This window comes from Labrus mixtus, chromosome 4, assembly GCF_963584025.1.
Source record: "Labrus mixtus chromosome 4, fLabMix1.1, whole genome shotgun sequence".
NCBI lineage: Eukaryota > Metazoa > Chordata > Actinopteri > Labriformes > Labridae > Labrus > Labrus mixtus.
In genome coordinates, this window is record NC_083615.1 from 5794333 (window position 1) to 5907934 (window position 113602).

A 113602-nucleotide genomic window follows, 5' to 3' on the forward strand; every position below is an offset into this window, starting at 1 on the left:
AGTAGCAGAGCAACAAAATGTCAACATGAGGCTACTTCTTCTCAGGTTTTGAGCTGTGGAACTGTTCATGTGAACCAGCACATCTAAATGGGAATCTCTGCATACTTCGAGGTCTGGTCTGTGAACCAGCAGAAAGAAGAAAAAAGAAAAAGAAAAAAAAAGCACATCCAGTATGTCCATATTTGGCCCGTCCACCTTTGCCAATCCTTCCACTAGACTAGAACATTTTCTCCAAACATCCTCTGACCCCCTCAGACTGAACTATGAAGGGCAACACTGACATCTGCTGGCAAGAATGCACACACTCCTTCTACTCCGCACATCCCTTTAGACAACAAGCACTGCAAATGAAAAAAGTGAAGAAAAAACAAAAAAATCTTAAAAGGGGGGCTGGTTGTTTGAAACTCTTTTATTTTTTGGTGAATACAAAAAATACTTTTGTGACCAGATAAATATAATACATACAGCATTAAAATCATAAAACTGACGCAGTCTGTCAAAGAAAGCACAATACCTATTCAGAACAGAGCTAGTAACTTTTTTTTTCTATTTCCGTTAGTACTCGCACAACTCAGTTAGACAATATATTTCAGAGTAATTCTTACATTTAATGATACAAACTTAATATAGTGGTTAGACAATGAAACAAGGAAGTTTTCAGTCCGGCTTTTAAGAGGGACTTGGCATATTGTTTCAACGACTTCTTAACTTCACGCACAAATTGCCACATGCTCATGGAATGCAGTCTAGTGTTCGTCTTCCAATATGGTCTTTAAATCCTAAAGGTGTCCACACATGCCCTTTTCATATCAGCATTATAACATTGTAGGCAAGTAGGCCACCAGCCAAGGCATTGTATTGTATGGCAAAGGACTAGATGACAGTTTATTAAGACCCCAGTGGGGATAAGACTGGCATAATGTTCTGATCCATAGAGGACAAGGCTCAGGCTCCCACCCGGCCTGATCTCCAGCTGCTTGCAGGGCAGACTCGAGTAAGGCACTATTAAAGGATGCAGTCCAGACACCGGCATGGACACACTGAGGAGATGATCTGCGTAACATGTCCGATATATATATATTACACACTAATATACTAAATGAACAAACAAAATCCTTGAATTAGTTTCCTCTATTCATTTTTCCTTCGAGTTTACAGGAGAAAACATTAAATATACTGGAAGCTTCATATTGCCTTCTTTAGTGCTGGACTTCAGTGCATTACATATGCTCATTTCATTAAGAGCCCAAATACTATTCACACATCGCATCTTACAACAGCTAAGAGTGTCATTATTACCCTTTAGGAATAATGAGTGTCATGTATTTCTATAGACGGTCAGTCTAAAGTAAAAATGCCTTTACCGTGATGGGGCAGTGTGTGGTGGAGAATAACTGTATCTTTGTGTGTGTGGCTGTGTGACTGTGTGTACGGTGCAGTGCGGGTACCTAAACTAAATCTGGCCAGTGTTAATAGGAGAGAAATCAAAACACAGAAGAGGACAAGAGATAACAAACATGACACAGTATGTAAACGTAGAGTCCTTACACAGCTCTGTGTACAGAGGGGAAGTGACAAAATGTACAAGCAGCATGACGTATTTGGTCACATGTAGGGTAATCCAGATTCTTTGACAGATTACAACTGTCTGCTCTTTGAGAACAACTCGCTTCTCAAAAAAAAAAAAAAAAAAAAAAAATCAGTCAAGAATAAATATCTTTCAAGCTAGTATTGGCTAGTGGTCTTTAATTTGATATTTGGACATTTAGTCCAAACAGAGCTACTCATTGTTTGGCATCAGGTGGATCAAAAAACAAGGTTAACCAGAGGGATCTGCAGCAAACCACGAGTTCACATTTTATTAGTAAAATACAAGTGCCTTTCCACTCTACACTACTCTATTGGTTAGTAGCATCATTGATATGTATAGACATTATGGTGCATGCAAGCCAGTGGCGAAGTGAAGCACTCTGACCTTGTTATTAACCCTTTGAGGTTGTTTCGTAAAGAGTACAAGCTATGGACCCTTTGTTTGCTCTTGCAGATGCATCATCAGTTTTGTTTCTAATTGCCCCTAAACCTTCAACACTTATAAAACATTCAGTAATAATCGAGGAGTTTCTGCATTTTCAACATCTTTGATTCATGATTGTAACAGTCAAAATTGCTCATGATGCAGAAACACTCACAAAGTAAAGATACGTTTATCATACAGCTTTATCCTCAACCTTTCTCATTGTTTAACTTCCGACAGTCAAAGCCACTCACTGACTAATACACACACACACGTCACACACACACATACACACACACACACACGTACACTACAGAGCACAGGCACTTGTTTTTCTCACCAAACAGGCCTGTTTCAAGTGCCGTATATTCTTCGGTTATATGAGAGGAAAGCAGCCAATCGTACATCGGCAACGTCTCCACACACCAAGAGGGTCTCGTCGGCTCGGCAGCACATCCCCGCCAGCCCAGCCGATCAGCCCTCGTCCTCCCTCAGCTCGCTGGGCAGGAACTTGTACTGCTGCTGACGGATCTGAGCCAGTTTCTTACGCGCTTCCTCCAGCTCTCGCTCCTTCCTCAGCATCTCCTCCTGAGCCGCGATGATCTGAGGACAGAGGGAACAGCTGACAGAAAATGTGCCTTCCACTCATCCTAATCCCTGCGGATAGCTCGATATAAAGAAGATATAGCAGCACAGACACTCTCAGAGCACACTGTAAATCTTGAGCACAGAAAGTGGAGAAGAATACTGAGAAAGAATCCTACAGTGAAAAAAAGTATGGCTTATGGTTTGTTTAATTAAACAAAGCGTTATCCTCCACCTCCGGAAATAGGAACCCTTGCTCTTTAATTCAAATCTTTGCAAAGATAAAAAGAGGCGAGTTTTGAAGTCTTCATGAGATATGAAGTTATGCATCTGTGGGAGTCTGGATAGACTGCTCCACGGCGTTGAAATGGAGCTGATGGGCTGTTTATCCACAGCAGCTCGTCATCGCGTCAGATAAAAGAGCTGTGGCGTTCTGGCATATCCACGAGAGGTGCAAACACGCAGTGAAAAGGGCAAACCACACAATAGGATGGATTTTTTTTTTCCAGTTCTCAAATCAACATCTTCAAGGACTTTATCTCACCTGAGCTATTCCTCCAACAAACTTGGTCTTCACCACCACGCTGTCATCTTCAGTCTTGTCAAACGCCGCTTTCTGAGCCGCCTTCACCAGGTTGTCCGAAGCGCGCTTCACTGCGTTTCCGGCAGCCTTTAAACAGATGATATATAAAAGGTAAGCAACACAAATCATTCATGGCAAGCATTCCTAATAAATAAATAAACAGTAAAATGGGTTTTTAATGTCACCTGTAGTCTCCTCATGGCTTCAGAGTCCTGGTCGGCCTTCACCTTGCAGGCCACCAGCAGCTGAGCTGTGGAGGCAGCGACCTGTTTGGCTGAACAGATGAGCTTCTCCTCGCTGGCGTGGCCCTGCACCGAGGCGTTGGCCGCCTCACACAGGCTACTCGTTGCTGCTGCTACCATACGAGCCTACAGCGAGTAATATTTTAGAAGTGCTTTTTGGTTAAATTGTACATTTTGTTGAATAATAAAAGTGTTTAGAAGCAACTTACAGCAGATATGAGACCCTGGGACCACTGGCCATCATCCACTGCATTGGCTAGATTGGATCCCACCTGAGGTAGACGTTGGATAAGAAACATCATTTATTTGTTGTTTTTCATGGAGTAGTAATGGATAATATTTTAGCTGAGTGTCTGTGTAGGTGTATCGACTGACCTTGCCTTGGGCCACCAGTTCTCTCTGAGCTGCTGATGCAGATTTAACAAGAGCGCTAGTCGCTGCAGCTATGGATTTCGCTGCTTCTAAGATCTGCTCCTCAAAATCCAGAGTCTCGTCTGCCTGCTGAAAGTAAAACAAAAAAATCTATTAGAACTTATTACTAAAATTTCTGCAATAAAAAAGTGAAATCGACATACAGAGAGGATAAAAAAAAGTATTGAAGCAGTCTAGAAAATACTTATTGTCTGAGTAGCTACTTTCTAAAGCATTAGCTATAGCATTTAAACGTGACTTTCAATTATCACATTAAAGAATGACTATTCCCCTCAGCAGAGTGGTAGCTACCTAAGATGTCTTAACTCCCAAACCTAAATTAAAATCCGTAACAACACTCACACTGACAGTTTACAAATGGGGCCGTCTCTGCCCATTGACCCCAGCGGGTCCATAAACAACATAAGGCACACGTGGCTGGAGACAGGGCGGGACACTGTAGGAATATGTTTGATATATAGTTGGACTGAATAACAACCTAATATATCAAACATATCAGACAGAGCCCTGCAGAGAAGGCTTCCAGGTCTACAACGGCTCAGAGAAGAAGGGAGGGAGGGCAAGGAAGCATGCTGGGAGCCGGAGAGACCCCCCCTTTCCGTAAAGGGTGGGAGGGACCAAGGAGCAGAGAGGAGAGGGAGAAACGAGGAGGAAGACGGGACCATCCAACCTGTTTCAGACAAATACATTCAACCCGAATGACTGTTTGAATCTGAAGGGCTCGTTTACACACTACAGGTGGCTTTAGGGGTCTGAGCTCTTTCTGTTATCAACTTAGAAAAATATATTTTTTTAGACTACTTTTTTGGCTGATAGTTTTTGCCTTAATGCTTTTATGTTTTTGGACTTTATTTGTACCTACAGAGTTCTTTAGAAGAAAGATTATGGATGGACAAATATTTAGTTTCTTCTATAAGGAATAGTGAGGCGTGGTGCAAAATAAAATGTATCCTTAAAGAGGGTAAAAGATTAAATTGGCTTGCTTCCTGTACGACCACTAGAGGGAGACACTGATCTCTAAAATAGGAGTCTTACACTCACTAATCCCCTCTGAAAAACCATGAGGGAACTCATAAATGCAGGTTGTAGTTGCTGAATTAAAGTACGAGACGGATATTGTTTTTTTTATTAAAACTTAAAACGTGCTTTTCTTCATTTCACACAGGCAGAGGGTTTGACGGACAGTCAGACCTTGTGCAGAGGAAAAGGGACAGAAAAGAAGGGAAGCACTACAGGCACAGAGGGAACAGCACCAGGATCCAACTATCCAGTCTCCAGAGACAACAGAAACACACAACACAAATCATGCAGTATTACACCACGAATATAACCCTGCATTGCACACAGAACGACATGAATCTAATTTTCTCTTTTGCAAAAGCACCGTCGCTGCCATCTCCCATCTTCGCCTATTTTCTCTGCACATGATGTGGTCAAGTTGTTTTGTTTTTTGAGGCAACAGTGCAGCGTAGGGGGGGGGGGGATGACTAACAAGCAGAGAAAAAAAAAAAAAGCCTCCCCCTCAGTTTAGTTTAGCAATGAGGAACGCTGCAATAAAACAAAGGATATAAGTTCAATAATGGAGAGGGGCTGTCTTCCCGAGAGGGTCACAAAAGTTCATCGCTCATTTGAACTGGTTCCAACATAAGCTTGAGGACCCAGCGGTGTAATTGTGTCTCCAGGCAACACGACTCAAAATAATGTTCGAAAGTGGCTTTGAAGAAAGTTTTCCAGAGCATCATATGTAGACTCACTGGACCAGATGTCTGAGTCAACATGGTATGTGTAACACAGAATTTCTTTTTTTTTTTTTGCTGCTTTAATGATATTGTGATAGCTGCTCAGTCACCGAAAAAAAAAAAGATGACACCACTTCAAAGTCAGTGTCACCTTTTCCTACCTCTGGCCCACATGGTCTCCCTGCTGATTAATGGCAACAACAACAAAAAAAAAAAAAAACCCTGCTGTGCGTAGGTTTGTGTGGGTGGAAAGGGCTGAGAGGGGCACTTGTACCTTAGGTTTGGCTCTGGGTTTCAGCTGCTCTAGTTTCTTGGCTGCAGCTTCAATGGATGCTGCTGCTCCGAGGAGCTCGGTCTCAGCGATGACAGTGGGGTCCTCGGGGTCCACATACTCTGATCCTGAAAGTGAACACCACGAACACAGATTTCGGTTATTGCATGATTTCCCTGCACACTATCCTAATACCAACACACACACACACACAACAACATTTTCATGCACTTTTCAAAGACAATCAGGACAAAACTGAGACGCAAAATCTCAAAAGAACTGTTTGCAGAATGACTGTAATGCCTCAAAGTTAAATAAGATACAGTCAAAGTTTGAAGAAATGCACATTCGATGGATCATTGTCTTTTTATAGGTTTTTAAGTGCCCTATAAAACGGAGCTGTTTGGGAACAGCTTGGTAAAGCAGATGGAACGATGTTTTCATAGATTATGTTGAGCTCTGGGGAAATCTGTTCTGTGCCCCCAACCCCCCACGCCGTCCACTCCTCTACCCCCACCTCTGACTCTTATGAAAGGTGATCCGAGGGAACACACACACCACATCCCACTTACCTCCATCTGAGGCAGCAAGGAAAGAGAGAGAGAGAGAGCACATGGGACATTAGAGAGGTGAAGTGGATAACCCCACTGGGTCTCGGGCTATACACTGGAATCTAATTCTCACCCAAACACAATCTATTACTCCCGTCAGATGCAGCAGTGCTTCTTCTGGAGGAGCACAGTCTGGTGTGATTGTGTCATAACTATCCTGCGACGCTTCGTTTGGAAACATTCGCAGAGCAATCACTCTGTAGTAGAGTTTCAATATTCCAAAGTGATTTTCCTGACCCATCTTTATTACTGACGCAGACAGGTTTGGTAGCTTGACTCAATGGCATCATAATATTATTCATTCGAGAGGATTAAGACTCCTTTGACTAATCTCTGCTATCTCTACAATCCTGTCATTTTTTATGTTTTATAAAATTGAGTAGGCTCCCGATGGGAATCCCTTTTTTTAAACCAATTCTGTAAAAATTCAGCTTACCCAGTTTTACCCTGCAGTGGCTTTAATGTGTCTCACTCTCTGCTGTTATTCTAAAAATATAATCTGCTGCCAACAACTGCTGGGCAGGATACAAGCCTCTGTAAAGTTCATTTCTAAGTATACTGTTAAATGAGGTGCCATGAATGCTTGAAATACTAGATATACACAGCTTCCATGTGTGTAAAACGGTCCATATAAATCCAGATAGTTATACAGGTGTGTGTGTGTGTGTGGGGGGGGGGCATCTGAAAACTTCAGGTTGTCCAGCTGCATGCATTGTGCAAGAGTGTGTGACAGTGTGTATCAGCAACATGTGTGCGGGCCTCACCTTTCATAGCCTCGGCTGTCTGGACCAGCTCCGTCACGCACGCCGCCACGTGCTTGGAGTGCGCGGCCAGCTGCTGCTTCTGCTCGGGGACGGGCTTCTGCAGCACCTGAAAACACAAGAGAGCCCAACACATGGAGATTTTCACATGTGCACCCACCACGGCAAGAAGAAACACATGTAAAGTAAGAGATGGAGAAGACATGGTACATATGCAATTACTTCTTCATATTCCGGAAAGATTCATATTCAGCTGAAAATATTCATTACATTGCTAAAATCAAAGTGCACACACACTGACATATATACATCTGTCACATTCTTACCTGCAGCACTTGCTCCAGAAGGTTGATGTATCCGGTGGTGCACTCGATGCCGTACTGCAGGGCCTTACTCCTCTGTTCGTTGCTCACCTCTGAGTGATGAGCTGCTTGCTGATAGGGGAGAGAAAAAATGTAGAAATTACGTTTAAAAAGAAGATAAACCGGCAATTTCAGGAGTAGACTTTTATCATTTTATGTGTATGTAAATGAACATGGGCTAATTAATTCATAACTAATTAAAACTTGAATTTCCTCTTATTCATCCGTTTGTTATGCCTTAAGCTTGCTGATCTCCGCGCTCCTTCTGTTTCTGTCTTGTTACAAAGTGCTCTAGAGTCACTGAAGGACATCCTGACTGATGCTCGACTGCACGACTTTGAAAAGTGACTGAGTCACTACCAGCCAGCGGGAGCAGCCATAAAGTAGACTAGACTCTAATGTCCTCTCTGCTCTCAGCGGTGCTGGCCTCACATGTTCCCTGGCAGCCTGTGATGTCTGTGTGAGGCCTGCTCTGACAGGGTGATGTGGATTAGCACCTTGCAGGTAGTCAGCATATCAGTGATGGCTTTGCGGCTCAGGTTGGCAGTGGCGATCACGTCCTCCTGCTGAGCGGAGTTGCCAGCGGCCACTGCTTTGGCCGTTGCTGCGGTGATGCCCTTTGTCATGCGGATGAACTCCTCAGGTGTGGTGGACTTGTCCGGGACGTCCTTTGACTGGAACACCTGACAGGATCAGGTCCCACAGACACAGGCAGTTGGATACAGGTACGACAAGGTCTCAGATATCATTATAAAGATGTAAACGAGAAGTAAAATACAGAGGCTTGAGATCTTCCAATAAGGATTAACAGAAAATTTAAAAAATGAAAGGGTCTGAAAAATTGTGTTTAGTCTAGCTGTTCCTGTAACTCAGATTCTAATAAGAGCTGTGTGAACCTGTAGGGGCCGAGAGAGGGAAGGAGAAGGAAAGGAGCTTTCTAGGTTTTTGCTCAGAGAAATAGAAATATTGCTGACCCTCTAGGAGCCACTTTTGCAAAGAGACTGTGTCTCATCATCTGACTCCCAAAAGACCATAAAGAAGAGATGTGGCCTTACTGTCAGCTCCTGCTTGATGCACTCAATGGTCGCCTCCAGCGCCCTGGTCCCACGAGTTGCTTCATCCTCCACTGCCTTCACTGTTTTTAGTAGAGATGTCACGTTGGTCACCATGACCTGTCAGATAAAGGGAGAATAATGAGGCTCACATCTAAACCAGGAGGTGGAGCTCTTCCTCCTCAGCAAAAAAAAAAAAAAATTAGTATAGAATGATTTCTACTTCCTCCTTCACTAATTTTATGTGTCAAATGTGCTTATCGAAAGAAAATGGTCGACATTATCTGCTGAAGAAAGAAAGACTGAGGGATGTATTTCAAACTAAGGGTGATTTAATTCTTGTAATACAGTGAATTACTTGCACAGGGGATGGAAAGAAAACATTTTAAGTTTTATTCACGATGACACATTCTGTTCCCTTCAGTCTGTGCCACGTTCAGCGAAGTGTTCATTATTAGGTTAGGAATTTGAGCAACATGATCGGCAGGAGTTTGAGAGGGTCCCGTTTTGGAGGTCACCATATGTCGGAGGAACAGAGACAATCTGTCAACATAACCAGGTCCATGGGTGGGCCTAATTCCATTTAGATGAGACAACACAAGATACCCCCGTGCATCAAAGTGTGAAAAGGGTTTTTTAAGAGTGCCGATATGAGTTTGGGATGACAGAAGGCAAAAAAAAAATGTACCAATGTTTGCAGAAGACAAACATAAGGCTCTCTGTCACTGAAATTCAACTTGGTTCCTCTATTGCAGCGACCACAGCTGCTCCCAGGATAGATGCAGAAGGTCAGATCCCGAGTGTCTGCTGTTCAGCAGTTGCAGATGTGACAGCTTTTGTAACAATAAAGAGTCAAATGACAAATCATTTTTTTCTTGTGTGTGTAAAGGTCAGATTCTTAAAAACCCTGGCTGCAGCTGCATCATTTTATGTTTATCAACTTTTTTTCTAGCTGTTGCTATTTCTGTCTTTACATACATAGAACGCTGCTTCTGCATGACTGAATGCTCTCAAAGATACTCCCTCCTGTGTTGCTTTTTTCTTCCGCCCATGTTTTTCACCTTTAAAGTTATATCTGTGGATAGAGAAGGGTTTCTTGTGCATGCCGTGTTAAGGTGTTTTTCAGCTGTATAAATAAAACTGACTTGACATGATAAAAAGAATTGTTAAACCGAGCGTTACTTGAAACTTCACTCTGATCAGTAAAAAAAAAGAAAAAAAAAAAAAAAAAAAAAACCTGCACTGCTGTTGTGCCTCAACGGTCACAATACAAAAAGTCCTGTGGTTAAAAATAGTTCTCAGTAAAGAAAACCAAACTTCACTCACACACACACACGCAATTGAATGCTCACAATATATCACATCAGAGTGATGGGTCTAGTCCCACATACATCAGATATGACAGGCAGAAAGAGAGAATACCTCTCAAACACTGATAAGAGCTGTCATATCATTCTTTTGAAGAAGCTTACAAGACGTCAGACTAAACATAGCACTGATACAAAGGGAGCATCTACATGCACTGTCCCCTCACACAGGAACATAACTCCATTATAAATCAGATACTCTGGCGCTGATACACGCTTTAAACATATGACATTTATTGAGCGGTCTGCTCCTTTACCTTGGCGGCGCCCTTCAGCTGATACATGGACGGGTCGTCAGCCGTCTTCCCCGCAGCACATTTGGTGGCTCCGATGAGTTCGGCCAGAGCCTTGGCCACATCCCTCACTGCGTTTATCAGAACGACCTGAGGAGATAGATGCTGGTATCAGTATGGCACAATGGTTATGAGTGTAGGTTTATCAGCAGCACCCTGGGGAGAGGATTTAACAGTGCAGGGCCTTATCACTCCCACCTCGTCGGGAAAGCACAGACTCAGCGGAGGGCTGAGATAGAGGCACACACACAGGGGAGAGAGGAGACGCTGTGTGTATCAGATGAAACAATAATTACAAAAGGAATCGAACTCTGTTTGGATAAAACGATAGAAGACCACCACTGAAGATAAGTAATGCTACAAAACGAACGATGATGGGTTTAAATGGACGGTTAAAGGTGTTTGTAGCTGACTTAAAACGTTTTTTATAATAGTAAAAACATACAAGTGAATATTGAATGCATCAGTGGAAAAACAGGAAACCCATTTAATGAAAATAGAATTAAAAAGAAGGTGAAATAAAATTAATACAACTGTGACAACAGTTTTTTTGTTTTGATTTGAGAGACTGGTGCTAACGTGCAACATCTACCGGATCAATAGGCGCATATTTCATCTGTTAATGTATTCAACGTTTTCATCACCTGTGTCTCAGGGTCCTCAGAGCCCATGCTGGTCGCTCCCAGTTTGACCACCTCCGTGAGCTGGGTGATGGTCTTGGCTGAGGACTGAGCAGCCTGGGCGAGCTTCTCCTGGCTGGATGCAGCTCCAGCAACCAGCAGCTTGGTGTCCTCCACCAGTGCTTTGGCTGTCTTCAAGATGCTCTCCCTGAGGGACGAGACACATTGTGTCACAATCTGCTCCGCAGTCCCACTCAAGTACCAGCAATCGAAGAGGAAGCTGTTTGTTTTTCTAACAGTTTGTCTAGTACAACACATTTCCTGCAACATATATTATGTTTAAAGCATCTGAATATGTTTTTTCACTGGTAAACTGCATTTACTCCGAGTGACTCATCAAAGAAAAAAGGAGCTCTGGTGTTTAAATGTAAAATCTTAGCAACTGAAATCTGACTTTTTTGATCTAATTTCCATTTTTAACGTCATCAAAGTTCCTTTTCACATAATACAATGTCTGTTTGTTTCGTTTAGGTGACGGTTACAGCACCTGTGGTCCGCAAAAGACTCATCATTCTCAGGGTCCAGTGTTCCAGCCGAGGCGAACATGATGGTGGTGTCCAGGTCGGCAATGATGCCAGAAACAGCGCTGGCTGCCGTGATACAGGCCTGGGTGCCTTTGTTCCCTGCCTGTAGCGCTGATAGTACCAAGGACACCTGGAACATGTGAAGCATAGCATTACATATGCAGTGAGATGCTTCAAACGTGCTGCGTTCAGAGCTGAAAATATATCCCCCGGATTCTGTACACATTCCACATGTTGGATGATTTAAACAGCAGGGTTTCCCTTTTTTTTTTACAGGATGTTGGAAGAACCTTAGCTTTTACATGAACCATGCAGATGGCTCACTCTGTCCGTCATAGACAAATGGATGGTGGATATGAGTAAGCACGAGACCGCAAGTTATTCAAGTTTAATATAAGTCCTGAATCAAATCATAGCCTGGGAGAGGGGAGACATTTTAATGTGTGAGCTGCTGCCAGTGTCACAGCAGGCAGACATTACTTTAGTTATTAACTGCAAAGTGTGAGGGTGGTCAGAGGAGCATGTCCTGAATGACTGCTACACTAATGCAGTAAGGCACCAGTTATTCCAATCTGACATAAAATACATTAAAACCTTTATTGATTTGTAGCACAACAATTAGGCTACAACCTAAATAGCTACAATACAAAACACTCCTGGCAGCCACAGCAATTATTCACACCTGAACTGCTTTGTGTTCAATCTTGCGGTTGCACACACTTTTCTGTTCTGCATCACTTTATTTAAGCAGGTATATACACGTGTAATATGCAGCGACTGTACTGACTGACGCGCGTAATATATTTTCATAAAAATGCTAATGCCGAGCCGAAGCTGCTTCCCAACTTCCGACAGCAGAGGTGGTAAATTTATGAGAACAAAAATAGACTTCTCTAAAAAATCGAAGTACAGAGCTTCCTTCTGCGGGGAGTGAAAGACGCTGTATCAGTCTGTGTCCATGTTGCTCACCTTCTCTGTGACTGCACGGGCACACTCGATGAGCTCCCGTTTGGAGAAGCTGTCAGTGGGGCTGAGCTGCAGGGCTCCAGCCTTCTGGACCAGGTAGATACAGCCGTGGCCCAGCTCCTGCACCCGGGTCTTTATCTGAAAACCAACCTGAAAGCAACAACCAGGCAACGGCTCACAGCACGTCCATCTTCTCATTTGTGCCATTGTGCTACACAATTACAGTCATGCCCTAAACTGGCACAACTCTCATCCAGCAGGTGGATGAAAGATGATTTCATGCACCCTTCAGAGAGGGAATGCTGACACTACCTCATTAATTACCAGACTGAGATGCACGGGTGGGTGGTATTTCATTATGAGCATCACTATAGGCTTTTAGGTTTGTAGAGGCACAATGTCGCTATGGTAACCAGCAGGGTTTCAAGAGCCCTGTTGTATACAAGACACTGTTAAGAGCAATGTGCTTATTAGTGGATTGTTTCCACATACTGCTGTCCTCTGGACAACACAGCCTTGTGTAATCTTGAAGGAAAGATTGTGTAGGCCTTTAGAGTAATGTATGCTGGAGGGGTAAATTACTGCTTTCATCTCATACTGTCTGCAGCAGCCCTTGGTTTGGGTGTCATATCAAAGAACAGCAAACATCTGCTCTGATCAGTGTGAAAGCAGAAAGTGATTTTGGCGTAAACAGAGACCAGAAGCTTATATTTCATTCTGACATTTCAGGGGCAAATCTGCAAAGAGATATCAATCACAATTTGTTAAATCTATTATAAGAGTATTTGATCCCCACACATACTCCACGGGACAGAGAGCAGAGCTTCTCACCTCCTCTGGTTCGGCAGTGGCTGCAGCAAGACGTCCTTGGTGTGCAAGCTGTCCATAGTCCACCGTCACCTGAGAGGCAAGGCCGCCGAGCTCTTCAGGGCAGGTTACAGATTTAGTCATCTGGTAGCAGAGAGAACATACATCATGTGTAGAGGCAGATTGATGTTTCTGGAGCCCCACTGACAAATAATATCAATGTAGATTGGAAAAGTAATGGAAGTACAAATGGTAAGGCACACACTCTAGTGCATTATTGAACTCACCATCTCCTGAGCTGTGATAGCGATGGCCTTGGAGAATTTGACCATGGTGGTCTGGTAGTCCACAAAGGAGCCCTCAGGTTCTGGAGGTGTCCCTTCATCCACCTGTAAAGATCCATTACATAGACTTATATATTTTAGGGGTTAACATAGCAAAACAATGTTTTGTTTGTAGGGCTGTTAAACGAAACATTTTAAATCACGTTTAATTGCTGAATTTCAATAGCTGATCACAATTAATTTATTTTTAATTGCATGTTTAAAATTCCAATATTTTGCATGTATTGGTTATCTCCATTTGGTTATGCTTTTATTTTGTATTGTCTTCAGCAAAAGGGTACTTTACTTCCTGTTTGGATAAAGCAATGCATTTATTTTGAAAGAAAAATAAACTTTTTGTTGATCGTAGGTTGTGACATCAACTTGACCTCAGAAAAACGGAACTCGCTAAAGATCGAAACTTAACCCTGCTAATGTATTTTTCATGCAAGGGTTCATCATGTATTCGTCTAAGAGACTTTTTAAGCACTTTAATATTTGGAAAACAACCACAGACCAAACTAAAGCCAGATTTTATTATTTAAATGTAATACAGAAATACCCAGGATGGGATTTGTTAAAGCGTCTCCATTATTTGACTTGTGTGCTCGAGTCAGCTTGATGCTCAGATATAAAAAAAACAATTTTCAGTGATGATCTTGGTCTTGATCCAAAAAACAATTTTAAGTTAGCCATGTCAATTATTATGTTTCTGCTAACAATGTTGTACATGTAAAACCTTGATACATCCCATCACATCTTCAACTCTCAAATGCAGAAAGTGATCCTGCAACCAGTCACACAGTGCAATAGACCAACTAAAAAACTAAAAACAACATTAAGCCCATTTAGGAAAACTATAAAGTGGCTAAAGTGGATTTTTACATCATAATAAACTGTAGAGTCAGCAGCTTAAGAGTGTAAAATTGCTAATAAAAAGCTCTTGCCCCGATACCGCGTCGCCTTCCTAAGCAGGTGCTTTATTCCATGGGTTGAAAAAAGTCCAAACGTAGGGTGATTAATTTAACAGACCCCTGCAAAGATAAATGGAGCTTTGCGGGCAATCCCGACATTGGATGCACATCATTTGGTTACGGAAAGCATTTTTAATAGTACAACTTGTTAATTGCTATATAATTTAATAACAATTAGAAAACCATTAGCAAGAATAATAAACCTGGTTTATGCATGCATTTCTCTAAAGAACCTCCTCTTTAAACAGGCTAATGGAGTTTTAATCTATGTAACTTGGAAGTGTTTAAATTGAGGGGAAAAAAATGCAAAAGACACAAGCAGGAAGAAATAATTGAGGGTTGAGATTTGAGCTCAGAGTACACAGATCATCAGCAATTATTAACCGCGCTGTCAGCACGGTGACATGTCCCCGGGCAGAATGAGTGACAGCTAACATCGTCAGTGAGCTGTGATTTAAAACTTGTCTAATGAGAGACACTGACAAGGACACACTCCGTGCACACCCACTGAGGAATTAGTCTTAGGAGGAAAAGCTCATTTTGCCTTAAGACAAATAATACAGGGAATAAGTGTCAGCCTAAAACCCATTAAAAACACCTGAGCAGACATCTCATGAGATGGCATCACACCAACATGTGTTCTCTATCCAAACACAAACACACTCTTACTCACCCTGCCCATGGCCTCAGCGATGGACTCCACCATTCCCCCGACCATACCCACTTCACTGGCGGCCTCGTTCAAAGTCACCATGATGTCGTCCACGGCCTCCTTCATCAGCTGGGCCGCCTCCGAGATGGCATCGTGGGTGTGGGACGCCTGGGGACACAGTCAGCTGATTAACACCTCTGTGACACTGTTTTGGTTTAGCCTGAGGTCAATTAATCAGCACGACACCATCTCCAGAGGGTCCCTACTGCTTGTAAGTCCTCAATGTCTATCAATGGGGGTCTTCGTCAGACTGGATTCATGCTGTTACGCTTTTTCTTTTTAAAATAAATTAAAAAAACATGTTAAACAAGTGTATTAAGTGACCAGATGGAATGTAGGGAGGGTTAGACAGGACACTTAATGAGACAATATCAGACAACTTAATTTAATATGCCAGCACCTTGAAATAGAGGTCATTAGTACCTTTGGGTTTCCTCCGCCTTCCTTGGCAGCATAGAGCATCTGTAGGGCGGACTCAGACAGGGTCTTGGTCTGATCCAGGATGGTCATCTGCTGCTGGTGGTCGTGCAGCTTAGAGGCCAGGCCCACTGATGCCACAATGAGCGGGTCGAAGTAACTGGCGAGCTGTGTCACCTGGGAGGAAGAGTTAAAGAGAGTTATCTCAGGATGGATTGGGGCTACCAGATAGAGAAAAAAAAAAGACTTTCTTAATCCAGAGGGGATAGAGGGATATATGGTCACACCCAGCACCTTATGTCCTAGTTGGGCAGCTTCACCTCGGGCCGCCGTGGAGACAGGATCGATCAGGTGCCCGATCTCCTGTACGGAGGATGTGAGCTGATCCTGGAGCGCCTGGTGAGTTACAGCAGCAGAGCAGTGTACTATAAGTCTCAACAGAGAGACAACAGATCCTTTTTTACTTCTTTCTCTCAGACTAAGATAGACCTGATGGGTTACATGCACTCACTTCCATGGAGATATCATCTCTGCAGGGCAAGGACTGTCCCACTGCAGCGAGGGACGCTTGCTCAATGTCCCGGATGCACTTATTGATGTTATCAATGGAGTAATCGCACTCCCGCTGTCCTGGTGCCTTGTCCCTACCATCAAAAAGATAAAACACATTACATGACGTCTCTACATTATTGCTAAAACACCATATGTTTATAATTATAAATAATTCAGTTAGTAATTCAGTTCATTAAAAGGTAAAGTACGACATTTTTAAGAGTATTTTCCACTTTCCTGGAAAGAGTAAGATGAGAAATTGGACACAATATTTATATCTGTACTCTGAAGCGAGAGCCAGTCTTATTAGGTAAGCATAAAGTAGGAAAGCAGGGGAAGTAACAGATAGCCTTACTCTATCTAAAAGGTTAACTGTCCACCTACAAACAACTCGAAAAAGCTCACTGATAAATATTGTAGAAACACTCATTGTTATTTCGGGTTCAAAACGCTGAGTGAAGAATTGAAAACTTTTGTTTTTTTTACGAGATGGTTTTGCTAAAATTGAGGAATTGGCTCCTGATCCAGGCATGATGGTTGCAATTAATCTCCGTTCCTTTAAAGTTTACTGCGAGCCAAGTTATAATCGAATGCATGAAGTCTATTCTGGGCTGCTTTCGGCTGCTCGGAGAATAGAGCACGCGCTGTGATTGGAGGGCGATGATGAAGACAGAAGAGGGTGGGGCCCTGCCTTTGATGAAATGTGTTTCAGATTCACCGCGGCTTATCATCTCATCTCTGCTCTATAATGTTCACTAATCTATTACAAGGCAGCGGGGAATCTCGGCAGATATAAACTAATGCAGCAATTTATTGCTCAGCTGAACCGATATCGCAAGAATAAGCCCTCTGGTTTCAGAAACAATTTTGCCCCGCCCTCCCCCCTCCAGTTGTGAGCAAACCATTATAGGCAATGATTCAGTATAATCCTACAGGGACAGATGAGGCACAGGTGGAAATAATACCGACCTGATGGAGGTGATGAGGCTCTTGATGGAGTCAGAGACAGTTCTGGAGTGGCCAGCTAGGATGGACCATGTGGGAGGATCTTTGGGGTTGAGGACCAGCGACCGGGCCGTTTCTAAAAGGTAAGTGGAGCTGTCGAGCATGGAGCGCGCTGAACGCACAATGGGCTCCTGCGCTGCTGAGCCCTGTGTGAAATAAAAAAAAAAAAAGGTGAGCCCAGGTGAAACAACAGCCCAGGTAACAGGCTCACGAACAGAGGCAGGGGAAGCCAAATTTGTACGACAGAGTTGTTAATATTACTTGACTACCTTGGCGAGATCAAAGGTGGCATCAAAGGGAGGGATGAGATTAGAAAGGCAGCTTTACACACATGCAGGAAGAAACACCTTCAGTCTTTATGATCCAAGCCAAAGCCTCCCTCGACAATTAGATTAACAAGCCGGAGATTAGAGCAGCTGTGCCTTCGAGAGTGCAGTTAAACACTGCCCCCCTGAAAGATTACAGCCATAAAGCTTTTAGAGGACTGTGGGAGAACTGTTCCGCTCAGATTGAAAATAAAAATCCATCTTTCCCCCTCAATTCTTTTCATGACATTAAAAGAAAAAAGAACAAAACATCAATTGGACCTAAATCCTATTCCCATGATGTTCGCTGTACAAACCTTTTTTTGTGTCGGCTCATATAAAACTGAAATTGAGTGCAGATGTCACAAACATATTCATTAAGTCTGTCTGCAGAGAAGCCTCAAGATCCTCTGCAGGATGAGTGGAAATAATTCCTACGCTGATGCTTCTCAGTACAAAAGGCGCAGGAAAAGATTGCTGTACATATTCATTTAGATAAATCATCAAGATCTCTGGGAAAAAAACGAAACAGAGCATCGAAATGAACATGAAAAAAAGATGCACACCTCGTTGCTGATCTGAGCTGGGATGCTGGCAAACTCAGGGTTGTTGGCAAAGGTTGACAGGTTTTCCACAGCCTCGAGGAGAGGTGTCGTAGCAACACGGCACCTGTTTCTGTTGTCTTCTGAAAAATCCCCATCTAAGGCCTGACACATAACAGCACCATGTTAATAATAACCCATTTCTGCTATACTGCTGTAAGGGGATGAATCATAAAAAGATATACTCAGCTTCTCGCGAGACGGGGATAAAAAAAAAAAAAAAATGCTAGAACAAATTTACACTCAACGTTTTGATCGGTTGGGGAGTTGACCTTGATGGTTTTGACAAGGTTGGCCGTGGTGTTGGCCACCTCTTTGGCTGACTGGACAAACTGTCTCCTCGCCACGGGGTTGGCGGTCTTAGAGGAGGCCAGGCGGCAGGCGTTGCAGAGAGCTGAGGTGTGCTTGGCTACAATTGTTGCTGCAGACAAGACCTGACGAGAGGACACAAAAAAAACGGAAGCAGAGTTGTATAACGTGAAGCATTCTGGGTAGGTAGTCGGACTAAACTATTGAGTACACTCTTGTTAAATTAAAGTTTTCAAACCTAATGAGCCAGCTAATGGCACACTCCCCATATGGCAGGGAATGGTCCTGGAATGATTTCAAGCCATGCGTGGACTTTTCTTACCTGTGAGGGACTACTGGCTGGGTCCACCAGGTTCTGACAGGCCATCTGTATGGCCTGATGAGCCCTTGCAAACTGGATGGGATCCACCAGCCCCTCATGGCCAGACTGACTGTTAGGATCAGAGACACCTACAAGATAAGAAGCCTGCAGGACGGGAGAGAAAAAGCAGAGTAATATTAACGTATCAGCTCCCCATTGGGCTGGTTTCTCTGTTACTCAAGATGACCACTTGCTCTTCAGACAAGCTAGCATCCCCCGCAAGCAGTCTCTTCTCTGAAACAAACAAATGGCAGCATGACAAGATGCAAACAAATGTTAAATTATAGACGGTAGTAAAGGAGAGGGAAGCATAGATCGGTCAGGTTGTGCCCTTTCACAGACAAAGACACTAAATGTTTCATGGAGGTGTGGATATCATTTTTCAGCTTTAGGGTCTCTGAAACCTGACTCATCCTGCATCACTGTCATCCTAGCTATCAACACCAAGAGTCCCTCTAACTTCTCAATGTAATTTATAAATGCAAAACGTATCAAAAATGTATTAGAATTCATGTTTAGAGGTTTCTCGTAATGATATGATTTTTTTTATTTTAAACAAAAAGAAAACAGAGAGATTGAGTGCATGGCTAATGTGAGGGCATGGCACATGCTGTCTCAGAATGATTTAGTGCCATGCTGTGATCTCACCTGTCCTCCAGCCTCCGTCAGTCCACACAGAGCTTTGGACGCTACACCCACACTCTCCCCGAAGGCTAACACATCTCCAGTCTTACAGTGTTGAGAAATGCCCGCCATAGACTCTCCCAGGACCTACAGAAGAAAAAAAATGAGTTCTTCAGTTGCCTGCTGGTGAAAACGTTCAAGCTAATATTTTTTTGGAAAGTCTATACCTTTGAATTCTCCATGACGCTCTCGATGCAGTCAAAGTAGGAGAGTTCACTGACAGGCTCATTTGGATTATCAAGGAGTCCTCTGACAGCCTGAACATAGACAGAAATCATAATTTACTACAATAGGCACATTGATTTTTTTACACCTTGAACAGCTACTTTAGATTTTCATTTCAAAAACACGATGTAAATGTAAATCATAACAGGTAAGCCTTTAATGTTCAAAGATTTTTTGTCATTTTTTTACTTGAATGTCGGCTCCAGTATGCAAATGCCTCTGTTCAACGAGTGTCCCTCTAGTTTTAACTCATGTTCTAAATTTAATGTGCATCCACAATGAAGGCTCTGTGGGAATCTGTGTGTGGTTCAGTGTATCTGAGAGCGGCTACCTCCAACTCCCTCAAGGCGTTGTCGCACTCTTTCTGTCCTGCTGCTTGCTGCGTACAGATCGTGATCAGCTGGTTAATACTCTCTGTCACCGCCCTGAAACACACAGAAAGCCACACAGGCTCTTTAGCTCTCACATGCGTCCTCTGCATGCGCACACACGCACACACGCTGGGCTCAATCACGCTGACTCTCACATGCTTTCAGCTCCACTATTCAAGCACGGCACTGCTGGCCTCTCACTGCGGTGGGCTCACACACACACGCACACAGGAGAGCCGAGATTGTCTCGAGTTTGTGTTCAGCCTTGCTGAGCACAGACAAGCTCAAGCCAAGGCTTCCATCTTCCTAATTAGACAGAGAGAAGTCAGTCAGGCCCAAAGCCCTGCGGGACAAGCTGCTTGGCTTCTCACTAGGAGGAGGTTTCATACTCCCTCTAGCAATGCCTCACAGTCACAGCTTAGGAAAGGCAGAGAGAAGTTTTTATTTTGCATCTAAATATAAGATCAGATGTTTCACAACTTTCTAGAGGCATATTTTATGTCAACATGGTTCAGGTAACCAACAATCCAGACATATTTTGTGTCAGAAAAAAAAAAGAAGTGAGGAGCATATCAGGTATAAACCAGGTGCTATGCATCTTATCGCACCTTGCTGCCACAGCGAGAAGATTCTTAGCGTTGGCTGCTCCTGGATCCACAGACAGAGACTTGGCAGCCAGAAGCAACTTACTGGATGCCATGGAGATGTTTTTCAGATTACCAATGACTTGGATCTGGTCGTCCTTACTCTGCAAAGGGAAGAAAGAAAAAAAGATACGGGGGATGTTTTTATAGATGGATATCAGAGCTGTGCAGTCAAATACATATCCAGTATTTACCGTATTAGCGACAGCTTTAGATGAATAAAGGAGTCTATTGAAGGTTTTTTAATGTGTCCCTACCAGCTACATTTCTTTCCTCACTCTGCAGGCCTCTTTGAGCCTGATTAAAGCTCAGGTGTCACGCTACATCAAATCCAATCCCAGATGATCTTTCCAAATTAATGAGCAAAATAACCAGAACAAGAACATCACACCATCTCATTACATCTGACTGTGTTAGTGCTCATGGGGACAATCATTTGCCTAAGTGAATTTGATGAAAAAGTCAAATTAACAAGTGACTTAAATAGCATTGGGTAATAAATCGACAGAAATAAGAGCTGGTCCAATCAGCATTAAAGACTCGTGTGTGTCCATAAAAGGTTTGAATGTCCCTCTCCATGACGTAAACTAGTCACAGTGGTTCACCACTGATCAGATTCGATGCACTGTGGAGGGGTTTGTATGATCGTGAAACCTACTTGGGTGTGTCCTGCCATTTCAATGCCAGCATCCAGGAACTCATCAAAGTCTTGGCTGAACTTCCCTGAGGCCGCAGCCAGCTGGCTGCTCGTACCGCGAGAGGAGTGGACGACCTCGCCTGCAGAGTGGTTGAGTTCAGCTGCGGTGTGGTTCAGATCAGTCTGGGCCTCCTGGAATGTCTTGCTGCAGAGAGGGAGCTTCAAAGGCAAGAGACACATCGTTTAGGCCGGACTGTAGTGCACATCAAATATCAAGGTAAAGGGAAATAACCTGTTCACTTATGGGGCAGCATTTCAATGTACGGTATGTCTTCAGTATCATGTTTTATTGTAATTACATATACACTACAACAAATCATCAAGAAAAGCCCGATCAGGACTCACAATGTCCACCAGCAGCTTTTTACTGGCCTCTCCGATGCTCCTGAGGGCCATGTCAACATCCTTCTGGCCTGGCAGGCAATTCACACAATTATTCAGGGAGTGTGACACTGCTTTGGCCACCTGAAACACAACACATCACTCTGTCAATGGACAGCCATTAGTCATGTCCGATATAATAGAAAATCCCAGAGCAAATCTATAAGGGGCAAAACATCTCGGATGCAAATTGGGCTCACAGCAGTGCACAGTAATCCATGTCACTAAAGTATGCTGTTGTCACAGATATATGTCAAACAATATGTTTTCCCCTGAAGGGCTGCAGGAGAATGAGCAGTTTTACTCTGGCTCTCCTGAGAGAGAGGGAGAGAGAGAGAGAGAGAGGGAGGTAGAGCGAAAGAGAGAGCGCAATTCCAGGCAAGAGGCAGAATAGAGACCAAATAGCAACACTTATCCAAAGAATATGTTTTTACAAATAAGTAGAGGAGAGAGATGGATGGTGGGGCTCAGAGGAACAATGTGATTGCTACATCCAGCAGTTTATGCTACCTGTGCCAGTCTCTGCTGACTCTCAGCATCCCCTGGATGAACCAGGGCCTGATGGGCTTCGTGGATTAGCATGGCCGAGCCCTCCATGACGTACTGCGCTGAGTCCAGCATCGCAGCCGACGCCTGCGGCTCCCTGGTGCTGGCTGCAACTCCTCTGGCTGCTTGAGCCAAGGTCCGTAAAGCCTGCGCTGTTTCTCTGGCAGCCACACCTGAAAAACAACAAAAAGAGAAGATTTCATGAAGCAAACTAAATGAAATCAGTTTAATTAAAGTAACGGATTTCCATTCCTGCCCCATAAAGACGTCAACTGCATAAATATGGAGCTTGCACATTAGAGCCTGACCGATTAATCGGCCAGCCGATAATATCAGCTGATATTAGCATATCCAGTGACTGTCGTATCGGCTAATTTTATCGCCGATATTACTTCATTTCATAAGAGTTTCATTGTATTAAACTAGCAGCTCTCTATCACCAGCAATGTGTGCTACATGGATTACAAAAAGCATCGTCACTCTCCAGAGTGTCGAGGGGTGATGCACGTACATGCCCAGTTACTTTCCAGGTGAGTGACCATCTTGTCTTCCCTATACTGTTTATCTTTTCCACAAGTGTTTGATAACTGTATTTGAGGGATTAAACCATTAAATGTGCATATCTATATCTATCTCTAAAAGGTGAAAAGTTGATCCAAGAAATATATCTGTCGTTACATCGGTATCGGATTTATTATAATATTATATTAATATATATATTATATAATATTGTTATCGGACCCCAAAACCCCCAATCTGTGTTGAGCCCTTTTTACACATTCAAAATATTATACTCATAAAAATATGCAGTTTGCATCTACACATTGGAGTGTATTGAAAAAATAATCATGTTTTTGTTCAAATCTGAACTGACACATACACACACACACACACACACACACACACACAGAGGTATGTGTAATTCAAGCCGCTGATATAGTTGTCATAGTTTTGTTTAAATCAGCTGGATGAAGTTCACTGTTCCACACTGAGAACAAACTGTAATAGTAAGATGCCCTCATTGTTTAAAGAAATAAGTTTATATAAAATTGCTCCTGATTGGAGGTTCCCTTAAGATATCACACATGCAGCTGACGAGAAAAAGGGGCAAATTGCGTCAAATTGCATTAAGCAGCCAAGTGGAGCCATTTGCTGATGGAATTTTATATCCAGTGGAAATAAGATTAATGAGTAGTGAGCAGCACCGTGAGCCACAGCACAAAGTTCTGTCTCAAAGCCTCCATTGTTAGAAATACCTTCCCTTATCTGTCTTTATCTCCTCTTCACCTGACAAAACAACTTGAGCCAAAGTTTGTGCCAAAACAGTTGAGCCATGCAGGATTCAGGGGGGTTCAGTGTGAGGAAAAGGTGATAGCACTAATATAATGTTCACCACTTCCTCACATTCTAGCTTGGCATATTGCTGAAAGAAATTACTTTTTCAATTACATTACAGTCGGCAATCTTTTCATATTTACCTATCAAATCAGGCAAATGTTACCACTCTACACACAACTATTTATTCAGACAGTTACAACTAGAATACATTTGGCTTACCTGTGTAATGTTCATTTCCCTGCGCAGCACACGTGAGCAGCTGGGCCATGGAGGAGCCCACAGCCTTAGACGTGCTTCCTAAATCTTGAGCACACTTCTCCAGCTGTTTGAACACCAGACAAACAAATAAAAGATCACATTTATAATTTTAAAAAAAGTCCTCACCGTGTGCACAGTAAAATGATTCGACAGTACAATTTGCAGCGTACTGACCGTTTCCCCAGGAAGAGGCTTGAGTTGGCTGTCGATGACAGACATCTTGGCATCCTGAAGCTCACTCTTGAGAGTCTGAACAGTTTTGAGGGCCGAGTCGATCTCCAGAGGACCACAGGCTTCATGAGCCTTCAAATCACACAAATAAATCATTCTCATATACACCAAGCTATTATACCACAAGGCCAGCCTATATGCTGTGCTTCACATCTCTGAAGGAGATCAAAGCACTTAATTTAACAAAAGAAATGAATGAATTGCCTTCATCCATTAGATGAATCTCGCTATATCTGATACTCTTTTGTATAGATACCTTCTGGGTTGCAGTCCTGAGCTCTGCCAGGCAGGTAGCCAAATTCTTAGCACACTGGCCCAGTTGCATGGCAGCAGCCTGGTCAGCCACTGTTGGGACTGCTGACTTAGCTGAAGTCACCATCTTACTTCCAGGCTGAAAAAAATGATGGCACAAAAAAAAAAAAAAACCACACCTCATTTTCTGTTTGCTTTGCTTAAAAAATGTTTAAGCAGTTATCTGCGTGGCGGTGAAAGGCTGTCACCTGTAAGAAGCCCTGGCTGGCCATGATGAGGGCAAGCTGTGCACCGAGCTCCTCGGGTTGGGCCTGGCTGCTCCTCATCCCCTGCACCAACTGGGGAATGCTATCTGCTACTGCCTGCATTTAAACACACAGATTCTTAGTGCTTTATATGCACTTCATCATGACTGAATGAAGAGAAAATGTGCTGCCGAGATCACTCAAGCCTGCACGGTTTATGACAATTCAAATTCAAAATGTGTACATGAGAGAGAGAGAGAGAGCGCACATGACTGTACCTTGCAGCTATGCACGAGTTGTTGGTGCGAGACCGTATTTTTGTTGGAGGCAGCAGCATTCTGGGCAGCTGCGATGGTCTGTGTAGCAGCAGCCGCCGCCTGCTTAGCGGCTATCTGTACAGGAGACACAAATGGAAATCATTTAGATAAAAAGAAGGGAAGTACCCGCTGGCTTTGAGTACATTTAGTTTTGTTCTGTGCAGCACTATGTTGTGTTCTTCAGTACTCTATATCAGTGAATAATAAAGCTATCTACCTACTCATTGTTTTAATCAATGTTAAAGGGCTCACAAAATAAATGTTTTCAAAGAAGAGCAGCAACTTCACTTTATTTTTGCTGTGTTTCCAAAAAGACACGACTAAATATATACCACTCAGCTCACATTAATTCACAGACACAAGGCTAGCTTTGAAGTCATGACAGGATTGAAAACAGAGGACGAGAGGAGACATTCCTTGTTGAGTGGATGAGGAGGGGAGGATGAAACAAGAAAGTCAGGAAACATGATAACAGTGTACTGATGGGAAAACAAGTAGAAGTAGAATTGACATGAAACGTTGAAATAACATTTTCTAACTAATGTAGCTTCAACTCTCATATGTGGAATACTACATTAACTTAAAAAACATGATTTATACTTCCATAGCAGCTGTGTGGTAGGAGACAACAGCTAACAATAAGGCTGTTTTGATGGGGACTAAATATGATCATTTCAACATGCACACTTGCAGAACTTTGGTCTTCTTTGCCTCACACATATCTATGATGGATGCAACCATTAGCACCCTTACTGTGACCATCTGAAGCAGGAAAGCACATAATGTATGTCTGATACCGGGCTGATACCAGCCCTGGGCAGTGCATAGTTTAAGGGCCTGGGAAATTGAACATTTAGAGCTCTGGAGTAGAGAGAGGGGCGAGTCATTAGGGGTAAACTGATACCAAAGGCTAAACGCAGATCTTTACACTTTGATAGTTCACTCACAGTGCTGATGGGATTTAAAGCTCCCTCCTACAGGAAAAGAGAAATAACTCTATACTAAATGGGCTGTATTTGAACAAATGGATGCAGAGGCATTCCATTATAAGCTATCTGTCAGGCTAATGTCTAAACTGTCCATTTATTTCTACCTATTTTCTAAAATATTTATCCTACAGAAAGAAACATGGGAAATTAAATATTTATGTGACACCTCAAGGTGAACACACACACAGATAAGAACATGTTGGCTCCAATGACTGACCTCCAGCCTGTTGACCAGTTTTTTCTTTATTGCGTTCTGAGCCGCAGCATTCGTGGCCACACGTAGCCCCTCAGCCGCCTCTCTGAGCCTCTGCTGTTGGTCCTCATTCTCTGGGTAGGCAGCCGCCCCCTGAATGCACAAAAACAGACATGCATACACACATCAACACAAATATGACCATGACACACACACAGACAGAAATTAACAATAGCGATCAGACAATAGCAAAGAAAGACGAGCCACTGTGATTATACATACGGTACAATAGATGCAAATATGTATTTAGCTCTGTCTGCTTTTCTGACGGTTTCCAGGGAAACCATCAGTGCGATATTCTCACTTCCTCTTTGATAATGGCAGTGGTGTGTGGTGATTAATGTGTCCCAGATCAAAAAGCATCTAACGTGCCATGAGCAACATTTCACTTTTCGGAGTATTTCACATATGATAATATCCTGCTCGACAGTGCCAGGGGCTTATTAAGAGCCACTGACGCTGCACCCTTTCATTTCGGATGTGAAATCATGCGGGCTGCTTGTGCATGCAGTAATGCCAAAATGTGTATGCAATGAAAAGAAAGCGACTCAGTTCAGTTAATCTTTCAACATGGCACAAGAACGTCATGGCAGTGCCGATAGAGAGAAATCGCTCAACAGTGCTGGATCAAAGTGATTGTTTTTAATGTGGTTTAACTTGTTAGAAATATGTCATCTGTATTTTTTTTTAAAAATAAATAACATGACTAGTATAATCCCTTAGCTAACAATCAAATTGTTGCATTAAATTCTAAGAGTAACCTGTTACAGTCTCACCTTCGCAGCCTCCACCATCCGAGCCGTGGCGTCAGCCAGGAGTTTGGCTGCAGCCAGAAGTTTCTTGGAGTTGTCGACATCAACTTCTGCCTCTGCATCAGATCTCATGGCATTGACCAAGTCAGAGGTGGCCTGAGCTAACACTCTGGCCTGACGCACCATCTCGCCTGTTCACCAATACAGACGCTCGTTAAGTACGAAAAGGAAGATGATTGCAAAAATCCAAATCAACCAGTGAACAATACAGAGACACTTTATAATTACATTCACAACTCAAATTATACAGTCTCTCACAGATAAATGTATACTGCAAAACAAAAAATAGATGTTTATACAGAAATAATATATTTTTTAGTAGCTCAGTTTCGACTGGAAACTTATTTTTTGGCTAATATGGTGATTTGAATACCTACAAAATAAAGCTATAATAGCTAGTTGATGAAAAATCCTCTGGCTAGAGTTAATATGAATAAGTCCTTCAAATACTCTGACGGTATCATATCATTCTATCTTTGTGCATCACAAAGAAATGTCTGTATTGTCCTTGTCCTGCAGCATCTCATCATTGTTTTCACCCCCTGACTTTCATAGCTGAAGGTTTCCTGTGAGTCACCCTCTCTTACACAAATACAAGTCTTTGAAATATATGCAACATCTCCCCACACACCTGCTATAAAAAGCTGAGTTTCCCAAACACCCACCTGCAGCTTGAAATAGCTCACCCAGAGAAGACTGTGAGAGACAATACACCCAGGTGCTTTACAACCTACATCCAATGGCCTTGGGAACCAACCAATACACTTTCTGTAGAAGGAGCTCTGAGGGCTGAGGTATAGCAACGCTTTTCCTTTTTTTTTTTGTTGATTTATAGAAGGTAAAAAGTTTGCCCTTCCAAAAATGCCCAGGTCATGTGTTTCCGTTCAAGTTTCAAAGCCTCCCTGATGCTGATTGAGACCAGATTCAGAGCTCTGTAGTGGTTTTGGATGACATGTTTCCTACAACCCCTTGAGGATTGGCTGGGTTTGGAAATTCTTCAGCCTCATGTCTTAAACCATAACAAACAGAATGAGCTTTGAAAAAAGTCTCAAAAGACTTTTTAGATCACTAAACATGGACAAAAATATCTTAAGGCACTTTTGTGCTGTCAAAACACATGAAGTCAAAGCAGGTATTCATTAAAGATCACCTGATTCTTTTACTCTTTTTCCTTTCGTTGGAGTAAGGAATTTGGAATCAACTAAAAGAGACACCAAACACTTTCCATTGCATTCTCTCTGTACTCACCAGCATCCCCCATGGAGGTGAAAATGTTCTCCGTCACGTTCATGATGGTGTCGGTGGCCTGGTCGTAGCGTCCGATGGGCTCGCCGCAGCTGGCGTAGTGGCGGACATGCTGCAGCAGGTCGCTGAGGGCCTGGCTCACCACGCCAGCTGCCGCCCCCACTTGTTTCAGCAGCTCGCCGTCGTCACTGGCCGAGCGGCACGCCTTTACACAGGTTTCCACAGAGCGGTCCACCAGCTTTCCAGCCTCGACAAGCTGCTCCTGGCACACTGGGGAGCTGATGGTCGGGCTCACCACCTGCGTTACACAAAATCATTGGCTCGAAGTCAGATGGATTACAAAAGAATACAGACCTTCAAGCATCACATGAAACTTTTATCGATTGATTTTAGCTAAACAATTCCTTCATTATGTGTAAAATATGATGTAACGCCCTTGCTCTAACTTAAAGAAAATATTCAAATATAGCACATTTACATTAATGAGCTGAAACAAAACTAAATCATCCAGTGCCATCACTTTTGTCTGGATGTATTTCCTGCCTGTTGGTTTGTCCTTTACCAACTTGGCTACTGCAAAAAAGAGCAAGTTTTAGATCAGTACCTTGGTGCATGCCACCAGCTGTGAGGTGGACAGGGCACACTGAGTGGCAGCTGCGATCACCCGGTTCTGCAGTACGGTGTCCTCGGCCACCTGGGCCACGTTCTTGGCCTTCAGGACCAACATAGCAGCTGCATTGGCCACTGCTTTGGCAAGATTCATCAGAGTGTCCTGCAACATATTAATCAACGTCCTTCACTGAAACACAGCACAGCTGCGCACATGCGACTGAAGGGAGCAGTGAGAGTCAATGTTTTCAGCTCCATTTGTTCAGTTGATGAAGTGTGAGTTGTGGCACAAAGACTAACAGCAGTTAAACAAGAAAACTGATTTAAGCAAGGGACGGAAAGCGATGAGGAATCTAAGGAGCTGAATAAATTGTAGATAGAAAAGCTAATAGAAAACATCGCTTTTCATGTGGTAGAAAAGATAGTGAAAGCCTCAAACAGACTTTCTGACACACTATAATCCCATTTTCCACGAAAGCTCTCCTCACACGTTGTCATATGATGCACATTAAATAACAGTCTAATATTAGAGCCTGAGATGATTATTTCAGCATGTATTGACATTTTTTTAAAGTCCTGAGAGCCTGTGTGTGTCTTCCTGTTTGGCCGTCAGTGTCATAGAAACAGTGAGTGGGCGGCGTCCAACCTGGAACTTCTCGTCGGTCTCGCCCTCCCCCATGTGACGGAGCAGGTCCCCGCTGGCTTGTCCGATGCTTCCTGCCGCGGTCAGCACAGTCTGTCTGGGCTGTACAAGGATGACATCATCACAATCATTACGCTGGCCTGTTCTCACAAAGATGACTCCATGAATGGTCTAAAAAGAGACTTGTGGATCAATTATCTTCACTGTGAACTGGACAAAAAAAAAACAGAAGCAGGAGGTTGGGGAGGCGCAAAGGAGGATTGAATCAAAGCCAGGAGAATAATCAGTGGGCGTCTCACCTCGGCAGCTGCGGGCTCAACAGATCTGAGCAGATCTGACACGGCTCCTGCCAGCATCCTGGCAGCGCCCATGAGCTTGTGTCCACTGCCCACCTCGTCGTCCATTAGTGCCGCAAGGAGCTTGACACCCTTGGACATCTCCGTGAGGTTGGAGGAGATGGTGGTGATTGCGCAGCCCACTGCTGTGTAGTCTGTTTCCGTGGGCTCACCTGCAGAGAATAGATTGTTGTCATTACAAGCTTCTACTCTGCCGTGCGTCTTCATCTTCCACTTTGATGCATCGCATCCACTGGAGTTTCAAATTCAGAGCACATTGGAAATGAATGAATAATATATTAGATAACATAAAAACCTCACTAAAGGCTGGAACAACTTCAATATTTATTTACAATAAGAAAAAAAAATGTATAGGAGCCCATTTTCAGTAATTCTTAACAGTTAGTTGGAAAACATTGTCGTGATTGCCACCTCGGGGTAGCAATAAGGCAAAGATAAACAAGATCTTCTTATATCACTTCAATTTCCTTTTAAGCCTGGTTCAGTTTAGACTTCATAAACTGGAACTGAGGTGATAGAAAAATGAAAGTGCTGTGTATGTATTCCCCTGAGCGCTCACCTGCAGTGAGATTGACCACAGATGCCGTTCCAGCGGTGATGGCATCGACCTGAGAGTGGATTTCATGTTTGGATTCATCCACTTTGTTCTGGACCCAAACTCTGGATGCCTTTTCGGTGAAGGGAGGAGAAGGAGAGCAATTGGCTTTCATCACAGTGGGTGATTTTCAGCTGTTATAAACTTCCTCATGCAGGATTAAAGGACTGGGCCTGAACAACACCTACAGCTTCGGGAACACTTGAGCATAAAAAAAGCCTCAGTATTTACCGTCAGTTCGACATCCTAATTATATCTGAGATACATGCCGGACTCTGTTGTGCTATAAATCATTATTTCTATATAATCTGTCTTTGCCGTGTAAAGCCAGAGGCTGTAATGTCAGAGAGTAAAAGACAAACTCCAGCAGTTGTTGTAACTGATGGAAGATGCGGAGGAGTAATGCATTCAGCAATGTTTGCCATCTGTCCTCAAATGTTTTTAAGAGCTATGCAGGAATTGAAAAGGAGACATACCAGGTCATGGCCCAACGGAGGCAGATTATCTACATGTCCCAGGTCAGCCTGAGCCTGCTGCACAGCCTGCATGCTGCTGTTGATGGTCCCCATGAGGGCCTGCTGGGCGTGACTCTGAAACGACAGAGAATAAACAGTCTGGAAATGACTCAACGAAAGCAATCTAAATATTCAGTATGTGTCCAAAGAGGCTGCCACAGTGTCACGCATTCATTTCTGAAATCACATTTCTATGAACAGCAGGAGACAGATGGGTTTTAGTGTGAGAGTGAGGGACTTTTTTTATTCACATTTTCACACATTGCTGCAAATCCTTTTAATTTAACATAATGCAAGGATGATGAACCTTGATACTACTTTATAGTAAAAATGTTTTCAATTTAGGATAAAAGCAAGGTTGAACATTTGCTCGTCCCCTTTGCTTTTTCGCCCCACAACAGTGTTTAAAACTGCACCAAGGGTTGACTTCCAACAGACTATAATTACAATATTCTGACACGATGGGAATATGACATTAGTTGGTACACCATGGCTGCTTGCTAGTGGGAAAGCTTTCACTCACCAGTGGGGGCATGTGTCCTCTGTGCATCTGCCCTGTGGTGATCTGCTGCTGTGCAGAGGGCATCGTGCCCATATTGAAGGTGTCGGGGCCACCAATAGACCCAGAGCGGATTATACCTGGAAGTGCCACCGAGCCGTGCTCCACTCTACCCACTCGATTAAACTGCTGCTGCAAAATTGTGGATCTTAAAGGAAAGAGAGAGAGAGAGATAAGAAGATGCACATTTAACTCTAGAAAAGAGTTGTTCTATCCTCCTGAAAAATTGTCAGATAAATTATGAAAACTTTACAAAATAGTCCCAAAATGCTTTCAGTAATATTTGAATTTGCATACTGTTTTATGGAGTCGTCTTACATTCGTCTATTTTTCTTTCCGTTACTTGAGAGTGGTTCTTTAAATTGTGATCATTGCTCCAGCTGATAACGCGACTGTCACAAAATTATAATTAAAACGGTTATCACGCTAACAAATGTTCCCACACTGAGTGAGCATTGTCAGGAAAAATATTGTGCGGAGCGATGTCTGTTTTCATGCCCAGCTCAACAGATGCTCCTGACTCTAATGGTTAATTATGGCTTGTTTAGAGAGGCAGCAATTATGTTTTTTGTGCTGAGAACCACAACATGAGTCAATTGGGCCATACGCAGCAGCAGTATGATGCCCCATTCTGCCAGAGAGTGGTTTCACCCGGAGCCATGTGGATTTCCTGTGACAACACATTCCCAGGCCCTGGCACATTAGCGTCACCTTTAATGCATCGATTACAGAGCTACATAGGAGCTACAGGATGTACTCAGGAGGGATGGCAAGTGAGAAATGAGATTTACTAAATAAAATAGCTTCAAATGAGTTTGGTAGCTTGACCTGCATGGTATCTGTATTTACAAATGTTAATTTTAGCTTTATCCTGAGGCAGGTTTTGTGTTTAGCAAAAAATAAACACAAATACAACAAGGCAATTAGAGCCTAGCGGAATATCAAGAACATCAGTGTTGAGTTTTTATAGTTCAAAGTGCTATTTTGTGTTTAGTCATAGTATCACTTCTGGTCAAGGTACTACAAAGAGCAGGCAGAGAAATGTGATTACATGCACGATTTAACACCGAGGTTGAAATTCAGGAAGAATAACTCGACTGCGCTTGTTGAACAGGAGTGTTTTCAGCCATCTCCTGCACGGGGAAAGAAAATACAACAGATAAAACACGAGTGATGCTCACTTCTTCGGGGACACAGATTCCTCCAGCATGGTGGATTCCTCATCTCCCTCAAGGCCAAAACGGTCCTTACTCTGTTTCTGTTGAATGAAGAGTAACAGACATCAAAATCAGCAGCGTGGGCTTCATGCACGGAGAACAAGATATACAGGGAGCTGCTTTAAGTCAAGTTTTTACATTAAATCATTATGACTTGCCTTCTTAAGAATGATGTCAATGTATCCAGCGATGAGTTGGGATATCTGCTCTCCCTCTGTGGTCTGGACCGAGTAGTAACTCTCTTGGTACTCGCCGAAATCCTTTGTGGCGCATTGAAGACAGCAGAGATTTAGGCCAAGTGACTTTAACATGTATTTAAAAATGATGAAACAATCTATACCTAATTAAAGTCTTAAATTCTTCTTCTTGCTGATGAAAAAAAAAAAAAAAAAAAGGACTCACTGAGTTTAAGTGAAATAAACTCGGCAAACCTTTATTATTTCTACCCTCAATAAAAAAGAAAAAAAAGCGTCTGTCTTCCTCAGCACATCCTATTCCTCTAAAGAGCTGATTAAAAATAAGATGTGGTGAATCTCATAACTCACTTCAAAGCAGTATGCAGAAATGTAAGGGTGAATATTTTTAGTTTGAATCAATGTTGGCAAATATACCGTAGAGTATTTTTCCTCAAATCTGCATAATCTATTAATCTTTAAATGTAGGCCTCCTCTCCAATATGGGAGGAAAACAGACAGCACTGTTGCCAACCGCTGGTTCAGAAGCTTTCAGATAAATAATACATCCAAATATTGTGCATTCTTCCCCCGGGCATCTATTGTTCAACTCCGATAAAATAGCTGGCTGGCATTCTGAAAACATTCAATATTGCAGTCTGAGGTCGAGACATATTTAATGGACTCTGTGTTGGAAAATGAAAACTTGGAGGGGGGATTGAAAATGTAATGCAGAGCTGTGTAAATCACAGTGAGCGAAGAATATGTGCACAGGATTAGCGGTGTAGAACATGGGACCGATGCAGGGAGCCACACAGTACCAGGGTGAAGCTCTTGGGAGAGGCAGCCCATCTCTTCACAGTCGTCAGCGGCCACTCCTGCACCACATCCTTCGTCTTCTCGTCCACTCGCATCACTGACTCTTTGGTTATCCCCAGCAGCCGTGGCACCAGCTTATTTTTACCCTTCATCTTTTCCTGTTGGATAGGACAACATCAGACAACACTAAGTCGGTGCTAAACACCTACACACGGATGATTCATTGAAGGTGCAAATGCAGGATTTGTTGTGCAGTTCTGGTAGGTCGTAATACGCACGCTGTGTCTGTGGCTTTAAGCTCCAAATGGAGGCGGAGAAGGGGCAGCTGTGAAGTGACCCAGCAGAGTTCAGCCTTGTTTAACGGCTGCTTTATTGAACCGGGTCTCCACAGGCTTTAGTCACTGTCAGCACACCAGCATGGGGCTTCCACAAGCGCTCTGCCTGACCGGCTCCTGTGCACTCCACTTTCTGCCCACTGGAAAACTATTACAGCTCACTTCAGAGACTGAGCCCACACTTTCACTCCCCTCCGCGGATGCAGAGGATGACGCAAAAAAATAAGTGGTTTGTAGAGACGGGGGAGTCGACGTACATTTTCTGTTTCGAGCTATTGTGCGTTTTTTTTTTCTTTCTATCACTGAGTATAAAAGGAGAGCTCGAAAGAGACTGCATAAAGGCCAGTAAGTGGAACAGCTCAGAGGTTCAGGGCTCTTAAACACAAGGACAGATAACATTATACCAGGGATCCTGATAGCCTGAAACAAAAGGTTTATTAAAAACCCACATTGTTCCAGGTTATTTTACTTGAACGTCATAGTCATGAAGGTTGCATTCAAGCAGGAAGTTTGATTTTCTAATCTTAAGTGTGCAGCTGGGATTTATATTATTCTAAACTGTTTTACCCTGATCATTAGTGGGGGAAAATCGTCTCGTGCAAAAGATTACAATAGAAAGGGGGCTTTATATTGTGCATACCTGCACGCATGGCAGCAGCAAACACACACGTGCAGTCTAATGAACTTCCCATGGCGGGTTATTTCCATACCTGTAAAGTTTACAGCGATAGACTAAATGACTGACGGAAGAACACTGGACGGTCACAATATACTCTGAGGCTTCCTTCAACGAAGACAGGTCTGCACTTTTGCTTTGCTAGCGTCAAGACGAGAGTGCAACTAGAGTGAATTATTTAACAGGGTCTTGAAATCTCCATCACAGCGCCTCCTCATAAACACAGACAGTTTCTGTACTTGTAGAAGCACACACACACACACACACTCTTCATTCACACGCTGGCACACAAAGAAAATCTTGACCCTGCACTCTGCTTTAACTCCAGAGCCAAACTTCCATTTAGCGTCCATTAAGACCTCAGCAGACAATTGCACTCTTCCTCTTTCCCCTCTCCTCTGCATGTTACGCACCAAATGGGCTGCTGTCAGAGAGCGCCTATGATACCTGCTCGTGTGACTTCATCCCGCACTCGTTTGCTGCACTTCCATTCCACTTTTGTGCTCGCCATACCAGAACAGGACAGAATTGCTTTTGTCACAAGTATTTCACAGCATTCAGTGTGCAGCTGAACGGCGTCAGAGTGCGAGCTTGCACCCTGAAGCTCACGATAAGACTGGATAGTGGGACTCATCAGAGCAGCCCATCACAGCACCGCTCATTAGCGCAGAAGCGTAACCGGTTCCGTGTCTGTTTTCTCAAAGCTGCGTCATCCTTAAATTGACACTGCTTGATAAATCAAATGGGACATTTTTATTTTCATTTCATATTTCCGTTGTTGGATCAGATATAGCAGTTGCAGTATAATTTGAAATATGTGTTGCAGTCTACAAAAATGTCAACATCACTAAATCAAAGTTAAGCATAGAAAGAAACAAGAGAGGTCAGATGAGCCAGATAACTCACTCCTTTATTCAGAGCCATAAACCATCAGTAATCCTACCAATGTGAGCATGGTAGGTCCAACATGAACCAGGAAGTCGGTCGTTAACTTTGGTAATTAGCCTCGTTTTCTCCTAATAAGTTGTCTATCCTTGTGGCTTGTTTGCAAACCTGCTTGATCATCTGACTGTTTGTGTTTCTTCACATATTTGACCTCTTCAAAAACTGTCACTGCACTGTGAGGACCTCATACATTAAACTTGTTGAGTAGAATGAAGTTAAAAGAACAATAAATGGTTATAATCATCCTTAAGGGTAGACATATTAGGTTTTTTGTTGGAGCACATTGTTTGTGCAGCTTAAAATGTCATATTGGGGCGCTGGTGGCGCAGTGGTTAGTGCGCGCGTCCCATATATGGAGGCTATAGTCCTCAACGCGGGCGGCCCGGGTTTGAATCCAACCTGTGGCTCCTTTCCCGCATGTCATTCCCCACTCTCTCTCCCCCTGATTTCCATTTCTATCCACTGTCCTTTCTCTCCAACAAAGGCACAAAAAGCCAAAAAAATAAATGTTTAAAATGTCATATTTGAAATGAATTTGTGACGATGGTTTTTCCCATGAATTAACTTTTACATTTTCTTGTTTTATGTTCTTACCTTGACCAGGAAGAAGGACACTCCGTATGTCTGCAGCGACCTGGCAAGCTTCACATACTTCACTTTTGCTTCAATTTCCGTCATCTCTCCACAGTTTTTATGATCCTGGACAAACAACAGCAGTTACACCTCCAACACATCTGACATCATGACACGTTGAATGATGTAATGTAATGTAATTATGTTGTATTTTTGTCCACTTATGTCTCAACAGAGACTATAGTTCCAAAAGGCAGAGTCCACAGTCTGAAACATATTATTTTCTTTAAATGCAACTTTTGAGCAATGTCATGTACATACTTGGAATATTTTCTTCTCCGACCCTCTCTGCTTGATGTACTCTTTAGGTAGGAACTCCTTCAGGCTATGGAGGAAAGTGACAATTTGACACGGTTACCCTTTTGAGCTACAGGCATTTCCTTTTTCAGTCAACATACCTCAACATATGAGGTCACTCTTGCCCTACTGCCTGCATATCAGAAAACAGTTGTCACAGCTGACATCACCCCTGAGCTTTCCACTGGAGGAAATCCCTGAGGCAACAGCCTGACGAAAACCACTGGACATGGACAGTTATGAGCTTAACAACTGGAGACCACACGGACACACAGTGAAGTGTCGCTGTAAATGTGTTGAATGCATGGTTTGGAAAAGGAAAAAAAGCTTACTCCAAGAATCCAGGTTTGTGTTTGTGCTCCACGTGGGGTCCGAACTGGATCTGAGCCTGGATCCCTGCGAACTCACAGGCCTTATCAAAGGAGACAGGGTGGGATCCGTTCAATATATCATCCCTCGCCTGGAGGAGACATGATGAGAGGGGTGGGTGTAGGAGAGGGGGTGGTGCGGAGTAAGTTTGAAGCACAAGACTACAAAGGCATGAGAGTCATCCAGAATTCAGCCAACACAGCTCCGTAATGAGCACTCCACTTGTGTACTTTGAACGCAGCAAAGCTTCACAGAGGATCTCTGAATGAGTGAGTATATTTCCAGAGCAGGGACATCACAAACTGAGACTTATCCACACAGGAGAGACAACTAAGATTTGTTTGTGACAATAAAAGCCATTCAGCAGGCTTTCAGGTGTAGCGGCTCGGGCTATTCGTCATCACAGCCACATTACGTGTTATTAAAACGAGAGAAACATTAGAGGAATGCATCAGCGTTCACAGGATCCCATCTGCATTACAGAACGGCTCTCAATATGTTGCTAAGTAATGGAATGGAGGTTGTTTTTCCTATTTGGTGCTGCCGAGACATCACTTATGTTTCACTGCTTTTTTCAGTCAGGCCGTCGACATCGTCGTCAGCATTTAGGTGGATGGAAAGGGAGAAGCCATTGTTGACATCTTTCAAATGGATGTCAGTGTGTGCTGTTTTCTCCAGGGGGCAGTCAACTCTGCCTCTCTCTCTCTCTCTCTCTCTCTACCCTCTCTCACTTCCTCTTTCTAGTTCACTGCTGGAAATGTAATGGCTCCAGAAGCTGAGAGGCCTTGCTATCAGTGAGAATAGCCCCATCAGTGCTTTTAGCATTAGCATATCAGCACGCAGCCCTGGACTCGGCTCAGTCTTATGTCCCATTACATCGATGAAAAACTAAGCAGCAGCTTACTGCTTAATAAGAACAACAATCTCCTCCACTCACAATCAAGGCCTTTCCCCAGTGCTATCACAGTGGAGTGCATACGCTCGCACCGAATACAAAAAGGCACTCTAAAATTAGCCCTCACACATGCCTTTCACTCTGGTACACCCTGTTCAAAAGACGTTTGTATTACCATCATTCCCAGTATCTCATTTCACAATACAAGTTGAAAAAGTTTAGATTTTAAAGTCAGACCCGTTTTGATGGTTCAGAGGTTTTGATTTTATCAGAGGGCTTCATTTGTTTTGACACAAAACATAGGCCTCAGTGTGGGATCACATTACGTGTACATGCTGTCAAACAGGTAGATTATATTTAAATCACTGCTACTCTGCTATCTAAACCAATGTTAACACATTTCTAAAATCTACAGTAATACAGCATGTTGTTAAAATGGTTTCTGGTAAATCCTGGTTATATGTTTGAATATGTTAATATGGTGCTGGAGCACTCTGAAAAAAGAGACTGTTGGACAGAAACCTTCAGTTTTGCAAATTCAGAAAATCCAATAATACTGAGAGCGCTTCTGTAATGACAGCTGACACCCTAAATAATTAAAAAAATGATGCAAAGATATGCTTCATTGGTTGTTGTCTTCCTCTTCCACTACTGGTAATTAGAGCGCCAACAATCAGCAGAAAATTCAAAGTGGCCAGAAATACAAACGTGCTCTCCTTCAAGTGTATACGCGCATTTGAAATTAAAGCAGAAATGAGAGTTTGTCACAAAGATGTTCAACCACCTGGATACTAGCTTGTAGGAATCATGCATACAAGAGGTTCATTTCCAGTCAGAATAGCTGTATTTATGTGATAGCTGATAGTCACACAGCTGCACAGAGGAAACAGATGATTGCCAGAAATGGTAACTCTTTTGCTTCACATGATCAAAACCAAAATCAGACTTGAACACTTGGCATGTAAAAAAAACCCTCTGTCTTTGTTAAAGTTGATAAAAATAAAACAATGTAAAAAAAACCAGTAAAGACAGACTCTGAATTTCTCATGGCTGATACGGAGAATGATACAGGCGCTGGTACTAGGACATTTTAATAGTGCTGCATGAGTGGAAGCGAAGCACAAGACATCAGAAGCTGTGACACATACAGCCAGAGGCTGAAAACACTGAGGTCAACTGGTCCACCACCGCCCTGCAGAGCACACAGAGAATAAAATACAGCCTTAAAAATAAATGCTGACATAGGGATCCACTACAGCAACTAAACACACACGGTGTTCGATCAGGAGGTTTTGCTAATAAATCAAGGAGTAAGGGGACTTGAACAGCTTCATGGCCAAGATAATGTAGTGCGCTCTAAGTGATCTAGTTTGACAAAATGATTTTGGGACATCCTGTTGGATCCATCCTTTTTTTTAGCAACAGTTCCAAACCTGACCTGGCTTTGGTTCAAATGCAACATTGGATCTTTCTTTCACATCAATTTCTCTGAATTGATTCTCCAACTAAGATAAAATGCTACACAAGCCCTTCAACGTCTATCAGAAACCCTAACATAACAAAGAAAATTAAAATGAATCTGATCAAATAATGTTACAATCTGCAGGATAGCAGGTGGCTGCTTACATTCATATATATTGAATACATGAAAAAAAAACCTTAATTTTGCAAATATTATACTTTTGGAATCAGGCAAGTAAACACAAGTAAAAGCACAAAAAAAAAACAGGGTGATACCATATTGCTGCATTTGTTCATCCTGGTCTAAATGCAAAAACATGACAGGGAGGGAGTGGCCGAGTAGTAAAACAGATTTGTCTGTTACTGGCAGAGCTTCCATATGTGTCCATGTATGTTTGTGTGTGTGTGTGTGTGTGTGTATGTGTGTGTGTGTGTGTGTGTGTGTGTGTGTGTGTGTGTGTGCGTGTAGGTGGAAGGGTGGGTGAGTTTGGATTCATGGAAGCTACAGATCATTAATAAACATTTGAGATCATCACCGATTCGCAGGGTTGCTCTGTCAAATAAATGCCAGCAATAATGTCATCATCGGAACAATCTGAATCCAATTACAGGATACTGCAGAGTTTCTGACAATTACAGGAAATGTGAAAGATGAAGGATGCTAGAGAGGGAAAATGAGGGTGTAACAAGCTGTGTGTGAAAAAAAAAAAAAAAACATGAAAAAAGAAAAGAAGAAGGTAGAGGAAGAAAAGCCTGGGGTTTAATCCACTCTGTTTAAGACCCCTCTTTTGGCATTTTTAACACAGGGACAAATTAGCGCCACGGCCATGTGAAGAGTCTCTGTGTATGACATAGAGAGAGAGAGAGAGAGAACAAGGGAGAGATGGATGGGGAAGGGCAGGGAAAAAAAAAAAAAAGGCAAAAAGAGGCGGAGGCGAGGGCGGGGTTGTTACTGTGAAAGGAAATATGAGTGTGTGTTGAGAGGAGAGCATGATGTGCGCTGTGCTGTGATGTGTGCCAGAGTAACAGGGTGGGGATGAGTGCGATTATGTCAGAATGTGTAGGAGATGTAGAGGGAGTGGAGACAGGCGAGCTGGAAGGGAAGGAAACAGAGGGTGAGAAAAAAACAAAAAGAGGTAAAAACAAGAATAGACAGATAGGAGGGAGGAGAGCAGCTGGGAGGGTGGGTGGATGGATGTCTTTTATGAACATATTCAGGAACTCCCAACGCAGCAGCAGAGGAGTCAGCGTTGAACAACTATACATATTTCAGACATTGTATATATGTATGTATATAAATATCTCTGAGTGCTGTTTCTGCAGAGCTTTTGAGTGGGAGGGCATGAAACACCCCTGCTAGTTATGTATCAATATATCAACCATTTGCAGCACTCTTCATAAGATAAGATTAGATAATCCTTTATTTATCCCACAACGGGGAACTCTACATCTATCTACAAGTGTGTGTTAGCAAACTCCTCACACTCACTGTTTCAGTCCAGGTGCCAGTAGGGAGTTCTCCTCCCCAGGCGAGAGGGATCTGTGATCTGTGCACTGAGCAAACCTCGACTAGTGTAGTACCGGACCCAGCTGACCCCCCTCAGGGAACCCTCTGGTGCCAGCAGGCCCTCAGTTTGCAAAACTGGTACAACGAGCGCCATGAAGCATAAACAAATAGATACTCATGGTAAGACAGAGACTTAATAAACACACACACGCTGAATAATAAGTCTCTGCAACCAGATGTGCTTAATGCAGGAGAATCTGCAAGTGTTTAGATACTGATTAACTCAGCGCCTCTGAAAAACCCCCTGAAATGAGATGGTTATCCCACCCTCAAGCGACTAAGAGGGAAGTATTTAGGAACAGAATTTTAGAAGTCGAGATTTCGTTTTCTGGTTTGTCACTGATCATCATTACAGACCATGAAAGAATGGACACCAACAAGTAAAAGAAATCATTGCTTCTCTAAGTCGAAATTAAGAAGCAAAATCCTTTGCCATCTCGCTGGACAGGTTAATAAATTCAATCGGATGTAGAAAGGGATATTATTATTAATTGTAAAATGTGCTCCCTAAGTGTAATGGTGTCACTCTGAAGCACGATCATTCAGATACTTGCAGATTCAGTCCCTTGTTTTACATCCCTACTCAAGACATTGTTTTATAAAAATGCTTTTACTCTGTGATTTCGGTAATTGTTCTTAGTTTTGATTGATTAGTCTGATTTTGTTGTCTGCTTGTTTACGCTCTGCCTGTTGCTTTAATTGTCTCTCTGCTTTTATTTTCTGTTGTAAAGCACTTTGGTACTTGTATAGAAAAGTGCTACACAAATAAAGTATTATTATTATTATTATTGTTATTATACAGGCTTCAGTCACTGTTTTGTATTTTATGAAATACAATGTTAGAATGAACTGACATTGCTCTCAATGACCTGCGTGTGTTCACTCCCTAGCATCAAATGTTTGAAGTAAATAAGTAGCCATTGGACATCATGGAGCATGAAGTAGCTAAAGATTCTTCTGACACATTTCAGTAAAAGAGCAACTCACACTTAGGAACAGGTCAAAGGTTAGACCAATGACACCTATGAATATTTCTGCTTAAATCCATCCTAAAATAAAAGAGCGATACACACAACAAATTGCAGTTTCCTTTTTTATCCAAGCTTCCTCGTGACCTATTTTGCAAGTTAGGCTGTAACAGCAAAAATATGTGCGAGTACAGAAGGTCATTCTTCCTCTCCTCTGCTTTTTGCTGCAGTAGCATAAAGGTGTGTGTGTGTGTGTGTGTGTGTGTGTGTAACTGGTTTACCTGAACATAGAGCAGGTTAAGCTGGACAGGGTCCCTCGAGTCCACATTCTGATCCGAGTAGAAGAACTTTCTCCTGAGCAGCAGAGTCTCGCTTTCCTCCACTCCCTGCTCTCGGAACGTCCTGCTGTGGTCGAGCCAGTTCACTGTCCAATCAATACACACAGCGCGTTATCACACGGCCTGAAGTGAACAGACTTTCACGTTACAAAGATGGAAGCAGAGGAGGATACTGAGGGGGACATTAACCAGCAGATTGTCCGTCTGATCCTTAGGATGTTTCAATGAACCGTCTTCCCCACTGGGAAGGGGGAATCTTGAAAGTGTATGAACATGTCTTTTTATTTTTTAATACTGAGACGGAAATAAAAATACTGATTATCTAAAATTGGAGGCAGAATTTTAGATTCAAATGTTTTAAAATTGAACTGCTGTCCTTTAGGGAAAGATAGCTGTGGTAATTTCCTTAATAACTTTTGATTTGTTCTGTCAATAAATCAGACTTAAGTGATTACGTCCACATGATGAAGTAGAGTCAAAAATCATTACTGTGAAAACATGAAAAAAAGCACAAAGTCATCAAGATATCAACCGCAGGAATTTTACAATCTCACACTCACAGTCATCGTCTGTGTGCAGTTTGGCTTTGAGCTTTTCCATCTTCCTCTCATCCCGTAGCAGCGTTCTGTCTTTCTTTAGCGTCCCCATTCCATCCTCCTTTTTGTCCTCCGCCACCTCCTGAATGAGTGAGTACTCTTCATAGTTGGTGATTCCTGAAAAGGGAAACAGAAAAGTAAGCCAGGGTATTCTCAGAGGAGGAGAGACCTCACACAGGCACAGTGACTTAGTGCCATAATAGAGAAATTCTCTCTGCAATTCTCTTGCACTCCCTTTTTTTTTTTTTTTATCTCTTTCACTCTGCTTTGAAACAGGAGTCGAGCAAAGCTGGAGCAGAGCCAGGCGAACAAAAAATGGAAGACAAGGAGGAGAAGAAGCCAAGCAGAGAGACCCACTCCAAACAAACATTTTTCCAATAAATTTATCTGGAAGGCACACATCCCTCTCCTCCACTCTCAATTGGGCATGATAGCAACACATTCTGAGAAGAAGGCACTGTCTAGCGCTTACTTATGAGGAACACTTTAGCATTTATCCAAGCTTGTTGGTGCTTGATAAATCACGCCCGACGTGCCCTGAACAAAAGGTGATTAGGGCTTTATCAAGAATACATGAATGCACCAACATGCCTCATAAATGCTGGATTTACTAGAATAAAATACCACAGTAACATAACGTTATTCAGTATGGAATCAAGCTATACGACTTGGACTAAAAATAACATAGAGGATGAATAATTTAAGCGTTGGGCAAATGGCAATGGGCAAGATTCATAGCAGCAGGACTATCTCATACCTATTCTACTGCATATAGTGACAAGCAGCTCCCCGACTGTTTTGGAGTCGTCCACCATGATGGTTTTCACCGCACCGTCCAGCATCTTGATCCTTTGCGGCCTTTGTTTCTTCTTATACTCCAAGACATCCTGCAGAAACCGGAGAGGAAGTTCAATGACATCCGCCACCGGATGAGCAACGCAATGAAAGTCAAATACATCCACTACCAGCGAGCGGCGAGGAAACTATATCTCAGGACTCCCCTCGGAAAATGTTAATCACTTTGGGAGATGATAAGTTACACTGACAGCTCTACACGACTTAATCTTACTCCGTTTCGCAGCATGTAGTAATCCAGGGTTCTTCCAGACTCGAGCCAGATTCCTTTCCGCGGGTCGTCATCAGACAGGAAGAGGCCGTAATCTGACGCTGAAACACACAAACAGAGCATGCAAATGTGGACGCCTATAGATTTTTTTCCGTGACGTCATTTGCATTTTCTGAGTCATGCACCAACCAACCTTGTCCTGTCTGGGCTTCGGGGACTCTCTCTCTGATGATTCTGCACGCGTCGTACACCGGCGTGGATGGTTCGAACTGCATCGTCTTCACCACATTGCACTGGCGCACGCAGATCTTCAGCGACAAGGCAACCATCTTGGTGGATACTATAATGGCCTCACCGACCTACACACCTGGAACATATGAGAGAAGAAAAGCTCTTAGAATGCTAATGGGTAATATCTCAAAAAAAAAAAAAAAGGTGGCCAATGGATTTCAGAGCTTGTGAAGAAAGTGTGAAGAGGAAGCGTCAGAGGCAGAGGCAGAGACAGAACACATTTTATCAGTGTTTGAATGCCCCAGTCAGTAGCTCCAAGTCTCCCTACTGTCCTGATATTAAAGGGTTAAATGACTGGATGGCTTCTGCCTGATAGCATAGCAGTGTGTGTAAAATAAACTGAGCCAAGGCACGCGACATAACCTTTGAGCAGCAAAATTAAAAAAAAAGGGGGGGAAATAAGTGCATATCCCTCTAATCATGAGGAATAACAGAAGCAGAGTCAAATATAGATAATGACATTCCAGCTCTGTATCATTATCCGCTCATCCTCTGACTCGCTCTTTCCCCTAGAAGCTCTCAGGTTGCAGTGCGAGACAAATCAGTGGGTGTTCCTTTTTTTTTTTTTTTCCCTTTGTCACATGCGGCAAACTAGGGTGAATCAATTCAGGTATTCTGAGACTCAAAAGAGCAATATAAAAAAAAAAAGAGGAGAGGAAGTGATTCTGCAAAGAGTTCCTCCTCGTCTTTAACCTTGGATTCAACAAGAAGAGGGACGAGTGTGACTAATAGGGGCCATCCATCCTGGTGGCCAATGCCTCTCACTGAAGAGACAAAAGAGCAATAAAGAAGAAAAAAAAAATCATATCTCTATTTATTTAATAAAATGAGATTATGGCACATTTAAAAGGTAGCCATATCTCTTCTCCAGAAGTTAGGTTGATCAGAACGGAGAAGTCTTGTAAATGTGTGCTAAGAATAGAACACATTTACGATTATTTTCATTCTGAATTTCTCTGTGAATTTTCTTTTTCTTTTACTAATTAATAATGAGTCATAAAATTAGAGTGTCAGAAAATAAAAAAAATCCCAAAAGTCTCTAACATCCGTTTGTTTTATTTAAAGAAGAACGATATTTAGAGTAATATTATTATTAAATGAATAAGAAAAACATTATTACACAATAATATATTATATTATTGTGAATATTGACATTTGAGAAACTGATTATCTGGATTTTCTGGTATATATATTCCTGTGACGAGTTTGAGGTGGTTTTTAAACGGACTTAAATGAATATTTGTATCTCTTTATGACATTCAAAAGCAGACAAGATCATCAGCAAAAGATTGATTATTTTTCACTACTACTGCAGTGTACGTGTCAGTTGATAAGAAAACACTGAAGAAACAGCCTTAAAAAAAAAAGATTCTCGAGTGGTAAATGTAACTATTAAAAGAGAGTAGTATGAGATGTTTGTGTTAGAAATACTCCATACACATGGAACTGACAACATCAGCAAAGATGGTGGATGTACTGCTTTGTCCACCGGGAAGCCAAAATCAACACCAACTGAAGATTCCTCTAATAAAGTGACTGAATGAACTAATCCAAAGAGTTACAAAAACATCTTTGCAGTTAACTTTTGCATCAATCAAAATGTAGAAGTCATCCAAATTCTACTCTTACTCTAAAGGAATTTTAGTGTTTCCTTGCATGGCCACATAAAAAGGCAAAAGTTCAAATCTTCACACTGACACGATTCAGATCTGAGCCACACTTGGAGACAATGAGTTTTTCTGTCCTCAGGATTCACAGCCTCTTTTGAACCAGAGCAGAAAAAAAAAAAAAAAATCTACATTCTGTATACTGATGGAGTTGTGAATAAGCCCTCTGGTGACTGCAACTCTGTCACAGCCCCGGCTTCCATTCCTTTCCCTCTCTCTCCTCCTCAGTTTTTCTTCGTAAAAAAAATGGCTAAGACAGCCACAAAGAAGAAGAGGTAATGGCGCTGCATGAGCTTTCCGTTATATGGGTTGGTGGGGAAACCCCACCGAGTTTTTGTCATCCAGTTCTTGCACAGATACTCTCTTGTAGAGAAGCAGCTTGGTACTCCAGATTGGAGACACGGCAGGCAAAACATCGAACATACATGCAGCGACCACACACACACAACAAAAAGAAATATAGATTGTTCTGGATAACTCTGAAGCTTCTAAAGAATGTCAGAAAGGTCACTCTTACAAAAATCGCCTGATAAGCTGAAGATAAGCAAGGGCCTGCTGCTATAGTGATCGTCAATTTAGTGACTGTTGTCACATCCGTCACTTCTGAGTGTAAGTACAGCTGAAACCGCATGATGAAACCCAGGAGGATAATGATAATCCCCGAGCTTACAGTCGTGTGAGAGCACATCTATCGTCCTCATGCAAACACTCCAATGCAGCAAACTCTTCAGTAGCTCAACATGGATGGATCAACTTCTGAGAGGAGCTGTCTCACTCATGATGTGACTATCTGCTGAACCTTATGTTTTACGACCCTTTTTAGACCACTATAGGTAGGCTTAAAATGTAATTTGAAAACACTATCTCTCATGACAATCATCAGTCCATATGGAAAGAGTCCTGCTTTGAATTAAATGTGCCACTGCTCTAAATATTAGGACATGAAATTGGCCAAAGAGCAGCTTGCTGAGGAGCCCAAACGTGGACAATTCAATAGAGAACAGGGAAGGCAGGAGCCATCTGGAGAGGATACAGCTCTAATGATTGACTGCGATACAGCAGCAGAGCCTTGGAGCAACAACCGCTGTGATCACTGCACCAGTCTGTCACACAACAACCAGGAGACATCTTGACAAGAAACGTACACCGTGTCGGTCCAGGGCCCGGGGGCCGTTTGTTTGGACCATTCTTTCAAATGTTTTCTAACAGAACAACAAAATGCGAATGATCCCCGTGAACTAAACAGGGTTTTTTTGGATGAGGATGAATAACATTGCTCCGAGGATGCAAGGCAATGATGGTGCACAGCGGTGGCTTCATTATTCATGGTTTTCATTTGATCAATAGCAGGGCAAATAGCCGGGCATGCCGAGTACAACAAAAGCAAAGACTGGTTAGTCTTCTGAAAGACATATGTCGAGGTAAGGTGAAGTCGCAGCTAATATTTCAAGCAGAGAAGAGCATAAAATACAAGATGTTTATAGCTGCTTTAAAATTGTTAGTCAAATAGCCATAAGTGTACTGGAAGCATTGCCCAGACTACATATAATCGTCCCTGCTATTTAAAGTCTATATAAAGGCATAAAAAATAAAAAATAATTTGTATGTTTTGAAATATAATGTGCCTCAATCCAGAAAAAGGGGGGATTACAAACACGTTTCTCTACATTCTATTAAGTTAAAGCAAACAAATGACTCTAGAAATGACAACACAGAATAAAGTTACAACAATTAAAACAACCCTCATTTAAAACCAAACAAACAAAAAGAGAGATGCATAATGTATAGTGTTATTTATTCTCAAACTACCAAATCGAAACCATCCCCCCCCCCGCCCCCACTGTGCAACAGTATTTTCAAGGTCAGCCTATTAAACCGAGATCAGGGCAGAAACCGTAATGATTTTCTGGTAAACAAGACACTTTCTGCTTTAGCTGCATTTGCAAGTGTAAACAAAAAATATTGATGCAGCTGCGGAAATCGTTTGTCTTTACACTACCAGCAGTGGTTATTGTGCAGCATAAAAGCGCGCTGGGATAAGATGAGTGTTGTGACACTAAAGGAAGCACACCTATTGTAGAGGATGACATTTAGATTTTAACAAGCTGTGATGCAATTGAAAATGACCCCCGAAGCTCAAAAGTAATAGCCCGTAAAGCAGCAGGAAAAATAGTGTGGCTCCAGCGTTCACTAACCTCACAAATGTACTGAATTGGCATTTAATATAGCATATTATCTCCAGCCTGGCGGACTATTATTATTGTTTAATTTGAGCATGTAGTATGTCAAAGGCATTGAATGGAGAGGCTGAGAGTAATCCCGCAGTCAGCACTTCTCAGGACTGCCGAGAACAGCAGGTTTAAGCATGTGTGCATTGAGGAAATGCTAATTGGCTAAACTGCTCCACACCACACCTCCTTTTCCCTCTCCTCTTTGCATCCAACCCTGACACGCTGAGCACGGCATCAGCCTTTTATCTCCAGCTGAATGAAAGCAAGGTCAGTCCCCCCTGCAGGACCCAAGTATGTCTCTGGAGACCATTACGTTTTCCTGGAACACACACACACACACACACACACACACACACACACACACACACACACACACACACACACACACACACACACACACACAGGGCGATGGTGGTTTCACATTACAGCAAACAAGGGACACTGTTTTGATCATCTGTGTATTCAAATCCAATATTCCTGCAGAACAGGAACTGAATTTCGGTTCAGCTCCACAGGGGGAGAGATGTGTCAAGGTCAGGTGCGTTATTTCCACCAGATGTGAAAGCTGGTCCTATATTTAATGACTGCTTGGCTATTATTTTCTAGCTCTTCACATATACACAACTGCAATATAATAATAGTGAATAATATCGCTCCATAATAACAAAGTGCAATATTGAAACAAACAGTGCAATAATCTGGAAAATGTGTATATATATTCCATCTGACTCTTATTCTTGTAAATATTTCTTGTACCTATTATTGATATCTTACTTACATTCCCATTCTATTACATTAATATTTTTATTACTATATATTCTACTGCTAAATTGTATATTTTGGAGCAACTGTAACGATCGAATTTCCCTCTGGGATTAATAAACAATTTCTGATTCTTATATTAAATTCAAATTTAACAAATATTAGTCCTCTACACTACACAAGAGTCATTAATCAACACCCATCAATACATTTTGTTCACGTGTATGGGGTGTATTTGATTTACAATAACAAAGTAATACACATTTCTTGACGGCTTCAGGGTGAAAAGGTAGAGTGCGACCGATTAATCGGCCAGCCGATAATATCGGCCGATATTAGCATATCCAGTGGCTATCGGTATCAGCAAATTTTATCACAGGTATGTGCCAATAAAAAGATTTATTTACCATTCAAATAGCATTTAGTTTGAGTTTCATTGTATTACACTAGACGTTCTCTTTCACCAGCAGAGTGCGCTATATGGATTACAACAAACTCAAGTGGTGATGCACGCACATGTCCAGTTACTTTCCAGTCGAGTGACCATCTTGTCTTCATTACATATCTTTTCCATGACTGTTTGATAACTGCATTTGAGGGATCGATGCAATAAATGTGTGTACATCTATCTCTACAGATCAAACACGGAGCTAAGTAAGATATCGGACAATTCTTTTTTCTCCCCAATATCGGTATTAGCCCCAAAATTCCTCATCAGTAAGGAGCTACAGAGTTATGCTTCCAGATTGCCTTTATCATATTAATAACATGTGTAGAATACGATTGTGGTGCTGTAAGCAACTGATAAGACTGATGGAGGAAAGAGTGTGAAAAAACCATTACATAGTAAAACTTAAGTTGACCATGATGTCATTCCCAATGCCTGCTGATACCAAGTACTTCTTCAATACTAGCAGTGTTTCCCCTACCAAAAATATATATATATATATTTTTTAAGATTTATTTCTGGGCTTTTTGTGCCTTTATTGTAGAGATAGGATAATGGATAGAGTCGGAAATCAGGGAAAGAAGTCATTTAAGGATACCTTTCTGATAGAAAAGGACATCTGTCATTAAAAGTAACACATGAACACCAAGACTCCTTCAAGTGCTTGTGTCGGCTTGTTCCCCCCCCCCCCCAACCCTCTAAACCTAGGGGAAACACTGACTAGTGTGAATTAAAAAGCAGGAGGAAGAAGCTTGATTCGACATATTGCTAGCTTTACATTCTGCTTGCGCCACACCCTTGTTGTTTATCTTTATAATTCATGATATCATGATCATTTACCTGATACCAGTTAATTCTGTTGGGATAAATGCTAATGGTATTGCAATGACTGACCAATTTGTGGATACCTGATATCAATATTTTAGGAAAAAGTAAAAGTCACTAAATGAAGCTTGTTATTAAATATTTTCAGATAGAAGATGTAAAAAGAACACCGCCCACTGTTACATAAACCAATAAGAAATATCCAGATTTCTTTGTTCATTCCATTTCTATTTCTTAAAACAAGTTTGCCTCATTTCCCTTGCACAGAACGCCCCACTGAATCTGGAGTCTACCTGAATATAATTCTAATTATTAATAAGTCAAAAGGTTTTCACCTCCACCCGTATCACTTCCTCCATTCCTCTCATAAATTAATTAGTCCTTGCTCCTGCAGAACGCAGCCTTCACTGGGCATTATAGTGAGCAGAACTGACCTTTTGCTATTTTAAGTTCACCGGGGTAACTGTGAACAAGCTGTCATATCATAAGTGGCTTGCCTTAATATTGTTTTCAATTATTAGTGCTTGTTGATCCAGATGAAACACAAGGCATCAAACCCTCGCTGTAAATTCACACAAACTCGCTGTTACTCTGGCTTATATTTTTCTGCAACATAATGAAATGATCCTCGCTGCTTTGACCCAGACGATGGGCTACAGGCTGTGCTCCTGGGCTACACACTCCGCTGGAAAGCCATTCTGAGGATATGGATACTGACAGAAATTATGAATCCATGCCCTTGTCACAGAGAGGGAGAGAGCAGTTCCTCATACACTAAAAATATCCAAGAGGAAGAACGTCCTCCAGCAGCAGCAGCAGCGTTTCCAAAGGTTCATAGCAGAAGCAGTGCATAACATGCTTCTTCCTAATCGTCAAAGACAACTGAATTCACAAATACCTACCCCTGTGTTTCAGTAGATCAAGAGGGATTTTTGCATATTTTTTAGATTGGACAGCAAATCCATAGGAAATTGAGGCATTAAAACGATGGGTACAGTAAGGCTCCTATTGAGATATCACTGGTTTACATTGTCAAACAGTCATTAAGTCTATAGAGCATCCGACGACGCACAGCGGGTTATTCAATATGTAGCCTCCTTTATCTCTCATTTACAGATGTGAAGAATGGGCTTCCTAATAGAAGGAGACAGAGGAGGCGAGCTCCACCCAGCAGCTGCCGTCAGCCATCCGATGAGCTCGTCTTTAAGTCAGTCAGTCAGCCGGCACACAGACTGAGGGGTTGATCTGGCGTCTAAGGCAGTACCTCAGTGGGAGTGGTCAGCATTCGCCCAGACAGATGTTGCGCAAACATCTTCATTCTGTTTACATTCTCTTGATGGATGCAGAACAGCCTAAAACAACAACGGCTGCAGACCATGATGATTTCATTAACATTATTAACCACATTTTCAAACATAAATCTCTTTTTATGGCATTTACAGTACGCCGCCTCTTTTGGTCCGCTAGCCTACATCTGGTTTTTGACAGATAACTAGGCCAGACTAAAGTGATGTAATGATACAAAACAGGGACCATGTTTGGAGTCAAAAGTTCAGTGGCTTGATTTGGACAATAATTTGAGTCCAAAGATTTATTTAGATTAACCTGAAGATGCAAAAGATACTACAATGAGTCAATTAGACACTAAAGTTAACTCAGCTTTTTTGGTGCAACACATACATTTACCATCTCTTTAGCAGCATTATAATTATCTTTACACATTTATTCAAGCAGGATGCATTATTTGGTATTCTTGCTGTGTTTATGACTCTCTATATACACAATGCTAGAACAACTGAACAGGTGCTAAAATGGCTTCAACCACTTAATCCCCACAGGTTTGCCTATTTTATCCAGCTCACTGCAAAACCATATGTTTGTGGTCTGATCTCAACAAGCTACCGTATGTTAAAGCTGAAAAACATTTATTCTCCACCATTACATCCGGAAAAGAGATTTTCATACCTGCAGGAATGCAGTAGATTGCACGTTCTTCTTCAGTAAAAAAGGCTAAACAGGCGGCTCAACCTCTGTCAATTTAATGATGATCAGCGGTCAATCACACTGTAACATAAACAAGAAAGCAATTTCTTTTAGCTCAGAAGAATATTTGACATTTTTGCCGACAGAAACTAGGGCCTCTAAGTTCTCAAACCGGCTTCGGCATTAGCTGTATGCATTAAAACACTTCACGGAAAAAAAACTTTCTAACCCGTCCAAATTGAATATTTTGGGTAGGTTTTCCATAACCAGTGCTTCAGAGACCAGAATCCCCAGTATGATCACATAACTGAGAGCAGGCACAACTGTGTCCTTAACTACATATTTGCCAAAATGCCCGACCAGTCTGAGGTGACTGACAGTCTGGGCAGTCATTTATTGAGCCTTCTCCTCTCGTGCTTTTTGTACGACTAGATATGCCCATTGTATGTCAGATGACCAAATCCAGTGTGGCTGCATTCCAATCAGTGAAGCCTACCGAGCTCTCTAATGCATGCAACTGGATTCACAAAAACAACAGGAGGACGTATGAGGAAGCCTGTTGGCTGCACTCTATGCTGTATTTATAACGCATGTGTACTCCATAAAGGGAACTATTATTCAATTATTTATTCTGCATAAGCTTTTAGATCTGTAAACCTAGACGAATAGGAAATTATCTGTAATTCCATTTAGCTTTGATTTAAAGACTATTTCAAATTCAGCACCAATACACCCTTGTTAACCCGTGGGTAACACTTCTGTTCCTGGTAGTGAAAGGCCGAGTGATCTCTGACAAAAAGTCACTCTGACCCTCTCCTGTGCTCACAGAATGTGAATGGAAGGCAGCCGCTTGGACATGTTTTTCGCCTTATGGGAAATCAAGAGTATGAGCCGCAGACTGTGGGTGCAGATTTAATATAAAATTATAGTGGTAATTTATCTTAATAATTCGATATACTAAAGATTTCTGTTTTTATGGTAGAAGTAAAGTACATTATTCAGCACATAGGCTACCCAAAACAGACATATTTCAGTTAATTGAAGCATTAAACCAAAGCAAAGAGTCTCCACCTATAGATTTCTTTCTAGCATGTCACTCAAACCAACAGGGAGATGTGCAATAAGAAGGTTTTCAATACTGCACTGCACAAAGTAACAGCAGGACTTTGTGCACACAACTCATTAACACATAACTGAAATACATCAAATGTGAACAAACAGGAAGTGTGAGACTAAGGGGGGTGTCAAGAAGAGCCTCTACAGATGTGACAGTAATTAGTGTAAGAATATGCGAGAACAAAGCAGCAGTCTGCTCATGAAATCATTGCATCACAATTACAAAAGGTCACAATTAAGATGCTAACCCTCGCTCTCGCCGTATCGCAAAGTTAATCTGTCTCCCAACACCTTACAAGAAAATCTAAGTAACACAGCCTTTTCAGCAGAGCCTGGGAAGAAAAAGAACCCATGAAAAATCTATATTATCAGCTGTATGAAAAGTCACTTGGGAGTTGTTGCCTGAGATTGTAGCGCAAGGGGAAACGGTCCAATAGGTAGCGAATGAGTTAGATGTGAGTTTGCATGTGTGTTTTGTTCTGCACAACAAAAAAAACAGGCTTCATTAACTTAAATATTTCAAATGGATTGTTCGGCAGCGGGCTGTGAGAAGATGCATAAAATGAGATTCTCACACCTCTGGCTCCCACCATCCGTATATATTGTGCCTGATGTGTCATAGCCTGTAAATCAGGCGACTCCAATCTCTGGTCTGCACCGCCTCCCCAGCACTGAGTCTCTCTCTCTCTCTCTCTCTCTCTCTCTCTCTCTCTCTCTCTCTCTCTCTCTCTCTCATACTTCTGTAGCAGACTGCCGAGTGCCGACTACCACTTGCATGCTGATTACAGTATCAGGAGCAGTGGAATGGAACATACACTGGCTTCTCTCCAAAGTTAGATACAACGGGGGGAGTCTATCAACGTTTTATATCCTCCAGCATGCTGTAAAGGAAGAAGCCCTGACACACAAAGGCTGTTCTGACTCTTTAAGCAAAACTAACTATTTAACTAAGAACTCCGTCGGCGGACATATCAGTTTAATTGTGAATTGAAGTTCCGGTGAGTTTTCCTGCACTAGTAAAGTAAGTGGAGCTTAAGAAAAGGCAACACTTACCAACATGGTAATCTATAAGTGTGTCAATGAAGTCTCTTTTACAATAAAATCCCCTGGTAGTTGCGAGTAAAACCATCTTGTTGCATGAGAGGAGGTTCAGGGAGAGGCCATGTTGTTGGCCCATTGTTTCCAGATCAGCGATTCTGCCCACAGTTGCCATGGCTGCTGCTGCTGTGCCCACCTTTTCCTGGACTTATAAGGCTGTCCGACAGCAGCAGCAGCAGCAGCAGCAGCAGCAGCAGCCGCCACATCCACACTGCCCTCAGGTCTGACTGCTTCCAGGGTCATCTGCATGAAGGCTTCACTCTGCTCTGATTTCAGCAAAAGTCAGCTTTTTAATGCCAAGCAGACAAGGTCAAAGAGAGACAGAGAGAGAGAGAGAGAGAGCTCTGACAATGTGGAGGGCTGCTTTATCTGAATACATGACTACACAAGAAGGTCTCTCAGATATCCTGTCACAAGTGCACGGAAATGTTGAGCAGAAAAATAGAAGTTGAGGGAGTTGGCTTTGATAGCGTGTCTGAAAAATAATAAAAGAAATAACCTCTCTGTGAATGTGTCACCTCAGTAAATCTACTTTGTCAAAGGCTCTGCAGAGACATAATGTACCCTTTTTGAGTGGATAGCTGCACTGTTAGAATGAAAACATGTTTGTGGTGTACTGGTGCATTGATCCCCACAGTGTTATAAAAAAAGATGTAGCTGTAAAGAGACAATCACAGTTTGTACAGAAAAGAGGCATTTAAGAAAGAACCTTTTGACTATGCTCAATTGTCCAAACCATGAACGATTTGGTCAACATTAGAGTGAACAATAAACGCTGAAACGAAAAAAAAACTCCATTATTCAGTAAACATGGGAATGCATTCCAAGCACAGTATCACTGCGCACCCCCTTGCAGCTTTGTTTTCCTCTCAGCGCGGACTAAAAGCACTGGAGAATGAAATGTTTAAATTGGCTGGAGAAGGGCTGTACAAGAACTTTCCCTCAAACACTGTACACTTCAGAAAGTTCTTCAAGTCGAGGCTGTGCGCAGGAGGGCATGCCAACAAATTGGGAAGTCTTTTTCTGAAGAGAATTTCTGAAGAACATATATGTGTTATTAACAAGACAGGTTTGTTTTTGTTATATTCTCCCAGGGTGAAGAGAGGTGCTCTATAAAATGAAAGTACAACTAGTTTTGAGTTTTCCTGTCTCACTACGCATAACCTTTAAGAAAAGAGCAATACAAACAGTGATAGCAGCAACCGAAGCCTGATTGTGTTGCTCTCCATCTGACCTTTTTAGAAAGCAAATATTGAACAGAGGGAGAAAAAAAAGATACATTTTGATTATGTCAGGCAAGAACAGTTATGAAAAGAGGCACATTCACACAATTACAGTAACAGCAGGATGTAATCAGTTACAGTACTTTGCTCCCCTTGACTCTAGTTAGAATACGCAAAATTCAGCAAATGAGATGGATTACATCTACATTAAAGCAACACATAAGTAACATAGTATAAAACCCATCCTTCTGCACATTTTCTTCTTGCACTAGTTTCCATCTTCTTCAGGATTTACATCCTTAAACGTTGTCTAAGAGTTTTAGATTACAAGAAACATGTCTGGCTTAAGTCTTACAAACATCTGGTCAACTGACCCCCCCCCCACCAACGCTCAGCATGCATTACCTATGTAATTTTCTGCAACAGGGTCAAGGAGAGATAAAAAAAATGCCAAATGCTTTAACATTTTCTTGTGCCAGCTCAGATTGGATTGGACGGAAAAGACCGGGAGCAAAAAGACTCCGGACCCTTCCTACAGCTGGACCGATACTGAGACAGAGAAGCACATGATACAGAGTGGTGTGTATGGGATGCCGTCATGCTTAGTTAAGGACTCACAGGCTCAGTATTTCATGCTCCACATCTGCTGGTTACCATAGCAACTTGGTTTTGGGGCAATTCCCCGGTCAGGTGGCTTCTGTCAGCTCCAAAGGAAAAAAAGAAAAGAAAAAAAAAGGCCTTTTCTAAGCAGCACAGTTTTTTTGGGGGTGGGGGGGAGAGAAGCCATGAATGATAAAAGGCTCAGACTGTCATTAGTGCTTCTTCAGATGGTCACTTCAGCTTCTTCAATGACTGCACATTGTCAGTGTTTAACAGAGACAAGCTGTCACTACCACAGTAGAGATCACCTGAAGTGTGACTGAATCACTTTTACTCAAGTTGCTCTATAGTTTCTCAAGAGGCTAGATAAAAAAGACTCGGCTATTAGTTCTCAAAGAGTTCAGGAGATATTTTAGAGCGTCAAATAGACAATAAAACTCAAGGCACAAACAAGAGGGCCTTGTGCTAAATCAACACTATAATTACTGCTGAATCACCGCTTTTGTGACTCAGCAAAATATAAGCTACAACATCAAAAACAACAGACACAAACAAAGACCTCTTCCATCATGCCACTTTCGTAAATACAGTCACTTCTCCGTGCAATTTCCACCGTGCTTCTCCTGCAGTTTTGTGAAGAAAAACAGAATCACTTCACTTGTGTTTTTTTTTTTCTATCTGTACTTCATTGTTTATGCTTCTTTGCAAAAACACTGTAAATTGCAGAAAGTGGGTTTTTGCTATTTGCAATAAGTGGTAGTGTGAACCATAATAAATGGATCAGAAAGTTAGAGAAGAATGGCACGTATAATAATAAAGGGGCTTCACAATTAGAAAGTGGTCATTATGACAGCATGGGTGCAGTTGAATCCCCCGGTGTGGGTTTCATACAAACAGAAGCAGCAGGAGCCGATCATTAGGAGCAGGCGTCTGCAGGGCCGGGTCTTACTAGCTCATCTGGAGCCTGTGGGAGAGGTTCTTCGTCTCATTTGGGGAAGTCCAGAGGAAACATGCCGCGGGCCAAGTGCTCCCCAGTTCCCTTCTTTTTAACCTGATTACTGTAATGAGCTTAGAGGCCGTCGGATGCACAACATCTAATGTTGATGCAGATAAACACACTGCACTAACTCTCTCTGCACTCTCACTGGCAGCTGAATGCACAGCACATCATCAGGCTCAAACCCAGCATAGCTAGATGGCTCATTTACTATAGAAATCATTAGGGGAAAAGATGGGAACTGGAAATGGCAATTTTTTGTAGAAGGTGAAGCAGGTTTAAGGGGTAGCTTTAAGAAATGTTGTCAAAAAGGTTGACACAATGATGATAGGCAAATATTACACATAGCAATATATTTATGAGCTCAAGTTCAATTTGTGCATAAAATGCACAGTTTAAATCATCACTCCTTTTGAATTACATACCTTTGACCTTGATTTAAACTGCAATGCTGCCACTCGTCTGTAAATATTAAGTATTGGCATTTAAACTAATCTGGTGAACAAAGAATACAAATATGGGCAACGCCTATTCTCAAGTCATAAGTTATCATCAACAGAAGACAGAGTTACAAAAGGGAGGAGCCTACTGAGTTGATTAAAAACACTGAGTTCAAGATACGCCCTATGCCAAAAGTATTTTGTCATGGATGGAACTAAATGTACTCAAAGCTGAAAAGCATGCATTCATTTGATAATAATACCAATCCAGACAAAGGGATACAGAGGTTAGGTTAATTTCTAAAACATCCATGGATGCCAGGAAAACATAGAACACAATGTGTACACAAAGTTGATGTAATATCACTCCTGCTTTCAGGTGCAGCTCTAAATTCTCATTGAGTGATTCATTGTGCATCTCATTTGTTGCACAGCTGTGCATGATAATAAAGGCGTTCTGATTCTGAAAGTGAGTGACAAAAATAAATAAATAATAATAATGTGCCTGGACTAAACAACCAGTGTACAACATCAAAGTGATATTTCATGATCGCAATGGTATGCACATTTAGAAAGTATGCAAAGTTGAGATGTTTCAATTAATATAACTTTTAAAACTGATTGTTTCTGAGAGCAACCGATGATAAGAAATTCATCTTTTAACCCAAAACTAGATTTATTATATGAAACAACTGCAGGTTTCTTCCTGCCCAAATTCAGAGTTTATCATTGCATTTGTATAATTCATGTGCAAGAAGCCTGTAGACAATTTAATATTAATGTTGTCGTTCTGAGAAAAGTGTACATACAGTACTTTAATACAAAGCTTCAGCAGAAACACATGGAGAGGAAGAAGGATGCAAGCTTTCAGCGCCACGAGTCATTTTGGATATCAACTTTCCAAAACAGATTCATCAGCAGTTTTTGAAACGAGATTCTGTTCAAGTTTATTTTTCGTGGATCATATCCATTCTCACATTTAATGGCATATTTGTTCACAATAAGCACTAAATGACCCTGGTACCAGAAATTATACTAAATTTGATCCACAAATAAACAACATAAACAACCGTCTGAGAACCTGGCCAAGGTGTTCAAATGTTTGGATAAGAGACCAAACAATACTTTACAGGGGCTGCTCTTTTCCTCCCTGCAGTCCGGGTGTAATTAAGTCTACTGTGGCTGTGAAAGACAGAGCATTTGGTGAAGGACGAAGCCAATGTAAGAACAGCTCTGTTTTTTTAATCCACACAAACTGTAAGAGTATCCAGTCCTTGACGGAAATACAGTTTTACGGCTTACACTGCGATGATTAAAAATCCATGAAAGCATGGAGCCCATTTAGTCTTGGTAGGAGCTATATAAAGATACACATGATGGTAGCTATATTCTCTGGAGGGGCCAACACAGTTACACTGGGTTTGACTGATTCAAACATGCAGCAATAGAATTTGGTACAGGCTGTTTTTTTTTTCTTTCTTTCATTAGTGTCTCTGTAAGAAGAATCCCTTTAACCACACTACTCATTACTTTAACAGACCTACAGGTTGATTTGATTTTATCCTCCAAACAGGAACATGTGAAAGTGAAACAAAACATTATCCGTTCAGTTTTGTATGTTGGTGTGCTTATCATTGTAGCAAAGAATTTAGGCTGTGCTCGTGTCTCGAGGTTAGTCAAACTGAAGCCCATTAGAAATAAAGAAAGCTTTCCACTGTGTTGAATTTCCTTAAGTCCTCTAAGTGATCCGTAATGTACACATGTCCTGAGGGAATGTAAAACATCCCAGTTGCCCAGTGCAGAGTACACACAGCAGTGAAGTTTGCCAAAAAGGACATTCAACATCTGAAATCTAGACTATACAGCGAACAGAAGAACCTTTATCAGCCTTCCAGTCAGTCAAATTAGACTTTGCATTACAATATATACCATAACATTAAGACCACTCACAGGTGAAGTAAACAGCATTGATTGTCTCTTTACATTTGACAAGGGCAAATTGTGACGGCTAGATGTTGCTGGTCTGCTTTGGTCAGTACTGTACCTCTGACAAAAGTGGTCCAATGAAGGAAAAGGTGAACCGCTGACAAGGTCATGGGCGCCAAATGCTTGTTGATGGGTGTAGGGAGCGAAAGCTGTCCTGTGTGATCCAATCCACACTGAAAAGCTTCTACAAACTGCTAAAAAAAAAAAAAAAGAATGGTGGATCTGATAGAAAGGTGTTAGAACACACAATGCATCTGTTTGTTGCATATGGTGCTGCAAAGGGTCACGGGGTGCCTATGCTGACCCCTGTCCATCGCCAAGAGTGCCGATAATCGGCATGTGAGCATCAAAAGTTCAGACGTAGACAACAGGGCTATGGGAGAAGTTGGCCTGAAGGAAAGCAATAACTTGACTTGACCCTCCAAATTCCCCAGATCTCAGAGGGGCCCAACACAACATGATGCATGTGGTCACAATCATCTGAATGGTTGATACACTTGAGCACTTGACCTTGTTGCTGAAACGTGCATTCAAACAGAAAACTTAATTTCTATGAAACTCCTGTATTCGTATAATCCCCTCCATTTGTGATATACCTTACAGTTGTCCTGTTAACCCAAGTGTCTTTCGAGTTCTGTCCAGGGTAGAACACGTCCATATGTAAGACGGAGCAGCTTAATCTCGTTCTGTACACACCAGTTAGCTCACTCTGACTAATGCTATTTAGCCAGAGAAATTGAATTGAAGGAGAGACCGACTTATCACTTCAGTCTGCGACCCAATTTTGAACCTATTTGACTCCAAGACTCTGTATCATGCATCAGAGAAAACGCTGCTCACAAAGAAAATGCAGAAAACATTCGACTGATGAAATATACAGTACAAAAGGACGCACTGTGAAAGAATATATTCTGCCCTATTTTTAGACATGCTAGCCACATGGCTCTCGGGACTCTTGGAGGGGTTGGACCACTTTGTTCATAACATACAGTGTATGCCATTGACTGAATAAGGAAACGTTCAGACATTCACGGTCCCAAGGAGATTGATTTGTAACTTTTCTTATCACACAGCATGACTATCAGATAAATGTATTCAATTTGTCTGATCTGAGGCGGCTTAGGTATTTGCAGGTATTTCGTCATCATTCATACTTTATGCCGGTTAACAATTTAAGCATGCGACTGTATAACCTCAACCTGGAAAGTTCTGAAGAAAACAATATATTTGCAAAAATCAGCATGTTAGCCGTGATGTTAAGCTCAAAGCTCCAATGTTCCAAAGGAGAGACACAAAAGAATCTGTCGATTGTAGTCCTGTAACACATTTTTGGGACGATTCAGCATTAAAAACTCTTATCACTAACATCACTTATTTGACCAAATGGATTTTTCCTGTTCAATATTGCCTCACAGAAAACATCTGTTCCAGTGGTGGAACTTATAGCACAGCTCGTGCAAAGGTCCAAATACTTCAGATAAGTGACTTTGACTTTGATGTTGAGCACCACAAAAGTCTCTTTCATAGCACTCGCTCATCATCTGCTCCTGATTTCTGGCTACGGCAAGTTAATTGCTCGCTCAGCTGAACAGATTGTCCAACCACACATGCAGGAAACAGACTTCCCATTTTATAATATCATTTCATACGGCGTGACAACACAGTGTGTCAGCACTGATGGATCGTTTAACTCCATTGTGTGGCTGATTGTCACAGTGTGTACTCTGAAGGTCATTCTCAGGGCGCTGTATTGTTGTCACTTTTGAGTGACCCGGCTACTGTTTAGCTAAGCATTTTGTCATGTGTCGTGTAACAGAGACTCGCTAATTGCTCCGATAAAATTTGCCAACACGGCAAACAACTCATTAACGCTGCCACAGTCATTTTAATTAGATAAGTCGGGCATTTAGGCGGGCTGATAACTTGAATACTAAATCATTTCCGATTTTTTCAGTTAATATAATAGAATTTCATTATCCCCACTTAACAGAACACCTACAAATTGTATGTTATCAACAGCCAATTTGTAATTCATGGGTTTTCATTGGCAGCTTGTGGCTTTTTAGAACATGGCAATCATCTGCTACAGAGAGAGAGTGTGTGGGTTCGATATCTAATAGGGCTTTCACACTCGCAGAAAACTGAAAGAGCTGAATGTGAGAACGCGAACAGCCAATTTTTTTAGTTTTTTTAAAGTCGCCAAGTTGCTTAGTATTTTTTCCAGCAAGTCCGAGTGAGCTGATGTGAGAACACAGCGGGATATTCTCTGGAGAATTCACCTCGAGTCAAAGGGAGGGGGAGTGATGTTTATATACTGTGACTGCTGCATGGAGTGTCTGCACGCGATCACTATAATCTCCGTGCACGTTTCAAACGGCTGCGTTATGTTTTTTGTTCTTCAGTATGTTGTTCTCCACTCTTTTTTCTGATAGTGTGATTCTGTTTAACAACATATAGCATTTATATAAAGGCAAATATTCTCATTAAAGCATCGTATAGTGGACTCTGTTGCTTCGTCAGCTACTTCAGAGTTGTTTTTTTTTACATCACATCTTACCTCATGAGAACCCCCCCCCCCCTCCCTCCCATCTGTCTCCCGCGGTTAGGTGCATACAGTATATGTGAACAGTCAGGTGAGGAGAATATCCAGAGCACTCCTCCTGAAATGATTTAGATATTTTCAGGAGTGCATTTGAAAACAGCTTATGTGACAACTACATCGGGTAAAATCAAAGAATAATGACATAAATAAGGGCAAAACAAAACTCTACATGCCTAAAATGTCAAAGAGTTGAACAGAGTTGAGCTTTTTATCTTACACTATCTTTCCTTCAAACAGTAAATGTCCTCATTATAAGTCTTATAAACGCTAGTCTCCTCATCTGTCAGAGGAACATCTGGGCATTATCTACCTATCATATCACGTGAAAAACTTTTTACCCTATTGGAGATCAATAAAGACAGCAATTAACTGAATGAATAGGGCGCCAGCATTGGTTTAAATGGGCTCTTTTGTCAAGACATCATTCTCTATAAGTCTCATGTTTATTGATTGGCAAAATGCTAATTGCAAATTATAGAAACTCAAAATTGTAGCTCTTGTTCAAGTGCAGCAAAGTCACATGTGATCTAATGCGTTCAGTAATTATAATAATGTTGTTCCCCTCACGGATTCAAAATGTAGGATATCATTGCATAGAAGCAGAGTGGAGTGCACCTGGAGAGTAGAGAAGTAGAAACATCAGATTAAACGCCACCATTAAATGATGTGACTTTCTGAAATTGTGAGCTTTAAAGTAAAATGTACACAACAGATTTGAAGATCCAGCTAGTGACCCAAAAGATGTCCCAGATGAACAGTGAATATTTAATCAAATCTTCTACGGTGTAGTTTAGGTTAATAGGCTTTGCAAATGAATTCAAACAAATTACGTGGTACTTCTCATTTATTCTGATTTCCCTGCTGGATACCATTTGGACACTGCAGTTTTTAAATGAGTCAGGATGCATTAAAGACTTAAGTGGGCTACAATTTAAGAAGTACACCAGTTAGAACAGACACTTTACAATTATATATAATACAGTATATATATATATTTAGGAATGTAATCTCTCATGTGAGTAATCAAGATAATTAAAAAATGACCTCAGTAACACCCAGTAACATGCTACAAGAACGAGTGTGCAGTTTTCAAATACCACAATTGTTCTCAGTGTCTTAACTTTAAAATCACTCAGATATAGTAATGCATGAGCACCAAACGTAAATGGATAACTGTGGCATTGATGCTTCTAATGTCCTGCAGGCAGTTTGCCTCAGTTATGTGGAACGAATGATGCCCTCTGAGAATCACTGTGCATGGTCTTTAACACTTAAACATAACTCAAGGGGGGACTTTGGATATAGCGTGTGGCAACATTTCCCGCGTGACATAAAAAGGACTGAAGGTCAGAATGTGACATTAAATTAACGCCGCTTTAACCACTATGCCAGTACAAGGTCGTCTCACAAAAATTGAAGATTTTATATTCTTTCTAAACGGACTTTAGATTTACGAGGTTATACGTCAGGGGGAAAGTTGATATTTCTCACCTCTTAAAATCTAGAAGCGACATTTCTTTGGCATTTTATTAACAAGTTACATGATGAAGAATTAATTATTAAACTGATCATTGGTTTCTTGTCAATTAAAATGATTAAAAAAAACATTTATTTAGGTTTTGGAAATCACTGTATTCTTTGACCAACTTACTCTAGTTTCAAACAAGTGTAAATAAATGTATTGTTTGAAATGGCATTTACTCCTTACTAACAGCCGTATCTATATTCTTTCTTGTCTTATGTCATCCTCACACAGTGATAGGAAAAGACAGGCAGATGGACTGCAGGCTCCGGGTGAGCACATGAGCATAAAAGCAGGCAAGCATGCAGGCAGGCAGGCAATGAAATGTACCCTCCTCTGTTCTCTAATAACTGGACAAGCCATCCATTTCATCGTTGCCTCTCCGCAGATTCCTGACAGGTTAGTATCATCCGTATCATTGGCAGAATGAAAAGAACCTGCCAACCTCCACATCCAGCTCGGGTTAACAAGACAAAAAAGTAACGCTCCAGAGGTCTGGGGGGGGGGGGGGAGAAGAGAAGAAGAAGCCAGCAACTTAGCACCATCTCTGCTGCTGCTGCCTCCTAAACTTCACCATCTAATTGTGAGGCAGCGCACACAGCTGATGCTCCGGAGAAGGGTACCCATTCTTTAATCTCTCATTTTATATGACATCGACATGTAATCTCCATCTAGCTACCATGGGAGCAGCAAGAGAGGCAGGAAATGAAATCAGTGCTGTGTCTCTGCGCTGGCTGTTACTTTATTAGCATGGGCTCTACAGATGTAGCAGTAAATCTGATTTATTAGAGGGCAACAACCAAAGCACCACAGACAGATAGAAGGATTCATAATGGCACAAGAGAGGGACATCTAATGTTACATTTTTTGTTTTGTTGTCAAAGCTTCACCAGATGTTTGACAGAGAGCAAAAAGGATACAGTGTTCAGTCTTTTTTGTCCTCGTCTTGTTCCAAAATCCTGTTGTAAATGAAATTCTATCAGTCTGATTTTCTAAGCTAATAGGTTGGATGTTGAATTGGATGTTGGATGTTGGTAACCATGCTTTAAAGCAGCACATTAGAAATTGCATAATTAGCTATTAATTATATCCTCAAAATGTCAAATATGGGAATTCATGGAACAAAAAAGAAAGAATATGGGAAAAAGTATCTTATCCGTGCTACAACAAAATCAAGTCCAGCAAAAATGTGGAGTGAGTTGACGTCACATTTAAGGATGTGAATCGCAGATTAACTCACAATATAATACACAACACGGCTCAAAATGACTTTTAACACGATCCAGTGATTCCGAGATCATTCTATATATTGCCAGACAATAAAATAATGAAACAGCATCAGATCTGATTTGATGGAGAACACAAAATGCCTCTGAAAAAGGATGAACTCATTCATTCATTGCAATTTTGGTGTCAAGTTAACTCTCATCATGCTTCAGCCTTCTAACTTCTTTGAACCACTGTGCATAATCATCCTGCTTCTTCTTCAGCTAATTCCCTTCCATTCACGTTAGCCTCATTCATGTCACAAGTGTCACCTTGGGGAGTCGTGAAGAAGAGACAAAGTGAGTCAAACTGTTAAGAGCAGCGTAATCTTTATATTACAATATGGATACTTGGCCCCAGTGATTTGATAATTATACCACAGAAGTCAGGACAAAGACAAATTGCCGTATTGTCCCTCCTCTAGTCACATGTTTTATGATACTTCATTCAATTAAACCTCCTATATTGATCTTTTTTTTTTTTTTTATTAACAAGCTATTCATTCTTTTTTGGGCACAAAGCACCACAGCCTTAAGAAGTCAAAAGGTTAAGTGCCTTCTGGCCTTGGAGTGACTCCTTTGGTGTCTATAGAGATGTTATGGAAAGGTATACCACATTATGCTATATTGGCTGCTCATAAGAGAACCATTGATATATAACGCCCTTCACAATTTCTGAAAAAAAAAAAAAAAAAAACTGAGATTCCAAATGATTAGTCATGCACTCCCATGGGACTGAGAAGCTAAGGAGGGGGATGTGTAATTCAATTAGTCCCACGGCTCTGCACTGGAGAGAGGCAGACAGCTCCATCTCATTGAGACATCCAGGATGTGTAGGCCTGCTGTAGCTACGCACAGAAGACATTGGCAGTGCATCATTAGTGCTGTTGGTTTGAATTAAAGATAGTCTCCCTCACTAAAAGTCTGCTGAAGGGATGCGGTAGCGATACCAAGCATTTCCTCCTAAAATCCCCTCAGCAAACACTCCCTGCACAACACGGGGCCTGAACGAGGAGGGCCGAATGTAACGGGGAGCGAAGTGAGCCGCCCTTTCATGACAATTCCGCCACGTCCTCTGCAATGCCTCTGAGCCTGTGCCATGTGTCGAGGATGCTGTCTCCCACTGAACTTGCATACAGATCGCCCTTTCAGAGTGCAACCTCCTCCGTCGTCTCTTTGTCCCTCCTCCCTGTGGGGAACGTATAAAGCTTCAAAGAGCCTCACTCCATGACATTCCTGTAATTTATGACAGCCTTATCCCAGGGCCAGAGAAATCAAATCAATGTAATGTAGAGCATGTTTCCCCAGTATGGTCTCCATACACACGTAGACCATAGATCACAAATAAATGGCAGAGATTCTGACAGTCATTAAATAACAGCATCAATAATTCCCCATGTGGCAGCACTTGCATTTGATTTTGGATTATGAAAAGGGCAAGGAAGTATAGATAATGAACGAGACACGGCAGAAACAAATACGAGGAAAAGAAGAATTGCAAGAGGCACCGGGCTTCAACAACCACTTCATACCAACTCTGCAGGAGGATCGCCGGTCAGGGTCATTAGTTCTCGAATGACCTTTGACCTCAGGCTTGGCACTCGCACCTGGTTATGTCATATGACTCCGAAACCCGGCAGACTGGAGTACGAGACTGTGATCTCGTGGGTACAGCACTCACAGGGGTTGCGTGTCCACTGCGGGTGGGCAGCTATACCCTCCCTTGGCTTCAGGTTCATCAATCTCCCAGCTGAAGAAACTAAAAACTCAACAGTGAGGGGAGCAAACAGCTGCCATGTAGTGGACTGAGCAGATGGTGGGGGTGGCAAGAAATTAACACCGAGCCGTTTTAATCTAATACACAGCATCTCCATTTAGGCAAGGAGAGCTACATGTCAGCAACTTCAGCACAATTTTCAAAAACCTACTTAACCTGAGGAGTTCATTTTTTATTTTTTTTGCCCTGTTGGTATTTTTCTTGTGGATATCATACTTTCATCAAGAAATATTTGGAGCCAAGGATTTTTTGCAACCCCAAAGAATTCGTTCACATCCATCAGTATTTGAAAATGTTTTTGATCAAAGTGAGCCTATTGGACAAAAGCCCTCCAGTTCATTGACTGAGGGAGTGAATGGGCAGAATGTGGCAGCATATCCTGCCATTCAAAATAAAAAAAATAAAAAACCCCACTTGTGCTTTGAAGCATCGCTAATATTTCAACCACAGAAAGAATGAACGTTTTTATGCGCACTGTACGACAGAAGGTCTGGAAGTCCTGTTCAAATGAAAGAGGTCCTATGTGACTGCACAGCGTCATCTTCAGTAATCCAAATCAACAGCATCCTCGTCACATAATGTCAACTGCATTGACAGAATTGTGACAACATGCCTTTACATTTCACTGAGATGGAAACAAATCGACTGAGGGGGCCAGCACCAATTCAGCAGCTGCAGTAAAATAAATAAAAACATCTTCATTTAATAAGTGTGAACATTTGAAAGGAGAGGTGCCTTGAAATTTGGAGCCGCCACTCCAAGCGTTATAATTAACCTTTAAAATGCACAAAATGTCCTTCCAATAGGACCGCAACCTTCCTCATAGTTTTAAAATTAACTCTATTGGTAGCACGGAGAATTATTTTTTATGACCAAGCTGCTGTCATCCCATAGAGCAAGCCTCATTAAAGGGTTTGGAAATCAAAGCTACTCAGCTATTACTTTGTCCAAATAGCCACTGTTTCATCTAATTAATATTGCACACAGCTATTAGCAGTCCAGATATTATGCTTCCACAGAATGAAAAGGAGCAATTCTTACAGTTTGAGTGCCGGGGTAGAGCTCTGTGACAGAGTGCACGCACAATGCATAAAGTAGGACTATAATGGTCGGCCTATTTAGGGCTTTTTCAAGATGATGTCTCAATTTACATAAAACATGATCCACACATGTTACGTTGTACTTCACATAATCAAAACAATGACCACTGATGATCGACTGGCTTTGACGACAGGATTCAGAGCAGCGGATTCAATTGAACAATACTTTATAAATAACGTGATTATTCCGCTGAATGACGAGCTTACTGCACTGCACGTGTTTATAAGCAGGTTAAACCAGTGTCACAGCAGAACAGCCGCTGGGCCGAAACGAGAGAGCATAGTGGAAGGGGAAACAATCAAATAGGTAATGTACACCTGATATGATATGATGTCATAACTCCTATGTTTAAAAGACCATGAATGAATGCTTGCTTTTGTTCCATAAAATGCAATACGGATTCTTTTCAGTGCAATTACACAAAAACTTGCACATCTAGGCAATCCATCTTTTCGACAGGGTAAAGTGATCATGCATGAGACGTCATGTTATGTCACCAACACAGCCCAGGATGTGTTGATAAAATGGAAGGTAAAAAAAAAAAAAAAAAAAAAAAAACATGCGCTGAGAAAAGAGATGACATTGGACTCTACGTCAGGAGAATGTCGAGTTCTCCCTCACTTTAGCGGCTGCTGACACAGTTAAACAAAATGAAACACAAATTCAAGTCAGCTCCCTGAATTTGATTTTCCAGACAATGAATGATCTGAAGAAAGTCAACATTTATATTCAGCTCTTGTTCAGCTCAGGGCGGAAAACAAAACAGCCTACCGACAAACAAGGTTACAGCATGAAACATCAGGATTTTGTATAATTAGCGCCTGACTTGAATTAAAATGTCTCCCTTTAATGATTTTGAGCCGTCAGGCCAGGTGACCCTTATTCCCACGACGAGCATTTACAATTTATGTCGCACTCGACCCAGAGGATCAGCATAACAACTAAGGTTGAGTCAACACATTTCCGAGGGCAGAGGACTGCAACTGTTATAAAATTAACACATTAGAAAATGTACTTTTGAGCATTCTGTGTAGGCTCTCAGTCATGAATATTCAGTTGGTTACATAATAATGGTCACTGCCACTTTATATTCATTGTATAATTTCAACAAGTATCAAACAAGTATTGATTCATCGACTTTCACCGGCCCTTTAAAAGGTACTGGTAAGTGTACTCTGCACACAGACCGATTGGACGTTTAGTGAGGTGTGGTTTAGTTCATTTGATAGCCAAATATTACCTTTTGCTTTGGTGATTCCAACAGAGCTGTTAGAAGTGTGACATTCTCACTGTTTATTTTCTGCTATAATCCAGAATCCAATGCAATATTCCCAATTGGCTTTTTGTGAATTTTCAAGTTGACCTACAAATGGGTAACTTTTTTAGCAAACAGCCCATTTACACATCGACAGTAAGACGTGCGGAATTATATTTGAATTTAAACAGACCAGCCATAACTTTAAGACAACTGAAAAGTGAAGTGAATAACATTGACCATCTCTTCACAAGGGCACCTGTCAGTGGGTGGGATATGTGCAGCAAGTGAGCACTCTGTCCTTGGAGTTGATGTGATGGAAACGGCAAAAAAATGGGCAAGGGTAAGGGGCAACTTTGACAAGGACCAACTTGTGATGGCTAGATGACTGGGTCAGGGGCAGAGCTTCTCCAAAATTGCAGCTCTTGTAGGTTGTTCCTGGTCAACAGTGGTCAATTACTACCAAAAGTGGCCCAAGGAAGGAAAACTGGTAAACTGTCGACAGGGTCATGGGCACCCAAGGCTCACTGATGCACATGGGGAGCAAAGACAGGCCTGTGTGGTCTAATCCAAAAGAAGAGCTACTGAAGCTGTCCGTGCCAAAAGAGCCTACTAAGGGGCATGTAAGCATCACAACTCACAACCATAGAGCATTAGAAGAAGTTGCATAGCATGAAGGAACACACCAACGAGTCCAAGGTGTTGAGTTGGCCTCAACATTTCCAAGATCTCAATCCGATAGAATATCTTTGGAATGTGCTCGACCCCAAAGTCAAAAGATCCATGGAGGCCCCACCTCGCAACTTACAGAACTTAAAGGATCTGCTGTCAACCACAAAACACCTTCAGACGTTATATTCCGGTGACCCCTGGAATATGTTCATGTAATCATGTAAATATGTTCTTTTTTTATTTGAAAATATTGACTTGTGCAGCTTTAAACAGAATGAGCTAATGAGATCAAAATGGTGAATATAAGAGAAATGTGTTATCAAGACTGCTAATACGTTAATGCCACAAACATCTGAGTCAGCTTTATAATTCCATCTCCGAAAACAGAAAACAGAGCATTGAGCGTAATCCTGGATATTGTCTTTCATTAGAGGTAACCAGAGAGTCCCTCTGCCCTTAACACAAGGTCACTGCACTGCTGATGGGCTGAAAATACAAGGCTAAAGAAACACTGTCACAGTTCAACTTCCAGCTGCTCAATGCACTTCTGCCATACTAAAAAGAAATCCAGAGGACAACAGTGGGTAAGTTCTTCATTTGAGACTCCAGGTGCTGACATTACAGAGCCCTGAGCAGAAGAAGGGAGACACAGAGAGAGAGAGAGAGAGAAAGAGGGAGTGAGAGATCTCACTTGGTCAGCAACCCTCGCCACCCAGAGAGGATCAAAGCCAAGGATAGCAGTACTTTCAGTGCTGCTGCTCAGACAGGAGAGTCCTTTCCTCTCACACAGCTGCTGTACACACGGCGTCCAACGGCACGCAATTAACCTTGATGTGATTCTACCGCTATGTCAATTCTGCCTAACGCAAAATCATCAGCCACATTCAACAGCAATACAATCATCTAAATGGCCAACAGGGCACCCACGTGCACAGCGATATATACGTTCTCAGGTGCGCACACGGTTGCAGGAACACACCATGGGGGGAAAAAAAAAACGTGTTTTGCTCGTAGACGAGTTGTTTGCTCGCAATAAAATACAGTGAAGTTATTTTCAGTGTGCCACAGAGTTTTGATTCGTTTTTCAGCGATTTCATTATGTTTGCTTTATTTGTCTGTTATACCATCTCGCCGCGGCCCACGTGCAGCTAGTCTTTGCTCCCTCAGTCACAAAATCGTGTAAACCTCTGTAACACCTACAGCAGCAACATCGTTCTTTATCGGCAATTTACACAATTTGATAACGTCAGTTCTGCTCTTTGATTTCGGTTCGTAACAATTGTGTTATAGAGAGTTCACCGCTTTCCAAATATTAAATGTCTTAACTAAGTACTGTGGTGCAGGACCCCTACCACTCAGCTGTATTTGCCTGTGAAGTACCACTGATGCAGATCGATGGCAAATGGCTCGATCACTGGGATCTCTGCCCCCACTGTCATTGACCTCTGGCTCCATGTGGCGCTCCTGGGAGACCCCTGCCAGTGAAAAACACTCAGCATGCTGATGAGGAGAGCCAAAAACATCAGAGCCTTTGAGATTGCCTCTCTCATGTGCTTTGTTTGGGATACGACCACAGAAAACACCCCACAACAGTACATATATATATATTTCTGCATATACAGCCACTAACAAAAATGCACACTCACTTTTCGATCTCATTCGAGTATAACTTGAAATACTCTCCTTAACAACGAGAGACTTTCCAGCTGTTAGATGCTCAACGCAGAAGTACCTTCAATGGTGTAAAAAGAAGCTAGGCATGTTACAACTAGGCGACTGTTCACTCGGCACAAGCAGACCATTATAAGTGAACAAAGACTACAGGTGGGAAACTGTGTTCTATGGATTCTGTGACCATTAAACCTCATGGAAGAAAGCAAGAACAGAGGGAGGGGTATTGACTTTTCCAGAATAATGTCCCCGAGCACCTTGTGAAGTCTTTGCCAAATGAATTCCTCAGTTTGTATTCGCATTGGATTTGCTCAACAGAGAAGGACATGTCAGAGACCAAGACAGCGTTCATTCAGCCACTCTCCCTTTTCAAAGGAGACTATAAATCACATGATCTTTAGCACAAGCATCACATGATCTTTACCACTGATAATCAGTTCGCTTCAGGCAGAGTGGCTCATGTTCCTGATCATTGCAGTGTTCCTCTGCAACACAAAGACGTGTATGTGTAAACCACACGACTGTCTTTCTGCTAAATACAGTAGTGTCAATTGCACAACTAAACTATGTAATGCTATTTGCTAAAGAGCTAACTATTTTAACGCAACAATACCCACTGCTGAATTAAACTTAAATAAGACACACTTGCAAACACAGACACAGCGACTAGCTAAAAGAATCGTAATTGAATTAGACAAAATTGACTAAACGTGACCAGATTTACTAACAGTCATGCATAAACCCAACCAGGCAGCCAAAGGTAAGAAGCTGACACTACTTAAGCTGACAGCCGGTGCTTAGGGAACCCTCAGATCACACATATTTTCCCTTCATGCCAGTCACCCAGTTTTGGGACCTGTTGTGAAGTCATGCTACTTACGACTGGCATATCATTTGATCCGCTGATGAAAAACGCCGCAGGCTGAGCCTCTGCCTCTGACCTGAAGCGCCGGCATTTACTGACCTACTTCCTGAGCCTGCTTACACATTTCTAGCACAGGGACGTCAGTTAAGACCACAAGTACAGTAAACACTTGTTAAGTACTGTATCAGTCACTACTGCAACCTTTTTTTTTAAATTAACACCTTTAGCTAATGCTTGATTAAAATACATAATGTACTACATTGTGTACATGATTTCCACACACAGACCATACCGATGCATTTCTACTTTATGGAGCATTATCAAGTAAAAAACACTATACACAGTTCTGGATCAACATCCAAGTGATCTGTGGATAAACCCCTGACCGTTATGAATGGAGCATGCAGTCAGTTCCATCTCGTGCCACGACAATCTTTAATTACAATTAAGATCGACCTTACGTAGAATGTGGAAGTAGACTGGCAATGTGGTCTAGTGTTTGCTGATAAAAAGACGGCCCATATGCATCATAGGTCTCACACATCGACTTCTTGCCACATCCATCATCTGTTGGGAGAAATGCAGGAAATGATGCATTCAGATTGATGTTCTAGCGGAGGAGTGTGAATGACAGCCAGCTTAGAGATCTACCTCTTGTTCCATAGAAACAGCCAGGCCCCTAAAAAAAAAAGGCATGCGATCACAAAGACAGTGGAGAGAAAAACACATAAGCGAGGTCTAATTCTTCAGTAAACACCGAACACAAAAGCGTGGTCGCAGCCCACAGCATGGGGTGTGTTCTCGTTTCCACCTCCTACACTCTCATGCATTAAATACGGCTCAACAATCACTCTCTCCGATGACTCTTAAAACCCCTTACTTCCCAACCTCCAGCAGAACATTTCCTGGGGAATTCCGAGCAGGAATGCATTCTTGATGACGGAGCAGCAACAACAGCTGAGAGGAAAATCACTTTCTAATGAACTGCACCGAAATACTGAGGCTTTGTCTCTAAAATGAACTTATCCTAGAGACACTCTGAGGTCATAAATACTTACTTTCGAATCAATGACCTGGTTATTGTCATTGAATGGAACAATTGTAGAATTGTATATTTCTCCCTGAGCTGTAAAATACGAATGAACACTGACTTAAAGTGCTTCATGAGAGCATTAAGTCCATTTTTTTTTTCGGGACCATGTTTAAAAACCTGCGATTCCCAGGGAAATTAGGCGCCCAGTTGAAGGTGTGAAATAAAGTTGTTGCAGCAGAGATAGCCTTAATAGCTTCCCATAATACGGAATCACTTTGGTAATGGCTTCTTCAATAGCTGGCAATGAGTGGGGAAAGCCGCCATTTAAATAGAGCTGGGTTTTAATTACCACTGCAAAGCAAAATTGCAGGATTTAATGTCTTAAAAAGGTCTGACAGGAGGAATGTCATTATATTATATATTTATATTGATTCATGCTACAATCTAGTTAAAAACTTTGTGATTCATTTTTGCACAAACCTCTAAACATTGCTTTTATAACCTTGGCTCCTTTGAATGGCATCTTTTTTTCATATCAGTTGCCCCTGGCAGAGGAAGACTGCATGTGAGCTTGTGACATTGTGTTGCTGTGATCTAATTATATCTACGTATTATGTTGTGAGAAAATGTACAGTGTGGGTAGTTTAGATGCCAAGGATGAAGAAAGCCCCCACTTCTTTAAAAAAAAAAAAAAAAAATCATATTTACAAAGAGTGGAGATAAAACAGCTTCAGTATTTTCACACGACGAGATACCTGAATTCACATTTGCTCGTATTACTGCAAACATTGTGTCCCTCCGTCTCCACAAAGAGCACAAATATGTTTTCACACACATAAGCAAATCTGTAATGGCTAGTCTAAACATAAACACATTAATCCTACAGACAATCCTGCTCAATTCTATGACGAGGAAAGGATATTCACCATTCATAAAAGCTATTCCAGCACGATGTAATCTGCAGATTAATGGCACATTTTGCCAATCTGCCATTCAATACAACTTTTTTTTCCCCCCATTCTATAAGGCTTGCACATTTGATCCTCCAACCAACCATTTTCTAAAGTTGTTGACAGCCTTTACAGTTACAGATAATGAAAAATCCAGATCATCTTTTAAATCATCATCTTTCATTAATAACAAAGATTGATGATTCAGTACAGAACCCGTTAATCCGAACATCTCAACACAGGAGTTAACTGTTTATTTGCACAAACAGAAAAGAGTTTGTGGCTTTTCTCTTAGGCAGTTCATTCCATCACACATGACGCTGAACAGAAGGTCGAAGCAAAATTGGCGATTTTTGACATCTCGAACTGTTAACATCCAGCCGATCCAGTTTTGAGAAATACACTGTGTCGACTTTCCTCTTTGTCAGAAAGACAGACTATATCAAACCTCCGTGCAGCCACCACACATTAAGTCATTCTTATTCAACAGAATCAGTTATAATTATTGTTATAATTAAAGTGAAAACAGGTGGTGTTAAATGTATTAAACAGCATGCAACAATGCTGCTGCTGATGCACAAATAAACACCCCCTACAGTGTGAATGAGGGATGATTGTATCCGATGCTAATCTGTGCCTTACAGTACCACCAGGGAGTACATTTTTAGTATGAATACTCCCAGTTGGACTCAAGCCCACAGCGCCCTCCCTCACATTTGTCTTACTGTATGAAGCAATCCAAAAATCACAGCTGTCAGCTACGTGCTGATACAGCTCGACTTTTTTTTTAGATGCATCACTCAAGAGAAAACATGTCATCAGTCTGAGACCCCCTTCATGCCGCGAGTATCCTTGAATTGACCCTTAATATCCAAGATGCCAATCATAGAGAACACTCAGCTGCTCTATACTGTAGGAGGGTGGGGTGAATCTTTTTTTCAACCAGTTGCAGCTGAAAGCTTTTCAAGTGAATGAGAGCATCACGGAGGAGACCGACATGTAGAAAACATCTCACATTCATGTGCATCCGTTTCACAAACTATTGTATGTAAAACCGACCACTGAAGACAAGTCAGGGCTCGTGGTGTGTCTCCGTCAACCTTCAGTTCCTCTGTTGGAGTAGCATTTAATGCTCCATCCATACCTGTGTGAAACAACCAGCTCATAAAGTATCTCTTCACAAGTGCAGCACATCTGTATGAGCATCTCTAAGAGACACGTCTTTCAATCAGGAAATCAATCAATCTGGAAGTAGCCCAGGTTTAGCATGTGCTTTGACCTTTGGAAACAGGCAGGTGTCAGGTAAAAAAAAAAAAAGCACATATTTACAAGCAAAGGGTTTAAATGATATAATGCTTCAGCAGACTCAAACTTGACCAAGCTGACCATTACACCCTATCCCCCTTAGTAATTTCAGCCCACATTTTTTTTTATCTGCTAACTGTACATCAGTGGTTACATCCCTCTCATCTCTTTGATGATGAGCCCATCCAGATAACATTCAGGTCAAGTCCAAGTGACTATACAGCACATTTCTTCGCACAACAAAAAAAAAAAAAAAATGCGAGAGCAGGACATCATTAGTTTTCCGTTTGGCCCACTTCTAAGAACATAAAATTCGTCAAAACCTAAACATTTCACACGAAGCAACCTCGCCAAACAAGTAGGTCAATGAAATGTTCTGTTATCTCTCAATGTCAAAAGCAGTCAAGTGACATTTAAGACGTAGATAGATTTGACAGGCTCCTAATAACGCCCCGGATGAGGCAACCCGATTGAGGTTAAAATCCACAGTAATGCAGGGGAGATGGTTGAAGTGGGAACACACACACACACACCACACCACATCATGTGAAAAAGGTCGTGTGCAGTGCTGTTGATATGAAATGTTTCCAGCGCTTCTTCTTGCTGAGCACAAAATCGCGGTCCGGCTCCCCGTAGTGAGCCCATTTGGGAGGAACAGCACCTTTCAAACAAGCGCCAGGGTTTAAAAAAAACACACACACAGCGAATAAAAGACGAAGGCGAAATCCTACCTGATGACTGACTCGTTAATGCATGCGACTGGTCTTGGATGTAGGCTGGACGACACTCACACACACACACACACACATACACACACCACCACCACTACCACCACCACCACCACAAGCGGGTCAGCTCAGCCTGCTTTGCCTCCTCCACGGCATCAAGCCCCTCCTCGTTTATCGTACAGAGGAGAGAGATGGGGAGGGAAAGAAAAAAAGAAAAACGACTGCATATCTATGCGCTGAAAAAGGAAGCGGCGTCACACTCTCCCATGTTTTCTGATAATCATAGATGTAACCAGATCAAGATTGATGATGGACAATCTTTTTTTTTTAAAATTTTTTAATTAAAATGAGATATTCTGAGAGATGATAAAGACCCGAATGCACATTTAAAGATGAACGCACGAAATATCCGAGTGACTGAATTCTCTTATTTTGAAAAGGCTTTGAGTCTGTGCAGCGAAGTACACCTGCCGAGAGCGTGTCAGCAGATCAACCATCAGCAGAGGACAGTCGGTGTTCCTGTGGGTTTTTTTTTTTTTTTTTACCACTTTGACAGAAAATCAATGGCACATGGAAGATTATGTTGCAACTGGCATCCTGTCTACATCTGGAAATATGACATCGTATCATGCAGTCCATGTCAAAGTAATGATCTACAAAATAACGTGTTAGGAATTTTAAAGGCAAGCAGACTGGTAAATAATAAAAAAAAAACATGTAGGCTACTCCTATTCAGTTTGCAGAGAGATCATTATTGTTGGATTAACTGCTGTACAAAATTGTTTCCAAAAAAAAAAAGTGAATATTAAATCTTTTGGATCCGACGCGGCCTACAGCTCTGTCGGGTTTATCCTCTAAGTGGGTGTACGGTTACTTAACCTGAGCATATACTGCCCCCTTGTGGAGATACTCAAGCATCATTGCAAAGTTAAGACAGAACAATTGGCAGAAGGCTTGGGCATCAAGTTTAATTCAGCAGCTACATGTTAATATATATTACTTCCCTCCTGTCTATCTATCTGTCTATCTATCTATCTATCTATCTATCTATCTATCCTACATATCAATATAATCATTATCAACTCTCTCTCCGGTCTGGATGGATATTGTTGACTGATTTGTACTTGAACAGAACTTCAGAAAATGCTGAGCAATTTCCTATAGCCTACTCTGTTGTTGATAGCAACTATAGATAAAGATAAAGATACATTTATTGATCCGTCATGGGGGAGATTTGTGCATTACAGTAGCTCAAGAAAACGGGGGACGGGAATATAATTATTAAAAAAATTAAAAAATTAAAAAATAAAAATAGCTATATAGACAACAATAAGTCTGTTAATTAGAACACATGTATCAGGTTTGGTTAAAGTACACTTGCACACTATAGAAGGTGGTATGTCTGAACATTAGAGCTCAGTCTCATTATCTCCCTTTGATTTATCTCAATGTCAGTTTTTACATACAAGAGGTTTGTTAGGTACAGAGTGTCTGAAAAGTACGCCTTATTAACTGATGTGACGTGAACATTTTGGAAAACATTTCCTAGAATTTACCTCACTTAGGACACTTTGCTGGTCTAATGTTAGCCATGACATCATTATGTCCTTAAGTGCCCGGTGACACATGGTAACCAAGTTACTGCACTTGAACCTTGGCCAGGGCAGAGCTGAGCTTCTTTACATGATCCCTCCACTCCCCGACCACTCTTCAAAGCAGAGCAAATTAAATCCAAAGGACAAAGTTGAAGGGACTTTTCTTATATGTGTTAGGGTCTCACTGTAGTAAACAGAAATACAAGCATATTTGTCATCATCGTCACATTGAGTTTATTAATTCAACTTTTCAAGTTTGTTTTCAAATCATTTCTGGGAATGATAACGGTGAATTCAACGTACGGCAACAGGTTTTCCAATACTGAGCGCATATTGGTAACAGCCATCTGTCGTGTATTTTTTGGTGACTGTTTGTAATACAGCTGCTTCATCTCCACCACAAGAGGGTAGCACTGACATGACGATATTCAAACAAAGGCTGAACCCCTCAAGGGACAAAGTTCTGTGTGGATGTAATAAATCCATGTTGTAATTGTACCCATTAACACTGACGTTTACTTAAAAAAAATAAAAAAAACAGCACTGATAAAGAGACAATACACATAGTTCCCCACAGACAACACTAGTTCTTTAAAATGCTGAAGGGTTTGCTCATGAATTCATCATTTTTACTCACTATATGTATACTTTATATAAAAATGTAATTGTATACGTAGGTTGTACCCTCGACAAGATTATTTTAAATATTTGAAATCCCTGTGTGACTGGGACAACATGAATAAGTAGTTTGGTAAATTCTGTCTTTGGTTTTCCAAAGAGAAGTCTTTTGGTAATGAAATGTGTCCAGGATTTCCAGAACTGTTCTAACAGTAAGAGAAATACAACTCATTTATTCGACAGTTCTTCCACTAAGACAATAATTAAAATCTAGCCATCAGCTGCAAGTTTTAAAACATATTAAGGCCTAAGCTAAGCCTTGATTATTTGTAGCTCTAATAAACTCAGTAAAACTAGGCCAGCTTCAACCCTCAAAGGTATTGGCACTAAAAATCTAGCAAAAATCATTAATCATTTTCATCTTTATTAAGTTATCTTGTAGATGTCAAAAGAACAAGATCACACACACCACCTGATTTCAACTAATGAAAAAGCAAAGTGCATTGAAAGCCCAATGTTTGTCTAACAACGGTCAATTACTCAAAGGAGTGACGTAGCATTTCGAAACAGTACACTGGCTACTACTGCGGCTCTGGACCTCTGTTGTGGTTTGGATATTTCCATGGGAACCCGTGGCTAAGGAGAGAGGGAGGATCCTGTTTGAGCAGCAGAAGGGGGTGGGGGTTAGAATCGTTGGTTTTCTGCTTGATTTAAACTGTCTACGTCTCTCAAACAGCCACAGATGTGCTGGTCTTGACAACGAGAGGACCTCCATCTGCTCTCCAGAAAGCTGTGCGATATTCTCCCCACAGCCTGAACTTTTCCCCTTCGTTCCATCCCGATCAGGACAAACTGGTGGATTATCTATTTCTTCAGATAAAAAAGGTAAAAAACCCAAAAGTTAGTGATTTAAGATGTGATGGCCATTTTTAAAAAAATATTACAGACTTTTACATGTGGATGATTTTTAGAACAAGATGCAGAAACTTTACATTTCTGACCATTTGTTTTTGCAGCGTTTCGCAATTTCTACCAGAGGACCCATGTGGGTGGTGGAGAAGATCCGCGTGTCTGTGGAGAGATCTAACCTGCCTATTCCATCAGCCGAACTCAGCTTTAAAATTGGCGACATTATGTTTGGAGAAAAAGCCGACAAAGCCAAAAGGATTTCACTCTGTCCTAACGTCATCACCCCGGACAACATCCCGGAGTTCTGCATCCCCCCGACCATCCCGTCCCTGCAGGACCCGAAGAACGCTGAGCAGAGTCGAGCTGCTCGTATCGTCAAGGTGTCTCCCTGCGAGAGGGCCAACCCTGAAATAGAGGTGATGCATCACGAGCCCCTCAACCCGCACATCATCCAGGTGGAGAGTGTGGACGAGAGCCCCTACGACGGCTGTAGTGATGAGGAGACTACCAATGCAGACCCCCAGAGCCAGGCTGCCTTGTCCCTTCCACACATGGCCAAAGCGCAGACCTGCTACGGCTTCTGCACCTTACTGGAGAGCCCCCACACCAGGAGGAAGGAGTCGCTCTTCCACTCCGATCCCGGCTCCTCTCCCCTGCTTTTGCCCAGGAGTCACTCCAGCATGTGTACCAAAGCATCGCCCTCCACCTCGCCCTCCTCCTCTCCGTCCTCGTTCAGTCTTAACACCCTGACCTCCAGGCTTTCCCCAAGGGGATACACGCTGAACTGGCAGGCCACTCTGGACAGCGACACCACGTCCTCTACCGAATCCTCGCCTTTCAGCTCGCCGCTGCTGACCAGGTGCCCTGCCAAGTCTTCCCTCTTCAAAGCACTGAGCCATGAACTGCTGTTGTCAAGGAACATGAGGAAGGCAATGGTGTCCAGGAACAATTCCCTGTCCACAGATGAAGGCAGCTCCACAGACAATAGCCCCAATGTCATGAGGAGGGCGTCTGAGGGCTTAGTCGAAGGCCTGCCCAGCAGCTACAGCCTGGCGCCTCCTACCATCTTCCCTGTAGACTTGACTCTGCACAGAGAGAGGGCAATGAAGGAGAGAATGGTACCCATAGGGAAAGGCGGCAGCCTGAGACTCTCCGCTGAGTACTGCCCGGAGAACCAAAGACTGCGGGTTCGACTGATCAGTGCCGAGGGCCTCTATCCTCTCTCTGTGGACCCCAAGATCATCAACTGCAGCGTTAGCCTCTGTCTGGTTCCCGGGAAAATCCAGAAGCAGCGCAGCACAGTCATCAGAAAGAGCCGAAACCCCATCTTCAACGAGGATTTCTTCTTTGACGCTATCTCAGAGTTGGACGTCAGCCAACGCTCCCTTCGCTTTAAAGTTGTGAACAAAATGTCCACCCTGAAGAGAGACTATCTCCTTGGTGACTGTGATTTGCCTCTTTCAAGTATTGTGACATTATAAAGTACTTCCTTTATTGACTATTTATGTATTGAATTATTTATTTTCATTTTTGTATTGTACATTTAGATTTTATAAAGATTAAAGTATTTCAAACCCTAGATAATATTTGTCTGTTTTTAATACATTACACAATGTGCAAGACTCCTGGTATTATCACAAACTGTGTCTGCACCGACTAATTGGAACAGCTCAACCAATTTCTCCATGTGGAGTTTTAGCATCCAATGCTCGGGAGGAAGATAACTTCAGAAAAAAACGCATCCACCACAGAGAAAAAGATCATCTTCATCTTATAATTGCTCAAAAAACAAATACAAATGTTATTTCTAGAACGTTTCCTTAGTGTCCATGTAACTGCAGCATCAACTGGAGAGAGACAACAACCGTCTCATGTTTCCTCCAGAGCCTGTTGTTTTCTTCCTGACCTTTCTGATGATTAAAAATATCATTAGACACAGGTAACCTTAGAGGGCAGTTTTCGCCGTTGACTATGCATAATTATTATCAGTGTACGAAAGACATCCTATCTGCTTTTTCCACACTGCGATACAGAAAACATTTGTGTCATGGAGAATGAACAACAAATCGAGCTTTAATTAAATTCGACACTCGTCATGTTGACTGACATGTGTTTTCTGAGCATTTCGTTTTTCAAACAAGTCAACTTATTCGAGGAAAATATCCGTCAAACTTTACACTGCTTTGCTCAAAAGTTTCTTTTAGTATTTCTTTTCAATAGCCATGCACCTAAAATTGTATTGAAAAGAGTGCCTTTACTTATTGTAATCCACTTTGTGCAAGTTTTTGCTACCTCTATCTCTGGATGGAAGTGTCTATTAGACCTAGAGTTTGAACTTCATTTAGCTGAAAGGCTAAAATTGAAGAATTTTACAGTGTCATTTCTGAATAAACTCTACTGCTCAACTAACAAGCACAAAGAGTATCAACTTTTTCAAAAAACTACAGAGCAAAAATTACCATATTCATGTCTCTATGTAATATATATATATACATGTTTACCCAACTTCCCAGAGCAGCAGCTCTTACTGTGGACTCCAGTCAAGTATATCCTGCCGCTTTCAGCAATAAACATCAGGCTTTGAAAGCACTGGCTTCCACTATAGCTCCTAGTTAAAGATTAATAGGTTTCTCAGCGCTCAGAAAGAGGGGACTGACAACTGCTGGTTATACAGTGTATGACAGAAAAATAACATACGTTAATGTGAAAGATGGGAGGCATTAAATAACACAAAAAAAAATAGCTGCTGCTGCCAAAGCCATAATAATACCCTCATGGGAGGTTGGTATTAAAGCGTAAAGAATATAATAGGGCATGTTTTTTTAAAGCAAATATTTCACTAGATTTTACAGTTTGTATTGAGCCACTGAGACGAGCCTTTGGACAAATACGGCTCAGGATCCACTTTGCGTCTGAACATAGACCTGCAATCCTCTCCCAGTTGTTATGACAGAAATAAGGGTTTAGTGTTTGTACAATACAAGCTCTAATAAACAAGCTTTAATGTTAGAGAAGCATCTTCTTTTCTTTACAGGACACATATAAACATCCCACACACACACACACACACACACACACACAGCCTGAATCTGTTTCAACAATACCTCTCTGAATGTGAATGTGTTTTCAGATCCTGTGAAGAGGCTGATACTGTTGGACACTTTTGTATTGAGTGTTGACTCAGCTGTGAAATACCCTGTAATAAATGACAACTACCCCTTGATTTCCAGTGCTGGTCAACCGCTGATAGGATTCAGGGGGGGGGGGGATTTCCATGGGTTTACCTGCGTTTATATTGCTCTTTGGTTACAGCAGCATCAGGGCCCTTGTTTCATGTTGCCACCGCCCGTACATAGATGTTATCTATCAAGGAGAGCAGAATAAAAACATTAAATTAAGGCTTGTCAGCAATTATTATTATCTTTCCGATCAAATGAAACGGACATGTGAACCTCCGGGAAGACTGAGACAACTGTATGCTCAGTGTTGACCTAATGCTGCCCTGAGGGTAAGTCCAAACAATAAAGTCATTCAGTATATTTATACTCAACACCTTTAAAGTCTATGAAACCAAACACTCTACAAATAACATTTTTGTTGGTGTGATATTTGCCATAGAACATATGAAAGAGAAACACTGCAACGCTGAGAGATTGAAATACAAGTTTGATGTCTTTGTGATGAATTTGCAGTGTTCTTACTTGATTGCAGATGACTTGCTGTGATATACTATCAGTAGGAAACATCTGTCTCTTTAAAAGCGGTGCATCATGAATGTAAACGCACAACAGGGGAAGTGCACCGCTTAATCTCAAGTGTCTGAAACCGTTGCCTAGTTACCATCGTTCACCAGGATGCCTTCGCCAGGCTAATGCACATTAACAATTTCAAAGTGATGAGCTGGAATTGAAATACACGGCATTGTAAAATCACAAGGCATATGAGATAGTTCCAAGGTCCTTCCATCCCGCTTTTGGTTGCCTTAAAGCCGGTCAAGTGTTCTCTTGTTTCTTGTAATGGGAAGAAAATGTTTTCATACCAAGAAACACAAACTGTGCCCTTCCCCAACAAGATCTCGCTGGTCTGTTTTAGAGCTTCCTACGTAAATAAGTCTGTTCAAACAAGCTTTTCTTATCCCACTTTCTGTTTTTCCAGGCTCCTTTATCAGTTTAAAACACAAAATGTACACCTTCAAATGTCAGTGTTTGACAAATGGAGTCATCAGTAGGGCGTTTTTCCTTCCTCATCACGTTCCTACTTTGGATAAGAATTTATTTGGAACGGAGTGAGGCACGTTGACCTCATTTGTAAAATGTTACTTAGCTTCTATTCAATGTGCTTTAAAAATGGCCTTCAGATGTCACATGCAGGGTGGTGTCAGTAGACTTCTAATAATCATAACAGGAGACTCGCCTACAATTTGAGAAAAACAGGCTGCGTACATTTTATATGTTTTATACAAGATAGATAAATCCTTTCAGAAGCCACATTTGATCCGTGTTTATAATATGCTACAATGATAATGTTTTCACCCAATTAAAAGAGATCAAAACATTCCGTGATGTCAGCAGTGATGCCCGGGGGGATTTTTTTTTTCTCTCTCAAAGCTGTGACATCACTGTCAACGGCTCACTCTTCAAATCAGTAAACACTGCCATGCCTGCTCATCTTTGCGCCAGATTAGAGGAAGTTATGAACAGGCTGTATGCTGTGTTTAAGGTGCGTCATTAGTTTGTGAGGTGACACATGACTTTAGAAGAAACCAGATGTGATTGACAAGACACACAGTCATAAACACACACAGGCAATGCCTGATGATGCATTAAACTGGCTGCAGCCTGCCGTATTTATTTAGAAAAAAGGAGGTAGTTATACGCACATCAGGGCAGGGCAAAAACAGCAAACTGAGGAAGGAGATAGGCCGGCACACATGTTTTTTTCCTGCAGTATTTATTTGACATAAAATATGAGAAAACTCATGTGAAAACAATGACATCTTCTTAAAACATGTAGCTAAATGTTTAAACATTTTCGTAGTCAGAAAAAGGCAAAAGAAAAGAAGGTAACATGGGCCATATATTAGTGAAAAAACACAAAGACAAATCAGAATTTTTCAGTTAGAGTGGGATACATTTTGTACAGTATATAGTCCATTTCTTCCAGACATTTTTATATTGGTCAAATTTGAACCTTAATGAAAAGTTTAGTCTCTCCATGCAGTGTATTTCTTAACTATTGCTAACCAATCACCCATTGATGGCGGGTTTACCTGCAGCCACTTCCGTGTGATGGCTTTCTTAGTAGCAACCAGAAGGACTTTATAGAGATATTTATCGTGTGACATGAGATTGTCCGGGATTTTGCCCAGGTATAGTATGATAAAAGAGCAAGAACTTCTGCGAGCTACTTCCAAAATGGCTGTATTTTTTTGTATATCAGTGATATAATATGTTTGACACCTCTACCCTTATATGCCTCAATTAATATGTTAATTAAGTCAGATTCACTTTCTTCTGTCTTTTTGATTGCTTTGTTAAAATGGTTATATACATTTGAAAAGTGGTTAAAAGATTTCAGGTCATAAATACTAGCTAGTGCAGTAAGCCGTTACACCCTTGTGCGCCCAGAGTCTAAATTGCATCTCTAAACCGGATGGTATAAAATCGGAGACGTGAGCCACCCATTTAAGTCTTTTTATTTGCTTCTCAAGGTGAAACCTTTTGCAGATCTTGAACCACACCCTAAGGGCCAGCTTAGGTCTATTGATATAGTTTACACAGGTATGAGTCCCGGCTTTCATAATCTCCCAATTCTAAATAAGATAGAACCAGTTCTAAATAAAAGTATTATTATGTTGACATTATTTGTAGGTCAGAAAAAGAAAAAAAACGAGTTCATGGTTGACTCACTCCAAATATTTGATTAGACTAGATACATTCAACTGTATTTACTTTTCTAGTTTCTCACTGTCCACTCCCTCTGCCTTTGTGTTGCCACTTAAAACATCAACTGGACAATAGAAAAAAAAAGAAACTTGACGCAACTGCCCTACATGCTGTTATTTGTATAGACATTGACGGTTTATGACAAGGCAAAGGAACAAACCGTGCCGCATCTGCAGCAGACTCATCACTTAGCCTGTACACCTGCCCTGTGTTACACCACCCTCTCAATCACCAGGACCTGTATGGAGCTCCGTCCAAGCGTGACTTGCTCAGTAAATAACAACCCAACATACTGTAGGTTGGACTTCCTCACATTGGATCAGAGGAATATGAACAGAACCAAGGTTTGTTTGGACTGCCTTGGAGTAAGCACTTACTCATAAGCATGGCTGTCAGGTTAGTGCACGTCATTATAAAATGACAGCTTACACTAACTCACCATGAGGCCTTGTGTAACACGTCAGTTGTTTGTGTTAATTTCTCAGCTGCCCCCGGTGTCTGATCACACTCATGGACAGGCACATGCTGTTGGGATGGTTAAATGCATTAGGACAATCAGAAGAGGGCCTGCACAGTATTATTTGAATAGCCATTAAACAGTTAGGCAAACAGTCTGCCAGGGTACACGACATGCGACAGGTGGGGTGGATACAAAAATAGATGCATTGGTTTGAATAACTAACTTTAGACCATATTAACAAACAGAATAATGCTGATTATATAAATAGCATAATAAAATGTTAAATAACGTTTTATACAAAACATTTTTTGAGAGAGAAATTAAAAACAACACAATGACTTACATGTTTAAACTCAGGGCAAAATAAACTTTTGCATGATTAGGTTCTGCACATGGAAAGATGATAGTGTCTCGCTGTGTTTTTCCCTCTTCCAATAGCGCCTTCCACTCCCATGGCAACGAGGCCCAGCTCCAGGGGAAACCATGGAGATCCTGCCTTTCATGTCGAAGATGCTTTTATTTCGACACATAGGTTGACAGAGGGTGTCTCTATCTGTTTGATTCAGATGCATCTCAGCTTCAAGCAGCTGCTGCTGCTTGCTGTCAATAGATCCTTCCTGTGCACGTGAAAGAAAGGAAGGTGCAAAGTTAAAGAATATTCCACATTGTGTTGAGACATGCATGCATATACCAGTACCTTTAATTTTTTTTTGTGTGAATATGGATCACATCTTAAATTCAGTTAATGATTCGATAAATATTTTTTTTTTTCACCAAAGACTGTCAGAAGACAAATCTGCCAATGACAGCGTCAAGACTTAGTCAGGTGTGTTTCCAGGAAAGCGATTCATCTTTTGTCCTTATAAATTGAATTACATTTCATTATAGGGTTTTTATGATTTTTTTTCAAACAGTGCGACAATATTTCAAATGGATGAATCCTCACTTAAGGCCTTTGATATGGTTATTGTCCTTGGCCTGTCTGCTTTGTCTGCTCACACAGTCTGGTGCTTGAACAGGTTCCCTGAGAGGGAGAGGTAATGAGACACATCTAGGCCTGTCTATGTCATTGTAGCTGTCCTACTTACTATGATCCACTTATACGACCATCATACAAACCACAGAGGGCTTCCACAGTCCTGATTTCCCCGACTTTGTTTCTCCTTGACTTGGACATGTTCGAAAAGTTGTGGACTGTTGTGTGGCTTTTTTATTTGGGGATTTGTTAGTTGATGGTCTGACCCAATATCATCTGTCAACTTTATTATATTTCACAGAAGAAATTCAATATGTGGGAGCCAACAAAACAACTTCAGTTTCTTAATTACAACAAATTGCATCCTGAATAACCAAAGCAAAGCTTGAAATGATGTTGTCAGTCAATGATTTGAAACACAAGTCCAATTTATTCAACTCATCCTAAACCTCTGAATGAATGAATGAGTGATGAATAATATATATTTAGAGGTGTTGAGCAGATGTAACTCATTGTAAGAGGGAGAAACGCTATGGTGTACATTTAGGGTTTGTTTATTGACAGTGACTGTATTATTGGCTTATCTTCAGTCTTGCAGTCTGAAGCCCACAGCCTCCCCCCCCCCCCCCCCCCCCCCCCCCCTTCTTGTAACATTGACACACTGTATTATCATATGATACATAACAGGGCTGTAAATATAAAAATACATCAGGGACCACAGATAGCAAAAGGTCCACAGCCTGTAGCCATGTTATTTAACTAAGGGTAAACATGGCAGCTAAGTGATGGGTCTCTGTTTGCAAATCTGGTTCAATGGGAAACAAACTGATACAGTCCAGAGTACAATGCAGTGTCATTTTGTGCAAGCAAAGACTATGCCCTGGGAAAGATCATTAGTTACAACATTTATAGTTCAAGCTCTGAGACTGCACTCTCAAGTTAGAATAAGCCTCATTTTCCATGGTAGTCCTAGTCAGGCCACAGCTGAAATAAATGTGACATGGGAGGAATTGGCTGCTTTTGAAGTAGAAATACGGAATAATTAATAAGTGCCGTAACTGAGGTAGAAAGCGAGGCGTTGCTTCAGTTGTTGGTGTTAAGACTGCAAAGGCTGAGGTATCTTGGGGCAGGTTATATAAATGAAAGCTGACAGCTTCCCCCCCAACACCACAACCCAAGTTTTGTTTCAATTAAGGATCTTAAGATGTATACACTTGTCACAAACTTTCAGAATTATTTCTTGCCCCTAAGGACTAATAACTCAAAATTGTCTTCACTGCAGGTATGACTTTTTAGAAGAGAAGTTTTTGCCTCTGCTTATAAAGTATTGTTAAAAAATGACTAGGAAATAATAAGCATGATAATTGAAAGCTAGCAATTTTCACAAATGCATTTACCATGTATTTTCACAACAGATAAAACGCTCTTTATCGTCAAAACTGATAGTACAACATCAAGTGCAGCCTATGAATAAAGTTCAGCTTGTCATACCTTAAGAAGATTAGATCCATCAAAAATAGTTTTTTTTCCCCACCTTATGATTCTATTCATAACGCAAATGAATGGGAAGCAAGCCAATTATTTATGCAGTTTGTAAAGAATGATGAGAGGTGTTATCTCAGAAAGAAGAGATCCACCTTGTTTTATACGTTTTCACCTGCAGGTTAAATTTGACATTTGATCAGCTGCAATTTAAATCAAATTAAAATACAATGCAAAACTTAAATACATAGGTATACATAAGTGCAACATGTCTTAATGCCATACTGCCAAAGGGGAAACATGAGTTGCAGCATATTTTGTCCATCCCCTCCTTTTGAATCAGTGCGGTCCTGAAGCCGAGGTTTCATGCGAGCTTAGCTCAAGAACTATCTACAACCCATGCTGCTGCCTTTAACAGTTATTTACTAAAAAGCTTTCTTGTTCTTATCGACAACTCGTGCATCTGTAAGAACTTTATGGAAGAATAATGTGATTTGGGTGGAAATTTCCTGTGCCTTTATGTCTTGTTCGTAGTGTTGCCCAACAGGTGTTCTGTAAAGTTAACATATGTAGAGAACGATCTGACCTACGTTTATATAAAATAATCTTTTTTTTTAAACTAGGCCCAATCTTTTTTTTTAAATCTATTTAAGGAATGAACTTCCGGTGAGTCGACTGATGATGACGTTGAACTTTGCTGCAAGTTCAACGTCAACATTTGATTAGGACATCATACTTTGCATGAACGGTTTCCTGGCTAAGGTTTGCAAACAGTTGCTTATGTACCTGTGCAAAAAAAAATACATTAAGTTAATGTTCATAAGCTGATTATCGATATTTTACTTTGATCTGATTAAGACAGGGTGAAGTGGATGATCTCGGTCGACTACTGACTGCCAACGGTAGCAATAAGGTAGCTAATGTGCTGAGGACATCATGATGCCAAAGCTATAGAGATGGATTATCTAGGACGATGAGGACAAGCTTCTTCAGTATTGTAAGTTTGTATTTCGAGTTAAAAAAGTAATCCGTGCTGTGTGCATCAGGCTAATGCTGGTGTAACGGTTTGAAGAGTAGCCGAACGCCATTGTGTGGTTGTAGCATATGTGTTGCAGTTAAAACAGTTGTGTCGGCAGAATGTGTCCTATCAAATGCCTCTTTGGCAAGTTTTGTATAATTATGTTAAGAATACTCGTTAGATATGCTTTAATGAAACTCTAAGGAGGCATTTCTACAACAACCGCAGACGCATTGGCAGAAAGTCGCAGATTTACAAGGTCACTCTTTAAAGGGATATTTCACCCATTTGCATTAAACATTGTATCAGTGGTAAACTGGTAGTATTTTTGAATGGTCGTGCATCCAGCCCTCATTTCCCCCTGAGACTGGAAAGTTCTGTATTTCTAAATCTGAAAAGGAGCTTCCAGTGACGCAAATATCGTCATATTGCGTCACTGGAAGCTGTTGCGGTTAGCGGTGTGAAACTACAACGCTAGTTCCTCATGTTTTCGACCACTGAAGCCACAGACCAATCACAGATCAGTGGGTGAGAACTCACTCCCAGAATCGAAACTTAACGTCCGCCATATTGCTTAGAAGCTATGCTAACAGGCTCTATGGAGAAAGCTGATACAACAGGTCGGTCTTGTGTCGCCGGCTACGCTAAGCAGGTCAACGTTTCGGCTTCTTCACACAAGTTATTGGCGGAACGCAAACACTTTAGAGATGCATACCGGCACCCAGTGTACAAAAGTGTGTAACATCCTATCGTAACATGTAATTTACCTACTTTTAATTAGCCCGAGCGGTGTGGTCCTGTTTTCACATTTGTTCGATGAAGCTGTTCTATAGACTGTAAGGTTCAACCATAGGCCTACTTAACTCAAGCGAGTGCTACATTCGGCTTGGTTCACTTTTTTGGTGACTTATATTTGGATTGTTTTGGTTTGTTGTTGTAAGATAGCTTTACTTCAGAAGAAACGTATTATGGATTAAACTGTGCTGGCATTGTGTGTCAGCAAAATGTATTCCTATTAGGTCTATATACCTGGCCTGAGTTAATCGTGTTCATTTGTAGTTGTATTGTGAAACATTGTTTGTGAGCTGTCAATTAAAGAATGAACACAAAGACCGCTCATGCAGAAATGCTTGTAGTCTGATTTAAATACAACAAAGCCCCCATATACCACATTTTCTCCCACACTGTGCTTCATTTGATGTTCTGCTCACAGTCAAAATCCACAGTGGAAAAAATGAGTGTTTGCTGAGCAATGCTGCTAATATGCAGGGCGCTCAGTAAATCACTTCATTGCCCCTCTGATCAAATCTTTATTGAATGAATTGGTGAATTACTGCCGCTGATTTCTCTTTCCACCGCTGGGCATCCTTTGCTTCATGCAGCGGGTTGAAAGTGAAAGGCCACAGGGATCAGATCTCAACGGGGCACATGTTCTTCACCATGTGAGGCTGCATGTGTTCGTACACATGTCAGAGCTGTGATGTAGTAACTGGGCCACAATGTGTTTGTGTGTATGATGTGCACGCATGTAGGACTTTTTTTGTACTGAGTCTGGCCTGAGCTTCAACATGTAGTCAAAGGGCTAAAGTCACTTGTGAACACATTTGTTTTAAGTCCAGAGAGTTGGGCTAGTTGTGAGATAACTTTGATATTGAGAGTCCCTTAGCATATGGGTATGTTTTAAAGGATTGTTTAAGGAGGCAGTTATATGTAGGTGCAGGGCAGTGCTAAAACAGCAGACTGTGGAAGAAGATAGGCCCGCACACTTGCTCAAATGCCACAAAAAGTTTTAATTAAAACTTTTTTATTAAAACTTTTTGTGGCATTTGAGCAAGTGTGCGGGCCTATCTTTTTTCCATAGTCTGCTTGAAGGATTGTTTCTCACTGAAAAAGGCTGATATGCAAAATGTTTAATCCAACGCTTTTTATCGCTGTCTGTTTCCCTATATAATTATAAAACTGTGCAAAACTAAGAAGTGTATCGTCATGTTAAACCATCTCTACACATTCATCATAGACACTCACCCTCTTTTACCTCATTTTCCTCTTTTCATTTAATTCTTTGTCATGATAAAAATTGTAATTTTTATAGATCAAATACAAAAATATATATATATATATATATTTAGCTTTTAACTTGGAAATTGGATAAAACGCTTTTTAACGTCCTTCATTTATGATTTGAGTGTCTGGTATAAGAACAGGTCCAATCATTAAAGATGCAAATGGCATGCAGTATGCACATGAGTGTAATGATGCTGCATCAACAAGGACAGAAGGGAAAGATTCACACAAAGAGGCCAAGATGCCCAGAAATTAAACATCGTGACCTCAAAGTAGTACTGTCTGTATGATGAGAATAAAGACCAGGTCTTATCTGATATAAGTTATCACCACAAGGGCGAGTGGGCCCTTTTGAGAAAGGTGAATATATGGCATTAAGCCTCACATTAAAATCAGTATAAATGTATAATGCTTCCAGTTTAGAACTAAAAAGAGTTGAATCCTGATTATATCTGGTCCTCTCGGTCTGACCGGTCTTTATCAGCTAATCAAGCCCCCTCAGCCACTTCCTTATTCTCCCAGACTCACACACACTGTCACAGTTTCCATGCCTAGTCTCAGTGAAGTCAGAGTGTACCCTCAGGCAACACTGCCCTTTTATTTCTTCAAAAAGGAAATGACCTGCATGTTTGCCACATAAGTGCATTCCTGCATACATGTTCAACACACTCCCCTTTGGGCCAAGGAAATCTCTACGTAAAGTATCGGGCTTAAAATAGCAATTTACCACCAACTCACACTACAATGTTCCATTACACATTGGTGTCAGTAATTCAACTAGGTTGTGAGATACATTTAGCTTAAAGTAAAATATGATGTTATTAATACAATAATTTACCCTATAAACTGTTTTAAGACTTTGATATCATTGTAATTTAGTTGTATTTTTGTGTCTAATAAGCACTTAATAATAATTAAGTACCCACACCCTTTTTTATAATGAATGGCAATGTTTTAGTTCACCTGTAAGCAGAACAATCAACATTAAAATCTGATGAGACTCAAAAAGTGGCTTGATATGTGCCGCCATCTGCTGGTGATATTCCCCCAATTCAGTCTGAACCTAAACCGATTGGTCTTGCTAGAAAGCTAGCCCACCAGGCACATGTGATGGGACTTTAAATGTACTCTCACTGCCTACATAACACATTTAAAGACTTGAAAGTTCTAGATTTCACAGCTAGACTTGCTCACTTCTTTCCCAGGCAAACGGCATGCACAGCCACACTACAGCATTTTGTCTACTACTTACAAAGACACAAACACGCTGAAAATACAAACAGGAAGTACTGGACATGTGGCATCAAGACACCTGAACACTGCACCAACCAGTCAAAGCTTTCTTTATTAAGATGCACAAATAAAATAATTATAAGAAATGTAGCTATGACTGTAGATATACACTATGCACCATTTTAATATTGGTGACTTTATTCTGGCTGACAGAAATCATTTACAGTTTAACTGGACAACATGAAGATGAAGAATAGTAGCAGAAAAGAGACACGTGTTTACAGCCAATCACAGGGCCCGGGCTCATGAATGTTAGGATACACTGTGTGAGACCCTTTCTCTCACCATGCTATTTTTAGTAGACACCGATGCCTTCCGGCAGAAATCACATGAATATGGATAGTGTGCTCTGCTGTACAGAGTGGTTTGCAGCAAGAGAGCAATGATTCAGACAGACTGACTGCACGTCCTCTGTGTGTGTTCAATACATACTGGACCAGTGTTCGAGTATCACCAGGCTTTCAAGGAATAAGAAAACATCAGGTTTGACTGGACACTTAACACCATGCCTCCTCTTTAAAGAATAATCTGCTGACATGCAGTGTAAACACTTGGATCCACATCTTACTTATATTGCGTATTTTTTGTTTAATGTCTCATGTGATTGATTTTGATTAATCCCCAGCCAAAGATTACAAACAAACAAAAACCCTGAGTCCCTTAAAAAGTGTATAAAAATATGGAAATCATATTACAACCCACGTGAAACAACAAAGAAGACATAAAACAACAGATTTCTCAGTTGGTACCATGTAAGGGGGTTTTTAGCTCGATGAAATTATTTTTAGACTATTCAAATTATTCAAAGACTAAAGTTCTTGTTTTTCATTACAGCTTGCAGAAATGGCAGCACCACACAACGAAAATTAAATTAATGAAATAAACTATCAAATAAAACTAGGAGCTGTAATTTGCTTTAAGTAAACGTATAATTAATCCTTATGCAAAGTAAGTGTTTGGCATTGATTTAATCTGACTTCCAAATACTTCCACATATTCATATAGTCGATGCTCTTGGTTTAGTTAACAAATTTGCCGTCCTCTTAACAAAAGTCCAATCATTCATCCTTTCTAGAAAACAACAGCACAGTACTCGACTTTTTACTATGCACCAACCCCCGAATGTATCTTGTTTACTTTCAATCACTCTTGTGCCAAAGACCACGTCCTAGCTCCCTGTCCTTGACCTTAGCATAGTTTGCAAGTCAATATTATTCAAAGACTGTCTGTGGTTGTGCCTTTAAATAGGCCAATTTAGGCTTGGAGCACATGCATCTTGGAAGACAGGTTTATTTTGGTGTGACTCAATTTTTCTCAATTCTCCTTTGCCGTCGAGAGATATCCTTGAGGAAAGGGCCACAGGCGTCTGTACTTACCTAAACATCTCAAATCAAGTAGGACTAGGCCATGCATAAGCCCGCAGAGTGTATCGTCTGTAGTGCGCAGGGTCCTGCAGGTTCAGCAGTGTCCAGCAGAGAGTGCCCTGACTCTGTTGAACACTGGAAAGCTTAGCACCAACCTTTGCATGAAGCGAGCAGGGTGCATCCTTCCATTTCACCTGTGACTGAAACACGATATCTGCAGAAGGTTTGATTTGTATTATGAGCATGTATGTTTGCAATAAAAGGAAGATACATTAAACATGAGAGGCAGTTTGCTTATTGATGCACTGCAAGTACGCTACTTGTTGTGTGTCTAATTATCTTTTCACACCTAGAGTACATGTGTGCTCAGGGGAATACAGTATTCACTTAGCAAATCTAAATGATTCATTTGTCATGCAGTTTACAGCCCGAGGCGATGGTTAATCATTTGGCCAAAAAAAATTCTACAGAAACTAGTATTATGGTTCTGCCAGCAAATAATGTTTCAATTCTTCTGATGAGCATTGACAATACCGCTCCTCTCCTCTCCTCTCCTCTGCTCTCCCTCTCCCTCTCCCTTTCCTCTCCTCTCCTCTCCTCTCCTCTCCTCTCCCTCTCCCTTTCCCTTTCCTCTCCTCTCCTCTCCTCTCCTCTCCTCTCCTCTCCCTCTCCCTTTCCCTTTCCTCTCCTCTCCTCTCCTCTCCTCACTAAATGCCTTGTTCTCTTCTACTCTCCTCTCCTCTCCTTTCTAAGTGCCTTGTTCTCTTCTCCTCTCCTCTCCTCTCCTCTCCTCTCATCTCCCTCTCCTCTCCTCTCCTCTCCTCTCCTCTCCTCTCCTCTCCTCTCCCTCTCCTCTCCTCTCCTCTCCTCACTAAATGCCTTGTTCTCTTCTACTCTCCTCTCCTCTCCTCTCCTCTCCTCTCCTCTCTTCTCCTCTCCTCTCCCTCTCCTCTCCCTCTCCTCTCCTCTCCTCTCCCTCTCCTCTCCTCTCCTCTCCCTCTCCTCTCTTCTCCCTCTCCTCTCCTCTCCCTCTCCTCTCCCCCTCCTCTCCTCTCCTCTCCTCTCCTCTCCTCTCCCTCTCCTCTCCCCCTCCTCTCCTCTCCTCTCCTCACTAAATGCCTTGTTCTCTTCTACTGTCCTCTCCCCATGAAGCGGTCTTGTTCTCCTCACTTGCAGATGATGTGGTTTGGAGGGCTGCAGCTGATGCAAAGTGACGTGTCTCCCCATCACAGGAGTGTAGCTGAGGCTGGGCCTCACTTCCCCCGCACTGGGCTGTTTTTGTTCGCCGCAGCTCATGCGGATAATTTGCCGGGATGCAGTGGAGGGCTGTCACAAGGACTTGGCTCAAGGGGTGTGGGAAAATAGCAGAAGCGTCTTCCATGCTCAAAAACCCTGCCTTAATGACGAGCATTAAATATGAACATCTTCTTTGTGTAAGCGATGCATTGGACGCCCTGCACGTCCCTCCCGCCATGCTTTTGCTTTCTCTCTTTTTTTTTTTGTTGGCCCCTTCTTTCCCTCCCTGATTCTTTCGCAGACTTGACGAGAGTGTTGTTTGAGAATCAGTTGAATAATCCGACTGACAAGAAGCCTTTAGGTCATGGCATCTCTGTTCAGAAAATATTCCCAATTCTTTGTGAAAGCGCCGCACAAAACACAGCTCTGTGCGACTGAGCTAATGTTCCTCTATGAATGCTACTAAAATGTCTTGGGAGACAACATGGGCTCTGTCTTGGTATCCTTCATCATTATCTTCACAGTATTTTTGCAGTAGCTTTTTAATGTGATTGCAACATCTACACAGAGCAACTCTATCTTAGCAGAGCTAGATGAAATTATAAATGAACAGGCAGAGAGCGCCTTCATACCTTACGGATCAGAGACAGCAGTCCCAGTTCAGTTGAAAATGTCTATGTAGAATTGTTCCAGTGACAGTTACAGATAAAGTGATCTCGGGGAAACTAAGGAAGAAAACACACCAACCTCCCCTTAAAATAGACCTCCCTGGGTACTGAAGCAGAGGGCGCGGTGACATTGTGAATGCAAACATCTGTGCAGAACCTTGCAGTACCAAATGCCCCAACCCCAAGTTTGAGCAGACTCTCCCGTCATCCTCTAAGGAGCAGCCATTTTGGAAGGCTCTCCCGGCACAGATGTTGCATATTAAAATGTAGGGCTGTTTTAGCAGAGGAAAAGCTGTAGAGAGACGAGGGCTACTCCTCTGTGGGCCTCACCTGTGCCTTCATCCGAGAAGCCAATCCAAGAGAGGCCACTGTCTAACCAAGCAAAAACAAAGTGACATTCAAGATAAAGTCACCCTGTCGCCTCTTTGACCCTGGGAGGCTGTGGACAAATTGTTTTCACACATGAACATACTTTGTTTACAAAAGAGACCATTTGCTCTTGTGCTAATTTCCAGAAAAAACTATTGATACACCTCGGCCATACAAGACGCTGCAACCCATGTAAAATGTTCAACTTTATGAGTAAGAAACATAAAGATATCAGTGCTCTGACCCCTGCACGATCCGAGTTTAAACAGACAATGAACATTATTTTGTCATCAAACCTCTTCGAGTGAAACAAACACTGTCCACAAGATGGAGATATTCACCAGTTTAAAGCCTGGCTCCCACCTGGCTGTAGTGAAACAGACAGACTGATGGAGGGGAGAGAGAGAGAGAGAGAGAGACACACACACACATGGGCAGAGTGAGAAATGCACTACATGGCTGTGTGTGACAGATTGTGTTTGCACGAGGCAGTATGTGATGCCTGTCTACTGTTTGAGCGTGTCTCTTTGTTTATGTGTACAGTGATGGGCCCGAGTGTGTGTGTGTGTGTGTGTGTGTGTGTGTGTGTGTGTTTTTTTGAAGAGTGCGGTGCTCTCTCCTAGCTGAGGTGCTGAGGAGGGCAGAGCGTGCGTTGTGAGTGGTCCCTGAGCTTATTGGCGGGGGGGTCCCAGAGGGCCCTGAGCAGAGGAGAGGTCAAAGCGGGTCGGCTGTCCTGTGTGTTGGCAGGGGCCCCGCGGCCACGCTGCGTGCTGGGGAGGGTTCAGGTGTGCGTCGACCTCTTGCTCCAGCGGGCTGTAAGTAAAGAGACCGGGGTCTGCTGCTCTTATTCAGGAGGAGAGCTACAGCTGCGGGAGACCTGACCTGGACCCGCAGAGACCCTTCATCCTCTTCATCCCACCCTCACCTTCACCTTTAGAGCCTGTGAAGGGTGCAACAAACAGTCAGCACCTAGATTCTTCACCAAAGAACGAACCATCTAATAAAAGACAGTTCTAGAAAAACTAGTTCTTAGCTTACAAGCTATGGCAATGTAAGGTACTATATTAAATAATCTTTGGAATAAGTTTTTTACAAGTGCCAAATATTTTGAACGTTTAAATGTAATATTTTTGATTATTTTGAAGGTGAATCCCATATGTCATTCATCAATAAGGAATTGCAAACTGTCTGCTTTTATCTTCATTTTTTTATACCTCACTTTACCACTTTTATCTGTTTAATTAGTCCAAATCGTTTGTAAGTTATGAAACAGTAAATCTAAGAATAATAAGATATTAACAGAAGGGTAATAACCAAAGCTGCAACCATAAAGAATACAGTGCAACTATGAAATTGTTTCAAACAAACCAGTGGGCTAGCTTCATTAGTCGGTTAGATTGAATTCACTGGATCCTCATTAAAATTGGATACAAACAAGGAGCAACTATTGCTCTGTTACGGCATCAAGTGCGTTTTGATGCTTAATGTCAAACCATGTTGAAAATAAAAGCCCCATTTAAAAATGAAAGAGAGCCCAAATGTCAAAAAACACCAATCAAATTCATTCTTTTCAGTGAGCACTAAGCTCCAAAACATCATTAAAGAGGGCAGCTTGATCGCCAAGAATATCTCCCCCCCCCCACCCCCCCCCAAAAAAAGGCCCTTTCTCTCATACAGTATAATGATGAAAAGCCCTCGTAATGATGCTACAACTATGTTTCTGTGTATTCTTTTTTATGTTATGCGGTCGTATTTTTCTCCACTCAGTCATTGTGTCTTTATATGAGTCATTCAAGGATGCCAGCTTGATAATCGGGAGAACCGTCAAAATGGCTTCTATGGACAGTTGAGTGCACACACCTTGTCCATGGGCGCATTAATTAAGATGTTTGTTTGAGGCCGCGAGCAATTAATGCACTGTATCAACAAGCACCGTGCATCACAATAATGAATGGCAGCCAAATGGTGTTTTTGCAATGGCACCTGGTCCTCAATAGGCATTGTCTGGCTACCCTTTGTGCCCATGTAGTGTAACATATTGCCCTCAAGCATTGACCATCTGACCAGGGAGAGGGCTTGAACGCTAGGCTAATAATAGGAGAGCATAGCCAGGCAATGGATTCTTGTAATTATGTCCCACTGTGGGACATGATGGGTGGAAAAGAAGATAGGAGAGGGGCTAAAAGAGAAGACAGTAATGAGGAAAAAAAAAAACAGCCCAAGTGAGAGCATCAGTCAAGTTGGTATCAGAACACGGCAAAGAAACGACCACTTTCTTTTTCTTTTTTTTTTCTGATGCAAGACGATGACAGCCAGATCAATTAGTGGTGTGTAGATGGAGAGGTTAAGATGGCAAGGACAGTCCAAGTACCTGAACTGGATCAGCTCTCCCTCAGCCTGGTGTTGGGAGAGAGTCTGAGCTCTCCTGGTCAGTGTGCGCAGCGTACATGTTCAAATCAGGCATGAAACGTGTTAGGCCATTTTCAGGCTCTGAAGCCAAGGTCTTGGCAAGAGTCTGTCTCTCTGGGTAACACAGACCTGCCCTTGAACTCAGTTCCCAGGGAATAGACTCATTCTCCGCTGAAAAGTGGAGAAAGGAACCTATTATCTGACAGAGCCTGTGGAGGAGACGCCGGGGCAATGATAGAGAACTCAGCCTGGAAAATGAGGCCGAAGCAGACCACCAGACCAAAGTTTGTTTGCACAGTGACTTTCATATTGTTTGTGTTTTTTTTTTGTTTTTTTTGTGCATGTGCGTGTACGAGCTCCGCCGTGCATGTAAACACGTCTGTGTGGCTGCGTAATTTGCAGTATCAAGTGTGTACGTGAGCCCCGCGCTGTGAGCAGAGGAAGGATGAAATTTACATTTTTGTGCACATGTACAGGAGCAGCAACAAATAAAAAAACCCCTGTGCCTAAAAATAAAATGACTTGAGAATTAATTAAAGTCAGAGAGTGTGCAGCAACAAACAGATGTGTCCTATTTAGGGCTAATATCAACTTTAGCTAACTAGTGTGGGGAACTTGTGATTGATGGCGTCTGTCACTGTTGCGGCTCCAACATGCCTTAATCCTATCCAGCGGTTGCACAGCACCCAGATACACAATGCCTGATCTTTTATTCCTTTATTCAAATCCCATCGATTGAATGGAGTGATCAGAGGCGTTGCCCTCTCTGGAAGAGCTTAATCTCCCTCTGACACATGGAAGACTTGCTGGACTTTGATGATGCAGCCGCATATCCTTTTGGGCTTTCAAACAACTCTGCGTGCGCCGCTACCTCCGTCAGCTGTCTGGAGAACAATCATTCAGTACAAAGCACTGTCAAGGCTTCAGCAAGCAGAAGCTTCACCCCACCAGCCTCTTGTTCACCCCCCCTGCTCCTCCTCCGGCTGCAATGCACTGTGGGATTGGATAACCAAATCCCAGATGCAATTAGTGGTGCTTTCAGAGGCCGTGGTTTAAGCAATATGCTGGAATACTTTGTGCCCCTGTGCACTGCTTACTGGCAAATTGGAGTTTCATCAGATCTACTGTGCTAAAGACGTTTACAAAAAGCGAAAATCATGGTGGACAATTCACTTTGTTACACTCATGGCTCTAAACAAGAGCAGTCCTGAGGATTTTTAATTGATGGGTCTATTGTTTCTTTGTACTCACTAAGGATAACATAATTACCCTGCTCATTATCCCGCTGTGGCTATGTTAAAGAGTTTATCAGAGCCTATGCAAATGCTTCTGCAGACTGCTACTCTTCCTCCTCACTGGATACGTTCATGACGTCGGGCCTATTGCATCTACAGTATGTATGTTTTATGGAATCTAAAAGGCATTCGTCTTGAAAGAAGTAGTCGGGGCACAAAGACATCCGGTCGATAGCGAACGCACACACGATGATATATTTATCCCTCAAATAATCCTCAGGTCTGACTACTTCTCCATTAAAATGATAGATTTCACTTGAATAACACCCACACAGCAACGGATGTCAGTGCAGAAAAATGAGCCCGTGTTGTCACAGCAGGGATAGAATGTCATCTGTGTATCAAATGTGATCATCTTCATGGGCTTGTGGTGTGTGTGTGTGTGTGTGTGTGTGTGTGTGTGGAGCTGTGTGCGCTGTCTGGTAATGTCTTGTGACAGCCACACAGAACTCATCCCTCACGGTATGCCCAGATCTACCTGGGAAATGACCATCCCCATCAGACAGGGCCTGTCATCTACTACATGTCAATGAAAGGCAGCCTCATATGGTCGGATGGGCTGTGTGTGCAAACAAAAAACGCAAACATTCACAGGCCTGCGCTTGCTTGTACATGAAAGTGTGCACTTACCAAAGCATGCACGAGCAAGTGTGCGCACGCATATGCACACCGGTACAAAGAAAAAACATTCACAAATTCAGACAAAATAAGTTGAAAGAAATTCCAACAGTGGGTGCACTGGTTTGGTTTCTTATCCATAATTGTACAAATATCCCTGGCCTGTAAAATCTATTAATTATATCGTTGTAACAGAAATTGATGCTGTACAGAAAGGAATTAGTAATAAATGAAATGTCAATAAACAATGAAACCAATTTTTAATTAGATCTAAATTCCACTTTCCATTTCTGTTTTGTTGTGACAAATTTCAAATTAAATTGAATACGTTTTGAAGCCCAGATTAAGTTAACCCCTTTCAGAGTTTAACATTGTCATTAAAGCTCCTGTGAGAGCTTTAACTGGTTATAAAACTGACTGAACACTGATGCCAATTTACAACCTTCAAAAACAAGCCAGATCATCAGAATGAAGATTTGTATTTCTGAATAGTTATTAATATTATCTGAAACTGCTGCCACGGGGAAGGTGTCAGGCGAGGACATTCCAGCAGGTTGAAGAAACAAAGAAACAAACTGCTGCAAAGTGTTTCAATAAGTTATACATTTGATTGCCTGGAAAGCACAATAAGGTTTTTTAATTTCAGAAAATAAAACTTAAGTACAGGACAAAATCAGTAAAGACATATGACACACCACTTTGTCCACAGAGGGCGCCAAAAGCAACACAAACCTAAAGTTCCTCAGTAGCTTTAACGGAAGAATGTGCAACATTTTACATATAAATAGCAGAAATCAAGTATATCCTCTGTGAATGTCTCTGAGTCATGACTGTCTACAATGAGTGAGAAGCGTGAGTCTCGCCAGCTGTACTGTTGTCGGGCCGTGTTTACATCACATTTACATCATGTTTACATCATGTGTACATCGTGTTTACATCATGTTTACATCGTGTTTACATCATGTTTACATCGTGTTTACATCATGTTTACATTGTGTTTATATCATGCTTACATCATGTTTACATCGTGTTTATATCATGTTTATATCATGCTTACATCATGTTTATATCATGTTTACATCATGTTTATATCATGTTTACATCATGTTTACATCGTGTTTACATCATGTTTACATCATGTTTATATCATGTTTAAATCATGTTTACATCGTGTTTATATCATGTTTACATCATGTTTACATCATGTTTATATCATGTTTACATCATGTTTACATCATGTTTATATCATGTTTACATCATGTTTACATCGTGTTTACATCATGTTTATATCATGTTTACATCATGTTTATATCATGTTTAAATCATGTTTACATCGTGTTTATATCATGTTTACATCATGTTTACATCATGTTTATATCATGTTTACATCATGTTTACATCATGTTTATATCATGCTTACATCATGTTTACATCGTGTTTACATCATGTTTATATCATGTTTATATCATGTTTATATCATGCTTACATCATGTTTACATCATGTTTACATCGTGTTTATATCATGTTTATATCATGTTTATATCATGCTTACATCATGTTTATATCATGCTTACATCATGTTTACATCATGTTTACATCGTGTTTATATCATGTTTATATCATGTTTATATCATGCTTACATCATGTGTACATCGTGTTTATATCATGTTTATATCATGCTTACATCATGTTTATATCATGTTTACATCATGTTTATATCATGTTTACATCATGTTTACATCGTGTTTATATCATGTTTACATCATGTTTACATCATGTTTACATCGTGTTTATATCATGCTTACATCATGTTTACATCGTGTTTATATCATGTTTATATCATGCTTACATCATGTTTATATCATGTTTACATCATGTTTATATCATGTTTACATCATGTTTACATCGTGTTTATATCATGTTTACATCATGTTTACATCATGTTTACATCGTGTTTATATCATGCTTACATCATGTTTACATCGTGTTTACATCATGTTTATATCATGCTTACATCATGTTTATATCATGTTTACATCATGTTTATATCATGTTTACATCATGTTTACATCGTGTTTATATCATGTTTACATCATGTTTACATCATGTTTATATCATGCTTACATCATGTTTACATCGTGTTTATATCATGCTTACATGGACGGGACGGCCTTGTGTATAAAGCTGTTTTAGTCAAGGACTGGAGAAAGGACTATTTTAACCCCTTTAAACAGGAAGAGAGATTGTTGTACGTGTTTATTAGTGTTGGGTAGTTTTTTTTATGTTTATAACTTTATGTCAGAAGGTGTAAATGTGTCATAGTTGTATTTGAAGTAAAAACTGGTCCATTTGTTCAATAATTTGGAGAAAAAAAAGTTAAGATTTTTGGCTTATCGATCATCTGAAAGATCTTGTTGAAATTATAATAATCGTAAAATGAAAACTATAAAATCACTTCTTTTTTGCACCAGGAGTAGTTAGCTTGGGTTCATAGTATTTTATTATTTGTCTAGCTTTTGTACTTTTTTCTTGCAAAGTGTATTTTCCTACAGCACATCTTTGAAGCATCTTCATTTTCCCCACAACAAAAGATGTTTTTAAGCTGTTAAAAGAGCAACAAAGGCCACCTTGCTATTCTTCACCCAGCAAATGACACAAAACCTGCAAGTGCAGAAATTCATATTTATCTTGCTGTTTGCATTTTGCAATGCTGATCATATTTAAACAGCTCTTTGAACAATCTGCACCCTTTTTCTGTCAACTTTTGAGCATTGTGTTGGATCATGCAAAACTAAACCCCCCCTCCTATTATTGCTTGAGTTCAGGGGCTTTACAAAATAAACTAGCTCCTTTTGGCTGCATTAGGAGACACAAACTGTGCTGACTCGCACACTTTTGAAGAGAATTCTACATTTGTATGGCTGAATCGATACAATTAAAATAGCTTTTTTTGCGTTAAGCAGTTCGCACTTCCAGCTCAAAGTGGGGACCTCAGCAAAGTTGTTGTTTTCTCAGTCTACACCATTTACCTCAATTCTATCATCACTGACAACCTGCCGGAAAACTTCAAGGGCCAAGTGTGCATAAAACAAATCATTTCTGGGTGTCAGCAGATAATGTGGGGTAGTGATGCAAATCTGTTTACCACTTTTCTTCCAATACATTAAAGGTGCTTTTGTGTTGCGTTCTTTGACGGCATGTCACAGAGCAAAGAATTTGTGTGTGTGATGTGTCCGTGTGTTTGTGAGAGAGAGAGACAGAAAGGCAGAGAGTGATTAAGTCAGAGCTTGTTTGTATGTATTTGCTTTAAGTGTGAGCAGGTGGATTCTGAGGAGACATCTGCTTCCTTTAAGTGGGTTTGAAGTTTATTTGCTTCATATTTCAGTCTATGAAGTGATAAGGGGAATAATTATAATAATAATAATATTGTGTTTACAAAATAACAACACTGTCATTACCCTTTGATTTCTTGTTTTCACCACTGACTGTTTTATAAAGATGGACAGCAGCACATCTCCACCTTCTCCAGCCGTGCAAAAGTGAAGCCAAAAATACTCCCCATGATGGCTGCTGACATATTGCGCTGATGATGTAATTTCGCACGGTGGGCTCTAACGCTTCTTTTGACATCCAACCCTTCCTGTTAACCAAAGCGTGACGAAATGGCAAAGATCCCTTCGGTTTGTACAATCCACAGCAGAACAGATTCTTGTGTCGGTGTAAAGCAGACACTCACAGTTACAGAAAGTTCAATGACTCTTGTAATAGTGTTCATTACGTTTCCTTTCGCTCTTCCTCCTCTGTGCTGCTGTTTAAACGCCGCAGGAGCTACATTCATCAACAGAGCTGTCAATCATTGAAACCCACTTTTATAGGGCTCAACAGTGTGGTTCCGGAAGTAAAAATCCAATTCATTTTCTCCATAGAGGATTTGATTATTAGCCATAATGTCATAACCATCCAAGGCGGACTTGCCACGAGCTACCTGAGTGTAGAACGATGGTATATGCTCCTGTGGGAGACACAAGTTGGTATGGTATCAACCTCGTTTTAAGAAAAACAAGACTTATTCGCGATATCGGGGCAAAGAACTACACTACCCACGACCATAGAGTGATTGGTTGAGCTTGCTGTTACCATGGTAATGTTTCCCGCCCCTCTGCGCCATATATGCTCACAGATAAGTTCGCTCGCAGGCTAGGTAAGATAAGATAAGATAATCCTTTATTTATCCCACAATGGGGAAATTTACTAAAAGGTAAAGGTAGTTAGTCAGCTAACATGAAAGGTAATAATAACCTTGTCATGCCGCAGTGAATGTGGTTTATATTTTCCAAACATAAACAACAAGATAGTACAACACTTGCATTAACAGTATAAACACACTATAACAACGACAAAAGTTACTTTTCAGAAGAAGCAATATCATTAGCAATGGATTGTGGGATGGGTAGTTCCAAGGGCTCAGGACGAAAATGATGTAATGTCTTGTACCTTTGCCTTGCTTCCCGTTTTTTTAATGCCGTTTTGGTGCTGAATGAAGTGTACTATAGTCACGAGTATTGGGGTAACTGACTGTCTTGGCTCCAGGCTTTAATCACTTGTTATTAGGATTTTGTGAAAAATCATTATTGAATGGGTAAATTTACTTCTGGAACCAGAGCCACCGAAAAAGTGGGCGGTCGCGGTTGAGCTCTATAGCATCAAATAACTAAAACTAAAGTGATCAGTTAACACTTGGGGCTAAATCAACATTATAGGAACTATCTTTAAAGGCAGAAACATTTTTGACAAAATGACTTGACGTGTATTTAGATTTTATAGTTTGCCCCATCTGTTAACATGGAGGAGGCGGAGCTTATGACCTTAACTGCAGCCAGTCAGCAGGGGGAGCTCTAAATGTTTTGGTTTCACTTTTTGAGGAGCTTTCATTTCAACCACATTTTTAGACATAAATGCTTCATAAATTCAAATGTCTTTACAAATGCTGTAGCTCTAACCTTCTCTTTTCTACACAACAGTTTCCTCTGAATAACCGGGGCGCACTCATTGTTGCCTGAATCTTTGAATTCGGTCTCTGATTTAAGTTCGAACAACAGAGGAAAGTTATAACAAAGCTTGCCTGGGTGCTTCGGCGTCTCCCACCGACATTGTTTATCTTTCAGCGCCTCAGCCGGCCCTCATGTTCAGCAGCCCACTCTTTAATTATGATTAGGCTGTTCACACTTCTCACCCTCCTCATCGCTCAATTACAGCAACATATTGATTTGTTCCTGGAGAAACCATCAAGGATGCGCGGCCAGGAAATCACTGATATGCTCTCTTAATATGATAAATGTGTTTTAATCCCACGTTACATTAAAATGCCATCTTACACTCCTATTAGTCACAGAATTAATGATCAGAATGAACAAGTTTGGCAGCTGGAAGGGACAAGACTGGCCTCTGATCCTCTATTCTTGGTCGTTTTGCTCAGAAAGTTTGTCCTCGTATCTAAAGAACCTGAAGAACTTATGTTCACACAACAATTTATCATCACCTGTAACATGTTTGGGATCTTTTGTTCCTTGATGTTAAAAAAAAATCCTCCCTGAGGTACGCGTGTGCATAGAAAAAAAAAAAAAAAAAAGAGTGAACTACATTTACCAACAGTCAGTTGGTTATAGATAGTATCTGCAGTGACACCTTAACTTGAGTGTATCTTTCAGACAGAGTACACAGGCTTGCATGCGAGCGCCCGGCCACAGAATGAGAGCATGTGGCAGTGTCAGCAGCCTAGTGCGGTGTGGCCAGGTTTCCCGGGGCGAGGGCTGTGCTGCACTCCATACGGAGGGCCTGTGCTGGGAGCCCGGGGGCCACGCAGTCCCAGGTCAGCAGATGGGCCTGTGATTATTATTTCCAGGCCTGTCTTACCTGACCACTTTCCTCTCTCCGTGAACAGCTGTTTCACTCGCTTCACTGAGACGCTACACGGGCAGCCATTTTTCTTCTGTTCTTTACTTTGTACATAGTATAAATCTTTACTGTGACCCTGCTCTGGGCTCCATCCACCTGTGTCTTACCTCGGGCAAAACGCTTCCCCTGGAGGGTTGTGTTTTTTTTTTTTTTTTTTTTTAATTCAGTCTTTACCAACCGAGGAAAACAGACGATTAGGCTTGTTTTCCAGACAATGGAACACAGGCGTAAACTAATTTTTTCCACCAAAGCTGGCTGTCTCTTTGTGAGACATCCCATCTATCACAATTACACCCACAATGTTTTCTACTGTTTGGTTTTGATAGCCGGACATTGACGGAGACAATCATGCCTATTGTTGAGATTTCATTTGGAGAAAAAAATATTGTTGTTAGATTTTTCCCAATTCCTCAATGCCTCAATATAATCTTTCAGAATAAGGTTGATGTATCGCGAGTGCTAAGAAGCTGCCATTTCTCTTCTACTTTGTCAGGTTTAGCAATCACATATTGCAGACTCCGGTGCTTTTGGATGAATACCCTCTTTAGTCAACCAATTCATCACACTGCAGGGAATATTGTTCTACAGCACCTGGTGTTCGGACTATTTCTGTGTTCTAAACACTGTTGGTACAAACCATTTGTTCTCCATCCAACAATGCTCGCAAAGCCTCATTACGGCTCCAATACTCTTGGAGGATTTCGCAGCCATCTTAAAATGTATCATGATGGAACAAAGTGTGGTTGCTTTTCCATTTGCGTTCAGTGTGGAAGAAGAAAAATAAGTTATTCACTTTGTAATTATTTAACATTATTTCTGAGTGGTTTGCTGGATGAAAAAGTAATAATCCATGAACAAAGACTACGGGGACAGCTAAAGCACCCTAAACTTAAAAAATGTCCTGTTTATCAAATATTTCAGAATTCCTTTTGAGCCGAGTTGAATATTGGACATCGCAGGCTTGTATTAAACTAACAAACAGCCTTTGGTCTGAGAGAACAACATCAAAAGTAATATCTTTATTGCGCTTTGATCCAAGAGAGAATTATTTTTTTCCGGAGAACAAATGGCTTCACTAAGTAGTTTAACAGCAACAAAAACAAACTGGAGGGAAACATTTAACCAGGAACACAAAGAGAAGTGCTGAAGCGGCCTTAAGCCCCACAAATCATTCAACATAGATTCAAGCGCTGAATGAAAGAGCAGAATCTGGCTTATTTATTGATGAAAATGAAACGGCTGAGAAAGAGGATTGCTTTGAAATGCTCAACATAAAATAATAGATTTTCTCAACTGTATGAACTCTAAATCCAAAGAGGCTGAGGGAGGAGGCAGAGCACAATTTTTTTGCTTGCACTGTGGAAGAAAAAGAAAGAAAGAAAAAAAACACCCTTCTTTCTGGAGAGTCGGGGAATACACCTGTAAGGTCAGGTGGCGGCTGCTAACATAAGGCCCCTGCCACTGAGCTGTTGATCAGACACCTCTTTTCACACAGCTGGCACATTTAGATTCCCAGCCCCTCCCTCAAATCCCACAGTGTGCTCTCAAGGAAAAAAGTGTGGAAATGAATTATGGAAATTTCTGATGGGAAACTTGGTGCATTAGTGTTTCATTTAGCTCGCTCGTGTCCTGAAGCGCTGCTCCAACCTGCGAGGGACGGAGCTGGAAATATAACTCTCAGCGGCAGAGGGAAGCCCACAGGGGTGCGTCTCCCAGTCAGGGCACGGGCCAGTCGATTTATCTGCCAGTGGCCTGGGCCTGTCTGATACAAGCTCTCTCACAGGTGGATTTATCACCGCTGCCTGGAGCTGCAGGCCCACAAACTCAATACACTCCTCCATTTTTTATAACGGCTAAGCACAGCAACCTCTGCTAACTCTCCTCAACCTCTGAAACTCAGAGAGCACTCCTCCAGACATGTTTTATTTGTGTCAGTGCTCCATTTTGCAGCTAGTTTGGGAAACTTGTAAGGTGGGGGGAAATTACATCTGGTTTGGCATTACAAATTTGATAGGTTTTTTTAAGCGTGGGAATATTGCTGAATACATTTCTTCCTTAAAAAAAAAAAAAAAAAATCTGATTCTGTCCAGTCAGTGTTAATCCCACTTGAGGCTACAGATGTGAGATTCCTCTTTTATAGAAACATATGAACATGATGATGTTATAGAGAAATACTTTATAGATTTTAATCATCTTTTAGATCATCTACCAGAAATTTACTGAAAAGAGAGATGCTTTATAATGCAGCCAGATCCCCCGCATGACAACCCATATGACAAAATGCAGACATTTGAGTTTCCCCTTTAAACCATATCCATCCTTATATGAGCCTGTTTTGAAACAGTTATAAGGTTAAAGTTTAGAGGATACCATAATGTGCAAAAAAAAATAAAAAATCAAACTACACAAGTGAAAAAAAAAAAACATTTTGTTTGAAAGTGTTGAAAAATGTTTATGTTTGAAAAATGCCATTACAACACCATTACATTTTGCATTTCTTCTGGTCAAACAGGACACAGTAGTTTTAACATACATGAGCAAATAAATGTCAGTTATTAACCAAAGGTTGTGTTGTAGGTTACATCTTCTTAAAAACAAGTCTACTGTCAAAAGATCAACAAACCAGGACTGCAACTTTGCAGATTTTTTTTTGAGAACATAAATCCAATTTTTCCAACGTTCCTGTTTAAATTGTGTTAACTTGAAATAAGTTGTGCATGAGTCAAATGAGGGTATAATAGACTTTGTTAAATGTTGCCTGTCATAGTGTGCACAGTAACATGGTTCTTCAAACACATTATTATTATCACATGTTATCCCATCATTGTCTTCATGTATTTATAGCGCAGTTTGGAGACTTGTAGCTTATTCAGTGTTCTTTGAAGACATGGAAATGGAATCAATACCACTTGTGTATTTGTATTACGTTTCTAGTAAATAAACTACTATGAACCTACCGCCCCGCTGTGTATTTCTTATCATGAGAGTTGCACAAATTAGAAATAAATGAGGACAATTAAAGCATTCTTCTATAAATAAACGTGAACGAAAAACTTTACAGCGTCTGCCGGGTGTCATGAGACAAATACTGAATTTACTGTTTTTCACTATAAAGGAATGCAAGAACAGCTAATCATGTGAAGTCAGTGACTATTTTCATGTAGGAATAGGCTAGATGGCAACATCTTTCTCCAGTGAAAGAAACTGTTGTTCCTTTTTTGTTGCATTTGTCATAAAATTAGAAAAAGACAACAAGCTAATACTGTGTGGTGCTTCTTTAGTTTGGATGATATTGATATGATGCATTCACACTACAAGTAAGTTTAGAGCACTAGAAGAGAACAGACCTCCTCCATGCTTAATTGTAAAGTCGTTAAGGAGGTCACTAAGGATTATATCTAAATATATACATGCAAAGTTAAAGTGTCAGTGTCTGCAGATGTCTTTGTAGAGTGATGTTTGACTTGGCTGTTGTAAGTCACAGCACTATTTTCATGTTGTCAGACCCTGGTATTGATATTCAATCCATGTGTTTTAGTTGGGCATGTGTTGGTGTAGGAGCCAGATTGGCTCAGAAAAATATTTGGATTCTATCCTGGTGCAAAATGTTAGAATGCGTTGCAGTCAACATTACTTTTTTTCTTTTTAAAGCAAACACTGGACAATAGAGTTATTAAATCTGATTTTGTTAATTTTATGACAATAAACATAAATGCATTCCAGTTTACCTTTGTTTAGAAATATATGAAAAATACTTTTTCTCTTTTTCTCTAGTCACTGAGAAGGTATTGCACAAAAAAACCGTCTCACTGCTTTTTCAATAAGTATTACCATATATGACTGAGGGCCATGTTGTGTAAGTTTAATAGAGGAGAGGAGAGAATGGATGTGCCTCAGGTGTGGCTTCTTCCAGTGAGGCTCTGAAATGTAACCGTGTGTGCAAGACCAACATGTTTGAAGTGACTGAGTAAGAAAACAGGGTCTGATAGAATGACAGACAGTTTCTCTTTCGTTTTGATTAGTGGAGGTAATCAAGGGTAAAGCCATTAGCTGATCAACTGGCTGACTGCCAGAATCAGAATCAGAATCGAGGTTTATTGCCAAGTACATTTACACATACATTTGACTTGGTGTATTGGTACAAAACAATTAACAAGGAAATAATGCAGAACTAGCAACAACTTAAATAGTACAGTATAAGAAGCTATTACAATATATAAAATATAATTTAAAAATGTAAAATATAAAAAATAAAGATAAAAAAAACCCAAAATGTACAAAAGGTGCAATGTAGGAGCTGTGCAGTGGACTATGAGAAAAAACAGTAAAAACAATTTAAAAATTGTGTTGACAGTGGCCCTCTAAAAAATAAATTTTCAAAGATGTGAGTGTGGTTTAATGTGGGTTCTCTCTCCATGCTCTGTAGCATGCTCTGTAGTATTTAAGTTCACCCTGGAGATTTACCTCTGTGCATTGAACGTCTTTCCTGCAGCACTGTGCATTCACATTATTTTATGGACTTCTCATTGTTACGCTATCAGCCAGTAAGGTTAGGACCTTCGTCTGCGGTAAAACCCAAAGGTCAGAGTCGATTGATGTGGTGTTAAAAAGATCGTATAACTGTATTAAAGCTTTATGGCTATGTCAGTTATTCATTTTCTCTCATATAGGGTCAAAATGAAAAAGGTACTGCATGAATGAAGATGTGTGAATTGTATTTTTTAGTTTCCTTAAAGTGTCATCCTTTGTGCCCCTGAAAGCTTAACAGCAGCGCTTTATTCTCACCTGCTCATAGAAATTCACCGTCAGCAGAACTCTGATAACAAATATCAGTTTTCAGAAACACATTGTAGCAGCCAACTGGTCCCCATGTAGGAGGCAAAACCCTTCGGCCAGCGGCAAGCTGGTCCCAGCCTGCTGGCAGCAGCAACAGCGTGCCTGCTTCATGCTCCAGCCACACCTCCACTCAACGGTCCGTCACGCCGGCCTGCAGTGCATACCTGGCAAATGCCGCAGCGGCTTGCCAAGGAAGATTTATACCTGGTGTTTGACCTACTTGAGTTTGCATCTATATTAGTGAAGGAGAGGGCTTGGTTGTGGGGGAGAGAAAGGTCACAGAGATCCCTGGTCTTCCTCTGATGCATCAGGATGATGGAGCTGGCTAATTTAATGAGCAACAGTTGTCCCCTCGGCCGTTACAGATGGTGCACCGCGTCTCAGCTCGTAGCTGTCTGGAAACATAGCTCACAGAACACAAACCTTAACACAGGCAGGCTCTGACACTGTACGGTGGCAAAAGGAGTTCAATCGTAATTGATTTCACACTGAAGCAAGCTAGAATTGAACGTTGTTTTCTCAAATGTATCACTTGAAAAATATTTATTCTTGATCAAAACAACAACATACTCGTTTTGTGTCTTTTATTGCTGATAATATAACTTTCCCTTTTCCCCAAATGACCTTGTCAACTGTAAAACCTATTGTATGTTTTCTTATAAAATAGAGTATGATAAGGTAATGACATCAAGTGATTAAACTGCATCATGGTGATCAAACATGGTGGCCCTGCATTTAGTGGCAGCCTCTCCTCGTTACAATTTTCCCTCAGATATTTACTGCCGTTCATTATTTAAATAAATAATGACTTCCCATATGCTCCTCTTGGATGCTTGTTTATTTTCATACACAAATGGTGATCACACATGGGATGTGCACTAGTCATACCAGGATACATGTGATCTAAGATAAAAAGCTGCATGCTGTGCATCTGTCGAGTCCATGAACTTTTGGGGCTGTGATACGGCCTCATGCAGTTTACTCTCTGCTGTTAAACAAAACATGTTGAGTGTCAAACAAAAGGCCTCGCTATAGGACATATGAAGGGGTTCAAAAGTGTGTTACAGTCATGCTTTTGAAATGAGTTGTGTTCTTCCTGGTGTATTTTCTGCCATTTGTTGCTGAACGTTGACTTTCTTTAGGTGGGAGAAAAATGATTAAGAAGCCGTAGGACTGATAAACTCTGAAGACATGACAATGAGAATGACCGTCACATCTTGTAAATGGGATGTCTCAAGACCACCCAGAGGGACTAACGCTGTGTGTGGCACTGAAGTCATATTGGTTTAAAGGTGATTTCATTGAGGGGTTCACATGTTGCAGGTCATTGAATCTAAGACTCAATGCCTTTCTTCTCTAAGGAACATATCTCAACAAAAGCTGCAGAGATCAGCGATCGATTGGTTTACACTCGCCCCTCATTCTACCTTTGATAAAGCGGTTTGTTCTGCTGCCATGAAAGGGCTCTGCTGATGTGGAAACAGTGAAAACGAAATATTCTGTGCCATCACATTCCTAATTATAAAGTAGAAATGGGGGGATAATAAATACAGCATAGTATCGCAATATGTTGCATGGCGATATTAAATTGATTCATGGCTGCCAAGCATCGATATTTGTAATATATTAATAGAAAATATGCTTATTCAAGAACAAGTTGCATTCCTAAAAATGACTGCAATTGTACAATTGTCATCAGTGTGTGAATGCGTAGGTGTGACACGCGGTGTAAAAGCGCTTTGAGTAGAAAGAAGACTAGAAAAGCTCTATATAAGCTCAAGTTTACCATCTACCATTTACCATGAGGTGCATTCAGCGTCTTACAGGGTTTTACTTTTATAACAGTGTTGGTCAATAAGTGGGCTTGACTCCCATTGTGTAGAAATAAAAAGACTGAAGTGAGATGACTGAGAATTTATTTCTTAATTGACCAAACAGTTCTCGATTTACTTTAATTTTGTGGACATAATATGAAGTTAAAAAAAGTTAAATTGCAACATATATCACAATATATGAATGTCTCAATTGTCATATTGCAATATTTTTAAAATCACAATAATATGGTATCGTGATGATATCGTATCAGCCTCTGGTGATTCCCACCCCTACT

The 113602-nt window shown here is 41.3% G+C and overlaps 2 protein-coding genes across 3 annotated transcripts; one reads left to right on the forward strand and one right to left on the reverse strand.

Annotated features, from left to right (window-relative positions):
- Nucleotides 1–394: 394 nt before the first annotated feature.
- Nucleotides 395–76522, reverse strand: tln2b (talin 2b). Of its 2 annotated transcripts, XM_061035379.1 has the most exons (57): nt 76386–76522; nt 44163–44336; nt 43973–44070; nt 43661–43790; nt 42868–43020; nt 42251–42393; nt 37042–37169; nt 36674–36737; nt 36374–36478; nt 33826–33981; nt 32990–33091; nt 32796–32872; nt 31579–31762; nt 31017–31130; nt 30505–30613; nt 29889–30097; nt 29593–29691; nt 28942–29109; nt 28341–28635; nt 27057–27223; nt 26245–26373; nt 25000–25113; nt 24725–24838; nt 24481–24615; nt 24168–24296; nt 23955–24057; nt 22362–22570; nt 21816–21935; nt 21432–21629; nt 20738–20877; nt 20090–20183; nt 19701–19790; nt 19498–19620; nt 18811–18954; nt 18428–18613; nt 18144–18284; nt 17237–17418; nt 16227–16359; nt 16010–16111; nt 15722–15892; nt 15260–15406; nt 13577–13678; nt 13314–13433; nt 12486–12632; nt 11480–11646; nt 10957–11140; nt 10277–10402; nt 8656–8772; nt 8098–8283; nt 7565–7672; nt 7242–7347; nt 5870–5994; nt 3800–3925; nt 3634–3696; nt 3368–3550; nt 3144–3269; nt 395–2617 (listed from the first exon to the last, which is right to left on the reverse strand). In XM_061035379.1, the coding sequence occupies exons 2-57, from the start codon at nt 44296–44298 to the stop codon at nt 2489–2491; spliced, it is 7656 nt and encodes a 2551-aa protein (XP_060891362.1). In that variant the 5' UTR covers nt 44299–44336; nt 76386–76522; the 3' UTR covers nt 395–2488. The 2 variants fall into 2 exon arrangements, with proteins under 2 accessions (XP_060891362.1, XP_060891361.1); XM_061035378.1 differs by lacking the exons at nt 32990–33091; nt 33826–33981; nt 36374–36478; ... (6 more) ...; nt 44163–44336; nt 76386–76522 and having other exon boundaries at nt 3800–3922; nt 32796–32884.
- A 2735-nt stretch (nt 76523–79257) lies between these two features.
- c2cd4a (C2 calcium dependent domain containing 4A) lies at nt 79258–81088 on the forward strand. The gene is made up of 2 exons (XM_061035380.1): nt 79258–79480; nt 79612–81088. The coding sequence occupies exon 2, from the start codon at nt 79639–79641 to the stop codon at nt 80983–80985; it is 1347 nt and encodes a 448-aa protein (XP_060891363.1). The 5' UTR covers nt 79258–79480; nt 79612–79638; the 3' UTR covers nt 80986–81088.
- Nucleotides 81089–113602: the final 32514 nt, after the last annotated feature.

Excerpts from the sequence above, each read along its gene's own strand:
- tln2b (XM_061035379.1), bottom strand. The coding sequence starts at position 44,298 with ATGGTTGCCTTGTCGCTGAAGATCTGCGTGCGCCAGTGCAATGTGGTG. Across the intron at positions 15,407-15,721 it reads AAGGCGGAGGAAACCCAAAG|GCGTCCCACACCCACGATGC; the intron begins GTACTAATGACC and ends CTGTGTCCCCAG. Across the intron at positions 13,679-15,259 it reads TCGCTGAGGCCATGGGCAGG|GTGGATGAAGGGACACCTCC; the intron begins GTGAGTAAGAGT and ends GGATCTTTACAG.
- c2cd4a (XM_061035380.1), top strand. The coding sequence starts at position 79,639 with ATGTGGGTGGTGGAGAAGATCCGCGTGTCTGTGGAGAGATCTAACCTG.